Source organism: Carex rostrata, chromosome 7 (genome assembly GCF_964058835.1).
Source record: "Carex rostrata chromosome 7, lpCarRost1.2, whole genome shotgun sequence".
NCBI lineage: Eukaryota > Viridiplantae > Streptophyta > Magnoliopsida > Poales > Cyperaceae > Carex > Carex rostrata.
The window spans coordinates 13,947,431-14,055,752 of NC_135924.1; the positions used below are offsets into that span (position 1 = coordinate 13,947,431).

Consider the following 108,322-nt stretch of genomic DNA (forward strand, 5'->3'; position numbering starts at 1 on the left):
TTTTTTTCTTCAGGAAGATTTTCAGATTTTTCTTTTTAATAGAAAGATGGAGGTCTAATTTTCAACTCTAATTTTCAACGCTTTGTGTGAACTCAAATCTAGAATCCATCAAATCGGCTTTAAATGACGAATCCGAACCATTGAAACCTGCCTACATTATGAGTGATGTGTCTACATGTGAAAATTTTAAACTTTCAAATTAATTTAGTATAAAGTCAAGCGGTCAAAAAACATTCAAAAATTGAATGCATTAAAATTAATTTGTTAACCTTCCAATTTGGACCGATTGACTTTATATTAAATTAATTTGATTGTTTAAAATTTTGACATGTAGACGCATCACTTGTAAGGTAGGCGGGTTTCAACGGTTCGGATTCGTCATTTAAAGCCGATTTGATGGGTTTTAGACTTGAGTTCGCCAAGTGGCTTGGTGACCTTAAGAACACCCTAGTTCTACTCATATATATGAGTGTGTGTATAACTACATATAATACATCACATTTTTCATACATCATCATGCTTCGTATTTTATATTTTTCCTTTTAAAGTCCAACCTATTAATCTGAACTCCTCAACATGGTATTTATATTAAAACATGTTTGGAGACCAAATTTTATAAATTTTGGAATATAATTACTATTTTTGAGAAAGGTAGAAAATCAATGTTTATATGGTCCAAAAAAAGTTATTTTATATCTATCTTAAACAATATTATTTTTTTTTTCCAAAAATTATAAAATTTCATCGAGAAGCATTATTGTAGTATGAATATCATGTTGAGGGGTTCAGATAAACAATTTGAACTTTGAAAACATAGATATAAAATATGAGATATTGGAACCCTCCTATATAGAGTGATGCTACGATGCTTTGGGAAGTAAAGAGGATGTTTTACTTCTCACTCATATCTCCATTTTTAAAGTTCAAATAGTCAATCTGAACTTCTCAACATGATATTCCTATTGATATGTGCTTGGAGACCAAATTTTATATTTTTTGAAAATTTTTAATTATTTTTTTGAATTTTTGAAAATCGCAGCTTTTCATTAAATAAAAAAATAATTCAAAAATTCAAAAGATACTGATTTTCAAAAATTCCAAAAAAATAGTAAAAAGTTTTCAAAAAATGTAAAATTTGGTCTCCAAGCACATACTATTATGAAGATCATGTTGAGAAGTTCAAATCGACTATTTGAACTTTGAAAATAGAGATATGAGCGGGAAGTAAAATACCCTCTTTACTTCCCAAAGCATGAGAGAGAGAGAGAAAGTGGTTAATATCAACACGTTTGATTCAGAGCTGTGGTGCAACTAATTGGTTTTCTAATTTTCAAAGTTCAAACTATCGATTCAAATTGTTAGATGTGATCCTATATTAAAATGTGCTTGGAGACCAAATTTTACATTTTTTTTATTTTTTTTTCCAATTTATTAAGCCAGTTTTCTAATCGCTAATTTTAATAAAGAGTGAAAAGTTTCTGGATCAATGAAAACTTTTTTTTAAAATGACTTAATAAATAGTAAAAAAGTAAAAAATATTGTAAAATTTGGTCTCCAAGCATATTTTACTATGGATTGAATGTTGAACGGTTTGGACTTTAAAAATATAAAAATCGAAGCGTTTGTTCCAGAGCCTAGAAACAAACGTTTTGATATTAGTCAATCTCTCTCCCTCTCTCTCTCTCTATATATAGGTTTATTTTACTATACACTCTTATTTTGTGATTTTAAAGTTTGAACCGTCAATCCAAATCATTCAACCTAATCTCCACATTAAATTGTGCTAGGAGACTATCTTTTACACTTTTTTTCAAAAAACATTTTACTATTTTTTTTAGATTTTTTTAATATCACTGTTTTTCGATGGTCTAGAATTTTCTATAAAACAATGATTTTAAATTGTAAAATTTGGATTTTTATATATCTCCTTTTCCGGTTGATATATATATAGAGAGAGAGAGATGTGCTATGGTGCATTGCAATGCATAGACACCCTTGTGCATTGGACCATAAATTACCGATTCAAAGTCCAAATGACCGATCCAAGCCATTCATCTTGTTCTCCATATTAATATGTGCTTGGAGACCAAATTTTACATTTTTTGGAATTTTTTTACTATTTTTTTAGATTTATTGAAAATCTGAAAATCCGGATGAACAGTAAAAACAGTAAAAATTTCTGGACCACCGGATCAGCGATTTTCAAAGTGGCTTAATAAATAGGAAAAAAATTTCAAAAAATGTAAAATTTGGTCTCCAAGCACATATTAATATGGAGAACAAGATGAATAGTTTGGATCGGTCATTTGAACTTTGATCAGTGATTTATGGTCCAATGCACAAGGGTGTCTATGCATTGCAATGCACCATAGCACATCGATCTCTCTCTCTCTCTCTCTCTCTCTCTCTCTATATATATATATATATGAGATGGGCTACGGTGAGTTGCGAAGTAAAATGCGTTTCTACTTCACGCCGTATTTTTATTTTGAAAGTCCAAAAGACCGATCCGAACCATTAGATGTTTAATCCATATTGAAATGTGCTTGGAGACCAAATTTTACATTTTTTTGAATTTTTTTACTATTTATTAAGCATTTTTTAAAATTGCTGTTTTGCTGTGAACACTAAAAACAGTAAAATTTTCTGGACCATCAGATCAGCGACTTTCAAAATTACTTAATAAATAGTAAAAAAATTCCAAAAAATGTAAAATTTGGTCTCCTAGCACATTTCAATATGGAGAACAAGATGAACGGTTCGGATCGACGTTTTGAACTTTAAAATCGCAAAATATGAATGTGAAGCAAAATAGTCGCTTTATTCCGCAACTCATCATAGCCCACCTCTCTCTCTATATATATATAGAGGAGGGTTCTAATGCCTCATTTTTTTCATACCTCATCATATCTCATATTTTATATTTTCGTTTTCAAAGTTCAAATTGTCGATCCGAACCGTTCAACAAAATTTTTATATTAAAATATGCATGAAGATGAAATTTTATATTTTTTGGAATTATTTTGCTATTTTTTTATATAGGTACAAAATCACTGTTTTTGAACCGTTCAAAAAACAGGGATTTTCTACCCATCTTAAAAAATAGCAAAAAAATTTAAAAAATATAAAATTTCATCCCTAACCATATTTTAGTATGGATATCATGTTGAACGTGTTACATTCCGAAATTTTAAAACATGATTAAATTTCTAAATCGATCATTTGGCTTAAATAAAAAGTTTAATTAACTTAACGATCGTTCAGAAATTTTTCTGACCGACTAAAACGAAACTAAAATTTTTTTCGTAATATAAATAATGTATGAAATTATGTATAATAAAAATTAGAGATTTAGAAATAAAATAAAATAAAATATAGCACTACGAATAAAATTATCATTATTCGGTAAATTAAAAACTTAGAAAATCCGTTACAATTCTTTTTAAGTTTTAGGAAAGAAGAAATTTATTTAATTAGATTCGTGTAAATAAATAAATAAATTGAATTCCAAATAAGAGCATAATTATACGAAATTATTCGTACAATTGGATTTTAGAATTTATAAAACTAGTTCATTTAGGAAATTTAGAGAGTTAATGGAATATATAAAAATTATATAAAATGAGAACGAATTATTCGAATCTTAAATTGAGAGATAAATACACAAATTATATGTACAAATATAGTTACAAAAAAATTATGAACTTTCGATTTGAATTTATGAAAGAAACGGAATTAAAACCAATTAAAAGAAACAATGTTTATATTATGAATTGTTTAGACCATTTGATTTTGCTGCAGCACGGATCTTAAAGCAGCCCCACTAAATACCCAACCCTCTCCCTTCTCTCTTTCTCTCCTTCCCTACCCGTGACAGCCCCCTCCCCTTTCCGTCCCCTCTCCTCTCTTCTACGCCAAAGAAGAAAAAGGGGCTCCGCCCCCTCCCGTCGCCGGCGAGCCGCCACGCCCCGCGCCCATGCTCTCCTCTCTCTCTCTTTCTCGGTTCGTAACTAAGCGGTACGCTCGTCATAATAAGGTGCGGGATTCTTGGACTTGTTTGATACTTTATTTTCAGGAATTAAACTGTGTATTCGTTTGTCATGTTGAATATCTGATTGATTGCATCATTGAATTGTGTAGAACATTTGCATAGCCCAATCAAATTAAACTCGAATTGATGTGACTTGAGTGATTTGCATGCTGGTATGGTTGTAGGTTGTGTCGATCTATTATGATCTGATTTGATTGAAAGTCACCACGATTTGATTTGGATATGTATGTGAATGGATTTACGAAGTTAAGCACTTGGATCCAATGAATTTGCCAAGTCAGGCTGTATGCTGACTTGGATTCCCAGGATCCTAAATGGCCTTAGGTGAACGGCCCTCGATATTCCCAGTACCGGTTGGGACGAGGGAGGGTGATTATGTTATGATGTGTGATTTGGAATCGTGGGTGACTAGTGTGTAACGTCTATGGCTCGGTGGCATTCTCCTATGTGTTAATGCATTTGGAAGGTCAATTGGATATTACGACTATTGGAATGATTCCAATGAGGATCTTCTTTATATGATTTGAACCAGACCTTAATAAATTGTTCAGCCAAGCAATTGCAGATGGGTGTGTCACACCCCAAATCCACGGGTGCGACAGCCTGCCGCGTGTATCTATCAGGTGTCACATATACACGCAAGGTAGTGGATCTTTTATATGCATTACCAATATCCTCATTTGCTGCATCCGTGAAATAAACCTGAAAATAATCGGGAGGGTGGGGGTGAGAATAAATTCTTAGTGCGAAATTTGCCACAGTTTAGATTATTGGACTTGCAATCAAACTCTATATTCAAAAATGAAACCCAAGCAAAAACAGTTCAAACCGATATATATATAATCATAAATAACAGAATGCCAATGCTAGCCAACAATTTATCAACCTGAAACACAGTTCAACGGAATTTCCAAGATGAATTTCAAACACAACATATATTTGGCTTAACTCGATCAATTAGGGCTTGTAGCAATTGCAGATGTTATTTCGAGCTGAACCCTTTATCAAACCCACATCTGTAGGGTTACTGACACCTACAGATGGCCAACCGCTGGACCCTTTATCTGACACCCATCTGCAATCGCTTGGCTTAACAGTTTATTATGGTATGGTTCAAGTCATATAAAGAATATCCTCTTTGGAATCATTTCCACTGTTCGTAATACTCAATTGACCGTTCAAATGCATTAACACGTAGGAGAATGCCACAGAGCCACAGACGTTACACATGTCACCCACGATTTCCAATCACATCTCATAACATAATCACCCTCCCTCGTCCCAACCGGTACTGGGAATATCGAGGGCCGTTCACCTAAGGCCATTTAGGATCCTGGGAATCCAAGTCAGCATACAGCCCGACTTGGCAAATTCATTGGATCCAAGTGCTTAACTTCGTAAATCCATTCACATACATATCCAAATCAAATCGTGGTGACTTTCAATCAAATCAGATCATAATAGATCGACACAACCTACAACCATACCAGCATGCAAATCACTCAAGTCACATCAATTCGAGTTTAATTTGATTGGGCTATGCAAATGTTCTACACAATTCAATGATGCAATCAATCAGATATTCAACATGACAAACGAATACACAGTTTAATTCCTGAAAATAAAGTATCAAACAAGTCCAAGAATCCCGCACCTTATTATGACGAGCGTACCGCTTAGTTACGAACCGAGAAAGAGAGAGAGAGGAGAGCATGGGCGCGGGGCGTGGCGGCTCGCCGGCGACGGGAGGGGGCGGAGCCCCTTTTTCTTCTTTGGCGTAGAAGAGAGGAGAGGGGACGGAAAGGGGAGGGGGCTGTCACGGGTAGGGAAGGAGAGAAAGAGAGAAGGGAGAGGGTTGGGTATTTAGTGGGGCTGCTTTAAGATCCGTGCTGCAGCAAAATCAAATGGTCTAAACAATTCATAATATAAACATTGTTTCTTTTAATTGATTTTAATTCCGTTTCTTTCATAAATTCAAATCGAAAGTTCATAATTTTTTTTGTAACTATATTTGTACATATAATTTGTGTATTTATCTCTCAATTTAAGATTCGAATAATTCGTTCTCATTTTATATAATTTTTATATATTCCATTAACTCTCTAAATTTCCTAAATGAACTAGTTTTATAAATTCTAAAATCCAATTGTACGAATAATTTCGTATAATTATGCTCTTATTTGGAATTCAATTTATTTATTTATTTACACGAATCTAATTAAATAAATTTCTTCTTTCCTAAAACTTAAAAAGAATTGTAACGGATTTTCTAAGTTTCTAATTTACCGAATAATTATAATTTTATTCGTAGTGCTATATTTTATTTTATTTTATTTCTAAATCTCTAATTTTTATTATACATAATTTCATACATTATTTATATTACGAAAAAAAATTTAGTTTCGTTTTAGTCGGTCAGAAAAATTTCTGAACGATCGTTAAGTTAATTAAACTTTTTATTTAAGCCAAATGATCGATTTAGAAATTTAATCATGTTTTAAAATTTCGGAATGTAACATTCTTCCCCCCTTAAAAATAAATTTCATCCTCGAAATTGAAAATCAAAATAGAAAATAGTATCTTTCTTACTCTAAAATAGTTAGACCAAAAATTAAGATGCATAATTTAACCACTTTAATTAATTGTATAAATTCACCACGCTTCCGCTGCGCTACTCTGATTGTCATATTTTGTACGAAAATTTTATCAAGAACTTTCAAAATAATTACTAATGATTGCCATTCGACAAGAATTATGATTTTATTCAAGACTTATTTAGCTGGTACCACAACATTAAGATTATTCTAAAATAATTATTTGTTAATTTATTATTACAAGTTTATCAATATATTTAGCTGGTACCACAACATTAGGTTCGGTATCAAATCCGATAAGAAGATAAAAAGGAAAGTGAATAAGATTTTCAATCGATCACTTGGTCCACTCGATTTACAGCAAAATAGCACTTGCGTGCTTCATTTCTCAAAGATTTTCAAAATCCTAATCAGGAGAGAGGAAAATACATAGCTAGAGAGACGCTTGAACAAGCAGAGTAAGATAGAAACCAATTCATTCAAGAAAACTCTTCTTAATTTTAGGAAGAAAGGGCTACGACTTGGTATAGACCAACAAATAACACAATCGATCAAAACAATCATTGCCGTACTCGTATAAATTTATTAACAGTTTACAAGTAATTAACTTATATATCTATCATGATTTCCAAACTTATTAGAAAATTGGTTATTTCATCTGTTAGATCTATCTTCAGGATTCTCGTAATTCATGCCTAAACCAGCATGCATCATTTAACATTAATTCAACTAATTGTATATACTTTAATATATAAAGTTCCTTAATGAACATTTCAAGACTCACTCTTATATTTCTAGAAAATCTCATAAATTTTCTCATGCTCAAGTAAACTGAGAAAATATTATTATCAATATTGTACTTACGAATGTATCTATTACTGCATTTCTGTTAGCTTTTAATAAAATGAACAATAAAAATAATATCATGCTTATGTTGTATTTATATCAATAAAATTTCTATAATAGGTCAATACTAAAACTAAATTTGCAAATTTGTTTTTAACTAATTTGTTAACGGTTGTATCAATTCAAAATAACTTAAGATCATAACATTTAATCTATCATTAACCAGTCATTTATTTATACATAATTTCAGTCTATAGTTTATTGTTCCACGCCAGTAATTAAGAACTATGTTAATAGACCAGATAATCAATTCATAACCGATACTAATAGTACGATAGGATCTCACAGACGTTCTCTCGACATCAAATGAGTTATTGGCACTGCATATTCATGCTCTGATACCATCTTAACTGTCACACCCCAAATCCCTGGGGTCTGACAGCCTGCCGCGTGTATCTATCAGGTGTCACATATACACGCAAGGCAATGGATCTTTTATATGCATTACCAATATCCTCATTTGCTGCATTCGTGAAATAAACCTGAAAATAATCGGGAGGGTGGGGGTGAGAATAAATCCTCAGTGCGAAATTTGCCACAGTTTAGATTATTGGACTTGCAATCAAACTCTATATTCAAAAATGAAACCCAAACAATAACAATGCAAGCAGATATATATACATAATCATAAATAACAGAATGCCAGTGCTCGACAACAATTTATCAACCTGAAACACAGTTCACGGAATTTCCAAGATGAATTTCAAACACAACATATATTTTTGGCTTAACTCGATTCCTTACGACTGGTAGCAACTACAGATGTTCTTTCGAGCTGGACCCTTTATCAAACCCACATCTGTAGGGTTACTGACGCCTACAGATGGCCAACCGCTGGACCCTTTATCTGACACCCTGTTACATTCCGAAATTTTAAAACTTGATTAAAATTGATAAATCGATCATTTGACTTAAATAAAAAGTTTAATTAATTTAACGATCGTTCAGAAATTTTCTGACCGACTAAAACGAAACTAAAATTTCGTAATATAAATAATGTATAAAATAATGTATAATAAAATTTAGAGATTTAGAAATAAAATAAAATATAGCACTATATAGTAAATTATAATTATTCGGTAAATTGGAAACTTAGAAAATCCGTTACAATTCTTTTTAATTGTTAGGAAAGAAGAAATTGATTTAATTAGATTCGTGTGAATAAATAAGTAATTGAATTCCAAATAAGAGTATAATTATACGAAATTATTCGTACGAGATAAATTATATGAAAGTTACCAATTTTGTTTATTTGAGAATTTTAAGGATTGATTTGATATTTATATATATAGACATAGATACTATCCGATATCGATTTATTCGAATTCTAAAATTTAATATATATAATTATATAAAAGGAAAATCAAATTATTCGAATCTTAAATTGAGAAATAAATATACGAACTCTATGTGCGAATATAGTTACAAATTTATGAACTTTCGATTCGAATTTATAAAAGAAACAAACTTTAAAACCAATTAAAAGAAACAATGTTTAAATTCTGAATTGTTTAGACCATTTGATTCATTTAGCACGGATCTTAAATGTTGCAATTTAAAGTTTGGAATTATATCAACCCCTCATCACAACCCAGCACGAATCTCAAAGCAACCCAATTTAATCTCTTCCTTCTCTCTTTCTCTCCTCTCCCTCCCTGTCCGTGAACAGACCCCCATCCCGCCCCCCCCCCCTTCCCTCTCTGTTGCGCCAAAGAAAGAAAAGGGACAGGGGCTCCGCCCCTCCCGTCGCCGGCGAGCCGCCCACGCCCCACGCCCACCCTCTCCTCTCTCTCCTTCTCGGTTCGGACAACCCCAGCCCGCCCCCATTCTCTCTCTCGGTTTCTGCCTCCCCCTCCCCTCTCATGAAACCCTAGAAATTAGGGTTGAGGGGTTGGCTCGGTGCTGACCCGGTGCTCGCTGGATGCCGTGCTGGTTCGGCTTGGTGCTGTTCTGGTGCTGCCTTGGTGCCGTGCTGGTGGTGGCTGGTGCTGCCCCGGGGTTTACTTGGTGCCGTGATGGTGGTGGCTTGGTGCTGCCTTGGTGCTTGCTTGGTGCTGTTCTGATGCTTGGTTGGTGCTGAGCCATGCTAATTGCGTGTTGTTGTTGCTCCGGTGTCGATTCCCCTTTCCCCTTTGCTCTCTCCATATCAGGCTAGCTCTAATCGGATAAATTATCGAGCCTTTTGTTTAATTGATTGTATTTTGTAAAGGGAATTGTAGTTAATTTCACCTTTGCTCGGGTTGTTGATTTTCCCGACAAATGGTGCTGACTTGAGGCTTGAGCCGTGTGTTGATTTCTGGTGTGCCTGTTATGATCTAACCTGGTGCTTGTTTCTGTTTTGCTGGTCTGGTTGGCTTGTTTTCCTGTGTGTGCTTGGTTGCCTTGTTCTGTCTTCCTGTTTTGCCGTTGCTTGTTGATGCCTTGTTGAGGCTGTTTTGACCTGTGCTAAGGTGTTGTTGTGCTGACTTGCGAAGTGCTGGTACCAGTGGTACCAGCCCAGTATACTACTGGTATGGTGCTGATTTTGTGTGTGAACCAGTCCTTGACTTGACAGGGACCAAAAATGTAAATAAATTAAATTGAGGGTTGTTTTGTGCAAAATACAAGCCTTGGGAATTTTTATAAAAATAAGGGGTATGAATTATAAAATATAAGGCCTATGTGAGTTGTATAAATATAAGGGACCAATTTGTAAGATGTAAATTGTTTGAGGCTATGGCCAGCCATGCATGTGAAGTATTATAATTTGAGTCATATGTGAATTTAAATAATTGTAAAGAGGCCTTAAATTGAAATGTTGGTAAATAGGCTTTGGAATAGCTCGTTATGATCATTTGTATGTATTTATGTGAGATTGGATAAATGTTAAGTAATAAAGAGGAATAAAAATGGTTGAATTGCAAAGTAGACACCAATGTGTGAAATTATATTAATTGAGGACCAATATGAAAAAGATGTGAATTTATATGAATGATAGCCGTGACTTTGCGGTTGGGATATACTTGAATCGAATTGAAATGATTGATTGTTTTGGGCCTTAGTAAATTGGACTTGAATTGAAATGATTATAAATGAGCTGAAAGGTATAAAAAAATTGACGAATTAAAAGACGGCTTTTGAAATTTAAGTTTTAATGATGCAACTGAATTAAACCAAGTATACGTATAATATAGGTGTAGGCCCAGTTGAGCAAGAATTAGCGAGGCAATTCGAGACGCCTGATCCATAACTAAGCGGTACGCTCGTCATAATAAGGTGCGGGATTCTTGGACTTGTTTGATACTTTATTTTCAGGAATTAAACTGTGTATTCGTTTGTCATGTTGAATATCTGATTGATTGCATCATTGAATTGTGTAGAGCATTTGCATAGCCCAATCAAATTAAACTCGAATTGATGTGACTTGAGTGATTTGCATGCTGGTATGGTTGTAGGTTGTGTCGATCTATTATGATCTGATTTGATTGAAAGTCACCACGATTTGATTTGGATATGTATGTGAATGGATTTACGAAGTTAAGCACTTGGATCCAATGAATTTGCCAAGTCGGGCTGTATGCTGACTTGGATTTCCAGGATCCTAAATGGCCTTAGGTGAACGGCCCTCGATGTATCCCAGTACCGGTTGGGACGAGGGAGGGTGATTATGTTATGATGTGTGATTTGGAATCGTGGGTGACTAGTGTGTAACGTCTATGGCTCGGTGGCATTCTCCTACGTGTTAATGCATTTGGAAGGTCAATTGGATATTACGACTATTGGAATGATTCCAACGAGGATTTTCTTTATATGATTTGAACCAGACCTTAATAAACTGTTAAACCAAGCAATTGCAGATGGGTGTCAGATAAAAGGTCCAGCGGTTGGCCATCTGTAGGCGTCAGTAACCCTACAGATGTGGGTTTGATAAAGGGTCCAGCTCGAAAGAACATCTGTAGTTGCTACCAGTCGTAAGGAATCGAGTTAAGCCAAAATTAAACGAAATTGGTAACTTTCATATAATTTATCTCGTACGAATAATTTCGTATAATTATACTCTTATTTGGAATTCAATTACTTATTTATTCACACGAATCTAATTAAATCAATTTCTTCTTTCCTAACAATTAAAAAGAATTGTAACGGATTTTCTAAGTTTCCAATTTACCGAATAATTATAATTTACTATATAGTGCTATATTTTATTTTATTTCTAAATCTCTAAATTTTATTATACATAATTTTATACATTATTTATATTACGAAATTTTAGTTTCGTTTTAGTCGGTCAGAAAATTTCTGAACGATCGTTAAATTAATTAAACTTTTTATTTAAGTCAAATGATCGATTTATCAATTTTAATCAAGTTTTAAAATTTCGGAATGTAACAGGGTGTCAGATAAAGGGTCCAGCGGTTAGCCATCTGTAGGCGTCAGTAACCCTACAGATGTGGGTTTGATAAAGGGTCCAGCTCGAAAGAACATCTGTAGTTGCTACCAGTCGTAAGGAATCGAGTTAAGCCAAAAATATATGTTGTGTTTGAAATTCATCTTGGAAATTCTGTGAACTGTGTTTCAGGTTGATAAATTGTTGTCGAGCACTGGCATTCTGTTATTTATGATTATGTATATATATCTGCTTGCATTGTTATTGTTTGGGTTTCATTTTTGAATATAGAGTTTGATTGCAAGTCCAATAATCTAAACTGTGGCAAATTTCGCACTGAGGATTTATTCTCACCCCCACCCTCCCGATTATTTTCAGGTTTATTTCACGGATGCAGCAAATGAGGATATTGGTAATGCATATAAAAGATCCACTGCCTTGCGTGTATATGTGACACCTGATAGATACACGCGGCAGGCTGTCAGACCCCGGGGATTTGGGGTGTGACAGAACGGTTCGGATTGAAAATTTAGACTTTGAATATGAAGAAAAATGAAGATATAAAATATGAGGTATGATGAAGAATGAAAAAAAATGAGGCATTGGAATCCTCCTCACATATATATATATATATATATATATCGACAATTTAGACTTTGAATATGAAGAAAAATCAAGATATAAAATATGAGGTATGATGAAGAATGAAAAAAATGAGGCATTGGAATCCTGCTCATATATATATATATATATATATATATATATATATATATATATATATATATATATATATATATATATATATATATATATAGGTTGGCTAAGATCAAAGTGGTAGTTCCTGAGCTTTGGTGCTACCAATTTGTTTTTTAATTTTTAAAGTTCAAAACGTCGATCCGAACCGTTCAAGTTGTTCTCCATATTAAATTGTGCTTGGAGACCAAATTTTACATTTTTCTGAATTTGTTTACTATTTATTAATCCACTTTTAAAATCGCTGATCCAACGGTGGCTTAACAAAACAGTAAAATCAGAAGCCACCGTTAGATCAGCTGTTTTCAAAGTGGCTTAATAAATAGTAAAAAAATTCAGAAAAATGTAAAATTTGGTCACCAAGCACAATTTAATATGGCGAACAACTTGAACGGTTCGGATCGACGTTTTGAACTTTAAAAATTGAAAAACAAATTGGTAGCACCAAAGCTCAGGAACTACCACTTTGATCTTAGCCAACCTCTATATATATATATATATATATATATATATATATATAGAGTTAGGCTGGAGTGCTATGGATAGCATAGTGGCCTCTATGCTACGGCTCAATATTCGAGTTTTCAAAATCCAAACGGTCGATCCGAACCGTTCATCTTATTCTCCATATTAATATCTGCTTGGAGACCAAATTTTATAATTTTCTGAATTTTTTTACTATTTATTAAGCCACTTTGAAAATCGCTAATCCAACGGTTTTACTGTTTTGTGCAGACACCGTTGGATCAACAATTTTGTAAAATACTTAATAAATAGTAAAAAAATTCAGAAAAATGTAAAATTTGGTCTCCAAGCAGATATTAATATGGAGAATAAGATGAACGGTTCGGATCGACCGTTTGGATTTTGAAAACTCTAATATTGAGCCGTAGCATAGAGGCCACTATGCTATCCATAGCACCCAAGCCTTACTCATATATATATATATATATATATATATATATATATATATGAGTAAGGCTTGGGTGCTATGGATAGCATAGAGGCCTACGGTGCTACGGCTCAATATTCAAGTTTTCAAAATCCTAATGGTCGATCGGAACCGTTCATCTTGTTCTCCATATTAATAAGTGTTTGGAGACCAAATTTTACATTTTTCGAAAAAATTTTACTATTTTTTTAGCTAGGTAGAAAATCACTTGATCTAAAAAATTCTGCACCATTAAGATATTTGATTTTCTACCTATCTAAAAAAATAGTAAAAAATTTCCAAAAAATATAAAATTTGGTCTCCAAACACTTATTAATATGGAGAACAAGATGAACGGTTCCGATCGACAGATAGGATTTTGAAAACTCGAATATTGAGCCGTAGCACCGTAGGCCTCTATGCTATCCATAGCACCCAAGCCTTACTCTATATATATATATATATATATAAAGGAGGGTTCAAATGCACCCAAATGCACCCTATCTTTCAAATCATTTTCCTCCGTTTTCAAAGTCCGAATAGTCAATCCGAACCGTTAGATGCGATCTATATATTAAGATGTACTTGGAGACCAAATTTTACATTTTTTGAAATTTTTTTACTATTTATTAAACCACTTTGAAAATCGCTGATTTTACATTTTCTGGACCATTGGATCAGCGATTTTTCAAAGTGGCTTAATAAATAGTAAAAAAATTCCAAAAAATGTAAAATTTGGTCTCCAAGCACATCTTAATATATAGATCGCATCTAACGGTTCGGATTGAATATTCAGACTTTGAAAATGGAGAAAGAGAATAGGGTCATTTGGGTCCACAAAAATTTGGGTGCATTTGAACCCTCCTCATATATATAATATCAACGTATCCACTACGCCACTATGCCGTTATAGTTTGTAATTCTTTTTTATGTGATATACTGATGGGTACTCTTTTAAAAAATAATGGAAAATTTTGAGTCTAAAATAGTTAATTAAGTGTTGCACATTTACTTCTTGGTGGTTTGGAGAATCTAAAATAGTGTAGACTTCATATATTTATAACGATGTTGGAAAATATTACGGTATACTTAATACCTATGTCACGATTTTGAAAAAAAAAATTTGTCCTTTAGGCATTTTTCTATTTTCATTTGATATTGAAGAAGCCATTCTTACAAGCTCTATATATATTTTATATTTTCGAAGCGTTTGGTACGTATGATTTTTCTTTATGTATATCTTCATTAGTCAAATTTTTTTATGCATTTGTATATCAGTCTTTAGTTTGATCTATTTTCATGGTTGACTCTTGACTATTATATCTCATAGTACTGATGTGATACTTTGACCTGCGTGAACCGTAGAAACGGGTTAAATTTTGCAAATATGAAAATAATTTGATGTCAAATGAAGTTACCACTTTTATGTTGAGTACTCTCAGAGGTGGTAAAATTTGATTCAAATTGAAGAGCTTGTCTAAAATTTAAATTAGATTTAACTTGAACAGGATCAAACCAACCAAAGATGGCATCGAAAACTGATTTGACTGAAAAAAAAACTGTTAATTTAAAAAAAAAAAAACATTTAACATAAAATAGCTCAAGCAACTGGATGTTTTTTTTTTCCGCTAGGCTTAGCTAATATGTGACTTGTAAGTGTAATTTCAATTTATAAGGAGGGCTGAAATGTATTGATGCATACAAAATTACAAATTTTCAATATATATGGAGTTAGAGCATTGGTTAGAAATGTAACGTTGGTAAGTTCTGTGTTAGACTTTTTGCTTTTGACAAGTTACTTGAGACTAAAGACTTAGAAATTTGTCTTCATGACTTGTGTTGAACAGTTCAAGACTTTAAAATGAAGCAAAATTTGATGTTATATATCTTGGTTGAAGCCTTTAATGTTAAAGGTTTGTAACATTTGGTGTTAATTAAAATGATTTTATTTAATTTTTGTATTTTTTTTTATTAAGGAGTTGATAAGTTATATGTCATGTCCTTAATAAAAATAAATAGTAATTATGATTATATCTAACGAAATAACCAAATTGGCACACATATATAGCAAAACTAGTGATTAATGGTATAAATCAAACACTTTTGGTGACCTCATAAGAAAATCTTAACCCTCATGAGATACTCTTTTTTTTTTTTGAGAAATTGGCAGAGACTGCCAAAAATTTTATTCCTCATGAGATACTCTTAAGTACACATTTTTTTTATCTGAATTAAAAATTTCAGATTTGAAGATCCAACCTTTGAATGGACTGAAGCACATCCCTAAGCAAGAATACAAAGAAAGTAATAAGGAAATTTCACTAGTGCAATGAGATGCGTGCATTAGGAATAATAAAATGTATTCATTATTGAAATAGCTCATGTCTAATATAATTGTCTATTTTCATGGTTGACTCTTGACTGCAATCTCATACTGATGTGATACTTTGACCTGCAGTACTACATGGATAAAGTAGAAACGAGCTCGATCTCATAAATTTCAATTTTGCAAATATGAAAATAATTTGACTTCAAACGAAGTAGAAACGAACTCTAAAATTTAAATCAGATTTAACTTGAACATGATCAAACCAACCAAAGATGGCATCGGAAACTGGTTTGACCGAAAAAAAAAAAAAAAATGTGAATTTCAAAGAAACATTTAACAGAAAATAGCTCAAGCAACTGGATGTTTTTTTCTTCTAGGTTTAGCTAATATGTGACTTATAATGTAAGGACGGCAAATTACATGAAACTAATTGAGATTGGAGGAACTAGAATCTAGTAAAGTGTAATTTCAATTTATAAGGAGGGCTGAAATGCATTGATGCATACAAAATTACAAATTTTCAATTTATAGGAGGAGTTTAGCCCCATTTCCCCTTCACTAAAATCCATTCATGTAATGACAGTTGCAAACTTGCAATCCAATTGGCTATTTGGCTTTTTGAACTTTTCTGATCCAGAAACCTCAAACAATTCAAACTCAAAACGGCTCGGAGAAACATAAATTTGAAGAACTTAGAATCTAAATGATCAAAACTTGAGATAATTATCAAGATATCTGAGAAGGATCTGAAATTACCTTTATCAACAAAATACATTACAGTACCGAACAGTATACAAGATTTGGCATCACCTCAAATCAAGTTTATTTTGTATACATTTTAATTAGAAAATTCTATAATGTAACTACTCAAACTCTTTGACATGCTCTATTCTTTAGAATACACAAAGGAGAAAACAAATGGTCTTTTGTTATTTCAAGATATTGTTGTGATTAGTCGACACTCTTGCTGTAGAATTACTTATCTCAATATACAATCCTTCCCAGTACCATTCCAGCCATAACTATTGCTCCAAACCATTTGTTTGACAAAAATCTACAAATGAAGTAAAACACAAATTAACCTGTAGCTTAACATTGAATTTTATGGACAACTTTACTTGCCAGTTATTCAGTTACCAGCATTTATTGAATTATTCTGATTTCTGTTCTTTCGTTTTTTTCCCCATCTCCCTTTGTATGTGTAAAGAATCTTAATTTGATGATATTCAATTTGCTACACATCCACTGTGTCAAATTAATGTGAGACCTAGGAAAATGTCAAATAGTTATGCTGCATTCTAAATGAATCACTATAATTTAAATGGTTTTGTTCAACCTTTTTATGAATGATCTTACTATTCTTCTGAAAATGTATGGAAGTAATATTTTTCGCCTAAACCCTAGAAAATATGCAAAGTAATTTATCATATTTCAAACATATAAAATAATAGCTAATACTCTGGTACTTACTTCATAAGACAATCAAATCCATTTGACAAGTCAACTGAATATATTTGCCATAATAGGTGTCCAAATGCAGGAATCATAGATAAGTAGAAGGGCCAACCTAACAAAAAAAAGAAATCAGTTGAATTAAATTTGACATAAAGAATGAGAGAGAATTCATTAATTTGGTATCTTAATATTATCTATATTTCATAAAGAAAATACAGATAATAATACTGAAGGAATTTCTTAAGGGATGTTGCTATCAGTTGAATTAAACCAAAAACTAACAAATTCAGTATGTAAATGCACCACTCGCCAAATAGATTGATTTTAAGAGCTTGAAGTCAGTCTTATATTTCTTGAAATTTAGCTCAGAAACTATCTTGATGAACTATATAAATTCTTTCTAGCTTTATCCATGCATGAGCACAATTATACCCATATGAGCATTGTAGCCAGCAAACATCAAACTGCCAATACAAATGGTTGCAAATCCAAGGAGCCAAGTCCTTGTCGAGTCTCCAAAGAACAATGCTGTGGATTTAACTCCTGCCTCCGCATCGTCATCTTTATCCTGTTTTTTTATTAAAATAAATTAGAAAATAGGCTTCAAATTAACATTGAAATCTTCCAATTTAGCAATATATCATGTACAGTATTGGATCTTTGTTTTGGATGTTCTTTTTTATGTAAGAATTTATTTGCTCAGAGTCAAGTGCTAGTTTTGTATTATTCAGGATAGCAAATTTACCAATGTTGTTATAAATATGCATGAAATTAATTAGTAAGTAAGACATAATAGGTTTATTTATCATCTTGTTGGCACAAGAATCCAGGTAAATTAAGTTATCATAAATAGGCTTGAAAGTTGAAACGGTTTTTAATGTGAAATAACAGGTATGGGCTATAGCAAACAGATCATCTTACTTTAAAGTGCCATAAGCACAATTTGAACTTGTGAAGTAAGATATTAGAAATTGAAATAAACAAATATACCTGATGTGCATATATTGTGTCGTATATCAATGTCCAGAATATACCAGCAATGTATACCGGGATGAAAATGCGGATATCAGTCAAATTTCCCATTACGGCTGCCCAGCCGAGTGGTGCACCCCAGTTGTGGGCCACACCAAGAAAAGCTTGTGGCTGTAATATTTATCACACCAACTTATTAACAAAAGAAGTTATGTGAAGTCATTATATATTTTCCATCTGTTAGAATTTAGAAAATTGAAAAAATAAAAAGCAAATAATTGGACCAGATCTAAACTTACCCAGTAAGTAATTCTCTTCATAAAGGGATAAGCAATCGACAATACTTGTTCCACCGCTACTAGGACAATACTGTTTTATCAGTATTAAAGAAACAAAAAATCATTCAGAATCATTAGTCGTTTAGAGCAATTCATTACAAATAAGCATGTACCTTATGGCAACCCAAAAAAGAAAGAAACAAAAAAAAAAATACTAGAATGAGGGACCTAGAATTATTTTGTGATTTATTTGGGGGACTAATCTATTAAGTAATACAAAGGCTAAAGCCTTTTCAGCATAGTGTGACTTTTCTTTTTTCTTTCTTTTTCCTTTTATATACACTTACTTTTGAAAAAGATTAGCATTCTTGAGTGATATTCTCTTGTCCCTTTCATATGAACATATATACTAGGTATCAATAAATACATACTTTACCCTGCCTCATCACCTTTACGGAGAAAAATAATCCAACAGAAAATAATTTAGAGAACTTAAAAATGACAGAAAGGATCGATTCGATGTGCCGTTTAATATCACGTCATAATTTTACAATTGTCATACCATAATTTGTTGAGTTGTAGCATAAGCGGTATAAGCAATGCAATATTCAATGCCCAAAACAACCACCCTTGAACCGGCGTGATGTCACCAGCTGCTAGTGGTCTAGTCTTGCAACGCTCTACCTGAGATCGATATAGATTGACAGAGAGACAAAATTAAATCAATAGAAGGCCAATTAACAAATATAGTGTACTTAGTAGTGTATTACAATATCAGAAATTGTGCGGTTCACAATTTGCATAAAAGGACGTGTTGCTAAGTTTAGTGTATGACTTTTCGTCAGAAGTCAAGATAGCTAGGATTGAATTCTCAATGACTTCAAAGGCAAACATGAAGAGGAGATCAGCTGTTGGGTTTTTATTATTTTAAGAAAATAATATGTTGGCAATCTAAACAACAATAATATATGGACAAGAAACTTAACACAACAATATGTTTCATTGAAAAGTTACACTAGATAAGCAAAACATACAGCTCTTTAAGATATATTAAACTTACTTTTCTGTCATAATCTAGATCAATGAGATCATTTACAGTGCAATTCGAGACATGAAAAATGAGAGCCATCAAGTGACATAGTCCAAATAATTTCAAATCAGGAACAGTTCCAGGTTTTGTTGCCAGCATAATTGACCTGCCATTTACAGTACATGTGCACATCTTTAGTAATAGAAAATTATATAAATATGTATGCCATCTGAAGAAGCTAAAAAGCAAAAGAAGGGAACCAACAAGAAAAGTCTTGTCTGAGTAGTTTAAAACTTTACATGTTGCATATGGTGCATTAATTTTCATGCCATTAGGTACTTGCAATGTGCCTTAAACGTTTGTCAAAGAAAAAAGATGAGTATGAATTTACTATCTTCTGTATATAATCCCCCCTCTCAAACTTCTTTTATTAACCCTTTTGTTTTTATTTAGAAACCTTTAGTTAATATATGTAACAATTTCTCTAGCTTGGTTTGATTGCAATTAATTAACACAACTGTAATGAATGTATATAGCACAACTGTAATGTGTATATGTGTACCAAAAGGCAGGCCAGACATGCAGCCAAACCGCAATGTCATCGTCTATGCGAGCAAGCTTAACATACGGCCTGATTATCTCCGGCACTTTCTCATCCACCCATGTTATTTGCTGACTGCCCTTGGAGACGAACGATTTGTCTCTAAGCAATGACGGTGACAAAGACAGACCTGGCTTAACCACAGGAAGAAACTTTTGTTGCAGAGGCTGTGCATGTGTCCTACGAAGACTCGGTTGGTTTTGAAAGTAGGCATTGTTAAAGTTACCACGTCGTCGTGCATATGGAAGGGTGACTGTGGAGGTACTTAAGAGTTCCATTTTGAGAGAGAGTAGAACTAGAGAGAGAGACAGAGACAGAAAGGGGGAGAGAGAGAGAGAGAGAGAGAGACTCTTTGTTGTAGTTTGAGATAGTAATTAAGTTGACATAGTATTTATAGATACTGAAAGTTTGCCTTCTGAAAAGTCTAGATTTAAGTTTTTAAGCAGGCGAATTAGAAAGTATGACTTCTCTAACACAAAGATTTGACAAGTCAACACGCATCATAAGAAGATTGTGAATATAATATGGGAGTTGCTATATGTTGGAACTACAAGCTGCACGTAGAATAGAGCACACTGGATCCAGAGGAGCAAAATTAGGAATGGAAATTATTCTGATATTCCTGGAGCACCCCTGCTGCCATATTCGAAGATTGTGTAATCTTCATTGATTTATTTATTTTCTTCCATACTTAGAAAATGTATAATATTATTTCCATAGTTAGCTAGCAAGAATCAAGTGGCATGCATTCTTTCTCTAATTAAACCATGCTGTTGTAAACTTGTAATCTCTATAAATGAAGACATACAATTTCGTGTATGCGTAACATTGTACTATTATTATTCAATGAAATAAAAATAAAAATTAGTGGAAGGGGTTGGGCGGAGTGTGGTGTCAAATTATTTTTTAAAGTTATTTTAACACTATATTTTGATAGCACCAACTTTTATTATTGAGAGCTTTCAGAAAATACTATCTTTAAAGAGGCGGATTCAGAATTTTCGTCAGTGGATGGTAAGAAAAGATTGAATTGGATTTAAACTCATTAACTAATTGAGTACTCTCACTTATAATTTTGGGTTAATTTTCTATGTATCCTTCAAGACTTCTTCAATTTCTTATTTATCTCTACACTCTTTGTTATATTCAATATACCCCTTAACTCTTTCTATTTTTTTCTTTTTACCAATAAAATTAATTAGTCACATTTAAATGTCATTAAAATCTATATTTTCCAATTATACCCTTGTCCTTGCTTGTAAAGGTTTGTATACTTTTACCAACAACTTAAATATATAAACTTGTAGAAGCTCGAATTAATAAACTTGATAATGTCGTTAAGTTAACAATTGTTAGTAGCTTGAATAAACTTATAGGCACTTTATCATTGAATAAATTTGCTGGTACCAATTCGTGAGTGAAATTTGACAGATATATATTGATGCCATATGAAACTTTGCAATTAACAAAAAAAAAACTATATCACAGTATACAAAATATTTTAAATTAGAGGTGCAGTACTACTAGATTATCATGTGAGCACAAAAATGAATAAATAATTGTTAATTGTACATAATTGCCTTTATAGATATTTTAATTCCCAGAGTAATGGTATTGGTATTACATGTGCAAATATTAAAGACCCCTTAGATTGACTGATTGTGCCATGTGCCAGATTAAGCCACTTTGAGGGGCCCTGATCAAGTCTTTCATAACAAGAAATAGAGAAGATCAAGAGCGGAAGAGACAATAACAAATGGGTCCATCCTTGATTCCTTGGTTATCAGGATCAGCCATCTCACCCGAGCAGGACAACTGATCAAGTGCCGCCTGAGACTGGCGGTATGGTGAAATTAAGGTACCCCTCTAAAGCTGTGAGAAATTAACTCCATGGACGTACAACAAATTTATATATTTAAGTTGCCGGTAAAAATATTATATACAGACCTTTACAAGTAAAGACAAGGGTATAATTGGAAAAGATAAATCTTAATAATATTTAAGTTTGAGTAATTAACTTTATGGGTAAAAAGAAAAATAGTTAAGGGATATATTGAATATAACAAAGACTGTAGGGGTAAATAAGAAATTGAAGAAGTCTTTGAGAGCACATAGGAAAGTAACCCTATAATTTTTTATTCTTTAACTTATAATTCTAATTACCAATTATAATTTAAGAAATTTATTTTGATTTTAATCGTAAATTTAATCCGAATTACAAATCAAACGTCCAAAGGGGAACAAAAAAAAATCAGGGGGAGGCAAAATCGACCAAAACGAATAGACCAGCACTGAAACTCAAAATCCGGGGGGCAGCTGTCCCCCTGGATATATCTGGGTTTGCCCCCCTGTTAATCTTTTTCTTATCATTGTATAATTAATCTTTTCCACTCATGTTCGGCTACTATTCCGCCACAATTCCTCACTTTTTCTTTATTTCACCACAATTTCATTCTTTGTACCGAATAAGCCTATAGAGACTTGAGTTCAAATTCTTATCATATAATTTTAAATTAAAATTTTCCTATCTAAATTTTATAGTTTCACACCTGATCATACACACAGACGGATCTGTGGAGTTCATTCTAGATGTAGCTACAATTTTTTTTTTGAGTATTTGTAAGGATAATAAATAACTATTTTTGATAATAAATCAACAGAAATTGTCAAGTATTTTTACCCTCACAAATACTTATAATATTTTGTAGCTAGCAAGTAGCAAATTGTAGAAAGAAAATTTAAATATCAAAGCCTTACGATCTTCTATTTAATTATGGCCTTACGAAATATCCATCCACCATCTTCAAGTTTGAAAGTTTTTTCTTTTTTATTATTATGAGAAAGTTCTAATTTATTGTATTTTTTGCTCCTATAAACTAAAAATATATATTTATGCTAAATTTTTTAGTCTGTTTAATCTTAATTTTCTAATTCTTACCTATACTCAGGAGTGGAGAAAAGTTAAAAAAATTTAGTCAATTGATCCTGATTTATTTTCAAAATTTATTTACTGCACCTACTATTGAAATTTGAAAATGAAATTGCTGTGTAATTCATGTAATGATTATATATACATGTGTTATTATTCGGTTATTCAAAGTCAACTGTTTTACTTGTCAATAGCGGTGTAAATAATCTACATCCTTTCCTTAATTTAATTCTAGGTACGGTTCTAGTATTCTTTGACGGAGACAAAGTAACCAAATAAAACACTATAATTAAGAAAAGACAAAATAGTGTCCATTTTCAAACCAATAATTGTCAGTATGTCATTTTAATTATGAGGATGGTCAAGTAAGGCTCTTAATTTGACTACAAGTAAATAAAAACAGTAGTAAATCATGCATCCTTCTAAATTAATGAAGAGGCCACATCCTATATATGTTTTAATATCCACATATGTTTAACTAATATCTCTGATTAAAATCATTCATGAAAAGTATTAAATTAATCAACAAAGTTATTTATGTAGAGCTGAGCAGAATTGGTTCACCATCTATATATATATATATTTAGCGAGTATTCGTTATATGTCACATACTGATGAATGAGATCAATTATATAAAATATCCATAATGTGTATGGAAGTCAATTGATCCTCACTCTTTTAACATAAATTCACTATAGTTGTACGTAATTTACAACAAAAATTAATATTAGTATTTCGATCATGAGCAAGCAATATAATTATATATGTCAATCTTAAATCCGAGCATAAAGATATCAAACATATACAAATAACAATATCTTTTGAGTGAGTCTATGGTACTATGCATATCACGGGTTGTTATCGTGCTACGGCTCAATATTTGAGTTTTCAAATCCTAACGGTCGATCCGAACCGTTCATCTTGTTCTCCATATTAATATGTGTTTGGAGACCAAATTTTACATTTTTTGAAAATTTTTTACTATTTTTTTAGATATTTAGAAAATCACTTGATCTGAAAATTCTGGACCATCCAAAAACAGTGATTTTCAATAAATCTAAAAAAATAGTAAAAAAATTTCAAAAAATGTAAAATTTGGTCTCCAAACACATATTAATATGAAGAACGAGATGAACGGTTCGGATCGACCGTTAGAATTTGAAAACTTGAATATAGAATCGTAGTACAGTAACAAATCGTAATATGCATAGTACCATAGACTCACTCATATCTTTTGTAGGAATAGGAAAAAAATATAATAGAAATCATGAGTGAGTTGCTAGATTGTTTGGTATCAATTTACAAAAATCTCTAATTTTTTTGGTTCTTTTATAATTCTTATTTTTGAGTAAAGATTATAAAATTATTTTATGTTTCTCTTTTCTTTTCTTTTTTTTCTCTTTATGTTTTAATTTGTTAAGTTAACTCTTGATATAGAATTTGGAGACTTTGACTTTCAAATTTTATTTTTCAAAAAATTTAAATATACTTATCAGTATTGTAAAAAGAAGCTTGGATATAATTCGTTTATTAATAATATTTTAAACAATAAACCAAGTTTTGTAAGGATTTACGGCTAGTAATTAAATTTCAAACATTCAAACAATAATACTGAATTCAACCTTTTTAAACATTCAAACACTATGTTCAATTTATAATACTTAATTAATTACCTCATTAGCTGTTTTCCTAATGGGACCCACCGATCGAGAATAAGTTGTACGGATAACACCCGCTTTAGCAAGCCGCCTATCATTGTTTTTGGATAAGTTCTTCTACCAAATCCCACCTCCAAATTAATTCTAAATAATAATAATAATAATAATAGCGCACACGGACAAAACAAAAAGCGGCTGTAATTTATAATAACTAATCGAATTAAGTTTAAAACATTAAATAACGAATTAAGTTTAAATAATTAATTGAATTTAAATTTATTAGCTAATTGAACATAAAATAAAAAGCGACTGTAATTTATAATTTCTAATGTTTTAACTTCTAATTTTAATTAGATAAGAGATCCAATTACACCATTTTATAGTGATATATCTTGATACTGTATGTTTATAAATTATTTTTGCATTTGTGAAATCTGAATAGTCGATCTGAACCATTCAACGTGATCTTCATATTAAAATGTACTAGGTGATCAAATGTTACATCTTTTAATTATTAATAAAAAAAATTAAGAATTTATTTATAATTAACTCGAAATTTAACTTTAATTACAAATCAGAATTCAAAAGAGGACCAATAAAATTAAAAAAAATAATTAATTCTAACTTATAATCTCCATAAAAATTCAAAATTCTAAAGGGGATCGATGAGGGGATGCAATAAATTTATTTCTGAAAAATCAGTTTCACGTATTCGTTCAGTTTAATACAACAATTCATAGTTTATACATTCTTCCGGTTCATGAATCCACCACACTTATTTTAGTCTTAAATTAACATGAAAATAAGTTTCTAATGGATTTCATTCATATAATATGCAAAAAAATTAAAAAAAAACAAATATAATGGCTTCGCCCGGGTTCGAACCGGAGACCTTCAGTGTGTTAGACTGACGTGATAACCAACTACACCACGAAACCTTTTACACACAAATTGTTCTAATTATTTTAATATTATTAAATATAGTTGGTTCCCTCAATTAACATCTGACGCAAATTCTTTGCGGTGGTTTTAAGTGATACAAGTAGGGGTGAAAACATATTATCCGACCGAATTCATATCCGTCATTTTTGGTTAATTACTGGTTCTATATATATTTTCTATTCTGGAACGCCGTTAGTTTTAATTTTTGTTTACGTCGTATATCTGTTTCATCAGTCAATTTTATTTATGAAATAGATTGTAAGTCAATATGTTTACTTTGATCTTCTTTTTATCACGCTCGACTATTGACTGCAATCTCATACCGATAAGTTACATCATTTTCTTTAATGTTATATTTGATATGGTACTTTGAACGTGCAGCCAACATGGACATTGTAATCTGGTTTGATTAAAAACAAAATAAGTGTTACTTCAAAATCAATTTTTTACTAGAAAACAATTCAAACAGATTGACCATTTTTTTGTGACTTTTTATTGATGTAAGGACAACAAATTACTGAAGCTATTGACAGTTTCAATCCAATAGCTAATTGACTTTAAAACTTAAACAATCCAAACTTAAAATAAAGAATCAGACTTTGTCTTTAGTCTAGAGAGGAAAAAAGGGAGATTGAGATCTAGCCATCTCCTTTTTCTACTCCACCATTTCATTTCTCATATTTTTATAAATCTTAATCCGACACACTAGTATACTCTTCTCTTCCGGCCATCTCTATCTCCTTAAGCGGAGAAGATAATGAGAGAGAGGGGAGGGAGCCGAACCAAGCGGAGCTGACTGGAACTGAGAGCACGGTATCGTCGGAGCTTGAAGCGTATAGTATCTACCCATCACGATTGGAGTGAGGTGGTGAGTTGATCCGGTCGTCGGAGCACCACAGTGAGTAGATCCGATCGTCGGAGCGCGATGGTGATGAGTAGATCTGGCCATGGAATCACGGCGATTAGTAGATCCGACCGTCGGAGTGCTACGGGGAGTAGATTAGACCGTCAGAGTGTGGCGGTGTGTAGTTCGGACCGTCGAAGTGCGACATCGACGGCTATCAGACGAAAACAAATCAAATCATAGAGAGGGTTAGAGAATGATGTATTAAGGTGTTTAAGAGTGTAAATAAATAGGATTAGATGGTGAAAGTAGTATAGATAAATTATTGAGAATAAAAGAGTTTAGATTTAGAAATTAGAGTCATTTGACTCTTGTAATTACGTTTTTTATTAATGAAATTGTTAGTTGGCATCTAAAGCCCCGAAATTTTTATTAATACCCAAAAATTCTATCAAATTACTGAATCTATTCAATTTTAAGCAGAATCTCGAATAATGCCCTGTCCGGTCAATAAATAATCGGACTGATTGATTTTGTCCGGTTATTAAATAACCGGATTGAGTTTTTTTTTTTTTTAACTGAAATTTTTTTTTATATTGAAATATTGAATATATTTCTTTGAAAATAGAAGGGATATAATATAATTTGATTTATTAGAAAGAATGCAACAAATAACTCGGATCAACATTTTTCAGATCGGATTTTTCGCGGCTGTAAGAAAAATTAATATATTTCTTTATGTGTTATTGAAAAAAAATAAAAATGCTTGAATTCTGAATTATTGATCCCAGTTTAAAAGTTACTTCTAGTAATAACCCGATCAACATTCTGGAACGCCGTTAGGTTTAATTTTTCTTTACGTATATCTGTTTCATCAGTCAATATGTTTACTTTGATCTTCTTTTTATCAAGGTCGACTATTGACTGCAATTTCATACCGATAAGTTACATCATTTTCTTTAATGTTATGTTTAATTGATATGGTACTTTGAACGTGTGTTACTTCGAAATCATTGTTTTACTATAATACAATTCAAACAGATTGACCTTTTTTTGTGACTTTTTATTGATGTAAGGACAACAAATTACTGAAGCTATATATTGACAGTTTCAATTCAATTGGCTAATTGACATTAAAACTTAAACAATCCAAACTTAAAATAAAGAATCAGTCTTTGTTTTGTCTTTAGTCTAGAGAGGAAAAAAGGGAGATTGAGATCTAGCCGTCTCCTTTTTCTACTCCACCATTTCATTTCTCATTTTTTTTATAAATTAGAGTCATTTAACTCTTGTAATTACGTTTTTTATTAATGAAATTGTTAGTTAGCATCTAAAGCCCCGAAATTTTTATTAATATCCAAAAATTCTATCAAATTACTAAATCTATCTAATTTTGAGCAGAATCTCGAATAATGCTCTGTCCGGTCAATAACCAGACTGATTGATTTTGTCCGGTTAATAACTAACCGGACCCAATCTAACCAATTCAAGAATTTTGTCCGCTTATTAAATAACCGGATTGAGTTTTTTTTTTTTAAATAGAATTTTTTTTATATTGAAATATTAGAAATGTTGAATATATTTCTTTGAAAATAGACGAAATACAATATAATTTGATTTATTAGAAAGACTGCAACAAATAACCCGGATCAATATTTTTCAGATAGGATTTTTTGCGGCTGTAAGAAAAATTAATATAGTTCTTTATGTGTTATTAGAAAAAAATAAATATGCTTTCAATGTGAGTTATTGATCGCGGTTCAAAAGCCACTTCTAGGTAAAACAAAAAATATTGTGATCCTTCTAGTACATTTAATTTCTAAAAAGTTGTATTTATTTTGAAATTTTTTTTAATAATAATCATTAAATAGCTTAAAGTTTATATTTTTTTCAAAAATAGATATAAATTTTTAGAAATTAAATGTACTAGAAGGATGGCAATATTTTCTATATTTACGTAGAAGTGACTTTTGAACCGGGATCAATAACTCAGAATCCAAACATATTGGGCCTTATTGGGCCTACTTTTGGGGAGATCTTCTGCATTAAGTCATTAACTCAAAAGAATCTCGGCCATATAATCTGGATTGGAGCCAATTTGGTTCACGCTTATGACGCACGGGGCCTTTTAATACGAATGATTCAGATCTATTAACGCACGTTCTGTTAATGCAGAGGATACGAATTCAAAGAAATGATGGTAAACATTTCTCACTTGCACCTGAGCAATAAGTACATAGCCAGGAATTCATATCACTTGAGGTAACATAAATTTTGAGTTTAGATCCGAATTGTTTGATATGCTTTGCCACTAATATATAAAATTAATGACCCTCTACATTTCAAGCTGAGCTGGCTCTCTTATATATAGCTTGGTTTCACAATTTTCAGAGCATCTCCTATTCAACAATTGGAATTAATTGAAATTAATTGCTAAACTGCAGTTATGAAAAGATTAGAAATTAAACAATTCACCCTTACATTGGTACAATCAACCAAATACTTGAGAATTAAACACTTGGTCAATAAGAATTAAATACTTTGCTATTTCATCTTTGGAAAATGATTTATTATTAAGCAATTATTTTCAACAATTGCTAAATAAGTAATGACCATACAACCCAGCCATTATATTAGCAATTGACACATCAGTGTAGCAATGCAAAAACAATTACCATTGTAAATCGATGCTATAGCTGATGAAAGATATATAGTCTCCAGCTCAAACACATCAATAGTTCAAATTAAATTGAAATATAATCCATTTGATCTAGATCAACTCATTAACGGATGTCCTAACAGAGCTGATCAGCCAAGCTCGAACCCGTTATATTCGAGACTGAGTTGGAACAAACCAACTTGTTTTCAAACCGAATTTGGATTGAACCGTTCAATGTTTGTCTATATACTTTTACCGAGTTGATCGCAAGCAAACCACGAGCTGTGACTTTTTTTTGCCAACCCTAGCTAGATGAGAAGAAGAAGGGAACCGTTCAATGTTTGTCTATATATGGTTTTTCCTTTTCAGAATTACACATATTTCTATTTTTATTTTAAATAAAAATCGGGGAAATGTAAGATTTGTGTAGCATGAAATCCTCCCAATTCGTTTTTTTTTATATATTAATGGGAAGAGATATAATAATAACTATATATTTAATGACAATCACGAAAAACAAAATATATAGCTGTCATTATGAAAATTGAAATTACATATATTTTAGGGATCGACTAACTATCTTACAGTCAATTTTCTCCATTCATCCTCCAGTCAATAACTACTTATGAGGACCGCTCATTAACTGAATATCATCAATAGAATAGCAAGGTCTCCATTAGAAGAGGAGGAAGAGATAAAACTAGAAAACGGCGTGCATGAGAGAAGAGACAGCATAGGTGTTTTCCTTCCATCTCTCTCTGTTGCTCTCTTTCTTTATGTCTTTTATCTCTTTTATTGTTGAACTCACCATGAGGGACTAACCAACCATTTTCTAGGGTGAAAACATGTAATCTTGAATTCTTATGAGTTTAATCTAGTTGTTTATTTATATTATCATTGCACTATGATTTAAATTCTTACTGAGATTTATGTCTTATGTTCTTGTTTATTGTATGCTTAAAGTGACCTCATATGTTTGATATGGTACTTTGAACGTGTGTTACTTCGAAATCATTGTTTTACTAGAAAACCATTCAAACAGATTGACCGTTTTTTTTTTTTTTTAGAGACAAATTACGGAACCTAATATTGACAGTCTCAATCCAATTCACTTTAAACCTTCAACAATTTTATGTAACAGAGAAAAAATATTTTCTGTTCAGAGATTATGAATTCAAAATTCAGATTATTGGCTGCAATCTCATACCGATAAGTTACATAATTTTCTTTAATGTTATATTTGATATGGTACTTTGAACGTGCAGTACGTGGACATTGTAATCTGGTTTGATTAAAAACAAAATAAGTGTTACTTCAAAATCAATTTTTTACTAGAAAACAATTCAAACAGATTGACTTTTTTTGTGACTTTTTATTGATGTAAGGACAACAAATTACTGAAGCTATATATTGACAGTTTCAATCCAATTGCCTAATTGACATTAAAACTTAAACAATCCAAACTTAAAATAAAGAATCAGTCTTTGTTTTGTCTTTAGTCTAGAGAGAAAAAAAGGGAGATTGAGATATAGCCGTCTCCTTTTTCTACTCCACCATTTCATTTATAATTTTTTTATAAATTAGAGTCATTTAACTCTTGTAATTATGTTTTTTATTAATGAAATTGTTAGTTAGCATCTAAAGCCCCGAAATTTTTATTAATATCCAAAAATTCTATCAAATTACTAAATCTATCTAATTTTGAGCAGAATCTCGAATAATGCTCTGTCCGGTCAATAACCAGACTGATTGATTTTGTCCGGTTAATAACTAACCGGACCCAATCTAACCAATTCAAGAATTTTGTCCGCTTATTAAATAACCGGATTGAGTTTTTTTTTTAAAATAGAATTTTTTTTATATTGAAATATTAGAAATGTTGAATATATTTCTTTGAAAATAGACGAAATATAATATAATTTGATTTATTAGAAAGACTGCAACAAATAACCCGGATCAATATTTTTCAGATCGAATTTTTTGCGGCTGTAAGAAAAATTAATATAGTTCTTTATGTGTTATTAGAAAAAAATAAATATGCTTTCAATGTGAGTTATTGATCGCGGTTCAAAAGCCACTTCTAGGTAAAACAAAAAATATTGTGATTCTTCTAGTACATTTAATTTCTAAAAAGTTTTATTTATTTTGAAATTTTTTTTTAAATAATAATCATTAAATAGCTTAAAGTTTATATTTTTTTTCAAAAATAGATATAAATTTTTAGAAATTAAAGGTACTAGAAGGATGGCAATATTTTCTATATTTACGTAGAAGTGACTTTTGAACCGGGATCAATTACTCAGAATCCAAGCATTTTTATTTTTTTCAAATAACACATAAAGAAATATATTAATTTTTCTTACAGCTGCTAAAAATCTGATTTGAAAAATATTGATCCGGGTTATTTATTGCAGTCTTTCTAATAAATCAAATTATATTATATTCCTTCTATTTTCAAAGAAATATATTCAACATTTCTAATATTTCAATACAAAAAATAAAAAATTGAAAAAATTTCTATTTTGTAAAAAAAAAACTCAATTCGGTTATTTAATAACCAGACAAAATTCTTGTATTGGGTAGATTGAGTCCGGTTAGTTATTAACCGGACAAAATCAATTAGTTCGGTTATTTATTGACCGGATAGGGCATTATTCAAGATTCTGTTGAAAATTGGATAGATTCAGTAATTTGATAGAATTTTTTGTTATTAATAAAAAATTTCGTTTAAAGCCACTACAAAAAAAAAAAAAAAGAATTAGCCTTTGTCTTTAATCTAGTGACAGAAAAAATGTTAATTTTCTGATTGAGAGATTATAAATTCAAAATTCATATGAGTTTTTTTTATTATTATAATGACAGATTGACAGGTATGTGGAATTCAAAAACTTAACTTCTATCTTTCTTTTTAAAAAAAAAATTCAAGCTCAAAATGGCTCGGAGAAACCTAAATTTGAAGAACTAAAAATCCATATGACTAGAACTTGAGATAATATAGAGAGATCCGAGAAGGATCGGAAATCACCTTGATTATTGCCACCACTAAATTCTTAGTATAAATGTCATCATTATTAGTTTAAATTTGTACTTGGAAATTAATAAATGTTTTTGGTTGTGGCTTTTGGGGAGATCTCCCAAGTGCACATACGTGGATGATTTGAAATAATTTTGGGTCTTATTGGGCCTACTTTAGAAATAAATAATGTGTTTAGTATGACCACTGAAGAAATATAGTACGAAATAAATAATGTTTTTCGTATGGCCTTATTGGGCCTACTTTTGGGGAGATCTTCTGCGTTAAGTCATTAGCCCAAAAGAATCTCAGCCGTCTAATCTGGATTGGAGCCGATTCGGTTCACGCTTATGACACACGGGTCCTTTTAATATTAGTGTAGATCTCAATTGAATGATCCAGATCTATTAACGCACGTTCTGTTAATGCAGAGGATACGAATTCGAAGAAATGATGGCAAACATTTCTCACTTGCACCTCAGCAATAATTACATAGCCAGGAATTCATATCACTTGAGGTAACAGAAATTTTGAGTTTAGATCCGAATTGTTTGATATGCTTTGCCACTAATATATAAAATTAATGACCCTGTACATTTCAAGCTGAGCTGGCTCTCTTATATATAGCTTGGTTTCACAATTTTCAGAGCATCTCCTATTCAACAATTGGAATTAATTGAAATTAATTGCTAAACTGCAGTTATGAAAATATTAGAAATTAAACAATTCACCCTTACATTGGTACAATCAACCAAATAGTTGAACACTCAAAAAAGAAAAACCAAATAGTTGAGAATTAAACACTTGGTCAATAAGAATTAAATACTTTGCTAACTCATCTTTGGAAAATGATTTATTATTAAGCAATTATTTTCAACAATTGCTAAATAAGTAATGACCATACAATCCAGCCATTATATTAGCAATTGACACATCAATTTAGCAATGCAAAAACAATTACCATTGTAAATCGATGCTATAGCTTCAAATATCATACTTATTATACTTGAGCTAACGAAAGATATATAGTCTCCAGCTCAAACACATCAATACTTGCAATTGATACCACTGCAAGGCGTGTCCGGTTCTGATCAAACCGTGTGTGATTCTACCTGGAGTAGAAACCAAACTTTGTACGGTTTACCCAGTCATGTGCGGATCGTGACAGAGCAACATGTTACTGAGTGACTCTACAGTGGCAGGTATTAGCAGTAGCATGCGGTTGGTGACAGACTGTGCGCAATTGTTATGTTAACCAGAACTTAGATTAAACAAGTTTGAATAATAGAATGTCTTTTTTGGCACAAACACACCATTAAACATGCCCTAAGACCATCCTATACAGAAATAAAACTTAATAAAGACAGCGAAATTATCTTGTTCCATCTTGAGCGTGTTGTTACTCGACACTCAATCGAGATCAAAGGCTTAAACACTTCTAGAGCTCTTCTTGAAGGCTTGAACTTTGAACTTGAGGCCTCAGATCCTTCCAAAGCTTGCAGCAATGCCTGTCAAGATTCTTCTCCGAATTTGCTGGAATAGAATCTTGTCTTTAGACTTAATGGAGCAGTATAAAGAGGCTAAACCTAATTTCATAATTTGATATGAGAGAATTCATTTCTGCTGCCTTGGAGATCCAGCCTTTAAATACTCGTGATAATGCTATAATTAGTCAAGTCCTTTCAGAATTTAGAATTCTAATTTAACTTAAGAATAATCATAAATACTTATAGAAGCATATTAGAAATAAACCAAATATGGCTAGAATTTAATCTAGTCATTATTATTCTAATTTATCACGAGTTCATATTGTAATATTTCTAATCGGTCTATCAATAATTAGAAATAATTATTTAAATGCCCTATATGAATTTCGGACCATATCCTAATTAAAATACGACGTTATTCTGAATTTGATCACTTGTTTAGGCATTTATTTATGATAGTATGAAACATATAATTACATAATACACAGTCCAAATTATAATTGTAATTTAGACGTCTCTAAATTCCAACAATCTCCCACTTGGACAAGTGTGTCCTTTTAATTATATGCTTCAAATTAACTCATTGCACGCAAAACTTTTCTATCTTACTTATCGTATTTCCTGAACAATTCCATCCATCAACTATATCAACAAAAAAACCTAAGTAGTAGTCGTTACATTTGTATTAACTCGCAACTAAACCGACATGTATCACATTATTAATATAATTGAATGACATAAATCTGATATGGACGTATAGCATCGAAATTACACGCAAATGTGATCTTAGCGTGTCTATTCCAACTAGGTCACCAGAAAACTTACTACTTAAGTTGAGGTCAAAACTTAAACTTTAAACTTTAAAGAGATAAATAATGAAAATTAAAAAAAATTCGGGTTTTCACATGTTTCCATTTTCTTATTTCCCCACTGTATTTTTTATTCTTCAGGAAACAACCTAGAGCAACGGCTCTTTTTTCTAAGGCCTCATAGGATATATATATACTTCTAACATACACGTACATTTAGGGCTATCAAAAAAGCTCACGGCTCGTGGCTCGCCTCTAGCTCGCTCGCTAACAGCTTGCTTGGTAGTGGACCGAGCTGTTAACGAGCCAGCTCGGCTCAGGCTCGGGCCAAAATAAACGAGCTGAGCCAGGGGCCAGCTCGGCTCGTTAAGCTACAGTGAATTTAGGGTTTAGTCCCGTATAATTTGAAGTCCAGTCCCATTTTCAAAAGCGCAATTATGCAAAATTGATGTATTTTCGGTTTTGGAAGAAAGGATATGGCTTTAGTTGCTTGAAGATGTGCCTGCTGGACAATTTCTTAAATTTTTTGAATGAGATTTTTTATTTTTTTATTTTTGAATTTGTATAATAGCAGCTCAATAAAGCCCAGCAAGCCAGCTCGTCAGCTCGCGAGCTAGCTCGGGCTGGTTTGTCATAAGCTGAGCCAGGGGTTTTGGCTCGGGTGACCTAGATCCAACTCGCTCGGTCCAGGCTCGGGCCAAAATAAACGAGCTGAGCTAAGGCCCAGCTCGGCCCGAGCCAGCTCGTTTACAGCCCTACGTACATTGTAAACCTTATGATTTCTAAAGCAAATAATACAATTATTCAATCAAGTCTCAAATTGTATTAGGAAATAACACAACCTTCATTAACAATTAATGGAGCTTCCCAATAGGAATTGATCAACCAAAGGTATGATCACCACCAATGAATTGAAGAACTTCCAAGCCCTCATAATCCATGAGACAAACTGTCGTTGGTATGATGGCCTTTGATTTATATGTGTGAATTTGTGTGAATTTTTTCTTGTCGATATCCCTCATTCCTACCGCATGCATGTTTACTTTGCCGATATTCATATTTAGTTGGATCTACATTTCAATGGCCTAACTCTATCTCTGCAAATGTCCTTATTTTGTTGCCTACCAACATTTTCATTTTCATTTGATTGCAGTTATGATAAAAATCGGACAATTCGCTCTAAAATGGAAATTACAAATCGGATGAATCTTAAAAAATAAAAACAAATAAATAAATTAGGGCTATTCGCTCTTACATACACCTAGAAGCCCAGAAAAGCCCAAAATAGTTGACTATTATTTTCAAAAAGTGGTCTATATCTTGTCCTGTTCAAAATTTATTTATACTTTAAAATTGACTAGGGTTGGCAATGAATCGGATAGGGTTAGTAAATTTATCCTTCCAAAGTTCTTTTCCTTTTTTTTTTTTTATGTGAAGTAGGATTAAATATTTTATCTTCAGAACAAAAATCTAGTTAGGTCATCAAGCCTCAACTTTCTAGCATATGAGGTCAGGTTGAAACTTCCAAAAGAAATATTATTTTAACAAAGAGCCGAATAAAAAATAATAAATATTATAAAATTAACTCCTCTTAGACTATGAAAATTTTATATGATTAACTTTGGATAACATAAAAGTCTGACTTCACTCCTACACCTACGATCCAAATTTCAAAATTAAATTGCCGTCTAATTCATACAAGAATAATATAATGATTCTATATGCATGTGTTATTCTTTGTTATTCAAAGTCAACCGTTTTACATGTCAATAGCGGAATCCACTGTATAATATCCACATCATTTCTACGGTTTTATTATTCCTCAAAATATATAGTCAAATTAACCAAATAAAAATGACGCTCATAACAATCCCTGCAGCTTCCATCCCGTATTTATCCCCGCAGATACTATCAAAAAAAACATGGGGGAACCGCTCAATCATTAATGAGCGTTTAAAAAACTGCGGGTATTTAACTTGAATTTGTCAGGTATTAAACCCTATGCAATGATCTCTATTTATGAAAGAATAAATCAATCCATTAATTGTCCCCGCATAAAATTTCTTTTTTTTTTGAATCGTTCTTGCACAACTGGAAACCATTAAATAAACAATCCCCTCACCAATGATAAATATTTTATGTTACATATAGGTAAATATTTTACATTATATAGATAAATACTTTATGTTATATGGATAAATACTTCTCAGGCATACTTGCAACTTTCAGTAAAACATCAATGATAAATACTTTCAGACATAATGATAAATACTCTATGTTACATGGATAAATACTCTATTTTACAAGGGTAAATACTTCTCAGAAATAATGATAAATATTTTTTTGAAAATCAATTAACAGATAAACATTTATTAACGGTGATTGTTATTAGATAACAGTATAATTAATGCGGAGATTGTTTTTAAAGGAATAATTAATGCGGGAATTGTTATTAGAGGAAGGCATAATTAATGCGGGGATTAGTATTAAATGACAGTCTAATTTAATGCGGGGATAAAAGAAAACTTTTAACAAAATTAGTGGGGATATATATGACAGTTAAGAAAGAGAGAGAGTACAGAGAAAATGGAGGAATGGGAGTGGGGGGTTTCATATAATTATTCAAATAAAAAACCTATAAGAAAGGACAAAATAGTGTCCAATTTAAAACCGAATCCCGAGAAAATTAATTAAACGAATGCCATAATCGTGTAATCACGGTCAGACATAATTATCCGTATATCTTTTTTATGAGGATGGTCAACTAAGGCTCTTTGACTACAAGTAAATCAATACAGTAGTCAATGATCCTTCTAAATTAATTTAGAGGTCAGATCCTATATATGTTTTAATATTTGTACCAGACTCTCTCTTTTTCTGTTGTGTTAGGATCTGACATACTAATCAGTATTATAAAAAAAAAACTTGGATATAATTCGTTTATTAAATTTGTTAAACAATAAACCAAGTTTTGTAACGATTTACTACTAGTAAATTTCAAACATTCAAACAATACTGAATTCAACCTTTTCCATGTGATCACACATGGATATATTAATTTTTACTATGTTCAATTTAAAATACTTAATTACCCCACTAGCTGTTTTAAGATATCCATAATGACTTATTCTCGGTGGGTCCCACGAGAAATTAATATAAGTCATATATATATCCTTGTGTGATCAGATGGAAAAGGTTGAATTCAGTATTGTTTGAAGAGGAGGGATCGAGCTCGAGTTACAACAATAATTTTGAGTTACCACAATCATTTTTTATATTTTCAAAGTCCAAATTGTCGATTTAAACCGTTCAACATGATCTCCACAATAAAATGTGCTTCCATATAAAATTTTACATTTTTTGAAATTGTTTTACTATTTATTAAGATGGGTAAAAAATTTAATGATATGAAATTGACTAGTTTTTGTAAAAGAGAAATAGAAAATAATTTGGTAATCTTTACTCAAAAATAAGAATTATAAAAGGAAAAAACAAAATCCAGCAACTCACTCATGATTTCTATCATATTGGATCGTTTTATGTTCATCATTGAAAATTCTTCGGTACAAAAAATATTGTTATTTGTATATGTTTGATATCTTTATGTTCGGATTTAAGATTGACATAATTATATATATTGCTTGCTCATGAAATACTGATATTTCTGTTGTAAATGACATCATAGTAGGAATTATCGGTATCAGAATCGGGATCAGTCCCGATCGACACTGATACGGGATCGGGGTATCGGGCGATATCGGCTGATTTAGATCGAAAAATTAGACTTTTTGACCAGAAGTTTGTTTTACACTAAAAAATAGAAAAAAATTGATAAAAAATTAATTTGTCAATAATTTATGTTTAGATAAATGATTACAATCAAATAATCCACTAATACAATATAATGCAAGCATTAAAACTATAAACACACTCTTTCACTACCAGAAACTATGTCGTGCTGGCTGGATCACTTCATCATCGTTTGTATTATGATAAATATGGAGATATTGTTGTCCGGAACAAATAAAAAGAAGACATTATAGAACCAAATGAAAGATTATTAATTAACATCTTTAATCACGCATTCATATTTCTCTATTTCAGCATAGTTGATACTTGGTACTCTATTTAATCAATGAATGTGACGAGTTTTCAGCATGTATATAGTTTATACTCTATTTAATCAATAACGGGTTTAACTTTTCAAACGAATAATGACCAGAATCGGACCAAAATAGCAGAAATTGGACGAAAAATAGAAAATCTGTGAGTGTCGGCTCAGTATCAGATCGGTGTCGGCCGATACCGAAACATATCGGCCGATCCGTATCAGTATTGGCTGATAATTCCTACTATGAATGACATACAACTATGACGAATTTATGTTAAAAGAGTGAGGATGAATTGACTTCCATAAAAATTTTCAGATCCAGTCCGCGTATTTATTGAAATCCGTGCGCGCCCCCAATCTGCCTGAGTGGTAGAAAACCAGAAATGGCCAGGTAACAAAAAAAAATCGGCTTTTCACATGTTCCCATTTTCTTATTTGCCCACTGTATTTTTTATTCTTCAGGAAACAACCTAGAGCAACGGCTCTTTTTTCTAAGGCCTCATAGGATATATATATATACTTCTAACATATACATTGTAAACCTTATGATTTCTATCAATAAAGCAAATAATACAATTATTCAATCAAGTCTGAAATTGTATTAGGAAATAACACAACCTTCATTAACAATTAATGGAGCTTCCCAATAGGAATGAATCAACCAAAGGTATGATCACCACCAATGAATTGAAGAACTTCCAAGCCCTCATAATCCATGAGACACAAACTGTCGTTGGTATGATGGCCTTGAAATGTGCCGTCGATCTAGGAATCCCAAACCAGATTCGCACATACGACACCCACATGCCCCTTCATGATCTCGCCCGAGCCATCTCCATCCCTCCCTCGAAGGACCCCATGTTGCGCCGCCTCATGCGTGTTCTTGTTAAAAAGGGTTACTTTGAGGAGCCCGAGGAGGCTACCTACTGCCTCACACCTATATCACATACCCTGCTCCGGGAGGGGAGTACTACCAGTATGACCTCTGCTGTGAGAATGTTGTGTGAAACTATGGTTAGACCCATGCACTTTTTCTCGGATTGGTTCAAGGTGGAGGGTTCATCGCCTTTTGAGATGGCCAATGGAGGGAAAACACTTTGGGAGATTGTGAGTGAGAAGCCTGAAATAAACTGCTTGTTCAATGAAGGTATGGCTGATAGATGCACACAAATGGTAAAAGGTGCGGTGCAGCAGTATCCGGAGCTGTTTCATGGTGCAAAGACGCTGGTGGATGTTGGTGGAGGAAACGGTACGACGGCAAGGATAATTGCGGAGGCATTTCCAGAGTTGAGATGCACAGTGTTTGATCTCCCACATGTGATTGCCACTTTACCGGAAAGCAAGTTGTTCGGGAAAGTTGCAGGGGACATGTTCGAAGCAATTCCACCTGCTGATGTTGTCGTTCTTCAGGTATGCTGATACTATAATCTATAAATGCGCGTGTTTTTAGTCACCTTTAATTTATAGTAGGAGCCTCGTTTATATTTGTTATACATGTATGTTTTTATATGCATGCATGAATTATGGTGGCTTTATTAATTAAGATTTGCTTCGATCGTTAAGATCTCTGATAAACTTTTATACATCATCTCATCCAGAATGTTCTACATGATTTGAGTGATGAGGAATGTGTAAAGATTCTAAACAGAAGCAAAGAAGCGATTTCTAAAAATGGAGCTGGTGGAAAGATCATAATAATGGATATAGTTGTAAATATGGAGAGTGATGTTCCAAAAGCAGCAGAGACATCTCTCTTATTTGATTTGAGCATGATGATTCTTTTCAATGGAAAAGAGCGAGATGAACAGGAGTGGAAGAACATCTTTCGTGAAGTCGGATATTCTCAATATAAACTTTATCCAACGGTCGGTGTCGGCTCCATCATTGAGCTTTATCTTTGAATGTGGATATCTTTATATATGACTGTTTCTTCAGAGCTACAGTCTAGCTGCGTGCTTAGATTAAGAAATAAATTAAGTTTGCCGAGTTTGATATATTATGCAGGATAACTGGTAATGTACGTACTTGTTTGTTATGCATGATTATCAATTTATATATCATAAGTAGCATTCTCTATATGTTATAATTGCATCATCTCTCAGCAGTCAGAGCTCTCCAAGTGATCATGAACCTTTGATTTATATATATGTGTGTGTGAATTTGTGTAAACTTAATTTTGAGTCACCAATAGCATTTATTTTATTGCAATGAGTTCAAATTATAAGTTGGATTAATTGATGAGTCCATGCTAGCGGGTCAACAAAACCTGTTCTATATACTTAAATAAATAAATTAAAAAAAAAAAACCGGATTGGCCCGGACCAGATCAAGTCCAATAAACATTTTGGTTGAAATGTTATCTTGGATGTCAATCTTTTTTGGGTAGATAATTGCTTGATTTAAAAATAATAGACCATTAAATAGTATTGGTGTTTTTACTTATTTAAAAAAAAAAGTATTTTTCTTTAAATGTAAAATTTGACCTCCAAGTTGATTTTTATATAGAGATAATATGTTTAGCAGTTAAAATCAGTGATGTAAATAATAATATGCGCTCATCGGACGAACGGAGTACAATCAGCGATAAACCATTCTGCATTTCCTTTTTAGACTTTGTTTACATTTTTATCTTATTTAGTCCCTTCTTTGTCTGCATGAGTCTCACTCTTCTTAGACCAAAGCGAGGGGAGCAGCTTGGGTCCGATAGACATCGGAACTTGTTTGATTTCGTTGGACATAAAATAAATCATGTTTACGAGGATGGTCAACTAAGACTCTTTGACTACAATTAAGTAAATAATTAAATACAGTATAGTAAATCATCCTTTTAAATTAATGAAGAGGTCAGATCCTATATATGTTTTAATATTTGTACCAGACTCTTTTTTTTTTTTTATCTCTTTTTCTGTTTTGTTATGTAATTCTTGACGTTTCTGATGTCTACATGCATTAATTGAATTTGGAGACTTTTGACTTTCACATTTTATTTTTCAAAAAAGTTAAATATACTTATCATTATTATAAAAAAAAAAAAAGCTAGCTTGGATGTAACTCGTTTATTAACAATTTGTTAAACAATAAATCAAGTTTTGTATCGATTTACTGCTAGTAAATTTCAAACATTCAAACAATTAATACTGAATTCAACCTTTAATTTCCATCTGATCACACATGGATGATGGATATATTAATTTTCACTATGTTCAATTTAAAAGACTTAATTAATTACCTCATTAATTAGCTGTTGGTTCCACAAATTCAATTTCTCGTGGGACCCACCGATCGGGAATTTTTTGGATAAGTTCTTTTACCAAATTCGGCCCACCTCCAAATTCTGAATAATAATAGCGCACACACGGACAAAACAAAAAGCGGCTGTAATTTATAATATTTACTCTAATTAAGTTTAAATAATTAATCTAATTTAAATTGATTAGCTAATTGAACACAAAATAAAAGCGACAGTACTTTATAATTTTTTAACTTCTACTTTTAATTAGAGGAGGATCTAATTACATCATTTTATAGTAACATATCTTGACATTATATGTTTATAAATTATTTTTGCAGTTTCGACATCTGAATAGTCGATCTGAACCTTTCAACTTGATCTCCATATTAAAATGTACCAAGTGACCAAATTTTACATCTTTTAATTATCAATAAAAATATAAAAAATTATTTATGGTTAACTCAAAATTTAACTCTAATTACAAATTAGAATTCAAAAGAGGACAAATAAAATTTCAAAAAGAAACAATTAATCCAAATCTATATATCTCCATAAAAATTTAAAATTCCGAGGAGAGGAGGGTGGATGCCATAAATTTATTTGTGAAAAATCAGTTTCATGTATTCGTTCAGTTTGATGCAACAATTCATAGTTTATACATTCTTCCGGTTCATGGCACGTTAATTAAATCAGTGAATGAAGAAATCCACCACACTTATTTTAGTCTTAAATTAACATGAAAATAAGTTTCTAATGGATTTTTTTAATATTGAACCATTCATATAATATAAGCCATTACAGATCATAGTATTTACATTTTATTTTATATAACAGAAGGCCTAGTTATTATATTGGATCCATTTATTTCTTTGTACTTTCACGAAAAAAGAAAATAAAAGACAATTTATATGGCTTCGCCCGGGTTCGAACCGGAGACCTTCAGTGTGTTAGACTGACGTGATAACCAACTACACCACGAAACCTCTTGCGAATAAACCGTTCTAATTATTTTGATATTATTTGATCCGAAATTTATGAGCGATCATCTGATTTAACAGTATAGAAAAAAAAAAAAAAAAAAATAGTAGAAGCCATTCTTACTTGTTCTATATTTTATATTCTGGAACGGTTAGGTATGATTTTTCTTTACGTATATCTCTATCTTCATCAGCCAATTTAATTTTTTTTATGCAATTGTAAATCAATGTGTTTACTTTGATCTTTTTTTTTTATCACGGTCGGTCGACTATTAACTGCAATCTCATACCCACAAGTTAGATAATTTTCTTTAATGTTATATTTGATATGGTACTTTGAACGTGTGTTACTTCAAAATCATTTTTTTACTAGAAAACAATTCAAACAGATTTGACCTTTTTTTGTGACTTTTTATTGATGCAAGGACGACAAATTACGGAAGCTAATATTGACAGTTTCAATCCAATTAGCTAATTGACTTTAAACCTTAAACAATTCAAACTTAAAAGAGAGACTATGAAATTCAAAATTCAGATGAATATTTTTTTATTACAATAACAGTATATGGAATTCAAAAACTTAACTTCTATCTTTCTTTAAAAAATAAAAAATAAAAAAAATTCAAGCTCAAAATTATGGTTGTCAATGGCGTCCTTTATCCGTTTACCTGACCCGTACCGTATACGATAAAAAAAAATTAGTTGGAATTAATTTTTATATTAGTAATGTGATTATATATGTGGCAAATAAATGTGTCTTAGTGTTTTATTAAATAAATAATAAAAACAATTATTCTACAAGTATTAACCATTATTTATCCGTTATCATTTCGTTATCCTGACAACTACAACGGGTAAGAGTAGAGTACGGGTAAGACAATTTGTAACAGGTAAGGGTAGAGTACGGATAAGGATAATTTGTGACGGTACGGGTATGAAAATATTTCCACCCGATTCTTACCGTAACCGTTGACACTCCTACTCAAAATGGCTCGGAGATCTAAACCTAAATTTGAAGAACTTAAAATCCATATGACTAGAACTTGAGATAATATAGAGGAGTAAGGCTTGGGTGCTATGGATAGCATAGAGACCTACGGTGCTACGGTTCAATATTCGAGTTTTTAAAATCCTAACGATCGATCCGAACCATTCATCTTGTTCTCCATATTAATATGTGTTTGGAGACCAAATTTTACATTTTTTTGAAATTTTATACTATTTTTTTAGCTAGGTAGAAAATCACTCGATCTAAAAAATTCTGCACCATTCAGATATTTGATTTTCTACCTATCTAAAAAAATAGTAAAAAATTTCCAAAAAATATAAAATTTGCTCTCCAAACACTTATTAATATGGAGAACAAGATGAACGGTTCAGATCGACCGTTAGAATTTTAAAAACTCGAATATTAAGCCGTAGCACCGTAGGCCGCTATGCTATCCATAGCACCCAAGCCTTACTCAATATAGAGATCCGAGAAGGATCGGAAATCACCTTGATCAAGCTAAATTAATTATTGCCACCACTAAAATTTTTACGTATAAACGTCATCATTATTACTTTAAAATTGTACTTGGAAATTAATAAATGTTTTTGGTTGTGGCTTTTTGAGATCTCCCAAGTGCACATACGTGGATGATTTGAAATGATTTTGGGCCTTATTGGGCCTACTTTAGAAATAAATAATGTGTTTAGTATGACCACTGAAGAAATGTAGTACGAAATAAATAATGTGTTTAGTATGGCCTTTTGGGGAGATCTTCTGCATTAAGTCATTAACTCAAAAGAATCTCGGCCGTTTAATCTGGATTGGAGCCAATTTGGTTCACGCTTATAAGTACGTACATAGCCAGGAATTCATATCACTAGAGGTAACAGAAATTTTGAATTTAGATCCAAATTGTTTGATATGCTTTGCCACTAATATATAAAATTAATGACCCTGTCCATTTCAAGCCGATCGAGCTGGCTCTCTTATATATATATATAGCTTGGTTTCACAATTTTCACAGCTTCAAATACCATACTTATTATACTTGAGCTGACGTGAGCTGCGCGAGATAGTCTCCAGCTCAAACACATCAATAGTTCAGATTAAATTGAAATATAATCAATTTGATCTAGATCAACTCATTAACGGACGTTCTAGCAGAGCTGAGCCAAGCTCGAACCGAATTTGGATTAAACGAGCTATTTACAAACTTTTGCCGAGTTGATCACAAGCAAACCACGAGCTGTGACTTTTTTTTTTGCCAATCCTGGATGAGAATAAGAAGAAGAAAACCGTTCAAATGTTTGTCTATATATGGTTTTTCCTTTTCCGAATTACACATATTTCTATTTTTATTTTAAATAAAAATCGGGGAAATGTATGCTTAATTTGTGTAGCATGAAATTTAATTATGCTGTGCGGGCAGTGGCACAAGCACGAAATCCTCCCAATTCGTTTTTTATATATTAATGGGAAGAGATATATTAATAACTATATATATATATAGAGGTTGGCTAAGATCAAACTGGTAGTTCCTGAGCTTTGGTGCTACCAATTCGGTTTTTAATTTTCAAAGTTCAAAACATTGATCCAAACCGTTCAAGTTGTTCTACAAAATAAATTGTGCTTGGAGACCAAATTTTACATTTTTCTGAATTTTTTTACTATTTATTAAGCCACATTGAAAACAGTTGATCCAACGGTGGCTTCTGATTTTACTGTTTTGTTAAGCCACCGTTGGATCAGCGATTTTCAAAGTGGCTTAATAAATAGTAAAAAAATTCAGAAAAATGTAAAATTTGGTCTCCAAGCACAATTTAATATGGAGAACAACGTGAACGGTTTGGATCGACATTTTCAACTTTGAAAATTGAAAACCGAATTGGTAGCACCAAAGCTCAAGAACTACCACTTTGATCTTAGCCAACCTCTATATATATATATATATATATGGGTCTGTCTAAATTGCTGCTGGCAACATTTCAGCAGAGGTGCTGCCGGGGCTATATTTAGCCGTGTGATGTCCAAACAACAAATCCAAACCGTTAGATGTTTAATCTATATTATAACCTACTTGGAGACCAAATTTTACATTTTTTGGAATTTTTTTATTATATATTAAGCTGGTTTGAAAACTGCTGATTTCAGTAAATTCCTGCAGCATTGAAATCAGCGGTTTTCAAACCAGCTTAATATATAGTAAAAAAATTCCAAAAAATGTAAAATTTGGTCTCCAAGTAGATTATAATATAGATTAAACATCTAACGGTTTAGATTTGTCATTTGAACAACAAAAAATAGAAAAAACAGTGGCAGCACCGCCGGCAGAAATGCTGCCGGCAGCAAATTAGCCACAGCCTATATATATATATGAGATGGGCTACGGTGAGTTGCGAAATAAAGCGACTATTTTACTTCACGCTCATATTTTGTGATTTTTAAGTTCAAAACGTCGATCTGAACTGTTCATCTTGTTCTCCATATTCAAATGTGCTTGGAGACCAGATTTTACATTTTTTGGAATTTTTTTACTATTTATTAAGCAATTTTGAATGTCGCTGATCTGATGGTCCAGAAAATTTTACTGTTTTTTTACTGTTCACAGCAAAACAGCAATTTTCAAAAATGCTTAATAAATAGTAAAAAAATTCCAAAAAATGTAAAATTTGGTCTCCAAGCACATTTCAATATGGATTAAACATCTAACGGTTCAGATCGGTCGTTTGGACTTTCAAAATAAAAATTCGGCGTGAAGTAGGAACGCGTTTTACTTCGAAACTCACCGTAGTCCACCTCTATATATATATATATGAGGAGGGATCGGATGACACCCTTTTTTTGTGACATCGGATGACACCATGCATTTTTAAAGTCCAAACGGTCGATCCAAACCGTTCAACTTGATGGATATGTTAAAATGTGCTTGCAAATCAAATTTTACATTTTTCTGAATTTTTTTACTATTTATTAAGATTGGTACAAAAATTCAACGGTCTGAATATAGCGATTTTGTTAAATACTTAATAAATAGTAAAAAAATTCCAAAAAATATAAAATTTGATCTGCAAGGACATTTTAACATATCCATCAAGTTGAACGGTTTGGATCAACCGTTTGGACTTTAAAAATGCATGAAAATGTACGATGTTATCCGATGTCACCAAAAAAGGGTGTCATCCGATCCCTCCTCATATATATATATATATATATATATATATATATATATATATTTATTGACAATCACGAAAAACAAAATAACTGTCATTATTAAAATTGAAATTAATTACATATTTTTTAATAGATAGACTCACCAATTTTAAAATTTTATCAAACTTGATACACGATTAGCATAACCATAGGAAAAAAAAAATATGATAACAATTTGTCGGTCGTAAAAAAATCGCTAATGTATCATATTTCATTTTTTAATTGGGTACTTCGTGTATTTTTTGTGCTACGTGGTACATTTTATTTTTTTACTTGAGTTGGTTTTAATAGTATGAATTTATAAAAAGACTGTTGAAATTAGGTTCCGTTTATGCTCTTAATCAGAATTATCTCATTTAATATAAACGGTTGGAATTTAACTACAGAAAATTAATCGATTAAAAAAACGAATTCGCCTGATGCTAGTTTTCCGGATAGCAGGTTGAAGTTTGAATCATATTAAATATAAGAACAGTTTTATAAGCAAAGGTTTCGTGGTGTAGTTGGTTATCACGTCAGTCTAACACACTGAAGGTCTCCGGTTCGAACCCGGGCGAAGCCAAAAATATATTTGTTAGTTATTTTGCTCGTGAAAGTACAAAGAAATAAATTCATGCAATGCCCTTTTGTTATACAAAATAAAATGTAATAATTAGTTTGTGTCTTTTTCTTTTTCTTTTTCTTTTTTGAAATTCCCTCACAGAAGCCGTCAGGGGGCCGGAAAGTGTTTCTTTTTCTTATTCCCATTCATCTTGTAGTAGAGTTCTCACTAGTAATATTATTGCTATTTTAGCGTTCAAAACTAACATTAATGTTCGATTATTATTTTTTGTGAGATAATACTATTTTAGTGTTCTTGAGCATTCAAAACTAACATTGATGTTAGTTTTGGACGCTAATTCCTCTTTTCTTTTTTCTTTTTCTGAATGAATGAATGTGTTGGTGTAATGTTTTGTTTCTTAAAAAGTATACTGGTGTAATGTTAACTGACACCTACTTACTCGATATACAACCAACCAAACATGAAAAATGGACTTTATTTATATATTAGGGTTACTAGCTAACATCAGGTTTCAAATAATATTTAATTGAAAACAAGGCCCAATAAAGCGCAACAAAAAATAATCAGGGCCTCTCAACTAATGAGGATTATTAATGGTTACAAATAAATTAGTGAATAAATTGATAGCACCATATAAATAAACCTAAAAATATAACAAACAAATATATTTATTAAAAACATCATGTATCTAATATCACAAAAATTTTAAAAAATTGTAATTTGTTTTATCCCATTTATAATTTTTTTATTATATTATTTTAAAAGATATAAATTATTAATTAAATGAAATGATAAAATATTGTAAAAACAGTTTTGTCATAAATTTTGTATAAATTTTGTCCTCTTTTCTTTGTCTACGTGTACAGTACATATATATGCTACTACCCATAAAGCAGCAGCATCAGAAATAACGCTTAAAATTAGTTGTACCTGCTCAATGATATATAATTAGTTATATATATATCCAAATGCCACATAAAATTTGGAAAAAGAAAATCAAGAAAGCTCTTTCTTTGACGTAAACCCAGGGGTTTATATAGTGTTCCGATCCCATCCAACTGGAAACATATATATAAACCCATACGTACGACTGCTGATCCCTTCAAAGTTCAAACCAAAACTACCATGGAAAGCATAGCACAGTTGAGTGTCTTTTTTATGAGACTCATAGCAGAGTTGAATCTCGCCATTCAATATTGCAAACATGGTTTCACATACATGGAGGCTGAGTACAGGAATGCCTTCCCACCAGCTGGGAATGTGGGCCATGACTTGGCCTTGGACATAGCCTTGCAAAACTTCAAACACGACCATCATGAGCTCTTCGAGGTGTTCTGCAATAATCAACTGCTGATCCTTGAAACCGAAACTGACATGGATGAACTCATAGCCAAGTTGAAAAGATGCAAACATCATTTCACAGCCATGGAGGACGTATACTTTGATGTCAAACAATATGGGGTCGTCGATCATTACTGGGCCATGGCCATAGCCATGAAAATTATCAGCACAGTGCTACTTAATTAGTATGTGAAACAGTACTGACTGTGACTGGAGCTTTATTTTCCTCCTAGAATTTAAAGCCAATTAGACATTAAACTTGTTTGATCATTTATTTTGTTTTGCAAGAAGTGGCCCTTAGCCTACTAAAGTACATTCAAATTGTTACTAACTGAGTCATATTTTAGAATGGTCAGTATATACTGTTACCAGCAATAGTTCAGTTGGTGAGGTGACTGTCCAAAGTTACACTTTAACCCATGTTAATCAGCAATAAACTGGAACTGAACGTAATTGTTTCCCCAAATTAAGAAAAGGAAATTTCAAATTTCACTGTAGAGTTCTCCAAGTTAAACAAGAAATTCAAATGATTTCATATCAAACTGAATAATGTTAATTCTCCATTATGGAATGGAGAGCTTCTCTACTACAACATGAACGTGGACTACGAAGACTTATTGTCCTTCTTTTAAGTTTTAAGCATATCATCAAGCACCTCTTGTGTATCATCAAGTTATGACCTTTTTGCAGAAAAGACTTATAAAATTCTTGCATGTCGAATATTTATATTCGATGATAACTGCTGTCAGATTTGCAATACGATTTCAGAGATCAATTCAACCACATCTCCTGGAGTCCCAGGGGTCAGATTTATACATTGTTTGACATTATACATAGTTAGATTTATACATTGTTTCATATTTTAATAGTCCATGCCTGGTCTGAAATTGGTACCCATGCCCCAATTAGCAAACCTACTGAGTAATGGTATCATGGGGTGATACTTGATAGGTGCAGCATCTGATTCTGATATTCTTTACGAACCGAGAAGGTATCATTGGCCGCATATGTGAAAACTAGCCAGCCTATTAGCACGGCTATTGTCAAAGCCCATACAATCGTGCTGATTCGTCATGTACATGCAATCATCTTTTATGTAAGACATAAATAATCGAGATGACTAATATCTTTGAATAGCATTATTAGAATGTTTTGAAACTCAGCTAGTTTTTTTGTCAATTTAACTTTAAAATTTATCCGAATTATTCAAACGACAGATTTCTCTTAATTTCATTTTAGATTCAAATTAACATATAATTTATTTTAACAGCTTAAATTTATACTAAATTAATGTAAAAATTTATAAATTTTGTATGTAAAATTGTAAACATATTAATTGTGAAGTTGACTGTTTTGAATAGTTAAATTCATCATTTGAAGTAATTCCGATAAATATTGAAGATGAATGCAAGAAAAAAATACATGAGGTGCTCATAATATATGCCAAAGTTTTTCAATTATCAAAATTAATGATGTCAGATATATAAATCATGTATAAAATTAAAATTAATGTAAAGTCACACATAACACGATCACGATGGAACTATGAGCTTAACACAATAGTGATAAATTTGACTTCTCAACAGATACTCATATTCGATTGTTATAAAAAATATCTTAAAAAGGGATAAAAAGCACAACCATTGACGACGTTCGCATACTACGTACATTCATTAGTAGAAAAGTTTAAAACAGACTGGATCTTTAAGTGATCTGTAACAAAAGGACTTATGATGTTGGAATTGAAAGACCAAATTAATTACCTTTTAAGTAAATCGTCACTTTTATTTTGCTTCATGAATTGTGTACTGTCATACTGTTTCTTTGGTTTTCTTTTTTTTTCTGAATTAATGTGCTGGTGTAATGTTTTGTTTCTTGAGAAGTATACTGGTGTAATATATGTTAACTGACACCTACCTTACTCTGCATAATACAACATTCTCTCAACTTAATTATCACCACTAATCTGCATATATAACCCCTATGTGATTAGCACCCTTACAAAAACTGAGCCAGAGTGTAGTTTCTTCCTTAATTCTTTCTGTCAGTATACCCGGTGGCATCCTTTTCCCTCGGAAAAATGACTTCATTTCTCTGCTTCCAAGGTCCCCACAACACCCCCATGAATCGAGTACCCCAATTCCTCTTGTTCTCTTGACTGACCTGCTTGAAAGCTTCCCAAGAACACTCCCAAGTTATATTGGCTGAGTCAGTGATTGAAATCAGATCCGCAAAATAGCTCCAAACCTCAATTGCGTACTGACATTCAAAGAATAGATGAAAAATAGTTTCAACTGAACAAGCAGAACACATTACATCCCTCTCCTCAACATTGTGTCATGGGTCAATATTTTATCTGACAACCATAGAAAAACAAAGAACTTGACCTTGTACCACCATCTACCCTTATCAGTCGTAACTAAGATCTTGTAAATGGATGATGATGAGTACTTTCCATCCTTACTGCAGCCCCACACGATAGTGTCCTCCTGTTCAGTGAAATCAGGTGTTTAAAATTTAAATTAATTAATGTTGGTCACATGTAACATGATCACTATTGAACCGTAATTTTAATGGTGACAAGTCTGACTTCTCAATGGAAAGACAAATTTAATTTTATAATAATATAATCAGATCGGATATTAATTAAAATAATATAAAAAATATGAAATAATATTAAAATTTAAAATATTATCTATAATTATAATAATTATAGTGAATAACATAAATTTTTCATAATATATATTAAAATATATAGTATATATCTACTATTTGGATATGGATAACTGAAACGTAAAATTATATTAGTATCCTTATTCACGTGGATATTCAAAAATCGGACATCCATATCTAAGTTTTCGAATACGCATCGGATATTATCCATACCGTTTTCACCCCTAAGTCCGTAAGGCATGTTCAATTCACAAAAAAGACGTAAAAATACTACTATATACATAAAGCAGCAGCATCAGAAATAACGCTTTAAAATTCATTGTACCTTCGCAATGATATATAATTATTCATCCAAGATGCAAATGCCACATAAAATTGCAAAAAAGAAAATCAAGAAAGGTCTTTGCTTGATGTAAACCCAGGGGTTTAGTGTCTCGATCCCATCCATAAAACAGTAAACGTATAAACCCATACGACTGCTGATCCCTTGAAACCAAAACTACCATGGATAAACTCAAAGAAGACTTGAATGTCGCCATTAAAATATGCAAACGTGATTTCGCAGCCTTGGAGGCCGAGTACAACAATGTCTTCCAACATGGGATCGTGGGCCATGACTTGGCCTTGGACCTGGCCATGGAAGGTCTCAAAGAGGCGCATTTGAACTTCGAGTTGGAATGCAATAATCGACCACTGATCCTTGAAACCGAAACTACCATGAATGAACTCATAGCCAAGTTGAATGTCGCCATTGAAAGATGCAAACATCATTACTCAGCCATGGTGGTTGCATACGTGGATGTCTTTCTATTTGGGATCGTGGGCATTAACTTGGCCTTGGACCTGGCCATGGAAAGTCTCCCACAAGCGCATTCGCACCTCAAGGGGGTATGCAATAATGTAAGGGATTATTTGATGACCGCAGGACAGCAAGTGGCCCTAAATACCAATGCAGCACAACCCACTGCAACTGAGCCAGTTGTGGCTAACGTTTCAGAGGGGCATAACACAGCTGCAATACCTGAAGGAACAGCAGAGAATAACACAGCTGCATGTGAAGAGATGGCGGAGGGTAACAGTAACACATCTGCATCTGAGGAGACAGTGGAGGACAACTAGCATCAGCTAGCAAGAATTAAAGTTAAGAAAAAACTGGTTCTGTGTTTACATTTCTTGATTGTTCTTTGTTCTTTTTTCTTGGGTTCTGTTGTTATGTGGTTTAAGCAATGGTGTAACATACTGAGATGAGTATTTTTGGAATATACAGAGAATAGATTTGTGAGCGTTAAAAGGTCCTTGAATCTTGTTTTCTTGTTTCTTTTGAAGTGTGGAATCAATTTGTTTTGGCAGATTGTCTCTAATATTTCTGCTTGCAACAAAGAAATAAAATGCAGTTTAATTAATACTTTAATTTGTTTCTTTTTCTTATTCCCATATTGTAGTAGAGTTCCTACAATAATGCTATTTTGTTGTTCTTGAGCATTCAAAAGTAAAATAAGTGTTTGAAAACTGATAAACCAAAAACTGCTGAAAATTACCAGCACAATGCTATTTTAATTAGTATGTGAAACACTGACTGGAGCTTTATTTTCCTCCTAGAATTTAAAGCCTATTAGACATTAAAATTGTTTGCTTTCATTTTATTTATTTTCTTTTTAAGTAGCTAGTGGGCCTTTGCGTACTAAAGTACATTCAAATTGTTACTAACTGAGTACTGGTCAGTATATACTGTTACCACTTACCAGTAACAGTTCAGTTGGTGAGGTGAGTGTCCAAAGTTACACTTTAACCCATGTTAATCAGCAACAAACTGAACTGAATGTAATTGTTTGATTTGTTTCCCCAATTAAGAGAAGGAAATTTTACTGTAGAGTTCCCAAGTTAAATGAGAAATTCAAATGATTTCAAATTAAACTGAATAATGCTAATTCTCCATTTATGAGGAGCTTCTGTACTATATTTTGGTTGTGCATTCCGTCAAATTAGAACATTTGAGTCATTTGAGTCTTTGACAGCTAATAGCAGCTAATTCCTCTTTTGTGGAATTGTATACTGTCATACTGTTTCTTTGGGTTTCTTTTTTATGTGTTGGTGTAATGTTTTCTTTCTTGAAAAGTATACTGGTGTAATGTAAATTGACACCTACCTTATTCTGCATAATACAACATACCGATCAAACTTGGAGTGAGTAGAACTAGGGTGTTCTTAAGTGCACCAAGTCCTTGGTGAACTCAAGTCTAAAACTTGTCAAATGGGCTTCAAATGATAAATCTGAATCGTTGAAACCCGCTTAACTTACGAGTGATGCGTCTACATGTGAAATTTTTAAACATTCAAATTAATTTAGTATAAAGTCAATTGGTCAAAATTAGAAGGTTAATAAATTAATTTTAATGCATTTATTTTTTGAATGTTTTTTGACAGCTTGATTTTATACTAAATTTAGTCAAATGTTTAAAATTTTTATATATAGACGCATCACTCGCAAGGTAGGTGAGTTTCAACGGTTCTGACTCGTCATTTACAGCCAATTTAATGAGTTTTATACTTGAGTTCATCAAGGAGCTTGATGAACTTAAGAACTCCTAGTTCTACTCACTTGAAGTATGTACTTTATTTTAAGAACTTAGGTCCATAGAAGCATCATTCTTAAAATATATATATATATCAAAACTGGGCCCAATAAAGCCCAATAAAAAAATATCAGGGCCTTTCAATTAATGACATGCAAATAGTGTAGCGGATAAAACTAGGCGGAGTGTTAATGATTGTAATTAGGATCGACTAATAGTCGGTAAATGGAAATCCATATGATTTTACTTTCTATATTCGTCTCGTAGATTCCTAGTTTAATCTTGCAATTCTAACAAGTTACAAGACAAAACTGGCCGGGTATTGATTTTTTTTTTTTTTTTTTTATATTACGGGTCGGATTTTCTAGTTTGGATCTTTTTCTTTTTCAGAATTAGGTCATTGAAGGCAGCTTAATTTGATCTTTTCTGTCCATAAAATTGGGTCATTTTGGAATTGTTGTACAGACGTTTTTGTGTTGGGTTCTGGTTTTGTTTTCAGTTTATTTGGACACTTTTTGATCTGTTAAATAATGGATTCTCGGTTGGGGTTAGGTTTCAGCGAATCAGAATTCAGATGTTTGGTTCAAGTCATGTTCGGTTAGAATCTACATGAATTCAAGTTCGGGCCCTTTACGTTCTAGTCAACTTTTTGAAAAAAAAAAAGAACAATAAAATAATCAAAGGATCAAGTACCGGTTCAGATTGACACTCAGGTTTTGTTTAGGTTAACCGGCTTAAATAATCTGGTCTGATTAATAGCCTTGACACCAAAAAAATTTAATTATGTTAACCTGTGAGATAGAGAGATTGTATAATATTTTTGCTCTCTGAGCCGTTCATTAATTGTTGCTATTTGTATTAATTAGTTGTTACTTATGTTACTGTTTTGGTCTGTGATAGCACTTTTGTTGTATAATTTGCTTGTACTGTCACGACTTCAGGTTCAGATTTTGGTGTGTGTAACTATAATATATATTTCAAAGGCTTCTAATTACCAAATTTTATAATGTCGGATATATATATATGAACATTGTGTATAAAAATAAAATTAATGTTAGTCACATTTAACATGATCACAATTGAAACCGTCAGTTTAACACAATAATAATAAGTCTGACTTCTCAACGGCGAGATATTTATTTTTTTATAAAAATATATAAAAATAGATATAAAACCAACAGAACCTTATTTTAATAATAATAAGAAAAGTATTTACAGCATAAATAATTACATAGCTACAACTCGTAGCAGCCGCTGAACACAGTTAATTATTCTAATTATTTATATATCCAAATGCCACATAAAATTAAAAAAATATATATATATTTCAAGAAAGCTCTTTCATGATGTTAACCCAGTGGATCTGTGATTCCCATCCAATGAATTGAGGCATAAATCCTATTTCCGTAGAACAGTAAAAATATAAACCTAGACAACCGCTGATCCCTGAAACCAAAACTACGATGGATGAACTAATAGCCAAATTGAAAGTCGCCATTGAAAGATGCAAAGAAGATTTCGAAGACATGGTGGTCGAGTACAACGATGCCTTCGAACATAGAATCAGGGGCTATGACTTGGCCTTGGACATTGCCATGGAAAACCTCAAACGTGCGCATTGGCACTTCAAGTTAGTATGCAAAAAGGTAAAGCATTTCAGGAATGCCAATGCAGTACAACCCACGACATCTGAGCCGGTGTTCATCAGGCCGGTTGTGGCTAACGTGTCAGAGGAGCACAACACGGCTGCAATACCTGAAGGGACAACAGAGAATAACATGACTGCACGTGAAGAGATGGTGGAGGACAACTAGCATCAGCTTGCCCTTGATCCAAACAAGAAAGATTGAATTAGTCTGATTAAAGGCTGGTGTTGCAAGAAAGTTCAGAAAAACGTGGTTCTGTCATGTGTTTACATTTCTTGATTGTTCTTTGTTCTTTGTTCTTTTTTCTTGGGTTCTGTTGTTATGTGGTTTAAGCAATAGTGACATACTGAGATGAGTATTTTTGGAATATGTTCTTTGAGTTGAAAGGTGGTTTATGTGCAATGGTGACATACTGAGATTAGTATTTTTGGAATATGGTTACATAGAATAGATTTCTGAGCATTAAAAGTTTCTTGAATCTTGTTTTCTTGTTTCTTTTGAACTGTGGAATGGGCTTAATTTGGAAGATTGTCTCTGATCTTACTGCTTGCAACAAAGAAATAAAATGCAGTTTAATACTCTCATTTGTTAAGCTTGACAGCCGCTGTCAACTATTTCAAAAAAAAAAAATACTCTCATTTGTTTCCTTTTCTTATTCCCATTTTGTAGTATAGTTCCTACAATAACATTCTGATGCTAATTTTAGATTGAAATAATGCTATTTTAGTGTTTTTGAGCGTTTAAAAGTAAAATAAGTGTTTGAAATTTGAAAACTGACGCAGTGCTACTTAGTATGTGAAACACTGGCTGGAGCTTTCTTTTGCTCCTAGAATTAAAAGCTTATTATACATAAAAATGTTTGCTTTCGTTTTATTTATTTTCTTTTGGAAGTAGTGAGGCTTTGCCTACTAAAGCAAATTCAAATTGTTACTGACCCACATTTTACGATTGTCATAACCTAGTACTGATCAGAAAATACTGTTACCAGTATCCCAAACTGTCCCTCTCTTAAGCATATCATCAAGCATCTCTTGCGTATCATCATCAAGTCATGATCTTTTTACGCAAAAGAATTATAAAATGCTTGCAAGATGAAGCTGGTAAAATTTTGGTGGATAATAAATTGGCAATTAATGGATCTTACTAAGAATTATCTGGTGTTTATGATCGAATTGCAAATTACACGTTGACATAAAGTTTCATTCGTTCGAAATTGCATTGCAAGCAAAGAGATTGAGGTAGCATGCATCATAAGTTTCATAAAACCAGGTGCAGATACTTTTACAAAACCCTTAAAACATGAAAAGTTTTAGTTACTAAGAGTGATTATTGGATCCTGTAAATATATTAAGTTTGGTTTGGTAGCTTCTACCAACATTGTAAAAATAATAATAATAATGATGTTAAGTTTACAGGTGTTGAGAATAATGAAGGAATTAAACATGCAATACATGAGTGAAGCTACTCTTAATTTTCATTATTCCTAATTTCATTTCTATGTTACCAAATAGTTCTCAGGATACAAGCCGTCCGAGTATTATTCCAGTAAAAACCAGTGCTCCAAACCATTTATTGGACTCGAATCTACAAATTCATGAAGGAAAATAAATGTCAATTGGTATCCAGTGCAAGTTTCTATATATGGACAATTTAGTTTGTCACCAGAATTGCGAAATGGTTTTCTTTGGGAATCTTCTTGCGAGGTCAGTAAACTATGATATTGTATTTTTTTTTTTGTTCAAAGTAATAGCAGTACATATATGCTGTGATTGAGCCAATGTACCCTTTTTCTATAGAGTATGTCATTAATTTAGCTAATAAGGTTCATGGCAGAAGAAGCCACGTACTGATTGATTATTATCACCTTTTCAATAAACTATGGAGAAATTAATGAGGCTTCATTAACCAATTAATTGAATTTATTTTTGTGCATTTGTACCTTATTTGCAAATGATTGAAAATGCTTTTAGAGAGATATAAGAACGTGCATGTCTTAGGTACACTTACTTTCTGTTGCAGTCGGATGGATCTGACAAATCAACTGTTAAAATTTGCCATAAAAGTTGGCCTGCCGCAGAAATGATAAATGGATAAAAGGGCCAACCTAAAATAAAATAAAAAAATCCAATATGAGCAATTTGGCATAATAATGAGTGAGTGTAAGAAAATATTGGTATCTCCTAGCTAGTTTATGTCTTGGGTTTGGGGCATAAGAAAAAATTAAATTGGGGACATTAACTAAATTTGTAAATTTGAAAGCTGGATGAGCAATTCTCGATCTCAATTTATGCTCGAAGCTCCGTAAAGAATATGAATATAAGATATGTCGTCGTAATTTTACCAAGATGAGCATTGTAACCCCCAAGTCCCAAGCTACCAATACAGACTGCAGCAAACCCTGAATTCCAGTATGTCGATGAATTTCCGAACAGCAATGCTGAGGATTTAACTCCAGCTTTGACATCATCTTTCTTATCCTGTTTATCAATCAAGAAAAATCAATATTTGGTATATATTGATAAATTGATATGGATTCAAACTGCTAATAATTAAGCATAAATGTACCTGATGTGCATATATTGTGTCATATGTAATTGTCCAAAAAACACCACCGATGTAAATCGGAAGGAAAACATTGGTATTAACCAAATTTCCAGTGACAGCGGTCCACCCAACAAGGGCATTCCAATTGGCTGTTATACCAAGAAAAGCTTGAGGCTGTAGTTGTAAAATGACATAGAATTATTGGATGAAAAACATAAATTGGAATGACCAACTTCAGTTCAGTTTAGAATGTGTAACGTTATGTAAAATTCAACTTAAAAATTATATATACGGCATGAATACAAGTATAACTCTATGAGGTGATTTTAAGTCTCAAATGTGATCATGATACAGGGTTCAATTGTATTATCAAACATTCTGTGCAAATAATTACCGTATGGGACATACCAAATAGGTTACTCTCTTCATAAGAGGGTACAGAAATATTAGCATTTGTTGGGCTGCAGCAAATCCCAAGCTGCAATCGTTAAAACAATCAGTCAATGAAATATAGCAATCTCTTTATGTGTTTAATTAGAGAATTTACATAACAAGGATAACAACAACTTATCAGTTGGACCCCAAACTAGGTCAAGGACAATACACACATATTGATAAAGAACTCGACTCATTTTACCGAAGCATATCAACTCAGTTCGATTTCAGTAAGAATTTATCTTTACTTATTTAAATAGAAAATAAGGAAACACAAGCAAGTATCCTATCACGCATAAGCCCGTAAATTAAATTATTCGAAAGTTTGTTGACAATCCTAGCAATTGTTCAAATCAAGAGTTCAAAACCTTTGTTAGCGTATATTAATTACCTTAGCTTGTTGAGTTGAAGCAGAAGTGGTGTCAGGAGCAGAAGCTGAAAGACCCAAAAACACCAGCCTTGCAATGGCGTCAACTCACCCGAGGCCAGAGGTCTCTTCTTGCTGCGCTCTACCTAAAATTCGCAGTTTATTTCGCATAAAATAATTGCTCGTTGACAAATTTAGTTGTACATCTAAATTTCCTTAGTTCAAATTAATACAATGTGTTCTGTCTGTACCAGCTTGTCAAATTCTATATCGTGTAGGTCATCTATGGTGCTACCAGAGGTTTTTATAAGAAGAGATATACACCCCATCAGTACCATCAGTTTTATATCAGGTATAGCTCCTGGGCTTGTAGCTAGCGCAATTGACCTATGATTGATGCAAAATAACCTCTTCAGAATGCGACAAAACTGTTCACAATGCATTTAATTAACAATGCCATAATATGACAGACAAAACTGGCACCACAATTCATTCAATTTTGCATCAGTTTTATGAACAGATGAATTGTACCACAATTCTGAATCACATAGCAAAAATTAGTAAATTACATTGAACGTTGAATAGTTCTTTTGTTTCCTTCTTTTTTGAACAACAAACAAACAAAATGTGACATCACCAACCACATAATGTCTTGACCTTAAAAAATCTCTGAAACGAGTAACACCATGTTTGGTTGTGACCTAAAAGGTGGAATAAGGAGTTTAGGCCTCGTTATTCCACCAAACGTACCTTAATTGAGCCGGACTAAGATGGCATAAACCAATCTTTAGGCCGGCCTAAATTAAACCACCTCACATGGTGGTTTAATTTTTATTCCACCTCGTGACCTAATTTGAATGATTATAATAATATTTTATTTTATATAATTAGTATATTATTATTAGTATATAATTATATAATTAATATCTTATATTGTTAATATATTAAATAATTATTATAATAATATTATATAATTAATATCCTTTTATTAATAATTATTATTAATAAATAATTATATAATAATTATGTTATATCGTTAATATATTAAATAATTATTGAGGAGGGATCAAGTTACAACACTTGAAAGTTACAACAAAGTTACAACATCATTTTTTTTCATTTTCAAAGTCCAAATCGTCGATCCAAACCGTTAGATATTCAATCTATATTAAAATGTGCTTGCAGACCAAATTTTACATTTTTTGAAATTTTTTTGCTATTTATTAAGATGGGTACAAAATCGCTGTTTTTATTAAAATTCTGCACCATTAAAAACAGCAATTTTGTACCCATCTTAATAAATAGCAAAAAAATTTCAAAAAATATAAAATTTGGTCTGTAAGCACATTTTAATATAGATTGAATATCTAACGGTTTGGATCGACAATTTGGACTTTGAAAATGAAAAAAAATGATGTTGTAACTTTGTTGTAACTTTCAAGTGTTGTAACTTGATCCCTCCTCATAATTATTATATAATATTATAATATATTATAGTTATTATTAATATATTGATATGAGTGAGTCTATGGTAATATGCATATCATGGGTTGTTACCATGCTATGGCTCTATATTCGAGTTTTCCAATCCTAACGGTCGATCCGAACCGTTCATCTTATTCTCCGTATTAATATGTGTTTGGAGACCAAATTTTATATTTTTTTAAAAAATTTACTATTTTTTTAGATATTTAGAAAATCACTTGATCTGAAAATTCTGGACCATCCAAAAAAAGTGATTTTCAATAAATCTAAAAAAATAGTAAAAAAATTTCAAAAAATGTAAAATTTGGTCTCCAAACACATATTAATATGGAGAACAAGATGAACGGCTCGGATCGACCGTTAGGATTTGAAAACTCAAATATAGAGCCGTAGCACAGTAACAAATCGTAATATGCATAGTACCATAGACTCACTCTATTGATATTGTGTAATTAGTATCTTACTAACGATATATAACTATATAATTAATATGTTATATTGTTAATATATTAAATAATTATTATAATAATATTATAATATTTTATAGTTATTATTAATATATTAATATTATATAATTAGTATCTTATTATTAATATATAATTATATAATTAATATCATATATTGTACATATATTATATAATTATTATAATAACATTAAAATATATAAATATTATATAATTAATATCTTTTATTTATAATTATTATTAATGTAATTATATAATTAATATGTTATATTGTTAAAATATTAAATAATTATAATAATAATATTACAATATATTTTAGTTGTTATTAATATATTAATATTATATAATTAGTATCTTATTATTAATAATTATTATTAATTTATAATTATATAATTAATAATTAATATTGTTAATAGAGTAAATCATTATAATAATAATATTATAATATATTATACTTGTTATTGATATATTAATATTATATAATTACTATCTTATTATTAATAATTTTTATTAATTTAGAATTATATAATTATTAATTAATATTGTTAATATAGTAAATCATTATTATAATAATATGATAATATATTATAGTTGTTATTGATATATTAATATTATATAATTAGTATCTTATTATTAATAATTATTATTAGTATATAATTACATAATTAATATTTTATATTGTTAATATATTAGATAATTATTTTAATAAGATTATATATTTAGTATCTTTTTATTAATAATTATTATTAATTTATAATTAATATTTTATATTATTAATATATTAAATAAATTTTATAATAATATATAATATATTACAGTTATTATTAATATATTAATATTATATAATTACTATCTTATTATAAATAATTAACCAATTTATGCCCGAGTTTTTTCAAAAATAATCAAAATCATAAATATTTTATTAAAAATAACCAGTCTTCAGCCAGATTTTTAAAAATACCCAGACTGTGGATTTTTTCCGCGACCTAGAATTTTTATTCCATGGAGAAAGAAAATATCCATGGTTTGGTTTTTTTTTATAAACTCATTTTTTTTATAATATATGTATATTATAATATATGTATAATATATATATAGGCTATGGCTAAATTGCTGCTGGCAGCAGTTTTGCCCAGGTGCTGCCGTGGCTATTTTCAGCTGTGTGATGTCCAAACAACAAATCCAAACCGTTAGATATTTAATCTATATTATTGGAGACCAAATTTTACATTTTTTGGAATTTTTTTACTATTTATTAAGCTGGTTTGAAAACCGCTGATTTCAATGGTGCAGAAAATTACTGAAATCAGCGGTTTTCAAACCAGCTTAATAAATAGTAAAAAAAATTCTAAAAAATGTAAAATTTGGTCTCCAAGTAGATTATAATATATATTAAACATCTAACGGTTTGGATTTGTTGTTTGGACTTCACACGGCTAAAAATAGCCCCAGCAGCACCTGGGCAGAACTGCTGCCAGCAGCAATTTAGACAAATAATTAAGGTTTTTGTATAATTATATAATATAATATAATATAATTATACAAAAATCTAAATTACTCTACATGCAAAATAAAAAATTCCACAATTAATAATTACACTACAAAAACCTGAATTATACTAGACAAAATACCGTTCGTTGTACGTCTACCTTCAAACGAAAACTTAAACTGGATTTTTGAGGCCCTAAATGATGTTTTTATGAAATTCTGATGCTTCCGATGCAATGATGGTTGGTGTACTACCAGGGCAAAATCGGATCTGTCTCGTCCCGCCCTTTCTGAAAATTGGTCATACGCACAAATCTGACTTTCCTAGTCAAAGTTATGACTGTTTAAAATTTTTTCGAAAGCCAAACTTTGAAAATTCATAATTAATTGTAGAAAAATCCAAATAAATTAAAATTTGTGTCAATTATGTGTATTTTTGAATGCTCTATATGCTGGTGTAATCACTTTTGCAGTTTGATCCCTGTCTCAGTCCAGACTTGCTAATTTATCAGTAGAAGTTAAATTTGATATATATATACATATATACATATATTACATATACATATATGAGATGGGCTATGGTGCATTGCAATGCATGGAGGGGTTTGTGCATTTGATCATAAATCTAAAATTCAAAATCCAAATGGCCGATCCAAACCGTTCATCTTGTTCTCCATATTAATATGTGCTTGGAGACCAAATTTTACATTTTTCTGAATTTTTTTACTATTTATTAAGTGTTTTACAAAATTGTTGATCCAACAGTGGCTGCTGATTTTACCGTTGGATCAACAATTTTGTAAAATACTTAATAAATAGTAAAACAAATTCAGAAAAATGTAAAATTTGGTCTCCAAGCACATATTAATATGGAGAACAAGATGAACGGTTTGGATCGGCCATTTGGATTTTGAATTTTAGATTTATGGTCCAATGCACAAACCCCTCCATGCATTGCAATGCACCATAGCCCATCTCATACATATATTATATATACATATACATATATTATATGAGGAGGGATCGAATGACACCGTTTCTTGGTGACATCGGATAACATCATGCATTTTCAAAGTCCAAACAGTCGATCCAAAACATTCAACTTGATGGATATGTTAAAATGTGCTTGCAGATCAAATTTTATATGTTTTGGAATTTTTTAACTATTTATTAAGTATTTAACAAAATCGCTATATTTAGACCGTTGAATTTTTGTACCCATCTTAATAAACAGTAAAAAAATTCAGAAAAATATAAAATTTGATCTTCAAGCACATTTTAACATATCCATTAAGTTGAACGGTTTGGATCGACTGTTTGGACTTTAAAAATGCACGGTGTCATCCGATCCCTTCTCATATTATATATACATATACATATATTATACATATATTATATTATATATACATATATTATATTATATATACATATATTATATATACATATACATATATTTAAAAAAAAATGAGTTTATAAAAAAAAAAAAACCAAACCATGGATATTTTCTTTCTCTAAACTCTAAAAAAAAAAATATTTGGGGCACAGATTTTTTCCGCGGTCTGGGTATTTTTAAAAATCTGGCTGAAGACTGGTTATTTTTAATAAAATATTTATGATTTTGGTTATTTTTAAAAAACTCGGAATTTAGGTTTTCAAAACTTTAGTCCTCCACCAACTCTAAGCAAACAAGGAATAGTTTAAATTATGATTTAACTTTAGGCCTCAACCAAACATAAATAATTTAGATCGGTCTAAGTTAGAATAACCAATTTAGACCTCCTTAGCTTTAGGCCACAACCAAACATGGGAAAATATGAACAATACACAAAATGAGGACATTTAACACAGCCAAAATAATAAGTTGTTCAAAGGATATAGTGGTCCCTTTACCATGAAGTGTGTGTGTGTGTGTATTAACACAAATTAATTTTGCATTGATGTAAATTTCTGCTTTCATGATATTACATCCAGATTTAAACATGCATATTGAATTATTGTGTTACAATTAGAGATTTGCTTTATATATAGTTTGAAGCAACCCTTTTATTTATGTTCTTGAAAAACTAGCAAAAATCTCAAAATCTCAATTTTTTTTTCTTTTTGACAAAGTAGTTAGATTATAAAAAAAAAAAATTGAAGGATCTAGCAAGGCATAAAATTAACACGCAGTACGTACCAGTAGCTAGGCCAAGCTAGTAACCAAAATCCAATGTCACGAGTTAGGCGGGATAGCGCGACATATGGCCTCAATGGTTCTGGGATGGTCGTTTCCAGCCATTCGGGTCGTTCTGCGCTATGACATATGATTTTGTTACCACGGAACATTGACAATGAATAAGGTGGTTCTGAAATGGCAGGAAGCATTTTCTGGTGCAGGGTACGTGCAATATTGCGTTTATGTTGGTTATGAAATGTGGTACGCTGAATGTTATAAGTGTGTCGCTGGTAATGAGGGGAGGAGAGGGATGTACCACACAAAAGCGCCATCGATCGGTGTGTGCCAACGTTACGGTAATGTGTGTGTGTGTGTGTGTTGGGGATGGGAGAGGGTTGGAGATTGAGATAGACTAATGAGTGCCCCAGTTTGAGACTATATTTATAGAAGCCAACCCATAATCAAGATGCCTTTGTTGAATATCCAACGTGCTGAATCACAACGTCTGATGATATGCGGCTGCAGTAGTGTAGAGTCTAGACGCATTGGTTAATTACTGTGAGTACCCCAGTTTGAGACTATATTTATAGAAGCCATAATCAAGATGATCACTTAATTTGTTGAATATCCAACGTGCTGGATGCCTGGATCACAACGTCTGATGATATGCGGCTGCAGTGTAGAGTCTAGACGCATTGGTTACTGTTGTTGTTGTCCTACGTACGTACGTACGTACGTACGTCTTCTTTCGCAACGCTTTGTTTAAACAGATCAGAGCCGTCCATTTAATTAAGGGTAAATTTGGTATTCCAATTTGTACTCCATTAGCTAACGGTTCCATGGTGTACTCCGTTAGCCGTCTCTCTCTGGACGCGACGGCGCTCGCCTGCTCTCACCAGCCTCTCTTCTCTCTTTCTCTCGTTCGCAAGCCAAAACCCTCCTCCGTAACCCCGCTGCTCTCTCTCTCTCTCTCTCTCTCTCTTCTAGCCGCTCGGCCGTCGCCACGTCCAATGTTCGCCGCTCGGCTCTCTCTCTTCTCTGAGAACTCCCTCTCGATTTTTCTCTTTTTTCCTCTGTTGCTTCTCAACCCTCAACCCGGTTAGGGTTTTGTTTTGCTTGTGCGCCTTTGCTTGTGCTCATGGATTAGGAGAACGACCAGAAGGTGAGGTCGTAGAGCAACACCGCAACCTTGGTACCGGCCGACTTCCACTGATTGAAGTACTTCCCGGTAATCAAGTAAATCTTTGCTTTGTTTCTTTGTGTGTGATGCTTTTTAGGAATTCTGTTATCCCAATTAATAAATTTTTAAGGCACTCAAGCATGAAAACAGTTTGTGAACTATAATGCATAATTTTAGAGTTTTAATTTGAGAAGACCTATAATGCATGGATGTGTACTCGGTTGTTGTGAACTGCTATATTTATTAATATCAATTTGTGTTAAAAATGCTCTTAATTTGGTTCTTATATGTTTATGTCGAGATGCTTAGCAAAATGATATTTTCTTTCATCTATTTAGCAATAAGTTTACCTCCATATTAGACAGCAAACAAGCTGGCTAAAATATTACTTATAGGACTTATTGGATGTTTGTACCTTCAGTTTATATTAACTTTCTTTTTTCTAATTGATTTATTAGGTGTATCAGTTTGTACCTTTAGTTTATTTGATGTTTGGATGTTTGGAACAGTGAAGAGGGTACGACGCTGTTTTCTGATATATTAATCAAGTTGAATCTCCAGAAGCTCAAATCTGTAGCTGAGGCGGCTGAGGTGCGAGATTCCTGATTTTTATAAGGGGGGTAAAGGTAAATGCAAACTGGATTCTGACTTTAGTTTATTTGAAAGTGCAAACTTGATTTAGGTGTTGTTATTCTAGTTTTTTTTTGCTTTCAGAAATCAGGAGGTTAAATGCATGGTTTCTGATTTCCTGTGATTGCATTTCCCAAAATCTGGATTTGCTGTTTCAATTGGTGTCCACAACACGAGCGACAGCCTTCATCTAGAATCAATCCATAGTGCTGGGAGTAAAATCAGTGAAGTGTGTAATTTTTGTTTAATGTACCTTTAGTTTATTTGATAGCAATAAGTTATCTAATTGATTTATTGGATGTTTGTACAAGTTTTGTAGTACTAATTATAGCAAAATATAATGAGTAGAACTAGGGTGTTCTTAAGCTCACCAAAGTGTTTGGTGAGCTTGACTCCAAAATCTATCAAATTAGTTTCAAATGACGAATCCGAACCGTTGGAACCCGCCTATTTTACGTGTGATGCGTTTACATGTGAAATTTTGGAACTTTCGAATTAGTTTAGTATAAAGTCAAGCGGTCAAAACATGTTCAAAAAATGAATGCACTAAAATTAATTTATTAACCTTCTAATTTTGACCAATTGATTTTATACTAAACTAATTCGAAAGTTAAAAAATTTCACATGTAGACGCATCACACGTAAAATAGACGGGTTCCAACGGTTCGGATTCGTCATTTGAAACCGATTTGACGGGTTTTGGAGTCAAGCTCACCAAACACTTTGGTGAGCTTAAGAACACCCTAGTTTTACTCAAATATAATACAATCTAAGGTTGTATGAGCAACCTGTCTAATCCGACCCCATGTCTTTTTTTTTTGTCTGTATATATAGTTTAGAGTTATATTCATTATTGAGAATCCCTTCTTGCTTTTATTTATTTATCTGTTGCATTTGTGTATTTTTTTTTTTAATCTTTTAATTAGTTTAGTTTGTTATGAAGTATGAACTTAAGTTCAATTTTATGGAATTTGAATTTTATAACTAACTAGTGTCTAGTTTATTTGATTTGAATTTGAAATGGATGTTATGGGTTGTGATACGAAGGTCGAAGGTGCTTCCAGTAAGTCATGTGAGTTTCAAAAAAAGTGAAGACTTGAATAGCTAGGTTCAGTTTTCTTAGATTCATTCTGATATTAGTGTAAAAAACTGTTCCACCATGCATTGTCAGCAACACTGATGTGATTCCATATCTGCTATTAATGAAGGAGCTCCAACTGCAGGATACAATTGACCAGATGTTTTTTAAGAAGGGGGCTGATTGCTGGTAATGAATCAGGCTTCTAGTACGAAGGTGACACCCTTTTGAAATTCACTGGTAAGAGGAAGGGCTATCAGAGGCAAGCAAGAAAGAAAAATTACAGGGAATCCCCATTTGTATCTGTTTCTCACAAGCCTGGGAAGAGGTGGGTAAAACAGAGGAACTTTTAATTTTAAAATTAGGAATCTTTTAAAGTAGCTAGCAGTTTTTTTGTTTTATTCCGCTGATGTATCTATTTCTCTTTTATTCTTTCTGATTATGTAATCCTGTAAGACCTTTTCATTCAATCAAATATACCCATGGCTTTTTCATCAAAAAAAAAAGGACTCAAGAGAGAGGCGCAAATACTTGTGTTGTGTAATTTTTTTTTGGGAGTGGAAGCTATATACACTTGTTAGCCGTTGACAAGCTTTAAAAAAAAAGGCTATGGATGCAAATACTTGTGCAATACCAGCTCACATTTATCTTTAATTTTAGCAGGTTTACTCAAGATATAGATTTCTCCTTACATTTTTTAACTAATTTGTAATTTAGGTTTCTTTTGGTTAGGATTTAGGGATGATATATATTTTTTCTTTTATGATTTGGTTGAATTTAGTAACAACATTGATAAGAAACTGTTGGTTTAAAAAAAATATGCATCAGTGTAACAAAAGAACCAGTAATCGTTCCTTTTCTTTTTCATCTCTTTAAAATGTTGAGTAAACCTGCTAAAATTAAAGAGTTTTCATATTGTCTTATAACACTATTTCAGAGTTTTCATATTATGTCTTGTGTAATTGAATCACTATTTACTTTCTTTTTACTTGCAAGTTTTGTGCTATTTTCATTACAATTTGTAAAATATAAATTTCAAAATATGTAAATAAATTTAATTCTACAGCCACTGCACACTATTTGACAAGGCATTCTTATCAGTTAACTGTGAAGCACTGACTAGTTAATTTACGATAAATCAAAGCATCAACATAGTTCATGTCAATACAAATTTTAAAAAACAATCACGGTACAAATTAAAAAAAAAATACAATCAAAGATATAATTGCAAATTGATAACTAGTCCTTGTGTTGCTATGGTAGCTACGCGGTTTGAACGGAAGGATTGGAGTCTACGCAGAACTACTTCAGGTTTTGCATCAACCCTGCAATCAAGATCAATCGACAGACAACATGTTTTTCATGTGTCTTCATTAACTCACAAAACAATACTTTATGTTCTATGTTTCTTAAACTCTTGCTTTGTGAGTTAATGAAGACACACAAAAAAACATGTGGTATGTTGGCTCATCGGAACCGTTGAAATGAAAGAGCACTGCATTTATTTTCTTGCAGCAAATTTTGATGATTTTTTTTTTATTTACTCATCCATCAAGTTGACGGAATATCGAAACATCAAATAGCTATAAAAACCTCATGTTGGATAAAAACTTACTCATAATTATTTTATAGAAAATTTATGTTGGTTACGTTTAATGTTTTCTCTTTATTATTTCAAAATAAATTTAGAATCATTTTATTGCAGATCGATCGTTTATCGCTAATGTAAAAATGAACGATCGACACATATATTTGCACATGTTAAAGGGACAAATAATCATTTTCTTATTTGTTAGAAAAAAAAAAGCTGCACAATAAAAAATGCACAAAACAACAAGGAAATTTTGATCAATTGAAAGAATAAGGACAAAATTACATATTCTGATAATGACACTACCGTAATACAATCACATCTAACTATCTAAGTAAAATATTTGACGTTAACCAATAATATTCTTAGATAAAATTCAAGCTAACTAAACTAATTTTTGATGTTCAAATTAACTTGTCAAAATTTTCACTTCTTCTCTTAAATTTTTTGAAAAAATATTTTTCTCAGATAAAATTAAATCTACAAAAACCAATTTCATATGTCCAAATGTTTTACTTTCCTCCTAAATATTTTTATCAAAATTTTAATTCCTTCCTAAATTTTTAATTCCGTCTAAAATTATTACCAAAATTTTAATTTCCTCCTAAATACTCCATCTCTACTGTCTCCCTTTCTCTCTTTGCGCCAAACTCTCCAAAAAAAACGCTTATAATCTGATCAGCTCAGTAATTTCACACCCTTAGATCTATCCTCCTACCAACGTCTGGATCTCTTCCATATCATCGATCCGCTCGCTTTACTTTTCCGCCACTGCCTCCAATTTTTTTTTTTCATTTATAAGCACCAAAATAATCTCCCTCATGTCCTCTCTCTCTCTGTCTCTCACACAGCACAGCAAAGGCTCCCGCTCCCGCCCAAATCCCCTCTCTTTTCCTGGTTCTAACTCAAAATTATTCACCCCCAACCCGATTCGAGCTGAGTTGCCCAGTGAGTCGAATCATTCTTAAATATTGCATTCTTTACTTTTAGGGAACTCATCAAATGGTGTTAGCAAATCTTTCCATCTGAACAACAAGGTATAAGAAAGCTAATTCTTTTGATTGTTATTCCCACTGTCCCAATCAAACATGATAATAAGTGTTTTTTTTTGGAATTAATTAAGCGAGATGAACGATTTTAGTCAATCTCTGACTTACCTTCTTTCTTCTTTCTTTCAGGCTCTGCCAATTTTCCATGATAAGCTTGTGCCAGCGTGGGGGACCAATTCTTGTATGGTAACACTAATTCTGGTATTTGGTGATCATGATGTGTATTTTGTTTGTTGATATATCAGTTTACCTAATTAGTGATCTTTCAGAACTCATATTAATATTGTAAACCGCACTATGTTCTCCATATGGGAGGTTGCAGGTTCGAAATCCAGTGCCTGCCCCGAGGTTTGAGTTGAAGGGCTCTAACCCTCATCTCATGCTCAAAATTATTATGAACTTCATTCATTGTTGTTTTCATATGGTTTTTGCTGGTTTTACTAATTTGTTTGTTCACTGTGCTATAAAATGTGAATTTGATTTAAAAATATTTCGTCTCATGTAACACGAAATGATATCTCAGAGGGTATCCTTTAAGAAATTAGGCAATCAGGATCATAATAAAATTCACATTTCATTTTTTTGCCTATATGGGAACTGGTAGAGATCTGTAACTTTAAAGTGCATATCCAATTGTTATGATCTTCTAGTAAGCAGTCCTCAGGTCATTGGTCCACCACTAACTGCAAACAGTGATTGAGATGAGCCAATAGTTTGCTAAAATTACGGCACCCTTCTTACTTTTGACAGACAAAGTTGGAAACTATCTGGTAAATTTACCTTTCTCTAAGTTATGTCCCTTTCTCTGTGTTGTTTGAAATTGAACGATCAAGGGCCTTGAAATTGAATTGTTGATAAATTGTGAAAAAAAACACCTGGAAGAAGTTGCTATTGATCTGAAACTTCAAAGTGAGAGTATTTTTGTAGGTTCCTTATTCTTTATTTTTTTCTTCAATCTTGCTGAAATTGTGAGTCTAGTTCATAGTTGTGCAAATAATTATATGCTTTTGTCAGACAAGAGGTGAAAGAGCCGTGTTTTGCTCTAACATCTGTTTTTTCATTTTCTTTGTAGGTGGTTGTAAACAAGGAAGCTTCAACTTAAATCAGATTTTAACATTTTATGGCCACCAGCTGCAGAAGAAACTGATGGAAATTGTTGAACTCTTGCCTTTGATGGAACTTGACAGTGTACCAGTGTCTTATTGCCTCTGATGAAATTGTTGAACTATTTATTTCTTACTTTGTATGTTATGCAATTGCAACATTTTAGTTTCATGTCACACTTTATTCTTGAGAACAATTCTTATTGTGATGCATGCTTTTCATGTATTTTCTTTAATGCTTATAAAAGATGTATGTTTTTTTTTATAAATTATCTATTTTTATTGTGATGTATGCTTATAATTATGTTATGACAAAATTGCCCTTCTATATTTCAACTCAGATAATTTCCTTTTAGTAACAGATTAACAAAATCAACATGGTTCTCATGTTAGGTGGGGAAGGATAGCATGTAATTTGTGTGGAATATATTACAGATCCAATCCAAATCATTTTGTAGGTGTGGGGAATGCACATGTTCCTTTACAATCAAGATTTTTATTTTTTGTACTGCTTGAATCCATTTACCGTAATTTTATGTTCAGGTTGTCTCATTAATACTTTCTTATACTTAATATGACAAAAGGAGTATTTGATATCACAATACATTTCTTTATTTGATACAGGCTCCTGATCATCATGAGATTCACAAATAGTGCAGGATCCAACACTTGCAATTTAAAACCAAAAGTATATGGAGTTTCTAGAAACTAATAAGAGAACTTGAACAAAAAATCATATCTAGCTCAAAGTAAATACATTACAACAGAAACAATACATCTCCAAATAAATACATTACAACAGAAACAATACATCTCCAAATAAAACAATATAATCATCAATTTCAATAAGCATTCAGAAACAAAGAAATACAGGTGACACGTTAACACTGAACCTTTATTGTTTCAACATAACAACAATTTATTATTCAAATATATTGAGCGGCCATAGTAGTGCCAGAGTTCTGACAGGGGTGGCCTGCACCTTTTCCTAGCTCACCACCTCTTGTAGTGTACTATCGTTCTTCCATGCGACCATATCAATTCCACCTTTTCCTTTGGTAGGGTTTTTCTTGTCGGTAAAATGTTTGACATATGTGAAAAGCTGTAGCTGGATTAAACGGACTTTCTAAGCCGTGTAAAGCATTCAGCCATTCACATATCCAAAGATGGTTCTGAGATCATATTCTCTCATAATCAAGCTTCTCCGACTGCAAGACAAACAACAGAAAAGAAAAATAATATATACTACGCCTTACATAAAGTAACAAGCTCCGTACCTTGATAAGCATATCAGTAGGCAGCCATGCTGGCAGGGTCGGGATGCCAATCCAAACAATCTGTCTCATTTAATTTTCTTTCTATACTATTTTATTACCACTTACACTCGGTGCCAAATTATAATATTTGTGTGCCCGGCAGTGTAAGAGGAGACTATACACAAATTGCCATCCGAAAAAAGAAAAGAGATAAAGGGAGATAGTACGTAACAATTAGTAAATTGATTTTCACCTACATTAATCATGACAGTTGATATCTACGAAGAATAAATGACACAACACATGTTACAACAAAACTGAAATCAGAATGTTTGCTTATTACATAGTGTTTCCTTGAAAAAAAAGCTTTTTGACTTTCCAAATCCTTCACTTCTTGGTACAAGCCAGCAACTTCTTGGTACAAACTGTGAATTGCATGAAGAAAAACAAGTTGGTAAACTGATCACTGGTAAATTGTGACAGATTAATATTCTAAGGCTCTAAGCACAAGCTAGTTTTGGTAAATTGATCTAAACAAGTTGGGCAGGTGGACTTAAGCACACAATTGGGGACTTGTATCAATCCAATAGGAGCAAGTATAGATCGGAATTGAAACATTACTCACAAATAACTAAAAGAACAAAAAATCAACATATGATAAAATTACATAATACACAGGACAGGGATTTGTAGCTTGAAAGCTGGATCAAGATTGAAATAAAGCAATAAATCTCTAGAGAGCTCTCACAGTTACGAGGGTGTCTTAATATAACTCTAATTTTATAGCACTGGACTCCATTTAGGTGTTTTCCTGATTAAACCATATAGAGATGTACTCCCTCAATCTAGGGTTTTCCTAATTGAACCCTAAATAAAGGCAAGGCCTTGATTGAGCTAGATAAACATGCTTTATTAATTTGGGATTTTGTCGATTGAATACTTAGGAAATGCAATATATTTTAGGATTTCTCAATTGAAGGATTTTCCGATTAGATGTTTGAAATCTACTGGAAAACTAAACTAAAAGAAAGTCGTGAAATCTAGGACTGAATCAATAAGCAGATGAGGCAGCGGACAGTTTGGCACCGGATTTAAGAACATAAAGCCAAAACATGAAAGAAATGGCCAAATAAATCGACAAGTAAATCTATCTGTGATAATGAGACGAGCGAATCAGCGGACGAAATTGGAGCACCTAATTTGGGGAAAATAAATCGAAAGAAGGGAGGAGGAAGAAGATTGTACCTTGATATTAGATCGAGTAGTAACCAGCGGGAACTTCGAAGGGAGAGGCGGAGAGGAACTGGCGAAGAGAGAGAGAGAGAGAGGAACTTGGAAGGCAAGGTTAGGCGCCTAGGCGGGGGTCTAGATTTTGGGTGGAGATGGAAGTTCTCGTGCAATTCTTTTTGGTGGTCTGGCGGAGAGCAAGAACGAGAAAAACAGATGAGAGGAGGAGACAAAGGATAACAAAACACTGTTCATTGACTATTTTACCCCTCCTCAAAAAAATTTCTGTTAAATTTAACGGAAGCTGCAGTGATTTACAAAATGATGTGGACCGTTCGATCTGCAAAAATGAACAGTTCTACTGAGAAAAATTGTCCATAGAAGCATTTGCCTTAATTATTATAACTAGTTAGTATAGCTATCATAAAAATTCATAAAAACAGCATATATATAATATATGAGGAGGGATAAGTTACAACAATTTTTGAGTTACAATAAGTTACAACAAGTATTTTTTTTTACATTTTCAAAGTCTAAATTGTCGATCCAAACCGTTAGATGTGATCTCTACAATAAAATGTGCTTGGAGACCAAATTTTATATTTTTTGGAATTTTTTTTACTATTTATTAAGATGAGTACAAAAACTAGTCAAATTCAAACCATTGAATTTTGTACCCATCTTAATAAATAGTAAAAAAATTTCAAAAAATGTAAAATTTGGTCTCCAAACACATTTTATTGTAGAGATCATATCTAACAATTTGGATCGATAATTTAGACTTTGAAAATATAGAAAATGCTTGTTGTAACTCAAAAATTGTTGTAACTTGATCCCTCCTCATATATTATATATATATATATATATATATATATATAGAGTTAGGCTGGGGTGCTATGGATAGCATAGTGGCCTCTATGCTACGGCTCAATATTCGAGTTTTCAAAATCCAAACGGTCGATCCGAACCGTTCATCTTATTCTCCATATTAATATCTGCTTGGAGACCAAATTTTACATTTTTCTGAATTTTTTTACTATTTATTAAGTATTTTACAAAATTGTTGATCCAACGGTGGCTGCACAAAACAGTAAAACCGTTGGATTAGCGATTTTCAAAGTGGCTTAATAAATAGTAAAAAAATTCAGAAAATTATAAAATTTGGTCTCCAAGCAGATATTAATATGGAGAATAAGATGAATGGTTCGGATCGACCGTTTGGATTTCGAAAACTCGAATATTGAGCCGTAGCATAGAGGCCACTATGCTATCCATAGCACCCCAGCCTAACTCTATATATATATATATATATTCTGTTGTTATGATGAGAAAGTTGAGAGTTTTTAAATGTTTTGCTAGGCTTCAAAGAAATTATCTCATGTATTTAACTTGAGTAAAATCATCACATAAAATTAAGAGAGACGAGTGCCACTAATTTGAGAATGGCTAGCGAGACATATTGTTCTGGCAATTAATGCTATATAATTGAGAAATTATTCATGCAATATACTTTAATTACTTATTTGCGCAAATGTTTATATTTATCACAAAAATATTTATATATAAAATTTAAAGTTATAATGTATAATATGTTTGTCACTTTTTTTATTAAGTAAAAATACAGCTTCCAAATATTTGTCACTGAAAATAATTTGAGCTTACAATTTTTGTTGGTCCATTTTGGACATGTTGTTCATTTGCAAATATATATAAAATAATTATATATATAGCCACATAAAATTGAAAAAAGGAAATAAATTAAGAACGCTAGCTCTTTCCAAACGAAACTAATCGCCCGAAAAAAATTGTCCAAATTAAACCCGGTTAGGTTAATTTCCATATATATATAGAACAGTATAAAACTATTTATATAACCCATCCATCCATCCTTGAAAAGCAAAAGCAAAAGCACCATCTCTCTCTCCTCATCATACTAATTAATTACAATCATGGAAGAATTCATCGACACGTTGATTGATGCCAATAAAAGATGCAGAGAGGCTTTCACAGCCATGGAGGATCAGTACAACGCTGTTGTAGAACATTACGCATTTGTGGACCCCGACTTGAGCTTGAACAGCGCCATAAGAAAACTCCATCACTCCTACAAGCACGTCGAGTCAGTATCCAATGATATGAGTGATTTAATGGACCTTGCGAGACAGCTGCTGGCCCTCAACACCAATGCACTGGGTCCCACTGCACCTGAGACCGTGCCAGAGGAGCACAACATCAACATAGTTGCACCTCAAGAGACGGTGGAGCACAACCCGGTTCTGCCTGACCATTATCCAAACAAGAACAATTGAATCTGAAAAAGTTCAGCAAAGCTGGTTCTGTGCGTGTTTACATTTCTTGATTATGGATTGTTTTCTTGGGTTCTGTTGTTATTATGTGATCGATGTACTGATCAGATGAGTTATTTTGGAATATGTTCGTTAAATTGATAATATCCAGAGAATAGATTTGTGAGGGTTAAAGTTTCTTGAATCTTGTTTTCTTGTTTCTTAATTTTGAACTGTGGAATGGGCTTTAGCAGATCTCTCTGACCTTGCTGCTGGTTATAAAGAACAAAAATGCAGTTTATTTTTTAGTTTCTGATCTTGTACTGTTCTTCAAGAAACAATTCATGTTATTTTTTTTAGTATAATGCTATTTTAGTGTTTTTAAGGTTTAAAAGTAAAATAATTGTTTGAAAATTGCTAAACCAATATTGCTGAAAATTTGGCACTTAAAAATTTATGAGTCAACCTCAAAAAAAAATAATAATTCAAATAGTCAGTAACAAGTTAATTCCTCTTTGGTGGAATCGTGTACTGGTATAGAGTTTTTTTTTTTTGAATAAAGTCCAGCACACTGATACTTAGTTTGTGAGACACCGACTGGAGATTTATTTTGCTCCTAGAATTTCAAGTGAATCAAGTCTAGTGTACATTGAAAATGTTTGTTTTCTTTTTGTTTATTTTCATTTGGATTTACTGGGTATTTGCCTCCTAAAGTATACTCAAACTTACTGACCCACATTTTAGAATTGTCAGTCTACTAAATTATGTTAACAGTAGTTCAGTTGGTGTGACGTTGGCAAAAGTTACAATTAACAGGGATCAGCAAATAAGCTGAAATGAATTTAATTGTTTCGCATAATTAAGAAAAGAAATTTTACTGTAGAGTTCCCAAGTTAAATAATAGATTCAAATGATTTCAAATCAAATTGAATAATGCTAATTCTAGCTCAATTATGTAATGGAGCTATTGTACTACAGCATGAAAGAACTGTAAGAACATAAACAAAAATCAAGGAGACCGACTTAACAAATTAAAGCAACTAAACAAGACAAGCACAGCCCAGCCCAGCCCAGCCCAGCCCAAAACCTATTACAAACATATGTCTCCCGCCCATATTACGAATGGTTCTTTGTATTCAAATCCTCAAGAGTTAAATTCAAATTTTGAGTTTAGATCAAAACCGTCCGATGTAAATCCACACGAATATTAAAGGATCCGTGCGCTACAGGCTCAAGGATTCTGGCATTCTGCTCCTCCTCTTCCGCGCTAAACCCTACCTACCTTGTTTGGTGCTTCTCTATTCCAGTAGCAGGGTATGGCGGCTTTACATTTTATATTTATAAATAATCCTTAATTTGTAGTTGGATTGTTGCTTTGTGTTATTTTTTTTTAGCATATTTAACTTTTGTATTTATTATTTTTTTACTGGGAAGATTCACAGAACAGAATATAGAAAGATTCAGGCGAATAAAAGCAAAGCTCAGAGAAGCGATAATGGAAACTGAGGTAAAGACGAAGAAGACCAAACTCAAAATTATGCATTCAATTTCATAATCTAAGATAGTACATCAGTTAGCCTTTTATAATTTATAGGCGATGGGATTATTTCTGCTGATGTGGTTTAAGTTTAACACTCTTCAACGAACTAATAGCTCTCCTCTCCAGTTAGTACTGCAGCTGGCGTGTCCAATTCTGCAGAAGTGGGCCCGGATTTCAGTGATTGAGAGGAATTCACAACTGAGGACAATCTTGATTCTTGACCAGGTCAAAATTGCTATCTTTATTCAGGCGATTTATCAAATAATATTGTGACGTTTAAACCATTCTTTCTATGGAAAATCTAACCATCATTTAATGATTTCGTTCTTATATCAGATACAAATGAGTTTAAGCTTTTGTTGTCAGGAGATAAGTTGCACACAAGTAATATAATATTTAATTTAAAAAAAAAATGTAGTTAATTTGTTTGTAATTAACCCACTAACTTTTTTTCTAATTGCTTGGTAGTGGCATTAACCCACTAACTTAGGCTTATAAATTCAAGGTGACTTTTCATGCGTACCTCATGATACCTCAGAATATATCACCAGAACCCCTATAAAGTATATGTAACCTAGTGCTCTGTTACCAAATGATAATGGGAATCTAAATTTAAAGAGGAAAATACTAGACACAATGAGATAATGGGGAGATCAGGCTCTCAACTTTTAAATCAAAACAAAGCTTTATTGCTAATTCTCAACTGCTTATGTATTACAATGATGCAAGGGTCCCTTTCACTTCCTACATATTCAACTAAATCTTTCTTAATTATTCTTAATTTGTCAAAATCTTCTATAAATTATATGGTGGAGAGAAAATCCAATCAGCATCATCTAATATCGTCTGTATGAACTCTATATGCTCCATGGATGCTTCTCAAGGTGCAAGACGACCTAGGAGTATTCCGGTGAAGACGATCGCTCCGAACCATTTGTTGGAAACAAATCTACAAATTTATTAAGGAAGATGTAAGCTTACTGAGACCCAATGCATCTTGCTTGCGCTAGTGCACACGTGTCCATCATAATTATATAATCAATATACTCTTCTTGTTAACAATTTGTGCTAGACCAAATGTTTATCTGGTTACGATTGATCCCTGATCTCATACTAAGCATTAGAGGCTCATTCCACAACTAAGATTTACTTGTCTAAGTTGAGCCCTTTATAAATAAGCGATAACTGTTATTGTTAAATTAAATTTACTTTTCACAATGGTTATCATTTTTGAAAATCACCAAGCAGAAGTTATCAGAGTGAGCTAAGAAGTATTTCATTTAATGTTGAATAAACTTACTTTTTGTTGCAGTCAGAGGGATCCGACAAGTCGGCCGTCAAAACCTGCCACAACAGTTGGCCAGTCGCAACGATCATAGATGCAAAATAGGGCCAACCTTACAAAAGGAATCAACCAGGATGTGTTAGTTAACATTTTTGAGTAATTAAAAGAAAAACTTGGGTTAGAAACAGATTAAGCAAAATATGTTACCATCAGTTGATTCATTTCATTACTGTTCAGATGCATAAGTATGTATTTTGAGGCATAAAACTTTTTGCTTTTATCTTTTGCAGGAAGGTGAACTGAACTTGTCAAATTTCAAAATATTTTTTATTTGCTGTCCCTGCTACCTAGAAGTTGCCTAGAAGATACAAATTTAAGATCAAGCACAGAATCTTACCGAGGCCACCATTGTACCCCCCAAGTAAGAAACAACCAATACTAATGGCCGAAAAACCCAAATTCCAGTACACTGTCGAATCTCCAAACAATAATGCAGTCGATTTAACACCAGCTTTGGCATCATCTACTTTGTCCTAAAAATTAATAATGCAATCACAAATAAAACAATAACTGTCAAAACAAATAACAAAATTTGTATTCCCATGAAACAAAAGTTAATTTGGAACTTTCTTCTGTTGATAAAATTACCAAAAAAAAATTGCTATATACAGAGCTCAGCAAAGAACCATTTGTCTATTTCTTAATTCTTTCCACATCTAAACCGTATCTATAGAGGACACAATTTGATGGTTTCTTCATCCCACAAGCACATGGCTTGTGCTTAATATTCTTTTCTTTCCCTTCCAATTTCATCACCTTTTTTTTCTAGAAGACACAATTTCATGTTCATTTGAAACACCGAAAATCAATTACATAAGAAAAATACTGATTGCACAAAAAAGAAAAAGAAATGGTACCTGATGGGCATATATGGTATCATATGCAAGTGTCCAGAATGCACTGCCGATGAATATCGGCAGTATAGTACCAAGATCAGCAAAATTTCCTCTGACAGCAGCCCATCCAACAAGTGCGCTCCAATTTATTGCTACACTGAGAACAGCTTGTGGCTGCATTGTTAATAAAATTGGTTTACTAACAGAGTGATGTGAAGTTGAATAGTCTATTTAAATAATTGGGAAAAAAAATGTTTATTTGAAAATTGAGGTAAAAACGAGTTGTTACTTGTTAATGTTCTATTGATTTTTCCATGAGATCGGTATTGAATGCCTAATGTAACTATGTGAGATTTAAGTAAATTTTGACTTTGGGTACTGATAATTATGTGAACATAACTTTTAGGTTGTCAGTGAAAAACAGGGGTCAATTATATGATGTACATTTTTTTTTTTTTGTTGTTGTTTTTCTTTTTCAATGCCATAAGCAAATTGTAAGAGTTGCTAACATACCCAATAAGTTACTCTCTTCATAAGAGGATAGATAAACCACAGAAGATGCTGTGCAGCAGCAAGTCCCATGCTGTCATTGTTTCAATTAAAAATACATAAATTATTACACGTCTCCAAAGAAATTACATAATATATTTAAATAACAACGGTTTAAATTATAAAAAAAAATATAAAATTAAATCCGTCGTGGGATTTGAAAAGTAACAGTTTTTATTGAAATTTTAATATTGATCAATTGGTTACCAAATTAAATGAAAATTGATATGTAAATAATCACATCCATACGGAAATAGAGTTTTTCAGATTTTGAATAGTTTTTTAATACATATGTGTATTCCTTTATGCCATCCTGTTTGTTAATTCTGGTACTGACTCGTAAGCCAGCAAAGGTTCTGGTCAACAAAAATTCTTTCATTACACATCCTAAGAAATAGTTAGTAGTTTTCTGATACCAAACCTAACAGGATTCGAAATTTTCCTTTTGATAAACAACTAGAACCAAACAAAATAATTGCAAAATATAATCGTTTTGCACAGTCATAACTCCACTAGTAACAACCCACAATAAGAAACAGCTGGTAGGTATATACAGTAGATCAACTTTGACCTGAAGGAATAGACTTAGAAAGGGAGACCACTTTTAACTTGAAAAGAATTGAAAGAGAACTTGTAATTCCTTATACCATAGCTTGTTTAGTGCAAGAAGAAGTGGTGTCATGAGCATAAGCTGAAACCCCCAAAAGCTCCAGCCTTGCAAAGGCGTCAACTCACCAGAGGCCAGCGGTCTCTTCTTGCTGCGTGCTACCTAAAATTCACAACATAATCTATTGTACTAAAGCCATTGTTCTTAATTTAATTACTTCAGAGACAAAATTAACGACAGCTTGTTAATTAACGTTAACCTGTTTGTCAAATTCTATGTCATGAAGATCATTTAAGGTGCAACAAGAGGTATGCATCACTAGAGATATTGCCCCTAGCAGTATCATCAATCTTACATCAGGAAGTGCTCCAGGTTTTGTAGCTAGTGCAATTGACCTGCGTATATAATGGATACAACCAATATGCAAATCAACCTTACCGAAAATTTTAAGCTATATATACTGAAAAATATATATGCCATCTTCACTCTTCAGAAATGGTCAACGCACTATATATATTCTAATTATATTTTCTTAGGAGGTAGATAATAATTAACAGAAAGTAAGTTCTACAAGTTTCAGATGTGTGTTGTAGTGTGTACCAACTATATATATTGCTGGCCAATTCAAACTCTGCACAAAACAGTTTTTACTTTTTACCTATGTAAATTTTATTTATACTGACTCTTATCATTCCTTTAAAAGATAACAAAGTAAACAAAATTAAAAAGGGAAAAAATGTGCAGTACCAGTAGCTAGGCCATACTTGTAGCCACCACCCAACATCACGGTTTACACGAGCAAGCATAAAATATGGCCTCAAGGGCACTGGTATGGTGGTATCTAGCCATGCCGGTCTCACTGAGCTCTGGCAAATGATTTTCTCACCCCGGGACAATGACGGTAAACGGTGTCCTTCGGAAATGATAGGGGAAAATTTTGTGGGCAGAGGAAGTGAAAACTTTGCATGATTGAAGTTACTTGCTTTGTCATAAACATTGGTATGGTTGAAGTTAATTTTTTGGTCATGTAGTGCGGCACATCGAACTGTAGTAGGTCGCACGTAAGGAAAGCTGAGGGAGGCAGCACACAAGCGCTCCATAGATGAATGTAGGGAAAGTGGTGATCAGGGGTGGGAGAGAGAGAGCTTAGTGATGGGTATATAGTGTGTATGTGTGTGCTTAGCAATGGGTTTATGTTAGAGCTGATGAGAAATATTTATAGATAGTTAATTAGGTACATATATTAACTTTGGAAAGGTAAATTGTACATATAGTCCATAAGTATAGGGGTGTCAATGGGTACGGTACGGGTCGGGTGGAGACATTTTCATATCCATATTCATTAAAATTGACTTTATCCATATATTATCTATACCCATTAAAAATTGATCTTACCCTACCCTACCCTTATCCGTTAATATTATCGGATAACAAAACGGTAGCAGATGAATAACGGATAATACTAGTATAATAATTAGTTTTATTATATTTTACAAATTAAACATCAAAAACTCATTCATTTCACACATATATAATTGTATTTTTAATAAAAAAAATAAAAAATAAATGTGCAATCAATACCCGTCTTATCGAATACGAATACGATACGAATCGAGTAAACGGCTAAAAAGGTACCATCGACACCCCTACATAAGTATCACCGTATTATAATTATAGTCGACTCCCTGAAGTTATGTTCTCATACTTGTCCCAAAATTAATCCGCTATTTTACATATTTTTAAGTTTTTTAAAAAATGGATGAAAACAAATTGTGAGCATCGATATGTGAAAATATGAATTTTAATTTCATTTCTTCGTCATATATATCCTACTATCATTAGCTAGCCACGTCATCGATCAGCATGTCTAACACAGATGATGATGAGTCTCGCTTTTTTTCCGGGGAGACACGTGTTTAATTAATTTTCGCAATAATAGACATATAAAAAGAAATTAAGCTTTAATTGTTTCAGCCATGTCATCATACATCTGTCGAAAATATTATTATTTTTGTTCATTAGTATATATGTGTAGTGTATATCATCAAGTCATTAATATGTATGCTACTGAAACGTACAGCTATATATGCATTTTGCAACGAATGTTAATTAATAAACACTAAAACTTGGTGATCGAAAGTCGAAAATTTTATGTATGGAACTTTAAAAACTTGAGTCAAAAGAAAACACCTCATCAACCAATGCAATCATCATCAAGGAATTTTAACGTTAAAAATTTAGCTAAAGGACAAAAGTTTCAATATAAATTTTAGTTATGGACTTATGATTAATTAGTGTATGAAGCAATAGGGATCTTGAATTAACTACTCCGATCATCATCATCAAGTAGAATTCCTAGCATTCTCCCGTTGCCTGAGAAATTAAGAATGTTCTACGTTTAGTCCTCCAAATTTGACTGCTGCATTAATTAGTTGTCGTCTTTTTTGAAATATCAGTCTTGACTCTTGACCCCGAAATTTTTATACATACGAAAATAAAAAATAAAAATATTAAAAATAATTAGAAATATTATGTGAAAATTTGAAAAATGGGAAGGCAGTAGAGGCACGTCATGGCACACTCAAGATTGTGAAAAAAAAAAACAAAAAAAATTTATAAGTGGGATGCAATGAGGCAATCCAATATAAAAAACGGAAAAAAAAAAAAAAAAAAAAAGTGAGACGCCATGAGGCAATCCAACCTAGAAAAAAAAAAAAGTGGGACGTCATAAGACAACCCAACTCAGGAAAAAATGAAAAATTCCTCCCTCGTCACTCTTGGGGACTTGTTTTTTTTTTTTTTTTTCTTGGTTGGGTTGTCCAATGACGTCCTACTTTTTTTTTTCTTTTTTCTGGGTTAGATTACCCCATGGCATCTCACTTTCGAAAAAAAAAATTTACATTTTTTTCAAGGGGTTGAGACGTGCCATGGCGTCTGAGACGCCATGGTTTGTTACTACCTTCTCATTTTAAAAATTCTCACACAAGATTTCTTTTTTTTATTTTTTATTTTCTTACGAATAAAAATTTTGGCTCTTGACCACTACTAGGGGATTCAAATGTGCTTATTTTCTTAAGAAAAAGAGCACCCTCTTATTTTTCAATCCGGACCACCATTGAAAATTGATTATACGGCTTCAATTATATCTGATTCGTTTTAATATATTATATTGATATAAAAGAAAAAAGTAATTAAAGCTGTGTGATCAACTTTGATATACAGAAGAGTGCTCCTTTTCTTAAGAAAAAGGAGCAGATTTGTATCCCACTACCAGGCGTGTGTAGCAGGTTATTATAATAATAAATTATTGTATGATGCATCTCCAGAAGGGAAGTGAGGCATGTTTTATGTGAGTATCGGATTCAAATCAGTTCAATATATGTTTGGAACCGTTCAATTAATTTGCTTCATGATTTGTGTCCGTTTTAATATTTGTATGTGCCGCTTTAATATTCATCATACAAATCAAATATGTATGAATCATGAAGTAAATCAGACGGTTCTGAAAATACAACAAATTGTTTTGGATATGATATTCATCAATTTTGTTAAGCCACTGTTAGATCAGTAATTTTCAAAGTGGCATAATAAATAGTAAAAAAATTCAAAAAAAAATGTAAAATTTGGTCTCCAAGCACATATTAATATGGAGAACAAGATGAACGATTCAGATCGACTTTTTAGATTTTAAAATTTCAAATTTAGACCGGTAGCACTTCGGTCCATATGCTACCGAAAGCATATTAGTCACTATATATATATAGTAAGGTTACAGTGCTACGGATCAATATTCGAATTTTCAAATATGAGCCGTAGCACCATAGCTCTTTATGCAACCCATAGCACCATACCATTGAATTTTGTACCCATCTTAATAAATAGTAAAAAAATTCCAGAAAATGTAAAATTTGGCCTCCAAGCACATTTTATTGTAGAGATCACATCTAACGGTTTGGATCGACGATTTGGACTTTGAAAATGTAAAAAATACTTGTTGTAACTTGTTGTAACTCAAAAATTGTTATAACTTGATCCCTCCTCATATATATATCCTTAAAAGCAAAAGTTTATTTGCTTTTTGTATTTTTTTTTATCAAAATCTAGCTTTAGAATTCTGACTAAACAACTCAATTTAATTACGCTTAAATAAATCACCTAATGTCAAAATTATTAGGATAGTATAACAAAGAATAAAAACACAATCACTCCCACAAAGCTCTTTTCTCTCCCTTTATTTTTATTAATTTAGAATAGAATTACAGAGTATTTTTATATATGTTTTTCTAGACAGCACTCCGTCATATATAATATGTTTTCCTTAATTGAATATTTCCTAACATATACATACTTTCCTTAATAACATATTTTATTCTCCACATTATTTCCTTAATATAATTAAGATTGTCTAAATATTGCATTGAAGGTAAACAAATCTTCTGCAATCTTCTGCTTTGTTTTCTAATCATCTTCTGATCTTCTGTGATCGTGCCATGATGTATATTCCAACACCTAATTAGGTGATGTTAATTAAACTGAATGTATAACTGATCAACTTGCTTTTCTTTGGATGTATCATATATTGCTACCAAAATTGCTGACTTATAGCTAGTAATAGCATAATCTTCTACAGTGCTGAAATTTGATACATTCTGAAGTTCACTGTAGAAGATTATATTGTTCTTTCCTTTGCTCTGACACTTCAAATTTCCTCCCTAATATGAGCGCCAACATTAATTCCTGATATTATTTCTTTCAGAGTTCAGACAACAGCCTCCGAATAAATAAGTATACTGTTGACCAAAATTGGGTCATTTTTTAATAGAATTGTACAGTGCCTGAGAAATGGCGGTTTTTGAATACAAGAGTACAAGACTAGCTAGCTAGCTGACTGCGCTTGTTTATTCAATTTTTCCACAGAGACCATTTCTTTATTCATATTTATATTTGATGGGTTGTTGGCTAATCTTTTTTGACCAATTGGGTTATTATACGTCACTCTAAATACATACTAAATACTACACGAGTTAGACAACTGACCAGAAAATTCGAATTCGTATCCTCTGCATTAATAAAGAACGTCAGTCCTTCCGATTTTATTGTTGGTTAAATATTGTATTAATAGAATAAATTTTTCATTCTAATAATATTTTTTTAATCTCAAATATGTGATAAATTATAAATAAATACGTTTATATTGTAAATTTAACCTTTATGGGTAGAAAATCATATAATATTGTATGAGATAGTAGTAGCTTTTAGATAGAATAATTTATTTTATAAAAATATAACATTTAAGAAAAAAAATCTTATAATAACATATGTAAGTGAAATAATTAATATGTGGTAAAATTTTCTATCAATTAAATTATTGGATAATATTGTATTAATAAAAAATAGTAATATTAATACCATGACCCTAACTTTACTGTAAGAGATAAACTTCAATTGCTATATATATCCATCAATTTGCTTATAGTGGTAGTAGTGGTAGTAAGTGGAGTTTACCTAAATTCCTAAAAACATTTTGTTGGATTGGAAAGACTGGACTGGATTGGATTGGATTGGAATATTGGACTGCGTGTGTTTTGAATCTTTGATTCTTCCGGAGACCGCATGCTATTTCTGAATTCTGATGAACTATTTGAGTATTGACCGCATGCTATTTCTGAATTCTGATCGACTTTTAATCACACCAATCATGTCTTATAGAAGTTCATCGAAAAAAGTTGCTTTATTTTCTCCTTAAATATTTCTCAGAGAAGAAGATATATAGACAAGGATTGTTTTAGATACTGAATTTTTTTTTATCCGACCCAAATTTAATGACGAGGACCAATCCGAGTTTAGGGTTTAGATTCGGGTTCAAACTCGCTTTGAGAAGCGTGCAGCAGTTATTTAAGAGAATCATATTTTGAGGATTGACCAACCATATTTTCTAGAAATATTAATAGTTGTTTATATTTCCTAGATATCTCTTAAAATTTATTTACATTTTCTAAATTTATATTTTCTAAGTTGTCATTTATGTTTTTTTAATTCTCAAGTTACAAATCAATCTCTTCTTATGGCTATAAAAGGAGACCATTTTGTAAGAGAAAAATAACTTTTTATCAATATATTTTCTTCTTGAGAGAGTTTTTATACTCGTCTTTTGCTATTTAGCATTTCTTTGTTACTATTCCATTAAACCGAGTTCGAGACCCGTCACTAGCAGAGTTGAGATCCGGGACCGAGATTGCGTCATTTAATCACGACTTTTTTTTTTTTTTTTTTCTATTGCAGCCTCGTGTAGATGTGGGGATACGAACCCAGCCAGCCAGATAAAATGCGCTGGATTGGGCCCCACTTTTCAGTAGCAAGAGAAAACATTTTTAGTAAGAGGGCTTTTGGAATTAAGATCATTAATTACTGTGTACAAAGAAAACCAAGAAATGACATATACTTATTGCAATTTATGCAACGCATTAAATTATCTATAATATATCCTCTCCATTTTATCGCAAATCAAATCAACCGCTTTGGACCAGCCCAACAAGAGACGTGCTCCGGCCCAAATTAAATTCGGGCTTAAATACTAATCCAAATGCTACCGTCAACATTGCAAGAATTCATGAGACTCAACAAACAATTAAAATATCTCATGAAAATTTCAGGACGCATCCAGCAAATACATTGTGAAACAAGAATCATGTTTGCATAAAATCACCGTTAATATGTATGAATGAAATGAATTTTCATGATATACTATAAAATTTTCGAATATTGCCAACCATTTCAATCGAATGTCATATATTCTTATTTATTTCATTTTTCTTTTAAAAAAATATCTGTTCAACACTCCAAAATATATTGCACCTTTTTTGTCAAAAATTTTTGTTATATTTTGTTGTGTTTGTGGTTGGTAGTTTACTGATATTACTATTTTTTTTGTTGGTGATATAGCTGTATCAGCTTATGTACACTACTCTTCATATATCTTAATTACTACCACAACTACATATGCCAACTTAACATAACAAACGAACATATAACATTAATTAGCAAATCACGCTTGACATATATATATATATATGTGTGTGTGTGTGTGTGTATATATTTATTATCTTCTTTATATCATCTTTGGTATTTGACATTTCCATAATTCCATTACTAGCAGATTCATGCCCCAACGCTAGCTTCATCACAGCCCCTCGTTGAAATTGTTTTTCTTTTCTTTTTTAAAGTGCAGATAAGAAAAATTGGGTTCATCTCATTAATTTCAGCGTGTATATATCTTATCCAGACTTGTTCAAAACTGTCATTTTTAGAGATCCGTTACATCATTTTTAAACTTACTGTGCTCCAGTTAATTAAACCTCACTCTCTGTATTTTTCTTATCTGCACTTGATATACAATTTATCTATATCTCATTTAACAAGTATTTATATCTATTATGTAAAAGGTTTTAAACTTCAATTGCTATATATATCCATCAATTTGCTTATAGTGGCAGTAGTGGTAGTAAGTGGAGTTTACCTAAATTCCTAAAAACATTTTCTTCTCTGAAAGACTGGATTGGATTGGATTGTACTGCGTGTGTTTTGAATCTTTGATTCTTCCGGAGACCGCATGCTATTTCTGAATTCTGATGGACTATTTGAGTGTTGACCGCATGCTATTTCTGAATTCTGATCGACTTTTAATCACACCAATCATGTCTTATAGAAGTCCATCGAAAAAAGTTGTTTTATTTTCTCCTTAAATATTTCTCAGAGAAGAAGATATATAGACAAGGATTGTTTTAGATACTGAATTTTTTTTTATCCGACTGAAATTTAATGACGATCGAGGACCAACTCGAGTTTAGGGTTTAGATTCGGGTTCAGACTCGCTTTGAGAAGCGTGCAGCAGTTATTTAAGAGAATCATATTTTGAGGATTGACCAACCATATTTTCTAGGAATATTAATGGTTGTTTATATTTCCTAGATATCTCTTAATATTTATTTACATTTCCTAAATTTATATTTCCTAAGTTGTCATTTATGTTTTTTTAATTCTCAAGTTACAAATCAATCCCTTCTTATGGCTATAAAAGGAGACCATTTTGTAAGAAAAAAATAACTTTTTATCAATATGTTTTCTTCTTAAGAGAGTTTTTATACTCATCTTTTGCTATTTAGCATTTTTTTGTTACTATTCCATTAAACCGAGTTCAAGATCCGTCACTAGCAGAGTTGAGATCCGGAACCGAGATTGCGTCATTTAATCATGACCGGTTTTTTTTTTTTTTTTTTTTTTTTTCTATTGCAGCCTCGTGTAGATGTGGGTAGTGGATTGAATTCGGGTAGGGTACGGGTACCTCGGTACGGGTAGGGCGGGTAGTCGGGTAGGGCGGGTACGGGTAGGGCGGGTAGTCGGGTAGGCGGGTACGGGTAGGGTTTTAAAAAAGTGTACCCTACCCGTTTCAAATCCGTGCCCGTCCCGGGTAACGGGTACGGGTAGGGCGGGTAGGGTACGTTTTTTTTTTTTTTTTTTTTTTCCTTTTTCCTTTCTGTTTTCCTTTCTGTTTTTCTTTCGGTTTTTCTTTTGGTTTTTTTTTTCTTCTGTTTTTTTTTTTTTTTTTTCTGTTTTGTTTTTCCGTTTTTTTTTTCTGTTTTTGTTTAATTTTTTTTGTTTTGTTTTGTTTTGACGTTTTTTTTATTTTTTTTTCTGTTTTGTTTAATGTTTTTTTTCTGTTTTTTTTTTTTTTTTGTTTTTTTTTCTGTTTTTTTTTTCTGTTTTTTTTTTTTTTTGTTTTATTTTACAGTGTCGTACAAATATTATTACATGTTTATAATTCGATTTTTATAATATGAATAGTTCGATATCAAATAGAGTATATATAAACATGAAATTATCAAGTCGCAACTTTATAATAATTTAAAAATAATAGATTAAAAAATAAAAGTTACCCTCCTCCTTTATTCCGGGCTTGGGACCGGCTATGTAAAATAACATAGGCGGAGTTCTAACTTTTTTTTTATTAGTAATTGTTCTTTAAAATGAATAATTTAAAAACTAATTAAAATGTTTAGAAATTATAATTTTAAAAATAACCATAAATATTAAAAGAGGTTAGAAAATTATACCGACACTACCTATCTAGTAGTTTGGATTCATATACCATTGTTCGCTTTCTTCCGCACCGTCTGAATCTGAATTAGCTTGGGGCTGCGGCTCGGTAACACTTTCTTCAGTATCAGCTGCGGATGATGATTCTTGATCTCGATGTTGGTTGCGCTCGTCAGCATTAATCCAATCTTTCAAGCACACAAGTCTCTCAAAAACATGTGGACCCAATTTACTGCGTCTGTCGGAGAGGATCCTGTTCGCCGAACTAAAACAACTTTCTGAAGGGACGGTTGACACGGGTACGGCAAAGACGTCACGGGCCATCATCGCCAGTGTTGGATAAGACCTTTGATTCCTCTTCCACCACGTCATGATGTCAACGTTTTCATTTTCGTTGCGCATATTTAAATAGCTCACTAACTCGTTTGAGGATGCGTGCGGTTCGCTATCTGACTGAAAATCTGCTAACAATCCACTACTGCTAGTGCTCCTGAAAGTGGAACTATTAAAAAATAAAAAAAAATTAGTGGACAAATAATGCAGATATTATAAATAATAAAGATTAAAAGCATAATGTATATTTATTCATACCTAGGACCAGCCCGGGACGAAGAGGGGTTCTGGTTGGCACTAATTCTTGAGTTGTATATGTTAAACATCTCAGCGAACTTCGCATCCACGTATGCCTCGACCCCGGTTGCGTCTAAATGTAGATTATCTTTGTACGCTTCAACCATTTTGATCGTGTAATATTTCTTGTATGCCGGGTTGAGGCAGCTTGCGATAATTGCCATGAGGGGTACATCTTCCCAATATTTTAGAAATTTTAGTTTCATGGCCTCTACGATCGGTGTGAGAGATTTATCGTGTATTTCTGCTTGTTCCAACTTACGATACACCTTGGAAATTTGGTAGATTTGCCGCAACAACTCAAATGCCGTCGGTGAATACGAGCAGGATAATTTGGTAGATTTGGTACATTTGCACTTGGTTCCTCACCCCTTTTTTCATGCGTTTCGGCATGTCTTTTAAAGCTACTCATACCACTACTTTGCTTATACACAAAAAAAGGTTTCTTGCAATTGGGTACCTTACATTCAAGGGTTTCCATAAAGCCATCATCATCTTTTTTAATCTCATAAAATCTGGCCCACGGCTGATTGTATTCCGGAGCTCTTCTAGCCTTCTTTACCACTGGTTGTTGCGGGGGGGCACTTGTCGAAGGAGGGATAGCTTCTTCCTGAATTTCAGGGGCACTTCTCGAAGGAGTACCTTCTATAGAGGGAGTAAATTGACTCGATGCTACAGAAGAAGTGCCTCCATATGCATACGGTGGTGTCGGTTGAAATGTTTCTTGTGGAATGTAGGTGTTTGGATCGTTTGAAGTATAATACGGTGCATGCATTTGTGGGGGTTGTTGATAATTTAAATCTAGGATTTGGTCCCTTCTTTGATAATTGTGTGGATAGTTAGGTGGATAATTAGGTGGTGGCATTTGGGAGGAACTATCAAGATAATTAGGTGGACAATTAGGTGGTGGCATATCGGGGCCAAAAATAGAAGCCGACATTCTCGCTTCAAATGTTTCTTCCACCGATTCGTGATGAGGAGATGTCATTTTTTAACCTATTAAAAAACATAAATTAAAAAACAGAAATTTAAAAAACAGAAATTTAAAAACAGAAATTTAAAAACAGAAATTTAAAAACAGAAATTAAAAACAGAAATTAAAAAACAGAAATTAAAAAACAGAAATTAAAAAACAGAAATTAAAAACAGAATTTAAAAACAGAAATTAAAAAACAGAAATTAAAAAACAGAAATTAAAAAACAGAAATTAAAAAACAGAAATTAAAAAACAGAAATTAAAAAACAGAAATTAAAAAACAGTAATTAAAAAACAGAAATTAAAAAACAGAAATTAAAAACAGAATTTAAAAACAGAAATTAAAAAACAGAAATTAAAAAACAGAAATTAAAAAACAGAAATTAAAAAACAGAAATTAAAAACAAAAATTAAAAAACAAAAATTAAAAACAGAAATGAAAAACAGAAATTTAAAAACAGAAATTAAAAAACAGTAATTAAAAACAGAAATTTAAAAACAGAAATTAAAAAACAGAAATTAAAAACAGAAATTAAAAACAGAAATTAAAAAACAGAAATTAAAAACAGAAATTAAAAACAGAAATTTAAAAACAGAAATAAAAAAACAGTAATTAAAAACAGAAATTAAAAAACAGAAATTAAAAACAGAAATTAAAAAACAAAAATTAAAAACAGAAATTAAAAACAGAAATTTAAAAACAGAAATTAAAAAACAGTAATTAAAAACAGAAATTTAAAAACAGAAATTAAAAAACAGAAATTAAAAACAGAAATTAAAAACAGAAATTAAAAAACAGAAATTAAAAACAGAAATTAAAAACAGAAATTTAAAAACAGAAATAAAAAAACAGTAATTAAAAACAGAAATTAAAAAACATAAATTAAAAACATAAATTAAAAAAAATCTAACATCTTTTCTAACCTATTAAAAATAAATCCGAATTTCAAAAAAAAAATCTAACATATTCAAAAAACAAATCTAATTACTTCACAAATTTTTAAAAAAAATCTAACATCTTTTCTAACCTATTAAAAATAAATCCGAATTTCAAAAAAAAAATCTAACATATTGAAAAAAACAAATCTAATTACTTCACAAATTTAAAAAAAAAATCTAACATCTTTTCTAACCTATTAAAAATAAATCCGTATTTGAAAAAAAAAATCTAACATATTCAAAATACATATCTAATTACTTCACAAATTAAAAAAAAAAATCTAACATCTTTTCTAACCTATTAAAAATAAATCCGAATTTCAAAAAAAAAATCTAACATATTAAAAAAACAAATCTAATTACTTCACAAATTTAAAAAAAAAATCTAACATCTTTTCTAACCTATTAAAAATAAATCCGTATTTCAAAAAAAAATCTAACATATTCAAAAAACAAATCTAATTACTTCACAAATTTAAAAAAAAAATCTAACATCTTTTCTAACCTATTAAAAATAAATCCGAATTTCAAAAAAAAAAATATAACATATTCAAAAAACAAATCTAATTACTTCACAAATTATAAAAAAAAATCTAACATCTTTTCTAACCTATTAAAAATAAATCCGAATTTAAAAAAAAAGTAACATATTCAAAACAAATATTACTTCACATCTAACAAATCTAACATAAACTAAATAAATCTAACATATTCAATAAATCTATCAATCCTAACATAAAATAAATCTAAGAAATGTAATTATTTAACAAATTTAACAAATCTAATTACTTAACAAATTTAACAAATCTAATATAAAATAAATCTAACAAATCTAATTACTTAACAAATTTAACAAATCTAATTACTTAACTTTCAATAAATCTAACTTAAACTAAATTTACTCTACAAAAATAAATTAATCTAACATAAAATAAATATAACCTTTAAATCTCGCGGAAAAATCTTGCGGGAGGTGCCGAACTTTGTAATTTCGATACCTTCGTAATTCCGTTTGCGTATTTGTAGAATGAATTAAATTACAACTATATAATTTTTTTTAAAAATAAATAGAGAAATTAAGAATAATGAAAATTGAGAATAATGAAAATTGAGAGAATGAGAGTTTGAGATAGAATGTGGAGAGAAAGAGAGTTAGAGGGGGTGTATTTAAAGAAAAAATTGGAGGGGGGGATTAAATTCGAAATAAAAAAAAAAAAAAAATAAATAAAAAAAAAACCGGGATTTGACCCGGGTGGGTCCGGCCGGGTTTGATTTGACCGGTCTGGGCCCGGTTTGTCTGAACCGGCGGCAAAAAAATTCAAATTTCAAATGAAACGGGTAAACGGGTAAAGGGTCACGAGTAAACGGGTAAAGGGTCACGGGTAAACGGGTAAAGGGTCACGGGTAAACGGGTAAAGGGTAAACGGGTGCGGGTACTGGTAAAACGGGTGCGGGTAGACGGGTTTCGGGTACGGGTAAAACGGGTACGGGTTGGGCGGGTTTTTTTCCGAATCAACGAGTCCGGTCCGTCTCAAACCCGTACCCGTGTACCCGCCTATACCCGGGCACGGGTACGGGTACCTCGGGTAACGGGTACGGGTCGGGTACAACGGGTCATACCCGTTCGGGTAAAAGCAAAAGTCTAGATGTGGGGATACAAACCCGGCCAGATAAAATGCGCTGGATTGGGCCCCACTTTTCAGTAGCAAGAGAAAACATTTTTAGTAAGGGGGCTTTTGGAATTAAGATCATTAATTAGTGTGTACCAAGAAAACCAAGAAATGACATATACTTATTGCAATTTATGCAACGCATTAAATTATCTATATATAATATATCCTCTCCATTTTATCGCAAATCAAATCAACCGCTTTGGACCAGCCCAACAAGAGACGTGCTCCGGCCCAAATTAAATTTGGGCTTAAATACTAATCCAAATTCTGCTGTCAACATTTCAAGAATTCATGAGACTCAACAAACAATTAAAATATCTCATGAAAATTTCAGGACGCATCCAGCAAATACATTGTGAAACAAGAATCATGTTTGCATAAAATCACCGTTAATATGTATGAATGAAATGAATTTTCATGATATACTATAAAATTTTCTAATATTGCCAACGATTTCGATGGAATGTCATATATTCTTATTTATTTCACTTTTATTTTCAAAAAATATCTGTTCAACACTCCAAAATTGCACCCTTTTTTGTCAAAATTTTTTGTTATATTTTGTTGTGTTTGTGGTTGGTAGTTTACTGATATTACTATTTTTTTTGTTGGTGATATAGCTGTATCAGCTTATGTACACTACTAGATCTAGTCTTCATATATCTTAATTACTACCACAACTACATATGCCAACTTAACATAACAAACGAACATATAACATTAATTAGCAAATCACGCTTGACATATATATATGTGTGTGTGTGTGTGTGTGTATTTATTATCTTCTTTATATCATCTTTGGTATTTGACATTTCCATAATTCCATTACTAGCAGATTCATGCCCCAACGCTAGCTAGCTTCATCACAGACCCTCGTTGAAATTGTTTTTCTTTTCTTTTTTAAAGTGCAGATAAGAAAAATTGGGTTCATCTCATTAATTTCAGCGTGTATATATCTTATCCAGACTTGTTCAAAACTGTCATTTTTAGAGATCCGTTACATCATTTTTAAACTTACTGTGCTCCAGTTAATTAAACCCAATGGTTTAAATAGCGTTTATCGCGAAATAGCGTATGGGTTAAAAAAATCGCGCTTTGCTCAAATAGCGGCGCTATTTGGGCATAGCGCCATAGCTTTTTTGGTCGGAAAACGCTATAGCGCCGCTATTTAAAACACTGATTAAACCTCACTCTCTGTATTTTTCTTATCTGCACTTGATATAGAAATTATCTATATCTCATTTAACAAGTATTTATATCTATTATGTAAAAGGTTTTAGACGTTTTTCATAGTATAACAAATTTAAATTAATTAATATATACAATGAGTAAAATACGTCTTTCAGATATTTCTTTTTTTGTAACATAAGGTATAAACACTTTTTTTTAATCAAATATCTGAATTGCAAGTAAGAAGTGCATATTAAGGGGTGGGTGTAGTTATCATCCCTCATTTCTAATTTGTTTAGATATTGATATAACTTGTTTAAATGCCGTTTATAAATATAAAAAAAGTATTGATAGAGTTTTAAATAAATTTGTGAAAAATGTACTCAAGGAAAAAAAAAATTGTTTTATTTTCTCCATAAATCTTTCAGAGAAAAAAGAGATAATTAAACAAGGATTTGTTGTCCCCAATCTTTCAAATGAGACACATGTCATAAGCATTAACTTTATGGAATAGAATAAAGAAAATTAACCCGCTTGACTTTCTGGTTTTCTTTTTACAAACAGATCAGGTCGTTGACCTCATGCAATTACTGCCGAGAAAGTGCGCTGTAATGGGCCCCATTTTTCAGTACCAAGATAAAACATTTTCTTTTGGAATTAGGATCATTAATTATCGTGTAAGGATGTCGTTTGCTCGTGTCCATCTCACTGTAATTTAAGCAATGTATTAAATTATCTAAAATATATCCTCTCCATTTTACCGCAAATGGATAAAAAAAATCTCCTAATATATACCTAGCTGGTATATATCAACATTATTTAGACATTTTCAGGAAAAAAAAATGATAATTAAATCATTATATCTCCACCTATTATTCATAATTTAAAAGTGCATGTACGTATTTTTATGAATATCTATAACTAATAACAAGATTATTGATATATATTTTTCTTTTTTATGAAAACTATGTATGCAAGTTGAGATTGAATGAAACTTGAATTATACTGAAATGGTGTTTATAATAAAATAAAAGGTTTACAATTTGGACCCATGAACCTCTCCATTTTTGTTGTAAACGGAGGGAAAGAAACGTAATTTAATGAGCGAACAATCCGGCACCCAACTGGGAAAAGCCGCAACCGTTCTCGGCTGGATCCAGATTGACCCATCCTCATCGTCCCTAATTTAATCAACGGTTCAGACTATTCCGAGGCGACTTTTCCGCTGCCTGTTCTTCCGGTGCACGAACCACGCACAACAATACAAAACTCACTTTCTCTGATTATACACCAATTCATGTAGCAGATCATTTTATCTGTTTGTGTTATCCGCTACATAAATTTCTACACAGAAATATTACTAGAAGAACTGTGCCTGGAATCGATCCGGCATCCAAACGTCCTTGCGGGAACCGCAGCTAAAATTCCACCTGTCGTGATCTGACTGGTCGGACGCACGTGCGCGTGCTATTGGGAAGTCAGGGACCCCCTCTTAGTGCTACTCGGTGGACTGGGTCTTTCATTTACTGTGAAAGTACAACTTTGAAATTCTGTCGGCATATACACCAACAGAAATACAAGTTAAAATATCAATGTAAAATGAACCGAATTTTTTATTAATATCCAAATTTAATATTAAATTTAAAAAAATAACCGGATCAGCTGGGATTTTCGAAATCTACCCTTTCCGGAAATTTTTTTTCCGGAAACAGAAGTTAACTCCGGAAAAAAAATTTCCGGAAACCGAAGCTAAATCCGGAAATAGGATTTTTTTTTTTTTAGGAAATTTTTTTAAACGTGTGAATTAGAGTTAGCTTTATGATGGAATTTTTTTTAGGAAAATTATATGAAGGAATACAAATATTTTAAGCTAACCCTTTATGAAGGAATTTTTTTTTTTTCAGTTTTTATTTATAATTTATTTATTTTTTGTATTTAAGTATTACAAATATTTAATATAGTTTTTAAAAAAATAGATGGAATACTATATAACTTGATTTATTCGAAAGACTGCTACAAATAATTCGGATCAACATTTTTCATGCCGGATTTTTTATGACCGTAAGAAAAATTAATATAATATAATATATGTATATGTATATGTATATGTATAGATATATATAATATAATATATGTATATATAATATAATATATATGTTAAAATGTGCTTGCATATCAAATTTTATATTTTTTTTGAATTTTTTTACTATTTATTAAGTATTTAACAAAATCGCTATCTATATTCAGACCATTGAATTTTTGTACCCATCTTAATAAATAGTAAAAAAAATTAGAAAAATGTAAAATTTGATCTGCAAGCACATTTTAAAATATCCATCATGTTGAACGGTTTGGATCGACTGTTTGGACTTTGAAAACTTTGAAAATACCGATCGTTGAATGCCTATCGTTGAATGCCTACCGTTGATCCGGATTATTTGTAGCAGTCCTTCGAATAAATCAAATTATATAGTATTCCATCTATTTTTTTTAAAATATATTAAATATTTGTAATACTTCAATACAAAAAATAAATAAATTATAAATAAAAACTGAAAAAAAAAAATTCCTATAAAAAAAATTTTCGGAAAAAAATATTTCCTAAAAAAAAAAAGAAAATCCTATTTCCGGAAAAAATATTTCCTGAAAAAAAAAAATCCTATTTCCGGAAAAAAAATTTCCGGAGAAAAAAAAAATTCTATTTCCGGAATTTTTTTTTCCGGAGTTAGCTTCTGTTTCCGGAAAGGGTAGATTTCGAAAATCCCAGCTGATTCGGTTATTTTTTTAAATTTAATATTAAATTTGGATATTAATAAAAAATTCGGTAAAATGAATACTATGAAAATGTAATGAGAAATAAACATAATAAAATAATAAGATAAATAGAAGTTACAACCATGGGTATAAATCTATTCCTTTCTATATCTAGGAAGTAACAATATATATATATATAGAGTTAGGCTGGGGTGCTATGGATAGCATAGCGGCCTCTATGCTACGGCTCAATATTCGAGTTTTCAAAATCCAAACGGTCGATCCGAACCGTTCATCTTATTCTCCATATTAATATCTGCTTGGAGACCAAATTTTATAATTTTCTGAATTTTTTTACTATTTATTAAGCCACTTTGAAAATCGCTAATCCAACGGTTTTACTGTTTTGTGCAGCCACCGTTGGATCAACAATTTTGTAAAATACTTAATAAATAGTAAAAAAATTCAAAAAAATGTAAAATTTGGTCTCCAAGCAGATATTAATATGGAGAATAAGATGAACGGTTCGGATCAACCGTTTGGATTTTGAAAACTCGAATATTGAGCCGTAGCATAGAGGCCTCTATGCTATCCATAGCACCCCAGCCTAACTCTCTCTCTCTCTCTATATATATATATATTTTGCTAACTTTCACGTCCGTAGGATTTTCAGAATTTCCTTTTAATAATAATTTCAAGTAGTGCGATAAACATTTAGATAATTCAGATATGTAATTTTATTCAATTATTTATATCAACAAAAACATTAATTTATTCTTTTTTAAATTAGATTTAGACAATTATGTAAAAAGAAAAACACGTATCTATACAAATTTCACTGATAGTATAAATCAACTTACACCCAATTACAAGAGAATGGGCGTGGAGCATGTCAATGGACATCAGACCGATTTTAATCCGATGTTCGCTCAAAATGATTTAATCTGCATGAATTTTAAAGCCGCATGTAGAAATATTGGATTGAATTAGACGGTTCTGAACATACATCAGACCAATTTTGGTATGATGATATATAGTTTTTAGAAGAATCAACTTTTAGTCATCTGACAAAAGATAATAAACACCCTCCTCCGTGTGACAGATTGTGAGTTCGAGATTCAAATTTTTTTTTTTATGAACACTAAATAAAATTCGAAAGACAAAGACTGTAGCTTCAATCTTTCTATCTCAAATAAAAAAAAAGTGAGTCTATGTACTATGCATAACACAAATTGGTTTGTTATATGGTTCAATATTTTTCGTTTTTTAAAATTCTAATGGTGAATCTGAACCATTCAACATGATCTCCATATGAATATGTACTTGCAGACCTATCTTAAAAAATAGTAAAAAAATTCTAAAAAATATAAAATTCGGTCTGCAAGTATATGTTTATACGGTAATTATTTTGAAAACAAAATATTAATCCATATTATGGACAAATCCGTTCTATAAATAGTACCATAGACTCCTTCATAAAAAAATAGAGATATTGTTACTTTTAGGTTCACACACTTATTGTAGACCGAGCCTTTATTTAAATGACGATAACTCGCGCTGGGATCTGAAATGGTAACCGACGGCATGAAATTTAGGAGCCATGTCTCTTCTGCGTTCTCTATTTAAAGCGGATTAGGCGATCCATTTCTTCTCACCTCTCTCTCTCTCTCTCTCTCACACACAATTTTGTGAAAAGGTTTTAACTCATGGAAGATGAGATGATGATTTATGTTTTCCACAGGCTTTCTTGAACTTTGAACATGAGCTGTAATTTTGCATCATTTTATTCCAAATTTGATTTTGTCAAGGAATAGAGAGGCGCATCAGTAGTCTTGTTGATGGTTCAAGAAAGTCCTTGGAAAACATAAGCACATCTTTGCAGTACTGGTTGTTTAATTACTGGTACAAAAAATTCTCTTTTATTATACCTACATTTTACTTTGTAGTCATTTTGGGTTTATTAAACCTTTATTTATTGATGTTTATTCTAGCTACTCTGGTAAAAAAAAGTGAGTAGATAGATTTCTTATTTTTTTTTATATATATATAAAGTAAATAGCCTTGAAAAGACAAACAAAATTTCCTTATTTTTTATTAGAAACCAGTACTATATAAGCCTAGCTAGCTACAAAATCATTAACCTAAGTAAAAAAAATATACAATGATAAATTAAGACAGGATGTATTGATCATTTCTTCATTATAATACACACGGTGCAGATGGAAACCAACAAATCACGTTGGTAATTAATTAAGTTAACACGGTAATTTTAATATTGATTTTGTTATGAAACTAATTCTTTGTTTTTGTGCAAATTAATTATGTGTTCATGAATGTTTCTGAGACCTCCTCCTTTTATACATAATTTAAACTTTGCATCAGAAAGAATAATGTGCATCAAAGTGTTCACAATGGTTATTTTGAACTAGATCTAGTAATGTCCCAATTTGGCAAGGTCTGGGTTTCTTCTTCCAGGCCTAATTTGGACATGGAATGCTAAATTGGTGTCTAATTCTGAAGATATGACATGATAAGATATGATATGACATTCAATCAATAATTTCCTTTCAGACTTTATGAAAAGGCTGTGATATTTTCAGAAACTGAGGTGACCCAACTCATACCTACTTTTCCTTGTGGGATTATTGGTTATGGGAACATGTTGACATTCAGCTCCAAATTATGTCTGTTTTGTTGGTGCAAATATTCTGTACATGCATGCCTAACTTTGTGCTGCAGACAATGCTTTTTTCAATTGAAAATAATTAATTTCAAGAAATTTTACATATTTTACAAAAGAATATTGTTTAATTACTGAGATAATATATATATATATATATATAGAGAGAGAGAGAGAGAGATGGGCTATGGTGCATTGCAATGCATGGAGGGGTTTGTGCATTGGACCATAAATCTAAAATTCAAAATTCAAATGACCGATCCAAACCGTTCATCTTGTTCTCCGTATTAATATGTGCTTGGAGACCAAATTTTACATTTTTCTGAATTTTTTTACTATTTATTAAGTATTTTACAAGATTGTTGATCCAACGGTGGCTGCTGATTTTACTGTTTTGTTAAGCCACCGTTGGATCAACAATTTTGTAAAATACTTAATAAATAGTAAAAAAATTCAGAAAAATGTAAAATTTGGTCTCCAAGCACATATTAATACGGAGAACAAGATGAGCGGTTTGGAACGGTCATTTGGATTTTGAATTTTAGATTTATGGTCCAATGCACAAACCCCTCCATGCATTGCAATGCACCATAGCCCATCTCTCTCTCTCTCTCTATATAAGTGTCAACTAAAAATTTCATTAATAAGAAAAACAAAGTTACAACGAGCCAAATGACTTCCCAATACAAAATCTAATATTTTAGTGTCACAAAACTCACAAAATTACTCAAAATAACTCTATTATTCTAATCTCACTTATATATACTCATAATTACTCTATTATCTTAAACCCTATTGCTCTCTACGATCGGATCTGCTCTTTCGACCGCCGTCGCACTCCGACATCCGGATCTACTCACTCGCACTCCGATCGATAGGACGTAGAGATTTAATATTCTGAGCTCCGACAATACTGCATATTTTTGGCTCCAATCGGCTCCACTCGGCTCCGGTCCCTCCCCTCTCTCTCATTCTTCTCTCCACTTAAAAAAGTAGAGCCGAGAGAGAGGGGAGAAGCTATGTAAAATGTGAGATCTAGAAGAGTAAGATGAACGAACTAGAGGAGAAAAAAATAGGGAGAAAAAATGACAATAACGGTGACTAGGGTTTTGAAATCACCCTTAGCTATTGCTCTTTTGTTTTTCTCTCTTTGGCGGACCAAGGTTCTTATTTATCTTTTATTTTCATGTTCTGAGATAATATATATTCAGTTAGGGAAAATTTTTTTTGATAGAAATTAATAAAAAGGTTGAGAGAGAAACAAAAAGAGTACAAAAGTTGTAATATCAATAGAAAGATCGGTACAAATTTTATCGATCTTAAAAATCAAAAGAATTTAGATCGGTAAGAATTCCACTGATCTACACATTGAATACGATTTTCCTCAAAAAACGATCTCATCCAATCATGATGTAATTTGTAAAGATATATGTCAATCTCCTACAACTTTTGTTGCATACTGAAGTAAATTTTGGACGGCTCATTTCAATCTAACGAACAGAAAAGAAGGATCATTTGCGAAATACTATACCAAAGATGCATCTGATCAATCAAAAGGTTTCGAAAAGGCACCCAACAGCAACAATTTGACCCACCTCTTTAAATAAAATATTTTTCGAATGTTTAGATCGGTGAAATTCTTACCAATCTAAACTCTTTTGATTTTTAGAATCAATAAAATTTGTGAGTAGAACTAGGGTGTTCTTAAGCTCACCAAAGTGTTTGGTAAGCTTAACTCCAAAATCCATCAAATTTGTTTCAAATGACGAATCCGAACCGTTGAAACCCGCCTACCTTACGAGTGATGAGTCTACATTTGAAAATTTTAAACATTCGAATTAATTTAGTATAAAGTCAAGCGGTCAAAAAATGTTCAAAAAATGAATGCACTAAAATTAATTTATTAACCTTCTAATTTTGACCGATAGACTTTATACTAAACTAATTCGAATGTTTAAAAATTTCACATGTAGACGCATCACATGTAAAATAGGCGGGTTCCAATGGTTCGGATTTGTCATTTGAAACCGATTTGATGGATTTTGGAGTTAAGCTCACCAAACACTTTGGTGAGCTTAAGAACACCCTAGTTCTACTCAAAATTTGTACCGGTCTTTCTATCAATATTACAACTTCTGTACTCTTTCTGTTTCCTCTCAACTTTTTTTATTAATTTCTATCAAAAAAAAATTTCCTTCAGTTAGCTCTCACCAAAAAGTCTACAGGGATATATGCATTTCTTTTCCAAAAGGAAACAGTGATGTGCTTAACAGCTGGTAACTTTATAATGAGATGTCACATTGTCAATAATATATACTTGCGCTTATATTTAAAAGAAAAGAAAACGTTGACCAATAAACCTTTGCTATTCGTTAAATAAATCTGGTGTTCGATCTTCTGATACTGACAATTTAATTCTCTTTGCATGTGCTTATCATCAGCCATGTTTATAGAATGTGCAGCAACGTGAATATCTCCGTAGATAATCTGACAAACGTATATTCTCTCTCGAGATAGAGGGGATGGTTCCAATGCCTCGTGCATTTTATACATCATTATACTTCATATTTTATATTTTCATTTTCATAGTCTAAATTGTTAATCCGAACCATTCAAACCATACTAAAATATGATTAGAGATAAAATTTTATAATTTTTGAAAATTTTATACTATTTTTTGAGATGGGTAGAAAATCACTGTTTTTTTAAAAGTCCAAAAAACAGTGATTTTGTATCTATCTTAAAAAATAGTAAATAATTTTAAAAAATATAAAATTTCATTTTCATGCATATTTTAGTATAAAAATTATATTGAGCGACTCGGATTAACAGTTTGAACTTTGAAAACAGAGATATAAAATATTTGATACGATGAGATATGAAAAGTACGAGGTATTGAAGAGTAGTTTAGCTAATATAACATCAGTGTCATTTTAGCTTATATAACACAAACTCTAAAACCTATCAAATTGACTTCGAACGACTAATCCAAACCATTCAAACCGATTTACATTACGAGTGATGCGTTTACATACAATTTTTCTTTATATTTTCGAGTTATTTTAATATCAAATCAAGCGGTAAAAATATTGAAAAATGAATGTATTAAAATTAACTTAAAAACTCACACATTTGACCGCTTGACTTAATACTAAATAAATTCGAAAAGTTATAAATTTTGCATGTAAATACACAACTAATTATATCGGTTTAAACAGTTTGGATTCACCATTTGAAGTCGATTTAATATATATAGGTTTTAGAGTTAGTGTTATATAGATTGAAATGACACTGATGTTATACTAGCCAAACTCGGTATTTAACCCCCTGGCCAAAGAAATTCGGAATCTAATCAGGATGAGGATGTAAAAAAATCTGCATCCTGTAACTGTAGTGTACTGTCATTCACGGGCGTAGGTGATTGGTTGGTTTCTGGGTTCCACAAGAAACCACACACAATAGTCCAGTTCTCTCCTCTGAGATATCTCATTTGGTTCGTGACTTTTTGGAAAATCTCAACAGTCCAACTACGTTCTACACTAATCTCAAAGCTCAAATAATTCTGGTCCCCTATGCTATCTCCGAATAGGAACCGGACACGTCGGTCACGCAAAATATGAGATATCTCAGAGGATAGGCACTCGTTCTCCTGTGGTTCACCTGTGTGCCTATTCGCTCTCAATTGGGAAAATAAATCTGCTGCGATTCCAAAGGATCGCAGGACATCTGCAATTTTAATCCCAACCGTTGATATGTTTTGAGACTCGTGCACAAAAACTAACTTCTTTTGAAATTCGTGCATTCCAATAAATGAATGAATGGTTGAGATTGGAATCGCAAGAACCCGACGACTCTTTGGAATTGCAGCAGATTTGCTACCGTCAATTGGACATCTTTTTCTTGAAAAGTTTGATGTCATTTTTCGGAGTTTCTTGAAATGGAGACTGTCTGATCGGATCACACAATTCAATAGAGTTTAATTGATTTTAATTCAATTGAATTTCATAGAGATGAATTCTATTTGAACTTTGTCAATCAAAATTAAAATGGATAATAATTGAATTCTTCTCCATTTATTAATTAGAAAGTACACATAATATGATCGAAATAATTAATTTCATTTGAATGAAAATGGCATTTGTGGACTAAAGCTGATTGGATGCAGAATGGAGAATTGGAGACCAAGATCCAGTGCTATCTTTTAGAAGTATGGTTCAACAAAATAATTTAATTTTTAGAACCAAGCTTCTAGATATTAATTATGCATAGAATTTCTTAGAAAGTATGGTCCAACAAAATCACAAGAATATAATCATATGAATATTAAGAGGAGGATTCAAATGTCTTTATTTTTTATCATGCCTTTATTTTTTTTAAATGTTAATAAATTAAAATTTAAATCATAAACGTCAAAAAAAAACAGTTAGATGTGATCTATGTTATTTGCTATATATACTTCTAAAAGAAATATTACATTTCGATTTTGTTTTTATGTGAATCAACCATTTGAAAAATCAATATCTAGAAACTATTCACATTAGTATGTTTTTACAAGCTCTTGATGACAATCAAAATAAAGTTCAAATGTCACAATTTTTTACATGTACGTAGATAAAATGATATAAATCATATTTAATGGTTTTATTTTGTTTGTTAAGTTTTAAATTGTCAGTTATTAAAAATTTTAAAAATGAAGACACGATGGAGAAAAAAAAAATAGAGGAATTTGAACATTGAGATAAATGGAATTATGGAAGCAGTGCATCTAAATCTTAAAAGCCCACATTCAAACCCAAATTAAGCCCATTGATTGAAGCGATTAATTCTATAAAGTTTTGGGCCCTGTTTCCAGAATAATTGGGCTACCAATAATAGAAATGGAGAGAGAAAAAAAAAGGATAGAGGGATTGTATGCACATAATAGGCTTTCTGTTCTTCACAAAAAATTACAATCAACTAAAATTTGAATGAAAGCATCAAATAGGAAATACATTTAGATTCTAAATAAGAGACACATTTTTCAACAGTAAAACCCAGCCACTTAGCCAGCCTCCTTAGGTATTGTTAAAAGATAATTTTGAGCACACCATTTCTTTAGTTGTTAAGGATCATAGGTAGAACCGTAAAAATGTAATTCATATTTTCACTGCTGAACTATGTGATTGGTGAAAAGTGAAAAAGCTTTAGAAAAAAAAAAAAAAAAAAACCATTCATTAACTCGAACCTCATTAAGGCGTGTTCGGTAACCCCTTTTATTTTTTTTCTTTGATGAAAAGGCAATATTGCCTTCTCATTATTACCAAACTAGAGTTATAATTGTTCAAGAAACTAAAAAATAAATCAAAACCCCTACAAGAAGATAAACCTTAGGAATCAAAGGTCTCAGTACAGTACACTACACTACGCTTGTTCATTGTCAGAGCATGGTACCAACTTTCTCAACTGTAGTAGTGGTACAGGAGCTGGAATCTGCCAGCTTAAGTCTCACAACCCATTTTAATATGACATCGTCGACCTTTATGCCTAAACTCAATCTCTGCCAGTTGATCTTTGGAGCAGAGGAAACAAACATGTAATTCTTTGGAAGCTACCCTTTCGCGAACGAAATGATAATCGATTTTTACATGTTTGGTTCGTGCGTGAAACATGGGGTTTGCGGCAAGAAAAGTGACACCAAGGTTGTTACACCACAAGGTTGGAGGAGAGGTGAGGTTGATGTGAAGTTCTTGAAGTAAGAATTGAAGCCAAAGGAGCTCGGCACATGTAATGGTCAGGCTACGGTATTCGGCCTCGGTGCTTGATCGAGAGACGGTTGGTTGCTTTTTGGCACTCTAAGAGATAAGGTTTAGACCAAGGTAAATGCAAAAGCCCGAGGTGGAACGGCAGTAATCAAGCGAGCCGGCCTAATCAGCGTCACTATAGGCATGAAGAGTGAGTGAAGAGGCCGAATGTATGGTGGTGCCATGGTTTAGGTTCCACGAATGTAGCGCAATATTCTTTAACGGCTAACCAGTGGTTGGAGGTGGGGGCATGCATGTATTGTGATACTTTGTTAACAACGAAAGACAGGTCAGGTCGGGTAATTGTGGCGTATTGGAGAGCGCCAACAATGCTTCGATAGAGGTGAGTGCTATCTTCATGAGAGAGTGTAGGGCATGGTTTGGCTGTGTGCATATTGGTGCGAGTGAGGAGGTCTTGAAGGTATTTGGTTTGAGATTTTGAGTGAGGTGTAGGCTGAGGTTGGATTGGTGAACGCTGGATATGATTCATTTAATTGCGTTTGAAAGTGAACGGCCGGGGTTAAAATTTTAACAGGGCAATTTTGGCTTTATACAATACACAAATTGTATTTACGTGTTGCATGAAGCTAAAATTACCCATAAACTTGTTCAGGTGATAACCAAAGAAAGGAAAAAAAATACTTCAGGGAGATTAAATTTAACGTAATTAAGTTCAATCGTCTAATAGCAAACATCAATATTCAATAGAGTCGCAAACATCAAAGTTTAAATTTGTTTAGATAAAATTTGGACAGATTATAGACCTTTTTGAGATTTCATGAATATCAATTGAGTGAACAATTCATAACAATAAAATAAAATAATGACGCTGACAAAAAATTATCAAATTAAAATAGAAGAATTTTTTGTTTTACCAAAATCAATTTTATTCGCCTCAACTTTTTTTATTTTTCAAAAAGTCACATAGTGTTAGTCATAGCACGTTTTTTCCACTCTATGCTCAATACACAAAACTCGTAGCAACAAAAAAAAAATACAAAAATTCAGAAACTTTCTTTATTTTTGGAAATTATATAAAGATAATATAGGACATTAAATGAAATGCATTCATATTTCGATTTTATAGAAGAAATCATTTTTTTTTTCCAATTCCTTTCAGAGACTATCGAAATTCCAATCTCAGTTCTAAGAGTGACCGAATTTTTTTTCTAAAATAACTATAAAAAAATTAAATCGTTCTATAAAATTAAAATATAAATATACTCTATCCAATATTCTATACTTTTTAATATAACTTTCATATATAAAAAAAAATTATGCCAAAAAAAGAACCAATGTAGCATAAAGAACCAATATTCTGTTTAGGTCCGGATCCTCCGATCAAAATCCGAACCAATTTGACTCGCAGTGAAATACATGACTCCTTTAATTTTCATGCGGATGGTCTGGATCTAAACATAAATATTATGTTACCTTAGATTATATAAATTTGTTGAGTAGCTTAATAGATACAGTGGATCCACCACCAC

At 31.9% G+C, this 108,322-nt stretch overlaps 3 protein-coding genes, 2 long non-coding RNA genes and 3 other non-coding genes across 9 annotated transcripts; 3 read left to right on the forward strand and 5 right to left on the reverse strand.

The window, feature by feature from the left end:
• Positions 1-16,729: 16,729 nt before the first annotated feature.
• LOC144556752 (4-hydroxybenzoate geranyltransferase 2-like) lies at positions 16,730-20,624 on the reverse strand. Its single transcript, XM_078305171.1, has 8 exons — positions 20,228-20,624; positions 19,696-19,831; positions 19,198-19,319; positions 18,657-18,726; positions 18,376-18,528; positions 17,818-17,953; positions 17,401-17,497; positions 16,730-16,984 (listed from the first exon to the last, which is right to left on the reverse strand). The coding sequence occupies exons 1-8, from the start codon at positions 20,542-20,544 to the stop codon at positions 16,915-16,917; spliced, it is 1,101 nt and encodes a 366-aa protein (XP_078161297.1). The 5' UTR covers positions 20,545-20,624; the 3' UTR covers positions 16,730-16,914.
• Positions 20,625-25,717: 5,093 nt separating this feature from the next.
• Positions 25,718-25,791, reverse strand: TRNAV-AAC (transfer RNA valine (anticodon AAC)). The gene has a single exon. It is a non-coding gene; the product is annotated as a tRNA-Val (tRNA).
• Positions 25,792-39,314: 13,523 nt separating this feature from the next.
• On the forward strand, positions 39,315-40,922 carry LOC144557523 (trans-resveratrol di-O-methyltransferase-like). Its single transcript, XM_078306103.1, has 2 exons — positions 39,315-40,128; positions 40,317-40,922. Exons 1-2 carry the CDS (start codon positions 39,352-39,354, stop codon positions 40,617-40,619), a joined length of 1,080 nt encoding a protein of 359 aa, XP_078162229.1. The 5' UTR covers positions 39,315-39,351; the 3' UTR covers positions 40,620-40,922.
• A 1,937-nt stretch (positions 40,923-42,859) lies between these two features.
• On the reverse strand, positions 42,860-42,933 carry TRNAV-AAC (transfer RNA valine (anticodon AAC)). Its single transcript has one exon. It is a non-coding gene; the product is annotated as a tRNA-Val (tRNA).
• A 4,683-nt stretch (positions 42,934-47,616) lies between these two features.
• TRNAV-AAC (transfer RNA valine (anticodon AAC)) lies at positions 47,617-47,690 on the forward strand. The gene has a single exon. It is a non-coding gene; the product is annotated as a tRNA-Val (tRNA).
• Positions 47,691-57,401: 9,711 nt separating this feature from the next.
• On the reverse strand, positions 57,402-82,296 carry LOC144556751 (4-hydroxybenzoate geranyltransferase 2-like). 2 transcript variants are annotated; one of them, XM_078305169.1, is made up of 8 exons: positions 81,885-82,296; positions 81,397-81,532; positions 59,294-59,415; positions 58,876-58,945; positions 58,489-58,641; positions 58,265-58,400; positions 57,931-58,027; positions 57,402-57,507 (listed from the first exon to the last, which is right to left on the reverse strand). In XM_078305169.1, the coding sequence occupies exons 1-8, from the start codon at positions 82,235-82,237 to the stop codon at positions 57,438-57,440; spliced, it is 1,137 nt and encodes a 378-aa protein (XP_078161295.1). In that variant the 5' UTR covers positions 82,238-82,296; the 3' UTR covers positions 57,402-57,437. The 2 variants fall into 2 exon arrangements, with proteins under 2 accessions (XP_078161295.1, XP_078161294.1); XM_078305168.1 differs by lacking the exons at positions 57,402-57,507; positions 57,931-58,027; positions 58,265-58,400; ... (1 more) ...; positions 58,876-58,945; positions 59,294-59,415 and adding exons at positions 78,544-78,749; positions 79,101-79,197; positions 79,483-79,618; ... (1 more) ...; positions 80,495-80,564; positions 81,178-81,299.
• LOC144557357 (uncharacterized) lies at positions 70,163-71,716 on the forward strand. The gene is made up of 2 exons (XR_013512622.1): positions 70,163-70,377; positions 70,519-71,716. It is a non-coding gene; the product is annotated as an uncharacterized LOC144557357 (long non-coding RNA).
• On the reverse strand, positions 72,207-74,187 carry LOC144557025 (uncharacterized). The gene is made up of 2 exons (XR_013512534.1): positions 73,994-74,187; positions 72,207-73,173 (listed from the first exon to the last, which is right to left on the reverse strand). It is a non-coding gene; the product is annotated as an uncharacterized LOC144557025 (long non-coding RNA).
• Positions 82,297-108,322: the final 26,026 nt, after the last annotated feature.

Coding starts and splice junctions, on each gene's coding strand:
- LOC144556752 (XM_078305171.1), bottom strand. CDS start 20,544: ATGGAACTCTTAAGTACCTCCACAGTCACCCTTCCATATGCACGACGA. Junction 18,529..18,656: donor TGAAGAGAATTACTTACTGG/GTAAGTTTAGAT, acceptor TAAATATTACAG/CCACAAGCTTTTCTTGGTGT. Junction 16,985..17,400: donor GGATTTGATTGTCTTATGAA/GTAAGTACCAGA, acceptor CTTCATTTGTAG/ATTTTTGTCAAACAAATGGT.
- LOC144557523 (XM_078306103.1), top strand. CDS start 39,352: ATGGAGCTTCCCAATAGGAATGAATCAACCAAAGGTATGATCACCACC. Junction 40,129..40,316: donor CTGATGTTGTCGTTCTTCAG/GTATGCTGATAC, acceptor CATCTCATCCAG/AATGTTCTACATGATTTGAG.
- LOC144556751 (XM_078305169.1), bottom strand. CDS start 82,237: ATGGAGCGCTTGTGTGCTGCCTCCCTCAGCTTTCCTTACGTGCGACCT. Junction 58,642..58,875: donor TGAAGAGAGTAACCTATTTG/GTATGTCCCATA, acceptor TTACAACTACAG/CCTCAAGCTTTTCTTGGTAT. Junction 58,401..58,488: donor ACACAATATATGCACATCAG/GTACATTTATGC, acceptor ATTGATAAACAG/GATAAGAAAGATGATGTCAA.